We start from the raw sequence: 144,179 nt of genomic DNA on the forward strand, positions 1-144,179 counted from the left end.
CTGAAATCCTAAAGTTTAAAAAATGTTTAATCATATAAAATCTATTTTCTCTTGTTAAATAAGGAAGCAGTACTGCAGAATATAAACATCTGCTCAGTGCATATGACTTTTCATAGATATCCTATTGTAATAGATTCCCATAACAATATTCAAAGAATCAGAATAAAATTAGTTTTTATACCCAGAGAATCATTTGAGTAACAGATGGAAAGCATTGTCCAGTATTCAATGGCAATGAATAAAATCAATGTTAATTCAAAGTCTTCTAATAGTTTGCCATGTTATTCTGAAATGAAAAGTCTTAGATTTCTATTTGTAACATTGGAAAATAGTAATATTTTTACTAAAAGATGCTTATGATTAATTTAGAAAATGACACTCTGAATCATGATGCAATTGTGTCTTATAGGAAATCATCATTGTAAGACTGATTAAATTTGGCTATGCAAATAATTTATGTAATCTAGGTAATAAAAATAGGAATTTCACTAAATGGGTTACCTTGCCTCCCCCAAATTAGTATGGTACAACCCAAATCTAAGCAGAACAAATAAATTTTAAGAGGACTATACCAATACTCTACTAATTATATTATTTGGAATAATGACTCCACTATATGTTAAAACATATTATGGAAAATATATTTGATGGACATATGAGCTTGAAAATTGCTATAAAAACTAATTTATATAAGTTTTAATATTTCAGGATTGTATAGTACACTTCATATGCTAATAAACATTTCAATTTCCATAAAAAATATATGCATAGAATCTTTCCTTTTTTTTCCCAGGATCATCTCCTAAAGCAAGTATTGTGATAAATTATTGTTTGCCAATTCTATAACTTTTTTAGATTAGACAATTACTCCTATATTTTAGAATCAAAAATTAGAAAACAATTACATTTTACTATAGAATGAAAAATGAGAAAAAGGTATTTTGAGCCTTAACTATTTTAAAAAGTAGACCCAATATATCTAATTTATCTCTGTATAAGATTTTTATTGCAAATAAGAAACAATATATGCAATGATTATGTTATTTTTATTGTAAAACCTTATCTTACTCAAAACTGACAGTGAAATATCACCCCCCATGAGATAACCATTTTGATTTTCAATCATTTTTCAATATGAATTATTAATGTAATTATTACTCAATATTTGCTAACTGACGGTTTATTCAATACTATTGAAATTCATTATAAACTAATCTGATCTATATCTATTTCCAATAAGCATTTGTTATTTATTAAGTACAAAATCCAACCTCATGGGAGCAAACATTGCTAATATAATACCCAGAGGAGAGAAATCGCCTAAGCAAACAAACAAACAATAAGAAAATGGAGTCTGTCTCTGGAAATTTCAGGTATTTTTCCTTTTTTTTTTTTTTTTTCATTAGAATTTCTTTGTGTTTCCCTCACCTTTTTTGTTGGACAAATGAGCATTATAGTGCAAATGGCATATTTATATTGAAATAGATTAACTATACAAAGTAAAAGAAGATATTAATAATCTGGGATTGCTAAAAAAAAAACAGCTCTAATTTGAAGTGAAGGTAGTCACTCATATATTTTACCAGTTGTCCTATTCCTTAACAAAATTAAATATAAAATTTCTAACTTCCCTAAAGAAATGTCTTGAATTACTCCTGGATTATTACAAATTTGGTAAGGGTGGCCAGGGTGTTTTTGTCTATAAACTGCTCACTTGGGGTTTGGAAATGCTGAGCCTCAGAGAAGTTAGTGATACAGGTGGGACTAGACTGCAGTTTTTAGTTCTCAGTTCATGTTTTTTTAAATTTTCTTTTCATATTCTACCATTTCATTATTGAAGTTGGATAACATGTTTTGTTTTCTTGTTTCCTGTGCCTCTCTGATGACTTTTTCTCAATTCAACTTGAAATTATTTAATCTCTTTGACTTCAGGAGATCATTCCCTGTGTTTTTTAATATCACTCAGACTAATCTTAAATTATCTTCAAAAGTTTCTTTTACTTTCCCAAATATTAAATGTTCATCTTTTCCAGAGTTCTCTCTTTATCGCACATTTTCCTTATGTTAGATGCCCTTCAATGATTATTTCACTTACATACATGATTTCAACCAGTATACTGGGTAAGAAACTGACTTTTGAGCCAGAAAAAAGGTGAAATAAAATATTTAACTTCATAAAAGATGATTGAAAGATGCTTGATTGTTTCTACCTAATTCTCTCCTTCCTTGTACATCCAAAAGAAAAAAGAAATTTTGGTAATTTTAGCAAATTCCTGCTGTGCTATCTGCCCAGCAACTCCTCCTCTCTATTTTGGAACTTCCCCTTGTTTTCTTACCTTATCATCAATATCTCAGTTGATAGTACTACCATCTTCCCAGTTATCAAGCTACACAAGAAAATCACATAGGCATTTGCTGAGCCAGCTCTTCTCCACTGCTGCTGTTCCATTTTGATGCTCAGCTCCTGGCAATTGAACATCTGTGTGCTGCAATTCTTTACACCACTGAAATTCTTATTTCTGCAAAATAAAATGTAGAGCAACTATGTCAAAGTGGTTTATAAAAATTCAAAACATCCAGATATTATTAATCTCAGAGCTAGCCGATTTTACTCTCAAGCACAATAATAAATTTATCTGATGGTCTATATGCCCTAAATTTAAATGCACATTTTTTGAGATCTCTAGTAAGAAGAAAGTTGGCCACTTTGTCCATGGTGATTCAGAGAAATCAGTATGTGTAGCCACAAGTTTGTACTGCCTTGAACTATCCAAGAACCAGAACCTGCCCAGCAGCCTTGCAAATTCAGGAGAAAGATTTTTTATCAGGTCACCAAGAGTGAATTTATTTTTCTCAAGCAATCTGAAAGAGTCAGAGTTATAGCTTTCTTTAAATAATTCAAAGCAACTTCTTGAAATCAAGCCAGAAGTGCAAATATAAATATCTGTAATGAAATGTCATAAAAACTTTCATTTGCATTCTTGGTTCGGACAATTCATGAATGACTGGGTAAGTCTGTGGCATGGTAATTTGCAACTTTGCAGTGGAACAAATTCAATCATACACATGTGGAAAGGAGTCATTTATCTGGGAATTGAGCTTAGTTTACTACACAGCGTCAAAAACTCCATGCAGTTTACCTCTTCTACACGTGTGTCTGTTCCCTCAATGATCTTAATGTGAGGCTGGAGGGTATTATTGAAGATTTCATTGGTAGTTTGTATGTATAAAATTTGGAAATTTGAGTCCTGGGAATGAGCTTACAAATGTTTAGTTCCTAATAAAGATAAGAATCTTAAAAACCCCTCTCTGAAACTACCATATACACACATACATAAACACGTATTCACGCACAACATGTTGTGCTAGGAAGGCTGTAGTCTTAAGGTCATTTGAAGGTAAAAATTAAAGTCAAAGAGAAAGAGATTTTTATTCCTTTTCACAGAATAAAAGAATATGATTTTATCTTTTCTAACACCTTCCTAATGACAACATAAACAGAATATTTTAAAACAACAGTTTTAAATAAAACTGCAATGCGGTAACTCCTATAATTACAAGTCTATACATTTTTCTAAGATAGTACTAGTTATAAAATGTGTAAGAAGAACAGAAAGAAGAATATAAAATCTGTTGGACTTTTTATGCTGCGACACTAATGCTGAAAATTAAACATTCTATAAGAAACAGGTTTTGATGTCTCTTCACATATAAATATTGAGATTTCTAGAATGGTGGTCATCAAATGTAAATGACAGCCATTTTGGGGTGGTGTGATCTGGATGACTTTAAATATTTTCTCTGTAATTTTCTGCTTTGCTTAATTAAAAAAATGGCAATACGGTGTATTTACTTAAATAATAGATAATTTAAAATAACAAAAACCCTTTCTATTATCTTTATATATTACAGAGGCCTTGCATGCTTTTATTATGCACTAAATACAATAGAAAGATCAGGTTCAAGTCAATTGAGTTCAATGCACAATAGTTTTTTATCGAAATGGAAGTGGGGAGAAAATGTTTTTCATGGATTATTTCTTTTAGCATTCTTTCTCAAGACAAAGCTAGATGTAATCACATGCCCTGTTTTACATTTCATATATTTCTATTCAGCTTTAATTTACTGATGGACCAAACAAATTAATGTCTAATCAGAAGATACGTATTCAATTTAAATGTATTATTAGTGATAATAATTATTAATGACATTGACTTCAATATATTGATCATTTACTGTACCAGTCATGTGTTTTCTCATATGTGAATGGATCTACATCTTACAGTTGATAAAAAGAAAGGCTAGAGGATTAAATAATTTAGCAAATATCTAGAACTAGTAAGTGATACAATAATCAGAATTTAAATCCAGGTCCACCTGACTCTTTTTTTTTTTTTTTTTCACCTGACTCTTTTTAATTAAAACAGGAACAGCTAAGCTATATTAAGCTCTTCCTATGTATCAGATTTCCTTGAAATTATTTCCAAGGATCATTTTCTTTAATCTATGCAAAAATATAAAGTAAATAGTATTATTATCCCTGTTTTAGAGATGAAAATAATTACCTTATTTACCCAGAGTCATATAGCTAATATTTCCAATAATGCCTACTGATATTCAATACCACGCCTGTCTTTCTAAACTCTCACCACAGGGCATTTGGTTAAACATTTCCCAGACTTTCTTGTCAATTAATTCCTGTTAGAGGACTTGTATTTGTTACAGAATCTAGAAGAGAAGTCATTATTCCATAGTGACAGCTATGGGCTGATGCATGGACATCTTCAGAAATTACATGCAAGATTCTGCCCACAGTGATTAGATATCTTCCTGAATCAAAGTTATAGACTCTAGATATATACATTATTAACATTTCTTTTTTTTTCATTATTAGCATTTCTACTCTAAAATATTACTTATAGATTTAAAGTTCTGTATATGAAAACAACAGTTCTGAGTGTCACTTGAGGTTATACTTTAAATATCAGTGTATTAGTTTTTTACAGCTACTGTAACAAAATATTACAAACTTAAACATAGAGTATTAAAATGATGCAAATTTATTATCTTAGAGTTCTGGAGATCAGAAGTCTGAAATGAACCTTACCAGCTAAAATGAACATGTCAGCAGAGCTTCATTATTTCTGGAGGCTTCAGGTGAAAATAGGTTTTCTTACTTTTTCCACCTTCCAAAAATTTCTGGATTTCTTGTTTTGAGCCCCTCTTCCATCTTCAAGTCAAAAATGGCCAATCACATCACTCTCCTCTGTATTCCTCTTCTGCTTATAAAGATCCTTGAGATATATTGGGACTACTCAGATAATCCAGTCCTTAACTGAATGACTAGCTGATTTTTGTGATCTTGTGTTTGGGCAAATACAAATGCAAGTTTTTTCAAAGAAATAATGCATTTGCTGTAGTAGTTCTTGTGATGGTAGCTATCTGTGGCAATGTTTTGTGGAGATTTCACTATTGTAAATATAGAATATAACACGAAGTTTCTAAAGTTTTCATTTCATAACATAATTCCTAGCAAGGGAAATTTTGTTCCTTTTAAGGAAAAGTCTATTTTAAAAGTTAACAATATTTGAAGAGATAAAACACATTTGTGAATCCCATTTTAAACCAATTTACACCTATTAGGATGTGTTGAACTGAAAAAGGAAGCATCCATATTTTCAGTGTGTCAAGTGCAAATATTTCTTGTATTTTGATGTTTCTGGGGTGAGAATGCTCCTCAGATCAGCTATGTTTTACCTCATACATGACTAATTAAATGCAGAAATCCATCAGTGCCAAGGTAAATATTATTGATTTCTGTTTCCCTATAAGATACATAATTTAAAATAAATAGAAACAGGGAAATGGAGTGCCCTAAGAATGCCCAAATATAATAGCCATTGTACTAGAGGAAACACTTTATTCTTCTGATTTATGCAAGTACATATGAGGGCATCAAATCAGAGTGTTTAGTAGCCAAACAGCTGAGATTCTCTATTCCCTGTTCCACCACTTTCTTGCTGCCTGACCTTATCAGTCAGCTTCCTCATTTTAAAAGTAAAGGTAAAAAATATAAACTTTGAATGTTGTCCAGAGTATTAAATAAGATCATCTAATTCCTCCAAAAACATGTATTGAGTGCTGACTCCCTGGCAAGCAAGCTTCTAGGAGTGAGGGATAAGGCAATGAGCAAACAAGAAAGCCCTGTTCTCAAAAGAGCTCACACCCTGGGGTGAGGGAAGCCAGGTAATACACGGATACATAAATAAAATATATACTGTGTCTTATGGCAATAAGTGCTGAATGAACAATGGAAGAGGGATACAGAGTGCAGGGGTGTGGTCAAGTACAAAGTCACTGAGAGGTTGATGCTTGGCAAAGGCCTGAAGGGAACGAGGAAGCTGGATGTGCTATTACCTGGAGAACAAGATATGTTCATAAGGAAGAGTCTGTTCAAATGTCTCAAGAGAGAAGCATGGAATTTCTAGGAACATAAAGAAAGTGAGTATAATTGGAGCGGGGAGACCGAAGGATAGCTTGACACAAGTAAGTATGGAAACCTAAATCGATACCAAGTTAGAAAGAATCCTGGGCTCATTTTAAGGCTTTATTTCTACCCTAAGAGTAAAGGCAAGGTGATGATGGAATGCATGGTGGTAACATAACTGTATTTGTGCTTTTATTGAAAATCACTTTGACTTCTGCCAAGAGAATAGAGGGAGAAGGCAGGAATTGAGGAAATTAAAGAAAGTGGAGTTCATGGCTATTGGGGTGTGCCAGAGGAACCTGAACAATGGCTTCTACTGTGGTGGCAAGAGAGATGAAGAGCAGGAGATAGAGTCAAGAAAGATTTAGGACCTAGGTTTGACAGGACTTGGTGACACCTTAGATTTGAGATATAAGAGAGAAGCCACTGTCAAAAATGACCCCCAAATTTGACATGAGCCACTGGATGAGCTGTGGGGTCATATTCCCAAATAAGAAGAAATAGATGAAGAGCTGGTTTGGCAGTTAGAGTGGAGTTGGGGAGGTGTGCAAGATTATGAGTTTAGTTTTGAAAAGTTTGCATTTGGTGTATGTGTGAGATGTCCAAGGAACTGCTAAAAAGGAAGGAGTTGACAACATAGGTGTGAAGCCACTCTTAGGAGCTGGAGACTGCTAACATTCAAAATAATAAATAGCCAGAGAAGCAGTGTTATCAGGATCAGCCAGGCTTCAGCTGAGGACAACAATGTGTTGAGGAGGTGTCTGGAGGAGAAGTTGGAGATCTGGGCATCTGATGACCATGAAGCTGGAATGTTTAAGACTTAGAGAAAGATTAGAAGGTGAAGCAAAGATCTGTGAAAGGGAAAAGAACCTAGCTGGCCTTTGGGGGATGTAGAATGTTACTAAGTTTAATTTACAATTTTCACTATGAGATATCACATGTTGATTTTTGAGACACTTTTATTTTCATATTCCCAGGATTTGCCTTTTTATAACTTTATATATTGAAAATAAGTTTCATATTTTAACTAAATACATCAAAGGAAACTTAAGGGTAAAATTAGGGTAAATGCTATTGAATCTTACTATATTTCTAGAAAATTATTCTTCCAAATAACTATCATCAATTTTGATTGCACCCTTTTTGCATATTATATCATATTTATGCATATCAAGTATGAATGTCACACAGGTGAGTTATATTTTTTCAAACTTACTAATAAGAAATGAGATACTTGTTAATCAGTGAAAAGATCACAGTGATAAATGGACTAAAGTATAGTAATATGTGTTTTTTTCCTGTTAACATATTTTTGCAGTCTCATTTTTAAAATAAAGTGTTAGTAAGTGTTACTACATGCTGTTAATGTTTATATTAAAAGCAAACCAAAATAAAAAATAAAAAAAAATAAAAGCAAACCAATATGCATCTCCATAGTAAACAGAAAGTTACATCAAGGATCCTGAGAATATTTACTAAAGTGACATCACAAAACATAAACGACATGTGTCATAGGAGGCAAAGCTTAACCAGGCATTTGGCAGGAATGTGAGTTAGGAATAAAATGTGAAGTTTGGGTAATTAAGGGAATAATTACTTGATTGAATGGTTGATTGATAATTTCAGGTCCTACATGATATGTCGAGTTTAAAAAGGAACAAACTTACACCAGAATATAGGATATTTATAGGATATTTATAGGATTTATAGGATTTCCAGAATTCTTGTAATATCCAAGAATATGAGAAGGAGCTGGAAAAACAAGTAGCAGAAGGAGAATTATTTTATTAAAGTACACATTTCAAACAATTTTTCAAACTTTAATTAAGGACTGGGAATAGAAAGTACAATTTCATTAGAAGAAAATATAAGGAAAAAAATATTTAAATTTTGAGAGAAAACAAAAGATTTATTTTGGAGGGTATAAAAACTAAGGAAAACATATCAATAAGTAACTACAAACCATTGTACTCATAACCATAAAATACTAATAAATAACTACAAACCATTGTACTCATAACCATAAAATACTACATGTACTCTCAAAAGAGATGACAAGAGGATTTATTTATTTATTATCTCATCACACCATTTAATCTCTGAAATCAAAGAGTTGTATATTGAAAAATAGAATGTAAATGGGCAAATAAAATAGTTATAATAATTAAAATATTAATTTTGAAACATGCATCCATAAAAAGTTGAAATGATCCCAATAGAAAAGCACCTCAATCTCCTCTGCAATTTGTCACCTGCTCAAAAGATGAATCTCAACATTCCCTACCTAGGTGAACCAAAAGAATTCTGAAGGAGAGCCATCAACACAGTGTACCTCTGCTCTCACATCTTTGATGTAAGTAAAAACATTAACTTCACGTAGACTAAGTTAAACAGATTTGGTTCTCCACAGAGAATATGATAGTGATTAGTTTGCCCCTGCCTTATTCTTGGATTTCTCCTCACTTAGCATAACATTCTGAAATCTATGCAAGCAAGCAAGCAAGCAAACACAAAAATTATTGTCTCCTTTTTACTTATTAAAAATCTCATCTATTTTTTCCTAATCTATCAATTTTCCAACCACTATTTCTGTTTATGTCAAATGAAAACTTGCATTGAATGACCTAGTAATCAGAGGAAAACACATTAGTTGTGACTTAATTTCATGTTGTATATGAAGGATAATCAGAGAAAACAGATATGTCCACAATATTTACATAGTTCAAATTTAATTTCCACATCATTGTCTCTTTTACTTTGTGTTTGTGTCATTCCAATGTTTTTAACCTCAAGTTATTTGGGGATATTGTTGAGATATAATTAGAGGAGAAATTAATTTGCTAGTAGTGGGATTCTGCTTAATATATATAATGCCTTATGCAATTCCTCCTAAATATAAGTTCCAGTAAAATTAATACTGAGCAGGCAATGAAGATTTTCAATGTCAGCATGGAGCCAAACAACAGAAAGGAGGAGCTGGAGGAAAGAATATAATCTGGTAGTTTGTCAGTTTGCCACTTCTCTAGAGGAAGACTGTATTCCTTCACCTCCTTGAGTCTAGTCTGTGACTGTTTTTACTAGTTGTATCACTTCCTGCCTCTTGGATCTCTGAGTTTCCACCTAAGAAATCCAAGCAACTCAATTATAGAGAGAGGTCATGAGGACGAACAATGAGTCCTCACATAGAAATGAAGGTGTCATTTTGTTTGTTTTTTGTTTTGTTTTTAAGATTTTATTTATTTTTTTCAAGAAAGACACACAGAGAGAGGCAGAGACATAGACAGAGGGAGAAGCAGGCTCCTTGCAGGGAGCCATTGTGGGGCGGGGGGGTGGGACTCAATCCCAGGACCCCAGGATCATGCCCTGAGCTGAAGGCCAATGCTCAACTGCTGAGCCACCCAGGCATCCTGAAGGCATCATTTTGGATTTCTAGGCAATCGAGACTTCAACTGACTCATGTTCCAATCTATATCTGATACAATACATGACACACCCAATGCAGGGTCATAAAACCATGAAAGATACTCAAAATGATTTTTTAAAATCACAGGATGTTGGGGTGATTTTTCACATCGCACAAATGAACAAACGAATAGGTAGCACCATTTTTTCTTTGGAAATGAAACCAAAAAATGTAGAGAGAAGTTGGATCATATAAGTAATGAGTAAGCAGAGGAAAATGAGAATTGATAAGCTTAACCAAGTCTGTGCAATGTATTGGCATAGAGTGTGATATCTAGAATAAGGTGGATTTTATCTCCAGTATTTATTGCTATATGGTCTTGGGCAAGTTAACTTTCTGTTCCTTACTTTCCTCATTTATAAAATTAGGATAATGATATTACATACTTATTAAATGTTATTGGAGAAAAACTAAGATTTATAAAGCATCTCACAGAAACTAAATGTTTTAACTATTAATATAGCCTATGATCATACATCTAGCATTGCATAATATTAATGCCAAAACAGAAGTCTGACTTCACAGCAACAGAACTTAACTTACTAGCCCACAGTTTCTTCTCAGATTGCAGAAAATATTTCCGGATAGGCTAACAATATTAAACTTTAATTCTGTTGGGGAAAAAAATGGAAAAATTTGCAAGCATGCTAAGAAGGAAACAGGAATCATGAAAGTGAAGTTTGGGAACAATTTTCCTGAAATTACAGAATGGATTACAGAGAGATTACAGTAGATTACAGAATGGAGAGATTGAAGACAGTTTACAAAAGAAGTATTTTAGTAATATAGAGTTTGAGATGATGAAGATGTTCGTTAGATGATAGTATTGCAAGGAAAAGAAGGGACTAGATTGACAAATACTGTGGTGCAAAAGAAAAAAAAATAGAAAAGCCTGAAAGGATAAAGTGAAAGAGATTGTAGACAAAATATCATGTCAAGGTTTTCGAATATCTGAGTGCAGAACTGTGACTCATTCAGTGAAAGAAAGTTAGAAAGGGAGACTTCTGAGGGAACACGTGGGAATGTAGGTCCTTTGTGTCCTGTAAATATCTTTCTGATACTCATTTTGTGAGTTATATATGTGATGTGTTCAAATTTTAATTGCATGAGTTTGAGAAAAGGAAACTACCTACGCATTTGACCACTTGTGTAATTTAAAAGGTAGTGCATGTGAGAAAAGGATATATAAACAAATGTGCTTCTATACATATAAAATATTGACAAAGGTTTATTATTTTAAAAAGCTAATATATTGGTTGGAGGGGAAATGAAAAGTTAATTTGATAATTTCACAAGTTATGTACTTTTTGATTTTCAATCCCTATTATGTAAAACTGCATTAAAAAATATACCCCAAAGGCAGATTGAAATTTGAGTTTGGGACTGAGCTGAAAAATGTGAAGGCGATATAGACAAAATAGTTGACCTCATTGAGAGGATACTAAAATCAAAAGAAAGAATAAGATTAAGAAATAGAATCATAAAAGAGACCAGTAGAAGACTTAACCAACATACTTCAATTAATTTATGAAAAGTTTTGTCAGGATTTTTTATTGTGTGTATATCTGTATTCCATGGTAATTGCTGTAAAATAATCCTGTGCCAGATATAACAGTTCTGATTACATAGAATTATGGATCAAACCTTTTTCACATAAGACAGAGATTTCTCCAAGAAGTAAAATATAGGGGGTCACCTGGGTGGCTCAGGTGGTTGGATGTTTGATTCTTGATTTTGGCTCAGGTCATGATCTTTGGGTTATGAGCTCAAGCCCCGTGTCATGGTCAGCACAGAGTCTGCTGGAAATTCTCTTTCTCCCTCTCCCTTTGCTCCTCCCCCTACTCACACTCTCCCTCTCTAAATAAATAGATAAATTAATTAAATATTCTCCTTTAAAAAGAAAGACAATATAGGAACTAAAAATCATCAAATATATTTCTAATTACCTCATCTGTGAAGCCCTTCAATTTTTAAGCTATGGACATCTACATGTAAAAATACAAATAAAAGCTAAATGTAGAACTAAAATAATTTCCACAAAATTAAGTCACCTTTGGAATCAAAACTTGACCAAGGGAAAGAACATTACCAGCACCTAGAAACCATGTTTATGCCCTTCTGGACACAACCCCCACAAAGGTTACTACTCCTATCACCAATTGATTAGTTTTGCCTGCTTTTTTATCTTAAATACTTGGATTTATATTATATATTTTTTTTACTTTCGTATATGGTTTAACTTTTATGATAAAATTTATCCTTTTAAGTAAGCAGTTTATAATTTCTCAGAAATACATATCTCAGTGTAACTGTCACCAAAATAAGGATTAGAACAATTTCATTGCCCCAAAATAAGTCTCCATGTTTCGTTTTCACCATTCACCTCCCCCACCTCATGTCCCTGACAACTCTGGTCTGTCTTTTGTCTCAGCTTTACTTTAACAGAATTTCAAATAAATGAATTTTGAATAATTCAAATAATTTTGAATTTGTTTGAGTTTCTATACTTAGTATAATGCATTAAGGTTTCTTCCATGATTTTATAAGTTTTAGTCATTTATTTCTTTTTTTTGGGTTCCCATAATTTATTTATGCATCTTGTAGTTGAGGTGTATTTGGATGCTTTCCAGACTTTGGTAATTATGATTAAAGCCACTCTAATATTTCAAAATAGGCTTTTTCATGGACACAAGCCCTAATTTAATTAAATATAAGATAAATATATAAGAGTAAGATTGGTGGGTCACATGATAGGTGAATACTTAACTTTTTAAGAACTCCAAACTGGGGGGGGAAAGGCAAGGGGAGAAAGAAAGAATCCCAAGCAGTCTCTATGCCCAATGTGGAGCTGGACATGGGGCTCAATTTCATGACCCTATGATCACGACCTGAGCCAAAATCAACAGTTGGACACTCAACCTACTGAGCCACTGAGGCATCCCTCTTTTGTCCATTGTTTAATCAACATGTTTGTTTTATTTTATTTGTATTGTGTATTAAGAGTTCTTTATATATATTTGGATAAAAGTTCTACATAAGATATATAATTTCTAAATATTTTCTCTCAGTTGGTAGTTTGTCTTTGCATTCTCTATACAGTACCTATAGCAGAGCAGAAGCTTTTACATCTTCATAAAAACAAATTTGTCAGGGTTTTTTTTTTGTGATCTATTGTGCTTTTGATATCATATCACCAAAATAAAGCTAATACAAGGTAACAAAGTTTTCTCCTGTGTTTTTATTCTAGATAATTAATAGGTTTTAGTTTTTATATATATAGGACTATAAATTACTTTGAATTAATTTTTAAATATGATCCAAGAGATCAGTATCTGCCTTAGACTCAGGTCATGATCCCCTACATTGGGCTCCCTGCTCAGTGAGGATCCTATTTCTTCCACTCTCTCTGCCTGCTGCTCCCCATGCTTATGCTCTCTCTGCCCACTCTCTGTTAAATAAATAAATAAATAAATAAATAAATAAATATCTTTTTAAAAAGAAGGTTGTCATTTTTCTATGAGCTGTACTTTCACCTAAATAAAAAATTAATTGCCCACTTATTACTGGGGCTATTTATTTACACTTCATTTGTATTCATTCTTTATACACTTTCATGCACATGGCATATACACTCATATAAGTCACATAGACTTTCTCCAAAGATGTACAAATAGTCAATAAGCACATGAAAAGATGCTCAACATCATTTATTATTTTGGATGCAAAACTACAGTAAGGTAGTACTCCACACACCCCAAGATGGCTATAATCAAAAAGAATTTTAAGCGTGGTGAAGATAGGAAGAAATTGAAACCCTCATATACTGTTGGTAGGAATGTAAAATGGTGCAACCACTTTGGAAAAGTTTTGAAGTTTCTCAAAATGCTAAACAAGGACCTACCATATTATTTAGCAATTCCATTCGTAGGTCTATATTGAAAAGGTATGAAAACATGTCTTGTACACAAATATGTGTGCCTTTATTATAGTAACACTACTCATGACAGTTAACAAGTGGAATTAATACAGATGTCTATCAATGAAAGATGAATAAACAAATGTAGTATATCCATAAAATGAAATATTATTCATTAATAAAAAGGAGTAAATTGCTGATATATGCTACAACATAAAATGAACCTTGAAAACATTATGCTAAGTTGTAAGAATCCAGCCACAAAAGATTATGAACTGTATGATTCTATTTATATAAAATGTCCAGAATGAACAAATCTATAGACAAGTAAATTACTGGTTGCCAGGGGCAGGAAGGGTAGAATGAAGTGGATGAATGGATATTAATGTGAATGGAGTAGTTGGGGGGATGATGAAAACAACCTAAAATTAGATACTGTGCTGGTTGCCCAATTCTGGGACTATATAGTAACAATAACTGATTAGTACACTTTAAATAATGAATTTTATGGTTTGTGAATGATATCTCAATAAAGCCATCATAAAATGTATTAACACTGGCAAAGATGATATACATTCAAAGTCAATGATTTCAAATTAATTTACTATTAATATTCTTTCAATGCCCAATGTTTATTTTGTAAGAAATATGCAAATTTCATCTGAGAAAATAAGAGATTTGTTATGGATTGCTCTTTATTCTGTTAGGCATAAGCAAATAGTGGTTATCGAAGAGCAGAATAGCTTGCTTACTGATATGTACTTTTTTTTTTTTTCAGTTCAGGTCCCAGGGCCCCTCGGCTTTGCTGACACATGAGTCTCCTTTATGTCTTTGCCTCCTTAGCCAATATGGATCCTTCTATTGGTTCTGGTACTAATATCTCTGCCTAGAAGTCTGGGACTGAGTCTCCTTTCAATTGTGTCACTGGGCTCAATATGACAGTTTTATTAGCCAGGAACTACAAGAATCTCAGGAGTGCAAGCCAGACCTTTGCTTTGCAAGTTAACAGCTTCCCATCCCTCAGGTTAAGCCTATTCTGAAAATCAATTTCTTCCCCAAATTCTCAATTAATAGGAAGTCAGGAATCCTTCATTCTTATTTCTTCACCTCATAGTGTAAAATGTTTTTTTGTTCACTCTGGGTTTTTATGATAACACTAGTTGGGAAAAATGGCACTAGATTGCCCTTCTTGCTCTTGTTTTTTTAAAATCTTTGTCCTTTTTATGGGCAATTTTCTGGATCTAGGAAAAGTAAGACATTGTATATATATTTTCCTGTATCCTATTCTCTTCTCATTCTGTCATGGGAAAAAAGCCTTAATAAACGATTTATCTTCTCTACTCAACTATTAAGAGCTTAATAAAATTTTTAACTTCCTTTTTTTGTATTTATTCAACACATTTATTAGCATTATGCACTGAGTTAGACAGTAGAAGATGGGAGGCAGTCCCTGTTCTTTGGCCTCAAAACCCTATACTTGGAAGATATAAATAACCAATTTCAATTTCAAATTAATGTAATACAGGAAGTACCATGGGAATATGAAGGAAGAGAGAACTAATTTTGCTTCAAGGAGATAGAAAATCATGCCCATTAATTTGACAATGAAGCTTAATGTTAACATAGCAGGAATTTGTTAAGAGAATAAGGCAGAAAAAAGCAGCATTTTAGGTAGTAAAGGAGGAAGAAACACAATGAGTGTGAGAGATTAAGTTAAAACTAAACCTCTTTATCAAAAACAAGGTATTTCTTTCCAAAATATTTAATTTTTGTCATGCTCTTTAGTAGAACTTTACTTTTTTAAAGATCTTTTAGTTGGAAACTTGCTTATAACCATAAAAGTTTTGGATTTTATTTGAGGTGAATCACAGAAGTGTGATCAAGAAAATAAAATGATATTTGTAGTTTGTATTTTTACTGTATTGTGTGGTAATTGGGAAAGTTTGGAAGAGATGAGAATAGAAACAAGAAGAGATATTTAGGAAGCTCTAAAAAAAAATGTTTCCAGATTAGAAACAATGGGGACCTGAAGAAGAATAGAGAGGAGATAATACACTGGAGAAGGGTTTGAAATATAAAGCATAAGGCTTTTTAACACTCAGGTCATTTTATTTTGGATTATGACATAGTAAGTCTCCTTCACGTAGTTATCACCAAATTAATCTTCTTAGCCCCTTTAAATCAGATTTGCAACATTGATTTTGTGAATCACGGAGGAAGATAGTGAATGTCATGTATTTTCTACTTTATAAGATAACTTGTATGTTTTGAAACACAGGCGTTAGTCGCTACTTAGGAACAATAAAGATCGCCAAGATTATGCAGGGGATGCCCCCCACTCCATGTCACACCATTACATGTTGGAAGCCAAAATTAGACTCATCTGTTTGCCCTCGATTTTATGTTCGTTGAGTAGCCAAATGCATAAGTCACATAAACCAGAGCTAATATGGGTGAAATGAGGATGGGGTAGGAGATTTGGCCGGCTAAATCTTTCTCTTTATTTAGCTACAGAAGGCCTTAGAGAAATGTTAGGGCTCTGTTGGGGGCTGCATTTCTAAATCATTGGTCTATACTATTCTGTATTTTGTATATTAACTCACTGGCAAGAACATAAAGCAAGCACACTTCTTTTAAATAGACGATCATAATTTGAACATATATATTCAGTGAAACACTTTTCGATGGCAGAGCACTCATTTTGAATTTTTTTTTTCAGGTTTGATAATATATGCTGGCTTTCTGAGGAATAAGAATGGATTATCAGTACCTGTTGTTTCTATCTCCATTTGAAATTTGGTTCTAAAGGCCAACTGGTGTCTTATACAAGCTTTATGTGTAATTAGTACTCAGCAAATACTTGCTAATTAATTATTAAAGTGTTTATTGGGTCTACAGACATACTTGTCTTTGGTGTATGGTTTTGAAATCCTTAGTGGATCCTTATTTCTATCAATTTGATAGTGTTCTGTCTGGCACGTGGAAAAGTTTTGGAGTGCAGCAGGTGGAATTTAAGATGACTCCTCTAAGCATCACCTTCTGAAATTCACAATTTTGTGTAATTTTCTACCCTTGAGTGTGGACAGGGCATATCAATTACTCTACTCATGGGACTATGACAAGTTGATAAGACATAATTTCCATGATCATAAAATGTTATGTAAGGCTCCACCTTCCTAGCAGACTTGCTCCAGAGATTCTCCTTAGTGCAATAAGTAAGTGGCAATGTAAAGGAAGCATACACAGTAAGGAACTCTGCATGGCCACTGGGAAGCGAGGGCAATATCTAGAAGCTGAGGGCAGCCTGTAACTTGTGATCACCAAGAAAGCAAGTCCTTAGTCCTACTGACGCAAGAAAATGAATTTTGCCGACAACCTGAGTGAGTTTGGAAGTAAATTCTTTCCCAATCTAGTCTCAGGATGAAGACATAATACAGTCAACCTCATGATTTCAGTTTTGTGAGGGCCTGAGTGGAGGAGCCAGCTAAGCCAGGACCCACCTCCTGACTCTTGGAAACTGTGAAATAATAAAATTGAATTCTTTTAAACTGCTATATTTGTGATAATTTGTTACAAAGCAATAGAAAACTAATGTGGGAAAACTTGTTTTGATAGGCTGAAGTTCCCCAGAGAAAATCTCTTCTTCCTTGCCCAGATAAGAGGAAGTTAGTGTCTGTGGAACACATTATAAGAAGAAATCACAGTGGTGCAGAACAGAGGCATGATGGCCTCAGGTTGTCTAGGAGAGACAAGAATGGGATGAGCATCTCATTTTTATGTGAACAGCTATAAGTAATTTCTCATTCTCTCTTAAACGTATACCTGAATGCCTCTACACTTGTATATGAAATATGCCGTTGAGAATTAAATATAATTGCTAGAGTAATAATTACATTACACAAGTTAGCTTTATTTTTAAAGCTAACATATTTTGACCGGTTTCATCATGGGACCAATTTTTTCCTACAAAATGACTTAGGATTCATAAATACTATTGTCACTAAGACCCCTACTAGGACAGAGCTATCTCCACTTCTCTTACTACCATAGTCAACAGTGATGCCTTTTATATTACTGGGTTTCTTTCTTCTCTGGAAGGTGGAAGGAATGGAATGGGACTACAGCTGCAATTGATTAAAAAAAAAAAAAAAAGGCAGATTACTCATATAAGTCCAGAGAAGCAGGTGTTTGGTATTTTATGATTTTGAGTATTTTTATCGTTTCCTGACTCAAAAATGATTATGGAATAGTCTTGTTTTTGTCTTGCTCCACTGTGGGCAGATGTTTGTGACCTGTTTATTTTCAGTAGAAAAACCTTATGGCTTAATTCTTACAGCCAAACTAACTCCAGGCTAACAGCATTGATGATTTTTTTTTTCTTTTTCAACAACAAGCAGCAAATATGCTTGTATGTACCTCTTTGTGCACCTCTGTGAAAGCATCTCAAGGATGGAACTCTGGGTTGAAGCAAATACACCAACTTACTTTTACTGACTACTACATGATTGCCATTCAAAAATGGCTATGTTCATTTATAATCGCATCTGTAGTGACTGGATTCATTGCCAACACCTGATTTTATAATTTAGAATCTGTTTGTAAATTCTCCACAATTGCTATAATATTTCTTAACAGTAAATTTATTTTTAGTGTTGTTATTATTGCAATTATCATCATTATTATTGTTTTCCCTGGTCCTTGTATTTTGAGTTATGAATTGTCTTAAATATTCCATTATAACAGTATTCTAATACTTTTATTTTGTTTTCTTTTTAATTTTCTTTTTTCTTTACCTTTCTTTTCTATTTTTCTTTTCTCTCCTTACCGTTTGACCCTCCTCTCCCATTTCTTTTAACCCTCCCCTTCTCCCCCACTTCTGGCAACCATCAATCTGCTCACTACATCTATGAACTTGTTTTTTATGAGTTTGTTTGTTTGTTTTTAAGGTCCACATATAAGAGAAATTATCTGGTATTTGTCTTTCTCTGTATGATTTATTTTACTTAGGAAATTTGTTCTCGAGGTCCAACCATGTTACCACAAATGGCAAATAAGATTTCATTGTTTTTATGGCTGAATAATATTCTGCTGTGTGTACATACCACAATTTCTTTATCCATTCATCCATAAATCGACACTTAAATTATTTCCATATGTTGGCTATTATAAATAGTGTTGCAATGAACATAGAGTCTGTATATATTTTTGAATTAATATTTTTGTTTTATTCAGATAAATACCCAGAAATAGAATTGCTGTATCTTATGATAGTTTATTTTTAATTTTTTGAGGAGCCTTCATATTCTTTTCCAAAGTGACTACACCAATTTACATACCTGCCAATAGAAAGCAAGTGTTCTCTTTTATCCACATCCTCATCAATACTCTGTATTCCTGGTCTATTTTATAATAGCCATCATTGTTCTTATTATTATTTCCCCACTCCTTGTATTCTGAGTTTGAGTTGTCTTAAGGATTCCATTATAATAATATTTTAATTTTTAATTAGAAAAGAATTACGTCAAGTTACAGATATTCTTTGATGAAGTAACTTCAAGGAAACCTAAGTGTTAAAATACCAATGAATACTATTTTAGATCATGATTTAGAGTCTTCCAACCTACATGAATGCGCTAGAATAAGGTTTATTTAACCAACTAAATAGAATAAACTTTAATATTTGTCTTCCTATATAGAAAGCACAGCTAAAAAAGAAATTTTGATTTCTGCTCTGGACTGAATGCTTGAGTACTTCCCAAATTATTTGGCTGAATCCCTAATCTCCAGTATGACAGCAGTTGGATATGACACCTTTGGAAGGTAATTAGGTCATGAGAGTGAAGCCCCATGAACGGGATTAGTGCCTGTAAGAATGAACATCAGAGAGCTTGCGTCTTTTCTTTCTGGTCTTCACCATGGGAAGATACAAGGAGAAGATGGCCACCTGCAAAACCAGGAAGAGTGTCCTCACCAGACACCATCTGTTGGCAGCTTGATTAGACTTCTGAGCCTCCAGAACAATGAGAAATAAATGTTTATTGCCTAAACCAATCTATGATAATTTTATAGCAATCCAAATTAGGACAATTTCCTTTTAGAAAATAAAGAGAAATGTACACTTTCTATACTTATATACATTTTATTTTCTGTTTTTTAATTAAATGTACATACTAAGAAATAATTAAATCTGATGACAACTACTGTTACATGTCTTAAAATTGCTAAACCTTGAAGAAAATATTTTATACAATTATACAAAATTTTCATTTAAAAAATCACCTGTTTTAATTATATCTAAGCTACACACATATATATTTAGTAACTAGTTTACAGTTTTGGTTAATATTTGCAAGGTAACTAGAACCACTTAAATCCTGCTAAATATGTTAAAAATTGGATCCAGAACACATTAATATAAAAAATTAGTTTTAATATTATTGTACACTGTGGGATAACTTTAGATAGATATTATGAAAATCATATTTTACACAATATAAGAAATCATCAAAAAGGGAAAACTATAAGTACAGTGAAACTTAAATCCAGGTGCTAATTTCCCTTTGACAACTGGAATTGATGGTGATCTTCATGACCAGATGATTTGAAATGGTTCATCTAGAGTAACATTATTCACTGTCAGATCAATATTTAATATCTAAAAAGAAAATAAAATGGTAATTATTTTTTTATTCAGAACTGTGTTGTTTTTTGTTTTTCTAAGTAAGACTATTTCCATAAATAAATTTTCTGTAAGCAGCATAATAGTCTTTGTTTCTCTTTTTTTTTTTTTTTTTTTGGTGAATTTTTATTCCAGAGAGTTCACAACTATTACAGCAATAATCTCACCCAACCCACTCATTTTGCAGTTAAAAATAAATCCCAGAGAGGTGGAATAGTTGTTAAGAGACTATGAAAACTAAAACTTTTAAAAAAAATTAAAATAAAATAAAATAAAACTATTAACCAATTATCTTGATTTATATTACTTTATTTTTTCTCAATATTCCTAAACATAGAATTATTTATAATTGCAGTACATAAATCTCTATGCTTCTTGCCTTCAAATATTAGAGCACATCTACATGCAAAAATTAGACTGTAAATATGTTTTCTTTTGTATCAATCCTAAAATGCTTTAGGATGATTAATTTATTGCCAATAATTTCAACTTTGTTGTGTTACTTTCTTTCATTGGACAGAATCTGGACTAAATATGGAGGTGACTAATTAAGCAGCTGCAGTCAACCATTTGTAATATTTTTATAATATGATTACATTAGACCTTATTGCTTTTTCTCCAATACACTCACATGACTTTCTGTGCTTTAGCTCAGAAAATTTAGTTTCAATTATCATATATTGAAGAGAAGAGGAAGAGAATTCAACATTCCTTTACTGCTTATTGAATACCAGGTACTCTGAGTCTTTATAAAATATATTCCTCACTAAAACACAACATTCTAGAATTTATTTCCCATATTGTACAGTAGAGGAGTTTAAAAGATAAAAGTTAAGCATTTTTTAAAATATATATTAGCCAGATTTGAAACATTCATCTTACACCAAAACCTAAGCTAGTTCCTTTATATCAAAAGTGAAAAGCAACAAGTACATCAGATAGCTTTTAATACCTGTACAAAAGACAACAAAACATAATTGTTGCTAGGAAAATGTTTTTAAAATTGTATTGATAGAGGAGCACCCGGATGGCTCAGTTGGTTAAACATCTGGCTTCAGTTCAGGTCTTGATCTCAGGGTCCTGGGTTTGAGCCCTGTGTCTGGCTCCCTGCTCAGTAAGGAGTCTTATGATCCCTCTCTTTCTGCCCCTACCCCTGTTCATGCACTCTCTCTCTTTCTCTTTCTCTCAAATAAGTAAATAAAATCTTTTAAAAAATACACTAGATAAAATTGCATTGATAGAGCAATTAAATCATGCTTTACATATAATTCCCACACTGACGGAGAAAGGCAACCAAGATAGAGAAAAAAAAATGACCATTCTTTACTTTTAGCATATATCTATAAAGTTTGGAAACATTAGACACTCATAAATATTTGTTTTATTGAATGAATTTAGAAGGAACTGTTCAATTGTTAGTAATTAAAATTAGTATCTTCTTTTGGAATCACCGAGGTAATAAAATACCGTAAAAATTTCTTCTTAAAACTTAAAATTCTTTTTGAATGAGTTTGGAAGCAGTGGAATGAACTTTTTGTAAATGATGTGTTTTTATACCAAGTATCTGGTCAAAATGAACTTGAAATAATACTTGATATGTTAAAATATCTTATTTGACATTGTTCATCTGACTGTATTTAGTTTATTTTTATAGCAAAAAATTAGGAGCTTTATTTTTTATCAATGTAGTACTAAATAAAGAGCAAGAAAATTATATGGCAAATTATCCCTTTTAATCTGGTTGAACATTGGCCAGGTCAAAAACATGGATTCTAATTGTGACCAATAACTATTGACTATTCCTAGAAAATTAATTTTCCTTTTGAAGGACTCAATTTCTTGGTGTGCTGTAGGTGACCTCTAGACTAAATCAGTGATTCCCTTACCCTGCAATTTTACAAACCAGTGAAATTTTAAAAAGAAGAAAAATGGGGATGAGGCACTGAGCTATCAACTTTTTATTTTACAAAGGAAGAACATTAAGTATACAAAACTCTAACTTCCCAATCTTGATATAATATAAAGAAATAAAAGCATTTTGATGCTAAAATGGGAATTAAGACATGGTTCTATATTAAAGGGGAAATAATACTTGCCTAGGACAGGTACTAAGTTTCGAATGGATGGAGTGACGTTTCAGGTGCTGTTCACTTCTCACATTCATAAAATCTATGAGAACCTAATACTATGGTCCAAGACACAATTATTATTTTTTTCAGTTGAAGTCAGTCAAACGACTGGCTGTTTTGTAAGCTAGCTTTATCTGAAGTGACTGGTTGATTAACAACTAGCTATTTTTATTCAGCCATAAACACTAACAGGTGCATACACACACACACAATTTAGCAGTAGAGACATAGCCTTGTATCATTTATAACACTTAGCTGTTGTCTAGAACATATGTTTTTTGAACTCTACCTTTTTGAGACATGGATTCCAGGATTTAGAACTGGAAGGAACTGAAGAAATTGTTTACTTGTGTATTTTTATTGAGTTTGAAAGAAAAAGGAAGCTTAAAATTTTTGTTCAAAGTAAAAAACTAATTACTGGTTGCAGTGGGATTTTGACAAAAAAATCCTGAATATTTATTTAACATATATCAGATCCTTACACACCTGTATGTCAAATTATTCATGAGTGCCAATAGACAATCTATTAATTTTGCAAGGATTTCCAAATATATTTTATCCGAGATGTATTAAATATTTAAATGTAGACATTTTATATTTGAAAAAAATTAAATTTTGAGGCACTTTACCATATAGGGATAACAATGACTTAGAAGCTTAATGTCAGTTTAATCTTGCTTTGATTATGTCGGGAAAATTGTAACACAGATCCCACTAGGTTGATTCGTATGACAGGTTACTAAGGATGATAATATGGAGATCAATTTGGAAGTTTAAGAAAAATGAATAAACAACGGAAGTCATAGGTAACTCGTAATTATGTTTCATTAGGGTTAAGAAATAGAAGACATCCATATAGATGTTTTGAAAAACTCCATTAAAATTGTTGGTGTGTCACTTACCTCCTTGTCTGCTTCTTGAATAAATTTAACTGCTTCTGTATTTCCATTATATATGAGATTAACCCCAGTAACAGGAGTCTTTCCTTTCCCCCATATGATGATGAACCCAAGCCTCATTTCATCTTTGTTTATGTAACCATTTTGCAATATAGTGCTTGTCAAGGTATTCTATAAAGACAAAGAAAAATAAGTAATTTAAACCATCCACTTTCAAAAGCAATTAAGACTTTTAAAGCACATACCTGTTAACCAAAATGTATATAATAATATAGTAAATTATTTATTCATATATTTAAAATGAGTTCTGTTATGCAATAAATATAAAATACAAAAATATAAGTATGGAATAAAACTTCAAATATTATTTAACACAATTGCATACAAATGATCGGACATGAATACATACATTGTTTAAATTAAATTGTGCCGAGAAATAGAAGCCTCTTTCATAGGAATCTGTAGAAGGAAAAAAAAGTATTTATATTTACAAAGAAGAAACATAGTAAAAATATTTTGCTTCTCTTTCCTAGTTAAAAGGATATCAAATATTATCATTGCATATCTAATTTTTCTCTAAGTTTATTTAACTTAACCATGGATGAGGGAGATCTGTTGAATATTGTCTTTGATTTTCTTTGACAGAAAAAAATATGTCAGGAAATAACATTTTATAAAATGTGAATGTACTTAAAGGAGGAAATCATTTCGTGCCTATCAACTAGATTGACAAGCTTGCTGTAAGAGAAAACTTCTTCGGAGATTCCAACCTGCAGAATCAGACATGATAAGCATTTGTTGCATATTGTTGTGGCTGTTTGCTCAAGGGATTATCTGAAATCTTTGTACTTAATTACAACATATATACTGAGTTTGTGAGATATAACAAAAAAAAAATACAATTGGCCAGAAGAATTTTGTATGTTTACATGGAAAGACTATAAATAAATATTTGAATTAAGTTGTTACTTTCCAGTGATTAAAAAATAAAATCTGCCATGAAACTTTGATAGGGTAATACTCATACCAAGTTCTTTTATCTGTATCTTAATTTGATAGGGAGAGCTGGAGAAAATTTCTAAGAGAAGCATTGTCTCCTTTGCTGTTCAATTGAATTAATTTATTACATAGGTAAATTCAAAGATTCCAAGACAAAGATGCAAATTATGCATAATTCAACCTTACAACCCTGGGAAACTGTAGGCAAATACAAAGTGCAGCCTGCTGGGCCCAGGTGAGAAAGGCTACAAACTTTGCAGAACTCCAGCTAATGTGTTAAAGAAGGTCAAGACTCTAAAAATATAAGATTTTAACTAATAGTGGTTGATTCTTCACCTTAAATCACAAAATACTAGGAAAAGTTTTTTTGTTGTTGTTTTTAAGAGTCTTGCTTTTTACCATAGACTCTTGTATCAACCTTCTGGTATGCTTTATTTACTAATAAATAGATTCCTATTTCTTAGGGTTCCAAAATATTAACTAGGGTTTACCTAAAAATATGAAAGACGTATGTCTTGACTAGTAATGAAAAATCTCTCTTCTGTGAATAATTTAAATCCCAGTAAACTGCCTCATGTGACCATCAGCTCCACATAGATGTTAGTTTTTACAACTAACATTTGTGTAAAGAGAATGTTCAGAACTCCCATCTAAGTAGAGTAGCACTGTTAATGGCAGTCAATAAGCCTAAATCCACACTGGTGTATATTTAACAGCATAATAATCATCTAAAGGTGATACCTAGGCTTCTCCCCAAATTAATGGAAATAAAATTCTCCTTAGAATCTGCATCTTAAACTGCCCCAAGTGATTCTGATGACAATGGTCAGCAAAGCACACACTGCTGGAAGCCTAGCAGTTAGTTCTGTGTGGTCTTAAGAAAAAGTCATAGAGTAAACATAGATCTAAGTTTAAATCCTTAAACTTCACATGTAAAAAAATATCGAATTTAAAAAAATAGGCATGAGGTACTGAGACCAAACTTGAATTTTGTTTCTAAACTATCTCACATTTTAATATATATATACCCTTTAGGCATTGCCCTGCACACATGGAACCTGGTTTTTCAGCATTGCAGACCTCATGCATACTGAATGTCTATCGTGTGAATGGCATGACAACAGATAATCAATATACATTCTCGGTCCATACACATTTCTTAGTTTTTCAGACATTTACCATAAGGATTAACTATATTTAGGCTTAGAGGAAAGTCTATAATGTTTAGACACTACATTTTTAAGTTGATTTAGCTAATTATTAAGCTACTTTGGCTTTGGATAATATTATTAGCCTTTCACTTAGCTTACAAGGTACAATAGTAGATAACATAAAAGTAATGCTAGATAATATGTATGCCATCAATTACATTTATCTACTAAATGGGACACTCACCTATACTCTCTCCGTCATCCCAAAACAGAGACCCCTGTGCCCTCTGGTTAACATCTGCAGCAACAATGAGCTTCATGTAATTTTGTCGGCTAAAAAAAAAAAGATATAATTTCACCTATGTTTATAGAATAGCACATGTTTAGCTATGATGTGGCATCCATATAAATATCCAAAGGAAAACTAAGAATACCAACTAAGGAGAATACAAACTGTTTTAGACAAAGAAAATTAAAGGACTTTCCTTAATGAGTTACTGGGAATGATATAAACCATAAAATCCTTCATATTTAATAGAAAATATCATGCATTGTCTTTTGATCTCAAGAGATCATCTATTGTAACAAATCAAAAGGGCCTCATTTATAATAATTAAAGTTGTTTATTGATATATTTATTTTTCTCTCTGCTAATCCTGCCACTGACCATTAACCATGAAACTACATTAATAGCATTATTTATCTATTATAATTTAAGCCCTCTTCACATTTTCATACATAAATCACTGTTATCATTGGAAATTATTCATAAGAATGTGATGAGTAGCCTGCAAGTTGTAATTTCTATCCTTGAAGTGGGTAATACCTCCCAACCTTGCGCCTACATGAACTAAATATCTGCTTCCTCACTCACAGTGGTTTGGTTTGACAGCTTCATATTGCTAAGAAGGATTTCTCAGGCATTTTATGCATAGCTGCTATTGCCTTTTCCAATCACAAATGTTGAAAATTGTATTGCCATCGACTTCCCTAAAATATCCAGATTATCTAGAGTTCAAATCTCTATAGCAACTTGATTTTTCCTTGTAAAAATTTTAACATGTCTTAGTATGAATACATATAGATATATGTTCATATATACTTATATATATATTTCAGTTTATAGTAACTGGGGTAAAAGATAAGAATATCTTATTAGCAACATTAAATATCTGATTTTTCCATAATTTTCCAACATATTTAAAGCTTAAGATTAAACAATGTTTCACAGTTTACATTCTATCCTATCTATATACTTAACCCTGGGGCCTATTTACTTTACCCCCTACACACTCACACACACTCACACACACTCTCTCTCTCTCTTACACACATACACACACACACACACACACAGTGGCCTCTCTACTGTTCTCTTACAACAAAAGGTTTCTTCAAGGCCCAACTTTTTAATGGTCTTCTCCACGAAGCTCTCACTTCTCAAGGAATAATTGTTTTTCTCCTCTTTAATTGATATCAGGGTAGAATATTAAAATAAATGGATTTGAATCTTTCTGGGAGATAGAAAAAGTCCATTCATGCCACATGGGGCTGTCAGCATGTAGATCACCAAATAAGAGGATACAGCATAAGATGAGAAAAGGAACAGAGACTGAGTCCTCTAGAATCTGAATGTCTAAGCCAGGAATTTAGACAATGAAAATAGACACTCTGAGTGGTAAAAAGATTCACTCTTACATCAGTCACAAAAGGCATAATGGACCCATGATCTCTGGTAGGTTGAATATATTGCTGAATGAGAGGGAGAGGATACCAGGTAGAGCTCTTAGGGCAAAGAAGAGAAGGTCTTAGCCAGATGATCAGTTATGAATGGTAATGGGTAGGAAATATGAATTATCTTTCATCTTTATATGGGACAAGGCTGCTAATAAACAGGTCTGGTTCTTCTCTGGACATCAGTAGACCTGAAGTTTGAAGAAGCAGTGATGTTTTCAATGGGCATCTACATTTTCATAGACTAAAGTGATTTGGAGACTATTTCACAGGAGTGACGCAGGGAAGTAGAAAGGGGGAATAGAAAAGGTGGAAGGAAAGAAAAGTTGTCTGAGTAATATTTGCTTAAAATTTATAGAAAGGTTCATTTAAAAAATCATGTCTCTATGAAGTAAATAATATTTCTTTCTACAAGTCAGAGGCATCAAAATGATGAGTACTTAGGTAAGGCAGCCACTCAGAATACAAGAAGGCATTCATTTATCAATCCCTTTGCAAATTTATAGAGAGACATGAAGTTTTAGTTATTATTTTCATCTGGGAAGTCTTCTTACTATTAGAAGGAATACCATGTTGGAAGACAATTTTTCATGAATCTCAAATATCTGCATATCTTGCATATGAGGGAGGGGTAAAGAGAGAGAGAGAGAGAGAGAATCCTAATCCAACTCCCCATTGAGCACACAGCCCTATGTGGGGCTCAATCCCACGACCCTAAGATCATGACCTGAGCCAAAATCAAGAGTTGGATCCCCCACCAACTGAGTAACCCAGGTGTCCCTGAATTATATTTTAAGGGATGTTTTTAAAGTAGACAGTATTGGAAGATAGGACAGGTTTGGTTTAAATTAATTTTTAAAGAAATTTACTGGCCATTATAAAGGACTGAGCACCTAAGCCTGGAATTCCTTAGGTGTGACACAAACCTCCTCCATGCGCAGCATCTGCCTAGGCATAGTCCACTCCATGTTATCTCCATGGGACTTTGGGGACAAGAAAAACTTAAGCAAACATGAATTTCACATCTCTTGCTATGCCATGAGTAAGAAAGACCTTTGTCTTTTAGCCAACATCCATGACACTGTGGCAGACTAACTTGAGAGTAGGGTAAAATCTTAAACCCTTCCCAGTTATTGACAATTCTAGCATCACATACCTCAAAATTTAATCTGAGCTCTTGTAAACACTTCACTTACCTGTGAAATGTGTTTTGAGCAGGCTCTTGACATGGTAGGATATGACCACCACGGACATGTAGGTTTATTGTATTTAAAGGAGCATTAAATAAAACAAATCCTTTGACACCAATATCTTGACCCTGGAAACAAGAAGGTTGCAAGGAAGAACACAAGCAGCAAGAAATAGAATCATCAGCAATATTGGTACTTGAGGTGACACATTTATAAAATCAAATGATATATTTAATTTAAAAATTAATAAAAATTCAAACATATTCAGGAAATCATATTATTTAAAGTGTATAATTAGTTCTTAGTTATTAAGAGCTTTGGAAGTAATTCACCATTATTTATTTTTGTGATGCTCTCATGCAGAAAATACGAGTTTTCAAAAGTCACAAAAGTTATTCCTGATTTGTCAAACACATTATTCTCAGAAGGACTATATCACCTTTAATAGTAATTATGCAGATTTGATACAGGACAAGGACTTTTTGTGTACAATGTGCATTCTCTATATTTATTCAATAAAATAAATCAATGACTCCGTAACAAACTATGGTGGAATAAATTCTCTTTCACTATAAATTTGATTCAGCTGTAATCAACAAGAGATATCTTTTTAAGTGTAAAGTAAACCAAATATGTCCCTAATGAAAAGGCTGGGATTAAATTGTTAACTCATTTCCTCTTAGTCAATTTCCCAGAATTCCTTAACGACTTACCGTATGATAATCAAACCACCGGGCATCAGGGACGTAGCCTTGTACAGTGTTAGCATGCTGGAATTTAAAGATATAGTCATTAAAAACATATGGGCCAAAGCAAAAAATATTTTGTGAACAAAAATAAATGATAGGACTTACAGGCTCCAATACAGGGGTGACCATAAATGCAGGACCCCACAAGAACTGCTTGAATATATCCCAGGTTATCCTGTCGTTAAAGAACCTTGACAAAATATTTACAAATAATTAAATCAATAAACTTCTTTTTTTTTTCTGGAATACCATGAAATAAGTATTCAAATCACATTTTGCAGTAGATTGAAGTGAAAACTAAACTATAACAAATCAAAACCAATTCTATCTCTTGGAGTTTAAATTGTAATAAGTAGTACAATATTTTATGAGTAAATGTAGACCACAACTAAACTTCCTGACAAAATACAGAGAATTTGTATAAGGCTAACTAAATGAGAAATCTTTGAAGAGAATTCACAGAGGTACAAATATTGTTACCTAGTAGATGATCAACAAACTAGGAAGCAAAAATTATCAATACACTGGAACAGAATTGTGAGACAAGTGTGCTATAAGAATCTTGATTTGGTAATTTAAAAAGATTTTGCTTATCTCACTTAAATTAGAACTCACTGAATAGTGCATTTAATATAGTTCTGAATTTCAGATACAACTGGTTAGAAACACAAAAACCTGTTTTTCATAGTTTGAGAAAGTCACTATTAAATGTCCGCATTTTCTTCTCCAAATGAAATGGAATTGCAAATTTTTGTTTGTTCTTTTGTTTTTGTTTTAACTATAAACTGAGATTAATGCCAAATTGGACTGCTAAATTTACTCCTTCGTGGACTTCTCATGGGATAAAAAGGCCCAGATGTTTTCCACAGGACAGGAGTTTGCATAGTTAATAATAACGTTTCTGGCTGGGGACTCAATCCAAGCTGATATTCTTACTCTTCTGAGAAGCTAATAGGGAGAAAGTTTGGAAATAAGAGAGGTGAGATACTAATAAAAATTTACCAGAAATAAAGAGTAGATTATGATAGATAAATAAATAAAGCTACTAGAGGATAATGTGAATCTAGGAAAACCTAGATTTTTAAAAACCCTATCATCAGAACAGAAGGCATATTGATCAACTTATTATTTTTGTCATTTTGCCTTACATACTATTATTTTATTTAGTAAATATGTGCTGTGTATTTTTACTGATTTATCAATTGTGCAATCTAACAAATCACCTCATTCAATTACTCTGGTAATATAGGGTACACAAGAAGTATGATTATTTTAAAGGTTTTGGTATTTTTTGTTTGAATGTGTGTTTGTTTTTTGTGACATCAACAGTAAAAACTGTCTTGTATTTGCCTTAGAAATAGAACAGGCTAAATTTTTTGCAACTATGCACCATAAAATAGAATTTCAAGATTTGCTCATATATCAGTTTGAGCTTTAAGGAATGAATCCAGAACAATTGTCTAAGGAAAGTGTTAGAATTGTTCTAGGGTGCTCTATAACATACATCCAAGAAGAGGAGAGATGGCTACCTTCAGTTAGGCAAATATATATAGTGGATTTACTTAACTGCTATAAACTTCAATTAATCAAATCATTCTATAGAAATAATACTACTTGCCTCCATTTTTAAAATACTCCTTATAATAAGGTATGCAAATCTAAAATAATGCTAGGTATATAGTAATTATTTCTAAGAATTATTACTTTTTAATAACTGATTAATGATTAATGGACCTCAAGATCACTTTTAATATCATCCTGGTTATTAATATTTTATATAAATGTTTATTAACCCAAAATGTATACTAAAATAACAGGGAATGGGACGCCTGGGTGGCTCAGCAGCTCGACGCCTGCCTTCAGCCCAGGGCATGATCCTGGAGTCCCGGGATCGAGTCCTGCATCGGGCTCCCTGCATGAAGCCTGTTTCTCCCTCTGCCTGTGTCTCTGCCTCTCTCTGTGTGTCTCTCTCTCGGGAGAGAGAGAGAGAGATCATGAATAAACGATATAAATAATAATGAAATATAAATAAATAAATAAATAATAATGACATAAATAAATGAATAAATTCATGATATATATCATGAATAAATAAAAAATCATTAAAAGTAAATAAAAAATAAAATAACTGAAAAAGTTTCCAATTTCAAATATTCTATGATATTACTAAGTAAACTAAGTGAAAACTATCTCTTTTCGGTAGGAAAAAATAATTTGCACTTACTCATGCAAAAGGGGTCGAATAACAGTGCCACCATTAACATGAATTTCATGCATCTGTGTATAGAAATAGGGCAATAAAGTATATCTAATATTTAGAATATTCCTTGACATTTCAGAAAAAGTTGAATTCCAGGAAGCAGGATCTTGTCTCTGAAACAAAACAGAAGAAAATAATCATAAGCTCTTGTTCTTGTTTAAATCATAATTTTCAGACACGTTTGGAGAATAAAAAGTAGAAAAGAATATTCATACACTGCCAATTTGCTATATACTTTCTTCACAAAAATCTTATGCAATAATACTACTATCTCATATGATGAAGAGAAAAAGAACTGATACTTTAATAAGAAAAATGAAAATTACACCCACAGCTTGATTTAGTTTAGGTGAACATATGTAAAGTGCAGTTCACATTTGAATAGGTCGCAAATATATTGTCAATCATGGTGCTAATCACTAAGGGGTGAAAAGACTGGTAAGTAAATGAAATGCTGTAAAAACGTGGATTTAAATAAACAGAGACAGGCAGAGCCCATCATGGTGACACCCACATTGTGAGTTCTCATGAGAAATGGATAAATTGTGATATGAAAAAATTAAAAGTATAGGAGAAAGAGAACACCTAAATTAATGCTGGATAAGAAAGAAGAACATGCCCTAGTCTGCCCTGGAATATACACTCCAGGTAAAAAGATGAAAATTGACTCTGGAAAGATTAAAACCTATTTAAAAAATGTTGAGTGGTGCCTGGGTGGCCTAGTGAGTTAAGCATCCAACTCTTTTTTTTTTCTTTTTAAGATTTTATTTATTTATTTGACAGAGGCCTATGTGGGGCTCAATCTCAGGACCCTGAGATCACGACCTGCGCCAAAGGCAGACACTTAACTGACTGAGCCATCCAGGTGCCTGAAGCACCCAACTCTTGATTTTGGCTCAGGTCATGACCTCAGGGTCAAGAGATAGAGCCCCCGTGAGGCTCGGCACTGAGACTGGAGCCTGCTTAAGAGTCTCTCTCCCAGGGAACCTTGGGTGGCTCAGTGGTTTAGCACCTGCCTTTGGCCGAGGACATGATCCTGGAGTCCCCGTCGGGCTCTCGGCATGGAGCCTGCTTCTCCCTCTGCCTGTGTCTCTGCCTCTCTCTCTCTCTCTCTCTCTCTCTCTCATGAATAAATAAATAAAAAATCTTAAAAAAAAATAGTCTCTCTCCTTCTCTCTCTGTCCCTCTCCCCACTTGTACAGCTCTCTCTCTCTCTCTCTTTCAAAAAATGTTGTTGCAGTTACTGGTTAAAAAATAATAGGGAAGGTATTGCCTTCTATCTATCTTTAAATAGATTTTCATTTTTATTTTCATTTTCTATAATAAATCCTTATCCCAATCTAACTAAAATTTCCCAGGAGGGACATAAGGATTTGATAGCACCTAATGAGCTCCACCACTCAGTTACTACGCTAGAATCCATCCTTCAAAGACTAGCTCTATCTACAGCTACTCCATGAAGTATTTTTTGATAATTCATCTTTCCTCTGCATTTCTTCACTAAAAGTCAGTAGCACAAATCTTAGTGCTTAGTTATATGTTGCTTCAAATTATTCATACTTTTCCATAATTTTTAATATTGTCACCCCTTACTCCAATATTTCTTTCAATTTAGTAATATAGAGAATTGTGCTACCACACAAGAATTAGATCTCATAATTCCCTTTTCCTTTTTCTCAATTTCTCAACTCATTGTCTTAACATTTGCCTTTTAAATCTGCTCATTTTCATGTACTGATACTAGCATTTCAAATGACTTTTCACTTCTAATATTTAGTTTAAGGCCGATTTTTGTGTTCTTCTGTCTTAGTTTAGAAGAAGTTTCAGAAGCAGATTTTTTTTCCCCTGGCTATTTCAAAATTATACAGAACAGAGCAGTAAGCATGCCAGCTAACTTGGTTATATATATATATATATATATATATATATATATATATATATATACACTTTGGGATATATATATATATATATCCCAAAGTATAAGGTAAAGTGACTCAAATCAGAAAATTCTCAAAGCAATGGGCTCAGATATCCTTAGTAAATGTAAAGAGGCTCATTCAAAGTATGCACTGGAAATGAGCCAGATTTGGTGAATTCTTTTTAAAAATTTCTAAGGTTAGTAAGGAGAAACAAATAAGAGTGTAGTAACTACATACCCTAGTATTTGCAATGTTGTGATTTCTTGAGTATGGATAAAATGCTCCAAGTTGCATCCAGCGGGCACAGAGCTCATATTCTGAATTGTTGAAGAAACCACAGATATCTGCTCCAGTCTAAAATATATTATAATGTTTAATTTTAATGGTTTGTTTCTTAATGTTTATAAGTTAAGATGAAAGGAATAGAGCTACTTACATATGAGATTCCAAAGAGACTAAATTCCATCATACCTAAAAAAATCAAGAAAAAACCTTAGAAAGCTACTATTTCATATATTTTAATATTTGATTTTTTGTATTTATTGAGGTGTCCTATTTCTAATAACCTAATCCAATGAAACATTTTCAGATTGTTAATAGAACTTTCTATTATTTCCTCTTAGAATATTCATGGGTTTTTTTTTTGTCATCGTGTTAATGACATTTATAAAAATAAGACACTATGCTTCTTTGTCACTTTCAAGATGATATGCTTAGAGCACAAAATAGTGATAAATACATTACAGTACGAGAAAAAAAAGTGGTAACATTTTCCTTGGTTTCATTTTTTAAAATGAAAAGCCATATATGTAATTATTTAACCATAGGTCTCATCATTAGGGAAAAAATAATTATCTTTATTTAAAAAAAATCATCTGAGATCACTTCAATAAAGTAGGATTCATGTAATACCCCAGCTCTTTTATTTTTTTATTTATTTTTATTTATTTTTAAAGATTTTATTTATTCATGAGAGACACAGAGAGAGAGAGAGGCAGAGACACAGGCAGAGGAAGAAGCAGGCTCCATGCAGGGAGCCCGATGTGGGACTCAATCCCCAGACTCCAGGATCCCACCCTGGGCTGAAGGCAGTGGCCAAACTGCTGAGCCACCCGGGGATCCCCACCCCAGGTCTTTTAAGGTAATATTTCTAAACATTGATTATTTTTTATCCTGATATAAACAGTAAAGAATTTTTAATACTAGATCTGAAACATAAAAGTATCCATTTCCCCTTCAGAATAATAATGTCTTATTTACTATTTACCCAACGATTGTCAAAAGACTCTTTAAAAATTTGGCTTTAAATGCTTTGTTCATTAGCATCTATGAGCATCATTATTCTCTAGAATCTCTACCCATTTATATTCTTAACTCTAGATGCTATCTTTCCCAGTTCCTGCCCTTTCCCAGGGAACTGAGACCAAAAAGGATGAAATTATTTTCTCAGAATAAACTATATCATTAGTTTCTATAAAGCATCCCAGAACCTGTTTTCTGGCCTACTGCCTTTTCATCAAGCTATTTGTCATAGAACATGATCCAAAAGCATGTTTTTGAGGAGGACTTGTAACGTATATGTACTAGTACCAGCAAAAGTGAATACCTAACAGAAAACTCAAAAAAGTAATGATAAAGATGGTGACTCACATACCAATGATTGATTTGTCCAGATTGTCCCATTTTGCATAATTGTCTCCAAGCCAATGTCCTCCCCATCGTCCACCAGAAGGATAGGTGGAGCGAGAAATAACAATTCCTCTTTTGCCAGTTGTCTTCTGTAATGCACTAATATAGATGGAGAGTATTTATATTAAGGTATTCTCAGACATTTCTGCTTATGAGCATCTCATTTAAAAAAGTGGGTTTTTTTATGGTGTCTTTGTTTTCTCTTACTACTACTAGCTCTTTATAAATGAGTCTTCTCTCATTATCCTATAAAATTCTCACACACATAAAGGACATTTTTCTTCCCTTCCACCATTTACCAGACTGACATGCCTAAGTGGCCTTTGCTTATTTGTTCAACAAATATAAGTTAAGTCAACTACTGAAGTTATCAAATCAACTAATCATATCTTGGGAGTTTTTTTTAATGAATTCATTTTATTCTACTTAAATGTGTTCTCTTGAATAATGGTCTAAGCTCTAACTATTGATTGCTCCAGTCTTTCTCAATTCTAATATACTTGTCAACACTTAATCTCCATACTACTCTACAGAGAATCTTTGCTATAATATTCTGTTTTAGAAGGCAGGTTAAAGAGAGTGAGGTTTTTGGGGGTGCTAAAAATAAACCTAGTTGTTCTATTTCAAGCACAGAATCTATCCAAAGCCAGATCTCAAGACAATTTTACAATAAACCTCTTATTTTTTTTCTTTTCTCCCCTCCTCAGTCTTTGAAGACTTACTCTTCATTTTAAAACATATTCTAGTGCTAATAATTATATAATAATGCATTATTTTATATCACCTGCATTCTTTCTGTGATATTTTAAGAGCATCTAAAGTAGAAAAATATTCCACTATTAATTGGAACTAAAGTGTTTATTTTTATATTATTTAAAATAAATTGCATATGAATAAGGACTACAGAACTGTCTCAGGAAAAAGAAATACTTCAAATATCTAATTAGGCAGACTTAGCAATCATTTTCTTATTACAACATGGATGACAGTGTTTGTACTGATTTCTTTATACATAAAGTTTCTTCTGTGAAACCTTGAGATTCTTGAAGTTAAAGATAATGTCTTATTCTTTTTTGTATTTTTTATACCTAATATAGTGTTTGGTAAATACTAATAGCTCAATAAATTTTTGAATTAATGAATATCTCAAATCAAAATTACAGAAAACTGAAAGTGTTTTCTTTTTTAAAGGCACCTTTTAAAAGATTCTTATTTTTCTTTACTTGACTGAGAGAGAAAGGGAGCACAAGCAGGAGGAGTGGCAAGCAGAGGGAAAGGGAGAAGCAGGCTTTCTGCTGAGCAAAGATGCCAACCAGAACCCTGGGATCATGATCCAGGCAGAAGGCAGAGTCTTAACCAACTGAGCCACCGAGGCACTTCCTGAAAGTATTTTCAATGGACATCAGATGATAAATCGAACCATTTGTTAACAATAAAGACCATATTGTTTTTGCTAACTTAAAATTTCCTACTTGCATGTATGTCAATCCTTAAAAAGATCATATATTAGAAAACCATTTTCATTACTTCATTTTCTACAATAAAGGATCTAGTCTATTTAGGAACGTTAATATATTTAACATACATCACATATATTAGCTGACATTTAACAAGAAATGAATGATTATTTATATAGAGAATAAAAAACACTGATGATCAATCTAAACATATATGTGAAAACGTACATTCTAAGTAGTTAATTTGCGAACAAAATTAATTTTATTTAACTAATACAAAAGCTATTTATAAGGATGGAGTTTTCCCAAATTCTTAATGTGTTCACACTCAAGAAATACATTTGAAGTTATCACAGGATTATTTTTCTCAATATTTATTTAAGCAAACTCTTTGAAAGCTAAATATATCTCTTTAAATTACTTTTTTAGTAAGCAATCATTCAATATTATACATTTAACATTCATTAGAAATAGTAACTGGCCCATTTCATATCTCAGACTCACCATTAGATCAGAAAATGTAATTTCAGTTTCAGGTTTAGAGTTGGATAATAAGTTTTTGTAAGTTTAACTATTTCCATTGTTAGTGCACAATAAAAACAAATTTAAATTTCCATTAGTGAGAGGATAATGTGAAGGGGTGAACCATGGAAATAGTTCTATGGAATCAGATCTCAATTTTGATACCAGCTAGATCAACATTCAACTCAGACATATTAATCAGGAAGTAAAGTCCAAGAGACAAGGTTGAGTATCTGTTCAGATGACTAACAAAGTCACAGCTGTAAACAAGAAAATTTCCAAATTAGTGGGAGGGTGAGCTATATTGTGTTTTGACCTACCAATCTTATTTTTTGTTAAAAGAATTACAAGAGGTCACTTCCTACATTACACAATTCTCCCACTCGAAAAGGCATCTTTCGGGATCCCTGGATGGCTCAGTAGTTTAGTGGCTGCCTTCAGCCCAAGGCGTGGTCCTGGAATCTTAGGATCGAGTCCCACATAGGGCTTCCTGCATGGAACCTACTTCTCTCTCAGCCTATGTCTCTGCCTCTCTCTCTCTCTCTGTGTCTCTCATGAATAAATAAATAATATCTTTTAAAAAGGCATCTTTATTTTTCCAGGAGATATATTAAACTTAGAAATGGGATATGGTTTTTCCATTTGCCATCTAACCCAGTCTATAGGAATATCTAAGAAAATAACTTGTATCTACTGATTTTTCAAATTCCATTCTAAATTATGATTACAAAAATCAGGGGCATTTACTTAAAAGTTACATATTTAACAAAAAAGGGAGAATTTCCAAAGGGAGACAAAGATTTTGATTTTTCTATATCCTCTCTAATGAAAAATATATAATAATCTTTTAAAGTCACTCTAGGTATTGTTGAAGTTGAAAATATGGAATATATACTCATATAATTCTTTAATTGTCTGATATTTGAACACAGAATTTGAGGTAGTTTTTAAAGCGTACTTATTCCTACATTTGAACACCAGGCCTTATATCAGTTCAACACTGAATTTAATTTGATTTTTTATATATTTTTTAATTAAAGTTCGATTTGCCAACCTATAGTATAACACCCAGTGCTCATCCCATCAAGTGCCCTCCTCAGTCACTCAGTCACCCCATTCCCCCGCCCGCCGCCCCTTCCACTACCCCTTGTTCATTTCCCAGAGTTAGGAGTCTCTCATGTTTTGTCACCCTCTCTAATTTTTCCCACTCATTTTCTCTACTTTCCCCTATAATCCCTTTCACTGAATTTTAAATAAGGGAAAGAGATGTATTGAAGACAAAGTTTTTGTATGGGATTTAAATATGAAACTTCATTTGCCACTGGTCCAAGGTCCTTCCTTTTAAACTGCTATTTCTCAAGTGATTATCTCCTGTTTTTGAATCCACTCACTGTATTCTTTCCTTGTTTTGCTTGTTTGTGACATGTTTAGTGAAGAGGACAGTAGCAAGAACTAGTTGATGTTAAATCTGCACCAGTTTTGAAAGGCACAAACTGCGTCAAAAAAAAAAAAAAAAAGAACAATAAAATGCTACAGTCTGGATACCTTGAAGAAAAAAATTATGTTTTAACCCTTTCACTTTTCCCCAATGATTAATAAAGTCTTTACTATCCATCCTTTGCTTAAATGTAAATGTAATGTCCTTTTACATTTGCCAAGGTCTTTAAAAACACAGACTACGTTTAATCTCTACTATTTCTGAAGGAGAGTTCAACATTTTTTTTAATATAACTGAAAAAAAAATAAATATCAAGAAATTAGGTAAAACATAAAAGTCGAGACACCTGGGTAGTTCAGTGGTTGAGTATCTGCCTTCAGCTCAGGGTGTGATCCCAGAGTCCTGGGATCCAGTCCCTTATCAGTGACTGTGGAGACCCTGCTTCTCCTTCTGCCTCTCTCTGTGTCTCTCATCAATAAATAAATAAGATCTTTATAATAAATAAAAAATAAAAAAACATGAAAAGACTATCACTATATGTAAATTGAGCTATTTAACTCAACATTTAACATTTATTCATCTCTAATTTAAATAACAAATGTGGTTGACACCTTTACTGAAAATTTTATGAATGGGAACAAAATCAACACTATTAAAGAAATGTATTATGACTTAAATTAAAAACTGTTCTTCGGAAGACTGTACTGATCTCCTCATAATGTTTGTTATTTAAGAGTAAAATGTACTTTAAATATCCCTAAATATCACTAAATATCTTTGTATGTCAATTATTTAGAAATTTACCTACATTTCCTTAAATTTACTAAGCATCCTACAGTGTGTTAGGAACCATGAAATGTGTTCCAGTACAATTTACTACCTCAGTTGAGAAATATTTTTTCAATTTTCCTTAAACTACAGTTTCATCCCAAAATGCATAAGTTTTGCCAAAAAGATTATCAATCAATTTTCAGTATTTTTATTCTTTTTTAGCACCTATATTTCTATGATAAAATGAGGTTAGCTGAGGATAAAAAAGTGAGGATAATTATACTTCAAAATTATATTCCAGTAGGGTAAATTTAATTAAACATTTATCCCAATAAAAAAAAAATTGTTGAAGACCAATTTGCTTACTCTTAAAAATGACATTTCCTAGTCTTTCTATATGATTTTAGTGTCCTTACATTGGAATTTGGTGAGCAAATCTGTGGTCATTCATTCACATAATAACATCTTTAAATAATTCACCTCTTATAGGTTGAAAAAGTTTGGTGCTAGAAATGAGATAAGCATGTTTCACTAACTGAGGAAATATTACCTATACCCTTTACTCCAAAATGCTTTTCATTCTTTTACCAACTTCAATCATATACTAGAGCTGTGGTTTTCTTTTTTATTTTATTTTATTTTTATTTTATTTATTATTTGTGTGTGTGTGGTTTTCAACCCTAGATGCTCACTGGCACTACCTGGGAAATTTTTTAAAATTCAGATCTTAGGCTATAGTACAGACCAAGTAAATCAATACATTTATTAAAAATCTCTAGTGGTTGATTATACTGTGTAGTTAAGAGCCAGTGACACATATTGCACTGTGTGACAAGGTGCCCACTAGCCACATGGAACTATTTAATTTGAGTTTAAATTTATTACAATTAAATAAAATTTAAAATTCCATTTCTGGGGATGCCTGAGTGCTCAGTTGGTTAAGTGTCCAACTTTTGATTTCAGAAAAAGTCATGATAGGGTCGTGAGATCAAGTTTCATGTGAGTCTCCAAGCTCAGCACATAGTCTCTCTTAGATTCTCACTCTCACTCTCCTACTGCCTCTCCCCCTGCTTGCACTCTTTCTCTCACACTCTCTCTCTCTCTCTCAAATATATGAATAAATAAAATCTTAAAAAAATAAAATAAAATAAAAATTCTGAGTCACACTAGCCATATTGTTCAATAACCTTATATGGCTAGTACATACCATACTGGACAACACAGAATCAGAAAATACTTCTATCATTGCAAAAAATCTTATTGGACAGTGGTAATAAAGACTTGATAGTCAAAGAATGGTTTGTGTTCCATTATCACTGGCCTCACATAAAAATTTGTTTATTGTGGACATTAAGTCAAGTTCACTTACACATATTTTAATTTGGTAATAATGGATTTAAATAACAGATTTAACCAAGCTCTAATGCCTTAATTAATGGACTGTATTATTTTATTATTTATTAATACTATATTAATTGTTATAAATATAAATATAAGATCATATATTAAATTAAAATAATACTTATATAGAAGTGATATGTATATGTAAATATATATAAAACTGAGGGGGGCACTTGATGGGATGAGCACTGGGTGTTATGCTATATGTTGGCAAATTGAACTCCAATAAAAAATAATATATAAATAAAAATAAAAATATATAAAATACATATATTAAAATAATTACATATTATTAACTAATCATATATTATTTACTCATTTATTCATTCACAGCTATATTTTGAAGGCCTATTATTATAATCTCTATGCTACTATGAGCTAGGGAGAAACAAAATAACATTATTCAGGATTGCTTTTGGAATGGGATGAAATTTAAAATAATGATAAATGATACAAGAATTGCTTTTGGAATAGGATGAAATTTAAAACAATGATAAATGATACACAATGATAAATGAAAGAGGTAGAGAGACAGAGGGAGAGAGAGAGAGAAATACAATAATTCTAAGTGCCATAAAGGACCAAGTAAGTTACAGAGAACATTGGAAAGTAAAGTGTTATCAGATAGGTCAGCAGGGAAAAACTCTTAAAACTAATTTAGGTATTAAATCTAATATGTAATATCTAAAAGATAACAGTAAAAAAGGATAATATGAACATTGCTTACTCATAACTAGGTTTCATTTGTGACCATCCATATAGATTGTGAACATTGTAATGCAAAACAGATGATCCATCACTAAGAATCTGCTCGGTTTCCATACACATAGTTCTGAAATGTAATCCACTAGTTCTTTTTGTGAGTTCTGGGGAAAATCAATGGAAAAATATTAATATATTATGAAGTACCCTCTATTCAAATGTGTAAATCATACCTATATATTCTTTTGGTAAAACATCAATCATTATTTAAAATAATATTGATTTCTTAACCATTTGAACACTTTGCCTTTGCTAATTAAAGTGAACAAAAATGGCAGATACAACTGTGACTGAAAAATATGTGAAAAACTTTACTGTACTCAGCAATGAAAATGTTACTAATTAACATGAATAAATAAAAACCTGAAAAATAGGGGCACTCTTAAATGTGTACTATAATTTGTGTACTCATATGAGACATACTGATTAGAAAGACTTTTGTTAAAAATCCATTTGGTAACATAAAGCCCCGGGGTTAAGAACTGAGCAAAATCTATAACAACATTATTTTTTGATCCACTTTTTTTTCGGCTAAAGATGCATGTTTTCAGAGCTTTGCAGTCACTTTAGGTGTCAACAGTTTATGAATATAGAGTATCAGGATGAATGCTGAGTGACTAGACCCCTCTTTCCTGGGTCAGGGACAATCAAAGAAATGTCAGTATTCTTTCAATTTTTCTTAATGGAAAGAAATTTTAAAAGAAAACTTTATAAAAGGTTCTTTAATCTTAAGGAATATTGAGAATTTTCAAATCTGGGTAGATTTTAAGAAAATCAAAGCAACAGTTTTAAGCATTCTTAGAAATGTGTTTATATAAATAAGACATATTTCTTGATTTTTCTTCCCAAAAAGTGTTAAATGGTTTTGGTAACCGTTCGAGGTATGGTTCAATGTGTAAAAGGGTAGTGGGAATTAGGAATGTGAATCCTATTCACTACATCATAAGGTATATAAACCTGATTAATAAATACCAATAACATCAAAGGAATAGCAACAATATTGTACCTGGGAGATAAGGTGGATAATTTAACTCTGTGTTCCTGCATTGATTAGAAACTGTTCCATGTACAAAACTTGATGGTTCATTCATATCCTTAAAAAAAAGAGAAAAGTGAACAAAAAGAATTTAGAAAATGTATTCTCAAAGGAACTGCTTCAGATAGCTAATAAAGGAGTATATTTGAGTAATGGCACATTTACTATTGTAAAGGACAAAATACAAAGCATATCAATAATAATTAAGACTTAGTTTATGTGTTTTTTGCATTTCATGACTCCTTTTGAAACACATAAAATGCCCTACTTTATAAATATAAAGTAAAAAGTGCAGTTTCTATGCTTTATAAACATTAAATTAAATTATAATGGTGTATCTTCTCCTATGCTCTTCTCTCCATTCCTGCCCCAGAGCCTTCTATCAATTGTTTTTTTAAATAAAGCAATAATCTATGGTTTCTTAAAACCATAAAATATAGTTTACATTCAGAAAACTATTTGTTTTATTTTTATTTATTAAGTGTAGAATTTAGTGATTCATCGCTTACATACAATACCCAATGCTCATCACCCAGTTAAACCATCCCTCTGCCCACCTCCCCTCCAGCAACCCTAGTTTTGATTTGTATTTCCCTGATGCCCAGTGACATTGAGCATCTTTTCATGTGTCTGTTAGTCATCTGGATTTCTTCTTTGGAAAAACGTTCATGTCTTCTTCCCATTTCTTGTCTGCGTTCTTTGCATTTTGGGTGTTGAGTTTCAATAAGTTCTTTATAGATTTTGGATACTAGCCCTTTAACTGATAATGTCATTTGCAAATATCTTCTCCCATTCCATAGGTCGCCTTTTAGTTTCGTTGATTGTTTACTTTGCTGTTCAGAACCTTTTTATCTTGATGAAGTTTCAAAAATTCATAGGACTCGCCTCCACAGACGTTTCTAATAAGAAGCTGCTATGTCAAACAGTTGTCTGTGTTGTCCTCTAGAATTCTGATGGTTTCCTGCCTCACATTTAGGTCTTTCATCCATTTGGAGTTTATTTTTTGTGTATGGCGTAAGAAAGTGGTCCAGTTTTCTTTATTGAAGAAACTGCTTGTTTTTCATTGGGTATTCTTTCTTGCTTTGCCAAAGTTTAGTTGACCATACAGTTAAGGGGCTATTTTTGAGTTCTCTATTCTGTTCCATTGATCTACGTGTCTGTTTCTGTGCCAGTACCACACTGTCTTGATGACTATAGCTTTGTAATACAGCTTGAAGTTCAGAATTGTGATGCAACCAGCTTTGCTTTTCTTTTTCAAGAATGCTATGGTTATTTAGGGCATTTGTGGTTCCATACAAATTTTAGGATTGTTTGTTCTAGCTCTGTGAAAAATGTTGGTGGCATTTTGATAGGGATTGCATTAAAACTGTAGATTGCTTTGGATAGTATAGGCATTTTAACAATGTTTGTTTTTCTAGTCCATGAGCGTAGATTTTTTTTTCCATTTCTTTGTGTCCTCTTCAGTTTCTTTCATAAGTGTTTTATAAATTTCAGAGTATAGATTTTTTACCTATTTGGTTAGGTAGCTTATGGTTTTTGGTGCAATTATAAATGGGATCTATTCCTTGATTTCTCTTTGTGCTGCTTCATTATTGGTGCACAGAAATGCAACAGATTTCTGTTCATTGATTTTGTGTCCTGTGACTTTACTGAATTCATGTATGAGTTCTAGAAGTTTTTTGGTGGAATGTTTCAGGCTTTATACATAGAGTATCATGTTGTCTGCAAAGGATAAAAGGTTTGGCTTCCTCCTTGCCAATTTGGATGTCTTTTATTTCTCTTTGTTTTCAAATTGCTGAGGCTAAGACTTCCAGTATTATGTTAAATAACAATGGTGAGAGTGGATATCCCTGTCTTCTTCCCCACCTTAGAGGTAACACTGTCAGTTTGCCCATTAAGGGTGTTATTGGCTATGAGTTTTCCTTATATGGTCTTCATGACTTTGAGGTATGTTCCCTTTATCCCTAGTTTGTTGAGGGTTTTTAACAAGCATGGATGTTGTACTTTGTCAAATGCTTTATCTGCATCTACTGGGAGGATCATATGGTTCTTATCCTTTCTTTTATTAACGTGGTGTATCACATTGATTGATTTGTGAATACAGAGCCAACCTTGCAACACAGGAATAAATCCCACTTGATCATGGTGAATGATTTTTTTTTAATATACTATTGGATCCAATTTCCTAATATGTTGTTGAGAATTTTTGCATCCATGTTCATCAAGGATATCGGTCTGTAATTTTTCTTTTAGTAAGGTCTTTGGTTTGGGAATCAAGATAATCCTGTCATTGTTTCTGGATATATTCTCTGTTTCATTCTAGTCTTTGTTGCTTTTGGTCTTTCCCATTCACAGAGTCCCCTTTAATATTTCTTGCAGAGATGGTTTAGTGAACATGAACTCCTCTAATTTTTGCTTGTCTGGGAAACTATCTCTCCTTCTATTCTGAATGACAGTCTTGCTGTATAGAGTATACTTGACTGCAGATTTTTCCCATTCAGCATGATGAATATACCCTGCCACTCTCCACTGGCTTGTCTAGTTTCTGTGGATAGATCTACTGCAAACCTTATTTGATTTCCCTTGTAGGTTAAGAACTTTTCCCCCCTTTGCTTCTTTCAAGATTCTTTCCTGATTGATGCATTTTGCAAATTTTACTATATTATGTCTTGGTGTTGGCCAGCTTTTGTTGATTCCTGGATTTGGAAGTCTGTTTCCTTCACAGATTAAAAACGATTTCAGCTATAAACCCCTCAAATATAACTGCCCCCCTTTTCTCTTTTTCTAGGACTCATATGATACAAATGTTATTACTCATCACAGAATCACTGAGTTCCCTAAGTCTACTTTCATGATCTAATATTTTTCTTTCTCTCTTCTTGTCAGCTTCATTATTTTTCATCATTTTATCTTCTATATAAATTTCATTCCTTTGCTTTTTCCATCTTGTGGTCATTACATCCATCAGTTTGAATCTCACTTATTGAATTTTTTCATTTCAGCCTGATTGGTTTTAAGCTCTTTTATCTCTGAGATATGGGTGTTCCTGATGTCTTATATGTTTTTCTCAAGCCCAGTTAGTATCCTTATGATTGCTGCTTTAAAATCTGGATCAGACATATGACATATGTGTTTTGATTAGATCCCTGGCCATGATCCTTTCTTATTATTTCTTTTGGGATGAATTTCTTCATCTTGGCATTTTGTCTGGGTTTCTGTCCTCTTCTGTGTATTATGACAGCCTGCTATGTTTCCTGCTTCTGAGAGTAATGAATTTATGAAGAAGAAGTCATATAATATCCAGGGCCTGACACTTCAGGAAGTGTCTCTAGTGTGTTATGGATGCTCTATCCCTCAGGTCACTCCTTTGCAGAGTTTATCTTTGTCTGCAATGGGGAGTGTTTGGACCTTGACCAGTGTGTGGTGAGTTTTAATTATGTGTGCTTTGATTTGCTTGTTAAAAGAGACCTGATGCTATTTACATTAGAACTGAAGCTTTGGAAAAAAAAAAGAAGAAGAAGAAGAAGAAAAAGAACTGAAGCTTTGCAGGACTCTATGGTCAGTAGACATGGTGTTGCAGGGGCTTGTGCTGTTCTCTGTCCCTCATGAATAAATAAATTAAATATTTTAAAATTTTTAAAAAAATAAAAAATAAAATTAGGAGATTGAAAGATAATTTACTACATTTGTAAGAGATTATGATTTCTTGTACCAATGACTGACAGTTGTGAAAGATTTATTTCTACATTAAATAAAAGAAAAATAAATGTTTATAAGCATTTATGAATAATTAGAAAGATATTTTGGTTCCTCGGTGAGGTTGAAAATATTCAAGAAATAGCATCTGTATATATAAAATGAATTGTTAACACTGTATTTTACAGTCCTTTGCATATTGAAATGCTTTTTCTTTCTATGGAAAAATTAGTATTCTCACAAAAAATACTTTGTTGCCATTATTAGAATCTAATAAGAATTTTTGCATAATCACTGCATAAGAAATAAAACAACATAACGTAAAATATAAATTGTTCAAAGTTTACTTACAATCCACAAGCCATCAAACTTCATCTGGTTATTGTAGAAATCTATAATTTCTGTTGCCCACCACTCTGCTGTGGAATTCCTGAAAAAGTCTGGAAAAGCTACATGAGCTCTGGAAGCCTGTAAAAAGATGTAGAAAGTCAGAAGAGACATCATGCATGTGTAAGTCAGACATTTATCTATCAAATTCACAAGCTGTGTGCAGGTGATAATGAAGGCAACCTGATCCTAACTTTAATTTCATGAATGCATATAATTTTTCTATAACCAAAAACAATAAAGAATGAAAAGAGAGAGATATACATGGAGAGAGAAGGGAGAAAGCTTGGAATCCTTATGGATTGTTTTTAAAAAAAGTTCACAACACAACACACAGAAATATATTTTCAGTGCTTCTTAGAGTTTTAGGGAATTTTTTTCTTGGTATCCTTAGAGCCTTATACTGCAGATTTACTTTTGTGGAGCATGATAGGAAATGAAAAGGCCTGGTTTAGCCTGTTTATTTGATTTAAAAAAATTGTTTACCCGGCTTTCTGCTCTTCCAGGACCAATATATTGCTTTAAAACCAACTCAACCATTTGTCTTTCTTTCTCACATCTAACCTTTCCCACATCAGCAGAGAAGAGATTATTTACTTCTTTCTCTACCAAGAAAATTCCTTGCTTGTCAGCCTACCTATATAAATGCTAAGGTCAAAGTTTATGTGCTAGCAGAGGATTGACCTTCTGTAAGTAAATCAATTGCCTGGAAAACATGGTATCATCTGCATGCTTTCCTGTCACACTAAAGTCTATGTAGTAACTGCCAGAATAGTGTTCTGAATGAATAAAATATGGAAAGGCATTATGCATAGAGATAATGCAAAGGGTAAGGAATATAGGGATTTACAAAACATATGGTACCTGCACAAAAACAGACACATAGATCGATGGAACAAAACAGAGAATCCAGAAATGAACTCCCAACTCAATGGTCAACTAATCTTTGGCAAAACAGGAAAAAAATATCCAATGGGGGGAAAAAGTCTCTTCAACAAACAGTGTTGGGATAATTGGACAGTCACATGCAGAAAAATGAAACTGAACCACTTCTTACACCACACATAAGGAAACTTAAAATGGATGAAAGACCTAAATGTGAGACAGGAAACCATCAAAATCCTAGAGGAGAGCACAGAGAACAACCTCTCTGACCTCAGCTACAGTAACTTCTTGCTAGACACATCTACAAAGGCAAGAGAAATAAGAGCAAAAATGAACTATTGGGACTTCATCCAGATAAAAAGCTTTTGCACAGCAAAGGAAATGCTCAACAAAACTAAAAGGCAACCAATGAGATGAGAGAAGATATTTGCAAATGTCTTATCAGATAAAGGGCTAGTATCCAAAATCTATAAAGAACTTATAAACTCAACTCCCAATAAACAAAAAATTCAGTCAAGAGATGAGCAGAATATATGAACAGACATTTCTCTAAAGAAGACATACAAATGGTCAACAGACACATCAAAAATGCTCGATGTTATTTGGCATCAGGGAAATACAAATCAAAATCACAATGAGATTCCACCTCACCCCAGTCAGAATGACTAAAATGAATAATTAGAAAATGACAGATGTTGGCAAGGATGCAGAAAAAGGGGAGCTCTCTTACACTGTTGGTGGGAATGCAAACTGGTACAGCGCTTTGGAAAACAGTATGGAGGTTCCTTAAAAATTAAAAATAAAGTTATCAGAGGATAGCTCAGCGGCTGCACTACTAAATATTTATCCAAAGGATACAAACATAGTGATTCGAATGGGTACACGTACCCCAACATTTGTAGCAGCAATATCCACAATAGTCAAAATATAGAAAGAGCCCAGATGTCCATTGACAGATGAACACACAAAGAAAATGTGTTATATGCAACTGATGAATCACTAAGTTCTACCTCTGAAACTAATAAAGAAAAACACATGTCATAGATACTTTAGAGCCGATATAATGATATACTTCAATATATCATTTTGCTTGATAATTACTTTATTCATAAGGAAAGAGGCTCAATGGGTTTATAATCAACAAATATTTTCTCTGCTAGATTGTAATTTCTCCTCTAAATTATAATAAAAAATAAGTACAAAACATAAAACCATGTTTTGTTTAACTTCTATTGTTGTCCTCTTTCCACAATTCATGCATTTTTCTATTTGCTTTATTCACTTAGGTGGCTGTTTTATTCCTTTAATACAAATCATTAATTATATCCAAAACTTTCGTCAAATACATATGATCCAAGATTCTCTATACCTTCTCTGTTAGAGTATCCCAAGGGATTCTACATAAACCACTGTAAATTGAAGGGGTCTTCCAAATTTATATGAAGAAGCCATGCCTTCCTCTCCATTACTCTTGTGCTAATATTACACAAGAGTAATGGGTAGAACTGCAGTTGAGATAAAACCCTATTTTTCCCAAATAACATTGTTCAGTAATCCTTTGGCTCAACTCTAGAAACAATTTAGTAAGTTTTAAGTAAGTATTTCTTTCTAATTTTTCACACATGGACCTGTATGACTTACTGATTACAGTAACTGACCTAAACTATTGACTGCCAACTATGAAGTTTCACTGATTTTGTTCTATTGTCTTGATATTTTTTCTTTCATTTATTTTTGGACTAATTTTTATCATTTCCTTTTTTCTGTTAGTTTAGGGTTTAGTTTGCTCTTCTCAGAGTTCCTGGAGGTGTATAGTTAGGTTGTTTATTTGATATGTTCTTTACTGTGGGTATTTATTATTATAAACTTCCCTCTTGCCACATCTTATAACTTTTGGTGTGTGGGATATTCAATTTTGTTTGTCTTAACAAATTTTATAATTTCCCTTTCAATTTCTTTTCTCACTGGCTGTTCAAAAGTGCGCTCTTCAATTTCTGCATATTTGTGAATTTTCCAATTTTCCTTTGGATATTGATTTCAGCTTCATTCCATTGTGGTCAGAAAACATACTTGGTATAATTTGACCATTCTTAAATTTAAGACTTAAAACCAGTCTTACTTTGCAATCTAATATGTGATATATCCTGGAAAATATTGCATGTGTTCTTAGGTAAAATGTTCTGCAGCTCTTAGGTAGAATGTCCTGTAAATGTCTATTAAGTCCATATGCTCTATACTGTTGTTTAAGTCCACTTTCTCTCTTTCTCTCTCTCTCTTTTTTAAAGATTTTATTTATTTACTTGACAGAGTGAGATAGAGAGCACAAGCAAGGGAATCGGTGGCAGAGGGAGAGGGGAAAGGAGGTTCCATGCCAAGCAAGGAGCCTAATGTAGGCTCACTCCTAGAACCTCAGGATCATGACCTGAGCCAAAGGCAGATGCTTAACAGACTGAGCCACTCAGGCACCCTTAGACTCCTGATTTTCTGTCTGCTTGTTCCATCCATTATTGAAGACGTATTAAAGTATCCTACTATTATTGTACCACTGTGTACTTCTCCTTCAGTTCTGTCAATGTTTGTTACATATATTTAAGTGCTCAGATGTTGAGTGCCTATATATTCACAATTGTTCTGTCTTCTTGATGAATTGAACCTATTGTCATTCATCATGTCCCTATTCATCTCCTGTGACAGTTTTTCACTTAAAATCTATTTTTTTCTGATATGAGTATATCCACCCTTGCTCTCTTTTGGTTGCCATTTGTCTAGAGTATCTTTTTTTCACATTTCTTCACTTTCTGCCTATAAAAAAAAACTATGAGAGGCTAGTATGAATAATTAAACACCAGCAAACTGAATAACTTAGAAGAAATGGATAAATTCCTAGAATCATAAAACCTAATAAAACCGAATCGTGATGAAATAGATACCTAAAAAGACCAATTCTTTGTAAGGAGATTGAATCAGTAATCAAAAACCTCCTAAAGAAGAGCCCAGGACCAAATGATTACATTGGAAATTGTACTAAACACATAAGGAAGAATTAATGCCAATCCTTCCAAATTTATCCCCCCAAAACTGAAACGGTTAGAATGCTTCCAAACCCATTTGAAAAGGCCAGCATAACTCTCATACAAAAGTCAAAGATATCACAAGAAAAAGAAAAACTACAGAATAATACCCCTTATGACTACAAATGCAAACATCCTCAACAAAATACTAGAGAACCATATTCAGCAGCATATTAAAAAGTTCATACACATGAACAAGCAGAATTTGTTCAATGCAAGGATTGTTCAACATATGAAAATCAATTAATGTGACATACCACATTAACAGAATGACTATAAAAATCACATGATCATCTGAAAAAGTATTGCAGAAAAAGGTACTTGAAAAAATTCAACACCCTTTCATGATAAAAACTCTTAAAAAATTAGGAAAAGAAGGAAATACCTCAACATAATAAAGATCATTCAGTAAACACCCCCAGCTAATATCATACTTATTCAGAAAAAAATGGAGTTTTTTCTCTCTCTCACACACAGTTAGAATTATTAAATTAAAGTTGTAGAAAGTAAAACCAACATGCAAAAATCAGTAGCATGTTTATACACCAACATGAACTATCAAAAAAGTAAATTAGGAAAATATAATCCAATTTACAACAGCAACACAAATAATACTTATGAATAAAAGCAAGGAGGTGGGAGACTTGTACACTGAAAACTACAAAACACTGCTTAAAGATAATGAAAAAGACTCAAACATATAGAAAGGTAGTCTAAGTTAATGGATTAGAAGAATTAATATTATGAAAAATTTCTGTACTACCCAAAGCAATCTGTAGATTCAAAGCAACCTCTATCAAAATTCCAATGGCATCTTTTATAGAAATATAAAAACAATTCTGCAATTTATGGAACTACAAAAACCCTGAATAGCCAAAATCATCTTGAGAAAGTAGAACAAAGCTGGAGGCATCACATACCTTGATTTCAAAATATACTTCAAAGCCACAGTAATTAATATAATACCAGCATAAAAATAGATATATAGATTAGTGGCAGAGAATAGAGAGCACAGAAATCAATCCATACATATATAGTCAATTGATTGACAAGAATTCCAAAAATACACAATGGAGAAAGGATAGTCTCTTCAAAAAATGGTGCAGAAGAATGAAACTGGGCCCTTATCTCACATCATACATAAAAATCAGTTCAAAATGGAGTAAAGACATGTAACACATGAAACTGAAAAACTTTCAGGAGAAAACAAAGGGGAAAAGCTTCATGACATTGGTCTTGGCAAATATTTTACCCATATGACACCAAAACACAGGCAACAAAAGCAAAAGTAAACAGGTGACTACATCAAACAAAAAACTTCTGCACAACAAAGGAAACAAACAACAAAGTGAAAGGCAACCTACAGAGCAAGATAAAATATTTAAACACCATATATCAGATAAAGTGTGAATCTCCAAATTATATAAGAAAGTCCTACACTCAATAGGAGAAGAAGAAAGAAAATAAATAAAAAAGAAAGAAATGAAGAAGAAGAAGAAAGAAAGAAAAGAGAAAGAAAGAAGAAAGAAAGAAAGAAAGAAAGAATAAAAGAAAGAAAGAAAAGAAAGAAAGAAAGAAAGAAAGAAAGAAGAAAAGGAGGAAATATAAAAAAAGTAAAGAGAAATAAAGAGAGAAGAAAAGAAAAAGAAAGAATAAAAAGAAAGAAGAAGAAATAAAACCTCCCTCTCCCTCTACCTCCCTCCCTCCCTCACCTCCCATCCCTCCCTCCTCCCTCCCTCCTTCATTCCTTGCTTCCTTCTTCCTTCCTTCCTCTTCTCTCTCCTCCTTCCTCTCCCTCCCCCCCCCTCCCCTCCCCCCCCCCCCCTCCCTCCCGCACTCCGCCCCACACTACCTAACCACGCCAAGAAGCTAGAATCAAATCAGAAGAAAGAAAGAAAAGAATGCTAATAACCTGTTAAATTATGGGCAAAGACTTGAATAGACATTTCTCTAAAGAACACATGCAAATGGCCAACAGGTAGATGAAAAAATACCCAAATTCACTTATAATCAAGGAAATGCAAAACCACAATGAGATATCACTTCACACCTATTATCATGGGCTATTATCCAAAAAACAAACACAATAAGTTTTGGAAAGGCTATGGAGAAATTGGAATCCTGTGCACTGTTGGAAGTGCACAAGGGAATGCAAAGTGGTGCAGCCACTTAGGAAAACAGCATGGATATTCCTCCAAAAATTAAGAATAGAAATACCATACAATTTAAATATGGCCTGGTATAGATCATTTAAAAGTAAGTAATCTACTTTTTTTTAAAGAAAATATTCAAATTGAATTATTGGTCAAAGTGATCGTTAAGTCCAAGCGCTGAATTGTAGTTGATCATTGTAAAACTTACATTCACAGCTTCATCTTCAGTTAGACTCTCATCTATTGTTATATTGGGCAAATCTGGCCAAACCTACAGAGAAAGAAAAATGGGAAAATAGTTGAAAATAAATTCAGCACGATATGACTATGTTGTAAATAAAGTATAATAGAGTTTTGGAAGCATATTATTATACCAAAGATGCCCAGGTCAGTAATTCCTTCAATTGTTTTTTTCAGTTTGTGTTTTGGTAAATGTATCATTTGCAAACTATTCCCATTTCCAGATTAATTTCCTCTTTAACATCACAAATAGGAAATAGAATCCCAATCTTTGTAGTAGTTACTTTAAAACCAATGCATGTAACCAAAAGTTCTAGTCAAGAACTAATATGAAGGCATATACTAAATTTAATTTAATGTGGTATATTAAAACTGTTTCTTTTTTTTTTTAATTTTTATTATTCATGATAGTCACACACAGAGAGAGAGAGAGAGAGAGAGGCAGAGACATAGGCAGAGGGAGAAGCAGGCTCCATGCACCGGGAGCCTGACGTGGGATTCGATCCCGGGTTTCCAGGATCGCGCCCTGGGCCAGAGGCAGGCGCTAAACCGCTGCGCCACCCAGGGATCCCTAAAACTGTTTCTATAATAAAACCGTTTCTATAATTATTCCAGTATTAAAATCTAAAAATAATAAATATATTTTTATTTAAAAGGAATTGAAATTTGAGTTGGATAATGCCATGCTGAGGCAAATATTTTCTTAGTTTTCACAATTAGTACTAAATACTCCTCTCTCTCACCCTCCCTACCTTCATCTCTGTTTCCATGCCTACCAATGTGTTCTGCTACCTCAACCACAAACACACAACTTGAACCCACATTCAATCATGCTAAAAGCTCTGAGAATTTGAATCTGTGAAGTAAAAGTTAGATAGTTCCATATAGAAAAAAATCTAGATAATTCCGAAGGACTAATTACCTACAAAGCATTAGTTGCTGATGTAGTATAGTACTCTAAAGGAATGGAACAGAAGACAGAAAACTGAGAAAAATGTACAGATATATTGAATGGGAAGAAAATAGGAAGAAAAAAAACAACCCTTTCTGTGGCCAACATGCCATGCCCTATACTTGCATGTTTCTTAAATGTTATGATTCCTCATTAAGTTTATTGTATGATGTTTTCTATTTTATTTTTAACTTTTCGTTTTGAAATATTTTCAGACTTACAGAAAGCTACAAAAATTGTAACTAGAGTTCTATTTCCTTCATTGTTTCTACTAATGTTAACATATTTATAACCTCTCTACAATTATTAAAACCAAGAAATCGGCATTCATACAATATTATTAAGTAATCTAAAGGCCATATTTGAATTTCACCACTTTTATCACTAGTGTGCTATTTTTGGTCCAGGATTTAAAAAAAAAAAAATATTTTACATTGCAATTCATTGTGTTTCCCGTTACAGAAATCTGTTTTTGTTTTTCATTCTAGCTAGAATTAATGGATTTTTTGTTTACTCTTTTATATATAACCAAATTTAGGATATTTCTGTATTAATATACCCGTCTAAATATTTTTGCTTAAAAGTAATTCAATAAATTATATTCCTTGTTCAAGTCAGGAATATAAGTATAGCCCTTGAAAACATTGTCTCTTTTATTAATGAAAGATGTACAAACATTTAAATGACTTGCAGTGTAGAATAATGAACAACCATCTTATTAATGTTAATTTTATAGTAAAATACAAGACATTCTAAGAAATGCAATAAAAGACAATTTAAAGATGAAACAAATAGTATTTAGACATATGAACTATACAAATTCACTGTTTCTAATAATTTTAATTGAAATCAGAATACGTATTATTTTATTAGCTATTAAATCATTACATTTCTGTATTCTGTATCTCTCCCTCTGAATATGTCAACAGGTTTTTTTCTTACTCAATAGAAACTTTCAATGAAATAACATTTTATGCTTATTTTATCTCAAGATATCAATTCAGTACCTTCGCCCAACAAATATCATTGGTGTTAGGCCATTTGACAAAAACATCTTTCTCCTGTCCTCTTTCAAATGCGGAGTAATACTTTGTTTCATTTCCTGAAATTGCTGGATCCTAAAATTAAAATGAAAGACACACCAGGTAACTCTGGAATAAAGTATAGTCACTCGAGTCACTGTTATGAAACAAATTTTCCACAATTACATTATCATTTTACTGTGTTCTCACATAGACTGACAAATAGACAGACAGTATACACTTCAATGTTCTAGCTAGATTGTCCTCTAAATCCCATAGAAGGAAATTTTAAGAACTTTTGAAAATGTATTTGTTATGATTTCAAGAAAGATTGCTAGTATTTTTCATTTTGTTTTTATTTCTACCAGTGGGATTACTGCCTGCCTAGCTTGCTTCCTGTAAGATATTGATAAAATATTCTCCCCACTGAATCACTAACTTGAAGTCAAATTTTTAAACATGACCAACATAAGAAGTAGTCCCATAGAATGATTTGAGAATTGTATAGAAATGGAAAAATCCATCATTACTTTGTGATAGCTTCTATAAACTGATACTAGTTTGCAGCTCCAATGATTATTAGACAATAGCATGCCTTTGACTTCCAGATTCAATCTTAAATCTCTAAGGATATACCAAAATGTAAAGGTAGCCTGGTAGTGGCCCATGTAAATAAAAATGTTAAAGGAAGAATTTAAAGTAATAGTCTTATAAAATAAAATAAAATAAAATAAAATAAAATAAAATAAAATAAAATAAAATAATAAACAATAATAAAATAAAATATAATAAAATAAAATAAAATAAATAAATAATAAAATAAAATAATAAAATAAAATAATAAAATAAAATAAAATAAATAAAATAAATAATAAAATAAAATAAAATAAAATAAAATAAAATAATAAAATAAAATAAATAAAGGTCTTCTATTTTGAAACACCTCCCTCCCACCTCATTCTAAGAGAGAAATTTTAAGGAAATCAAGATAATAAGTCTCAGAAAAATATAAAATATAAATACTGACCAGGATAATAATGTATCTCATTCCTTCCTGTCTTATTTTGTCAACAAACGCAGGAAGGTCACGGAAGTTTTCATCAATTGTAAAGTCTAGTTGCCTTTCCATGTAATCAATGTCTGTATACTGAACATCCTAAAACATATGAAGAATATAGTAGTGGGGTAAGAATCACAGGAGTCAGTGCATCTCTTTCTGTCATCTTATAAAAGTAATAGCACTATGAAATTTTAAATGCTTTTTCACTTAATCCTAAAGAGAATTAAGTAAGTAACACAAGGTTCAACAAAAAAAACCTAACATATAAAATGCAAAATAGTCCATGAACAAGTTCATATAAATGTTGCTTATTAACAGTACACTTAACAATTTTCATTTCTAAAAATTCCTTCAGATCAGTACCTTTTGTTATGTACTTCCCAAAGGAAATAGGAAGACACAGGAGTAAAGGATTTACGAGGCAATGAAATTACAATAAATGGCAATTTGGAATTTTGTACAACATATACAGAAATAGATGCTGTTCTATTTCCAGAAACATAAAGGCAAGAGGGGAATATTTCAAATAATTCTAACATTGCCAGAGGGAAAGGAAAAAGTATTAGCAAATCCACTAAGATTCTTTTATTATCTACTGAAATCTTTTTAGAATGATAGCCCAAGCTTAAATAAGCAAAATATTGCTTACAAATAGTTACTAACAAATATGCTTAAACTAATAAATGTTTGAATTCTATCATGACATCTTTAATTTAGACCTAAATAACAAAATTTTAAATTATTTTCTGTTAATAGACATTAATTCAATTTCTTCTTCTAGGTGTTATAAAACTACAGCTGGTAGAGTGGACCCAATTGATAATGGAAAAAACTCCCTTTTTATAAAAAATTTTCACTTGCATATTTCTGTATCATCTACCTATACAATTAATTTCCTCATAATGTATTCAGGGATCATATACTTGATTTTAATACATGTACCAAAGTCTTATAATGAGGCCCTTATTCTTCTTTGAGTGAGTACTTATATACCAAGCATTCTGGATTTCACTGTTTAAGTGCTCCCAGAAAGACACCTGGTATTCCTTAATCTTTCTAAAAAATAAAATCACAGGGATGATTGTTTCTAGAGACTCGATAATATTTAGTTTACTGAAGAGTTCTGTGTTCTAACATTCACCTATTCCAGGGCAAAAATCATTCAGTTTCATCTCCAATGTCTTCTCCATAATTTGTCACATAAGTTGATGAAGTAGGTTTCTGTGGAGTCTTGTTCTCATATAAAGAAAATATGGGAAATATATCTGACTCTTAGGCAACTCAAAGTTTGTGAGAGAAAACCAAGTGCGCAATGTCTTATTTAGTACAACTGAGGGTCATGGACTAGAGAGAAAGGAGAAAAGGGAATGGTATTATCCCTTTTCCTTCATCTAATAAAGACACTTTATAAAAATCTCATAACTAAGTCATTAGATGCTACAAAAAAACTAAGTATCAATTATTGCCAAATGCTTAATTTTAAAGTCTATTTATTTACTTCATTTTGCTCTGATAGATAACACATTTAACACTGTTTTAAAACTAATATACATACATAGGGGATCTGAGCAGCCACCATCTCATCATATACTTGCTGAACTTGTGAAGTATTTCTGTACCCATAACGACATATTTGGAATCCCAAAGCCCAGTAAGGTGGCATGACTGGTCGGCCAATTACCTTTGGAGAAAAAAAAATTATTTGTGAACTAAGAGAGTTACTCTATTTTACAAAGAAAACTTTAAAAAATTATATAATCATACTTCATGGTATTGCTTTGTTGCAACTTCTGGAGTTGGGCCCAAAAACATATAAAAGTCCAAGATTCCTCCAATCACACGGTAAGTTAGAGCAGGAGTTGGCTGAAATGTAACATCTGGAAATTCAAAATATGATTACATGTTTATTTACATATAAGATATTAGTTTACTAAAGAGTCACATAAAATATGAGAATTTCAACAAATGATTGTTTTACCCATTGCATTGCTGTTAAGTAATAAAACTCCATGAGCATAGCCTTCGTCTTCCAGAGCCATGTAATAGGGATGAAATCCATAGGAATTAAGTTTATACTAAAATAAAAAATTAAACATAATATAAATATTTAATAAGAGCATAATATTTAAAAATAGCATATGAGTTTTGTCAAAGTAATATTTAAATTAATCATAAGATTGAGCCTATATGAATTTAAAGTTCCTCTTTGTACACAAAACTATGCTTAAATTAAAATAAATATATTTCCTTTAGAAAATAATCTCTATTATTTGAACCATTACTGCTTTAGAGCATACAAATTCATGTACAGATTTGTAATTCTGTACATGAAAATTCATGTAACCCACAAATACTGTCACATTAACTGATGTAAAAACCATTAGGGTAGTTGGGTTTCCTTCAACAGGTATATCTTATCTATAAATTGGAACTTCATTTTTGAAGTTTCATTTTGAAATTTCCTAGAAATAATTAAAATGATGAAAGTATTCAAACTTACAAATAACTTATATGGTAATACCTATGTTTATTTTTATGATAATATTTTAAATGATAATATCTTGTTTATATAATAGTTTACAAAACATTTAATTTCATTCTCAGCTAGATCTTTTCACTTTTCAGTATAAAAAATTTATACTCAGGGTCATGAAATGAATTGTCAAAAGTCACAAAACCTTTAAGTTAATGATCCCTAATCAAACTGACATCTTTAGGGGCACGAGGGTGGCTCAGTCAGTTAAGTCTCCAACTCTTGATTTCAACTCAGGTCAATCTCAGGGCCATGAGATCGAGGCTCGAGTGGGCTTGTGATTCTCTCTCTACTTTCTCTCTCTACTCCCCTGCCCCACCCCCATAACTCTTGCTTGTGTTCTGTCTCTAAAAAGAAAGAAAGAAAGAAAAGAAAGAAAGAAAGAAAGAAAGAAAGAAAGAAGAAAGAAAGAAAGAAAGAAAGAAAGAAAGAAAGAAAGAAAGAGAAAGAAGAAAGAAAGAAAGAAAGAGAGAGAGAGAAAGAAAGAAAGAGAGAGAGAGAAAGAAAGAAAGAAAGAAAGAAAGAAGAAGAAGAAAAACTCCAGAACGCCACTCCATCCCACCCTCCCTCCCTCCCCCCTAAAAAAGATCCAAGAGACTAATAAAAAGAAAGAAAGAAAGAAAGAAAGAAAGAAAGAAAGAAAGAAACCTCTTTGATTCACACTGTATCCCAGTAATTAACATGTGAAAGATTTATATATTGGGAATCAAGATGATATTAAACTAATAATGCCAATACTTAGGTTGCATAGTTTTTAAAAATACATTTTTAACATATTGTATTTATTTATTCATGAGAGACACACAGAGAGAGAGGCAGAGACATAGGCAAAGGGAGAAGCAGGTTCCATGCAGGAAGCTCAATGTAGGACTTGATCCTGTGACTCTGGGATCACTTCCTGAGCCAAAGGCAAATGGTCAACCACTGAGCTACCCAGGCATCCCTAAAAAAATACATTTTGTAAAACATACTGTCAAGTTGATACAAATAAAAACAGCCTTTATAAACTAAGTTTGAATTAAGCTGTTTAAGCACCTCACAATAAGTGTTTGCAATAGTATACACATTTATGTATTTATTTTTAAAGATTTTCTGTATTTATTTGAGAAAGACAGAGATAATAAGTGAAAGTGAGGGAGAACACAAGCAGAAAAGAGAAGTAGTCTCCCCACTGAACAGGGAGCCCTACGTGGGGCTCAATCGCAGGAATCATGAACTGAAGGCAGAGCTTAACAGACTGAACTACCCAGGCACCCCAGTACACTTAAAATCTCATACTGAATATATCCTTTAGATCAAATAATGTGTGAAAAATGGAAATGAGCTAGTATGTTTTATTAAAACATGTTTTTTTCATGATATGGTTAGAAAAATTACAGTTAATATCAGCTGTGCAATGCATTAAATATTCATGAAATGTATTCCATTAATAAGACAAAACATTGGGAAAAGTGACATGAGTATATAAAAACATTTTCTACAGATGTAACTAATAGTATGGCCTCATAAAAATGCACACCTGTAGCTGGGTATCATAAAGGAAAATGTTAGCATCAAATCAGTATCAAAGGAGTAAAAAAAAAAAATCAAAGACAACTCTAGTCAATTACTAAAAGCTGAGAGTTAAAGTAGATTTGGCAGGGGATTCTGAATCTGAATATTTTGTTCGACATAGTTGAGAGGATAAGGGATGGGTTGCACCTCACTTTTCACTGTAATCAAGGATGTTATCCATCCAGTCCTCTGCCTTCACCTGTAATTTATTGTGGCTTTTTTGTTTGCTTTTTAGAAAATCACAGTAGCAAATCTGGGGCCCCCTTGTCATTACTTCATTACTGAAGTCTAGGCCTACAGAGAAGTTGCTGAGATCCTAATCATGGTCTTAACTGCCTCATGGAGTGGTCAAATATTGATACCTACACCAGGGGGTTGGTCTCTTGTGAACATTCCCCAGGTATTCCAGTTCAGGTCTCTCTTAAATGCTGTATGTTCCACTTCCCCAAAACCATATATATATTCTGATGGCAGGCGAGTAGATATTTGAATAAACTGGTCATTAAAAGCAAATCCTGGCAGCTGAGAATCCCAACTGAAAAGAAAAGAATACAATTCTAATCCTGAAAATATATACAAATTAGCACTACAAATACTTGGTAATTCTTTCTTAGGTTATCTGAAAAGCAGTAATATTTTTCTCTATATACCTTATTGTTGTACTGAAACCCCAAATGACAAGAACTATCCCACTACATTTTTCTTTTGACTAAGTTAGAGAATATCTAAAGTATGTTTCATTTATTAAACATTATTAATAAAATAAATTATATAATGAATATGATATGTTTATCTTTAGATATATATTGCTTTAAAAATAAAATTAATATTAGTATAACTAATATTAATATAACTTATTAATAAAATTAATAAGTTATAAATATGACCTAGAAGTAATATATTTCCAAGAAATGAAAAGTTCTGTTTTCCTGTTCCCTTGAGATAATCACAGTAAACTTTTTTTATGTATAGAATGAAATGAAATCAGTATCAAAATAAACTATAAGGCATGATGGATATTTTAATTCCAAGCTTTCCCTAATTACTACTCCCAATCATTTTCTTCTTTTATTTTGTATTTATAAAAATTGGTGTTTAAAAATAAATCCAGAAGAAATGTGTTACAGAGAATATATTGTTTTTCTAGTGATTTGCAAGAATGTAAAGGAAGAAGAAAAGAAGTTAAGGTTGGAAGGAAAAATAAATGTAATAATTACAAATAATTTGGGACACATAAATTTCTATATTAAGTATTTAGGAGAACCATTTACTAAAAATAATGCTTTCCAAATAAAAATAAATAATGCCATTGCACCAGAAGTCATTTACAAAATGACTTCACTTCTTATCCTCTGAAACAAAAATATTGTCATCATACAATTTTTAAAACTCTACAGACATAATTTTCTTCATTATTTGTATCCATCCTGACAGTACCTGAAAAAATTCTGACAACATCTTCTATAAAGAAGCATGGCAAGCTTAAATTAGTAAAATTTTCTTTTAATATACTATAGTTTGTCTACAAGCTCTACATTTTACTAAAATAAAAATAATCTTTTTACATAAATTTATTCATTGTAACATAAAAATATAGACAGGTGTATATATCATAATTTCCTTTCATTAATACCTGGTGGAGATAGTATTAATTGTCAGATTTCAGAATTAATAAACTTCAACTTCAATTAATTTCTTATTAAATATTTACATAATACATTTCCAAATACTTATTTTGTTAACACACATACTTTTCAAGAGGAATCTTGATTTTGGTTGTAACTTGATTAGAAGAATGAGTGTGATAATAACGAAATCACATCCAAAATGTAGATGAAATTTTACTAATCCTTAATGATAGTCTCATGAGTGTGATAATTGTTTAGTTTAAAAATGTTAAAACAGGCAAAGTTATTTAATAGAAATAAAAACCTTTTCAGTGTGATGACTGATACTGTAGCACAGTGAAAATCTTACTTTTCCCCTCTAACTTAAAATAAAAATATTCTTCATATCAAATAATTCAATCACTTACATAACTCTTCCTGTGCTTCTTCTTCGAACCTGGATGCCAAAAGGATTTTCTCTGATTTCAACATCATAAAGCCTATTTTCATAGGTACTTGTTGGCACATCTGGAATGTTTAAAGGTATTGGAACTTCATATCTCTTTGTTTGGGGATCATAAATCTATTGCAGAGAAACAATGAAAATAAATGTTTCACTCTTATTGTTAAAACATCATGTAAATAACAAATAATTCAAATAATTCCTCAAACAAGAACATTAGAATTCTTGTTTAATAATTCTTAATTCTGTATCTATGGCCCATTATCTATACAGGAAACCTCATTCACATGTATTGAGATCAAATTATGAACTGCATTTTATCATTTGTTTAATATTTTATAATTCATTTTGCCATACAATGAGAAATCTTCAAAAAATGAGAGCTAAATATTCTCCTTTGTGGATATACAGAATTATTTACCACTTCATGGTTAGACTCAGAAGTTGTTTCAGTATTTCTGGTCACATATATGATCCTACAATGAATATTAATGATTATTTATGTTTATTCATGTCTTTATTTCCCCAGTACATTTCTGAGAAGTGATAGTATTAGGCTAGTATTAGTGTGCTAAAATTTGTAGGGTCTTTGATATCTATTTTCCAGACATAGTATACTAATTAATATTCTTACCAAAATGTGTACTCTAATACTATTTCCTATTAAACTAAAAGCATTTTTTAAATTGTCATGTATTTCTTTGCTGATGAGAATCAACCTTTTTCTACATGATATTCAACATTTAGGTTTCCCATTTTTTAAATTCTCCTTTTGTTCCTTTTATTTTCCACTAATATAAGCATTTTAATATTTTTATCTCTAAATTTAATTTCTTCTATTAAATGTCTGCTTAGGAGGTCTTAACTTTTTTTTTTTTTTTTTTTTGGTTACATGAGTTGTAATTGCTTGGTTTCTGTCATGTATGTGGCAAATACTTATCCATTTTTTGTTTGCCTTCTAATTGTTTATAGTGTTTGTTGATGTTGAAATATATTTAATCGTTATGTGAGAAAATATAGATTTTTATCTGTGGAATTTATATTTTTGTATCCGTGGTTTGAAAGGTTTTCACTAGGCAGATGCAAGATATAAATGTAGCTATTTTTTTTTTCTGAGCTTATGTTTGGTTGATTTTGTATATACACAAGCACATCTTTTATACACACACACATATATCTTTTATGCTATCTTCTTTCAATAAACTTTCAGGTAATTCTGGCTGTAGTTCAGTACTGTTTAAATTCTGTAAATTTTATGTCTTCTTTTTCTGCACTTTAACTATTGCCATTATCATAGGTTTGTTTTTCCAGATGAACTTAAAGAAAATGAGTAAACTTAAAAAAAAACAGGATTGGGATTTTTAAAATTTGCTTGTTTTCATAAGGTTATTTAAAATCTATCAACACTTTTTTGGGGGAGTGCCTAGATGGTACAATCAGTTGGGCATTGAACTCTTGTTTTTGGCCCAGGTTGATGGTGATCTCAGGGCCTTCAGATCAGCCCTGAATACTGCTCCTTGCTCAGCAGGGAGTCTGCTTGAGACTTTCCCTCTTCCCCCCCACTCCATCTTGTTGGAGCAAAAGTATGCAGGTGTATGCTCTCTCTCTTAGATAAATAAATAAATCTTTTAAAAAATCTATCAACACCTTCTAAGTCTTTTTCTTATAAACAATTTACTCCTATGATTTTTGATATTTTTTGTTGCTAATTTGATTGTTTTTCTCATTTGATTTTACTAATAGGACTTGCCTCCATTTCAATTTCTAAACAGTGAATGATAGCATACAGCAAAACATTTTTTTGGAGATACTTTACATCTAGTCATTTTGCTGATCTTCGTATCATTTTTAATAGTTTTCTTAATGGACTCCCTTGGAGCTCTTAAGTAAAAATAATGAGAATAAACTGATTGTTGCCAGACAAGAGGAGTGGAGGCTTCCACAAAGTGGGTGAAATTGGATGCAGACTTCCAATTGTGGAATGAATACATTAGGGAGATGAAAGGTACAGTTTAGGGAATGTACTGTAATAAGGTTATATGGTGACAGATGGTAGCTACACTTCTGTTGAACATAGCATAATGCATATATTTGTGAAATCACTACTTTGTACACCTCAAACCAATTCAACATTTTGTGCCAACTATACTTCAATTTAAGAAAATAATCAGTAAATGTACTATTTAATGAAAAAAAAATTTTAGATCTGCTGCATTGGTCTGAAAATTCAGGTCACTATTTAAAAATAATGGAAATAGTATCCTGTTTTGTTAATTTTTTTGTTTTGTTTACTTTAATGGTACTATAAATATAGTCCGATTCTAAGTAATTTATGTATTAAGAAGAATTCAATAGTTTTTAAAATCACCAGTACATGTTTAATTATTCACAAAGTTGCAAAAATAAGAAGCCTTATTTACTGAGCACCTAGCTATGAGTTGCATAGGAAAAAGGCTTTATTTTTGTAAAATCAAAATGTCTCCAACTAAATTTATAATCCTTAATATTACACTAAAATCGAAATATCTAAGCTATTCAGAATCTCATCTTGGGAGATAAGTCATGGATTGGGAGAGTTTATATTAAACATACCTTAAACTGCAGCATATCATTTTTGTGATATTTCACTTCCACACGAAGAGTTGAGATGGGTTCAGAAGGTAGCTTTATTCGAGCACTTGTAGGATTAAGTTGCAGGTCAGTTGTTATACCCATTGATGAATACTGAGTTGAACGGACTAAATATGGGTTGGATTGTCTAGGAAAGTAACACTCTGGTGCTTTGGAGCTAAAAGACTAAAAACATGATACACGTTTGTTACCAGAAATTGTAAGCATCGTTACATTGATCTCTTCAAAACAGGTAGACATGTTTAATCACATGTATAATTTATAAATTTTGTTATTTAATACTAAAATAAAATTATAATCACTACACAAAATACCTATTATGCAACCCAAAACACCATATACTAAAACGTTATATATAATTTTATATTTTGACTCTAAAGACAGACCAATAGAGGAAGAGAATCAAATGTCATAGCTTTTCAACAGAAAATAGAATGATTCTGTTGTCTTTGCAAAAATTAAGTATGTTACACATAAATTTTGATTTCATGCTTGTTCTATTCATATTGACTATTGACTTTGGTGTGTAAAATGGCTCTACAACAGCCCTCAAAGGGCCTGTACTTAAAGTTCTTTTCTTTTACTTATAATGAAACTATATCATTCCTTATTTCATGACTGGTCCTTATACTGGTCAATAATATCCTGACCAGTATTTGAATAGGAACTGTGGCCAAAGATCAAAGTTAATTGGTTTAAAAAAAAATGTAATTGGTTTATATAAGGGTGGAAGCGAAGACCTAAGAAAAAGAATGATAAATAGTGGTACTGAGGGCTAGTTGCCTTATAATAGCCCATTCTCCCATCTTTCTTATTTATTAAACTGGGAGAAGCAACATGCCCATCTACATGTCCCAGCCACTTCTGAGGAAGTTATATATGATCTCTAAAACCTCTTTAAAAGAAAAGAGTATAAGCTGATTAAAATAGGATGCCCTTCTTCCTTCTACCTATGGGCTTGGAATGCCTACATAATGACAGAAGACATAATACAACCTTGAGGATAAAAAGAAATAGATTATCATAAGAAATTGATGACATTGAGAGGCCAGTATATTAGGTGTGGGACTCTCTTTTTTTTGCAAGAGAAAAATAAATCGTGTCTTGTTTAACCAAATCATCATTCTGTTGAATGAATGACCAAAATAACTGGCTAGAAATTATCCCTTAGTAGAACTTATAATAATGCATCAATTTCAGAAGTTTTAATAACTTTAGACAACGCTTTTGAAAAACTGTCTCCTAGTGGTATAATACCTTAGTAAATTAAGCTAGTCGGCTATAGACAACATCTAACGAGTCCAACAAATAGAGGACTACTTTACTAAGTAAAATGGGCACACTTTATTAAGTAAAGTAAGGCACACTGTCCAAACTGCCTGGAAAGCAATTTACACATTCATTTAGCCTGACATTTACTAAGCTATGTCTTTGTAGAATTAATTAAGGTAAAAATAAATTATCCATCAAAGTCCTAATTTCAAATTCCCAATGTTTTTCTAGATGAATTTAGTTCATATGTTGTAGAATTAAAATTATAATACATAATCATTACGTTGAGATATTTATGTAAAAGCCATATTCTGAATCATAATTAAAATTCTCAGTACCGTTTCCCATAAACAGCCACGTGCTTCACATTTTTCTTTAGTTGCAGTGTCTGCATCTGGGTAACAATTAAACTTTTCATTTTCTGAGAAATTTTGATTCCACTGAACAGTAAAGTTTCCTCCAAGGTTCAACTTGAGATTGTAAATTAGGAGACTCTGAAGACAAAGAAACATTAAAGAATATTTGTGAGCACTGGATTATTTAAAAATACTTAACACATAAAATGCAGCAACCACAGCAATTCTTCAAAACAAATCATTTGTACTTTTAATAGAATACTTAAAGAAGAGATGAGAAAGGGGAAAATATGTCATGCCACTAAAATGGCTAGAACCTCAAGACAAGAAAACTATGAGAAACTGTAGAATATTAATGAAAGACATTATTGCTAAATCCAGACATGAGTTCAGTTCTCAGTTCTGCCATTTAATGCTTATAAATCTTTGGGAAAATTGACTATCCTCTATTATCTTCAATTTCCTCCCCCTATAAAATGGGGATGATGGTTACTACTAAAGGGTGTTGCTATACAGAATGCATGATAAATGAAATTCATAGCACTTAACACAGTGTCTGGGGCAGATTAGGTGTGAAATAAATGTTAGTTCCCTCAAGGGTGGGAGAAGTTAACCACTTAAGTTGATATGGAAGACGCCAGAGTCAGAAAAGGGAAATATGTATTTCTTCAGTTCTGCCTCTAATTTCAGGAACAAGTTAGGAAAAGAACATGGCATGATGCAAAAAAGAAAAAAATAATTAGACAATGATTATATACATATAATCATTTATAAATTAATATTATATTCTAATACATAATTCTTTCTATTATTAGGATATTGAAAAGTTATGTTTGTTGTCTCTATACCCTGAGAATAATTTGGGCAAAATTTATCCCAGAGCTTCCATCTTCATAGCTTACTTTTTGATATCAACTTACTTTCATATATCTTTCTGTATAAGCATAAATACAGACACAGATATAAATTGAGATTGCAAAAATGAAATAAAATTATTTTTGTATTATACTCTCCTGATAATCTTTGTTAGAGTCGTAAAGTTTTTAGTAGGGCTATATTGTCTAATTTATAATAATTATTACAGTCCTAGGAATATATATATATTATATATATAATATAATATATATTATAGTATTTTTGCTAAATAAAAATGATTAGCTAATACAAATTTTTATGAAAATTACCAGCTGAAAAACTTGGCCAGAGGACTTAGGAATTAGAAAAATATACTCTAGGAGAATATTGTCTCAAGTAAATCAGAATTTATGCTGACATTACCAGTAATTTAGGTTGTATATGAATCGTGGGGAAAAAATGTCAATAAAAATCACTTCAGCGGCACCTGGGTGGCTCACTGGATTAAGTTTCCACCTTCTGGGCAGCCCAGGTGGCTGAGCGGTTTAGCGCCGCCTTCAGCCCAGTTTAAATACAGTGATTTATTACCCAAAGCAAATTTATGATTTAAATGTTACATTTTATAGGTGAGGAAGCTGGGATAAGAGATTATTTTGATATGTTTTAATGCACAGATCGCAGGGTTGGAATTCAAGCCCTATCCTATAACTCCTTTTCCTTCCCTAGTACTCATCTTCAGATTTTATTTTATTTTATTTTATTTTATTTATTAAGATTTTTTTATTCATTTATTTTGATAGAGCACAAGTAGGTAGAGCAGCAGGGAGATGTAGAGGTAGAAGCAGGATCTCCTTTGAGTAGAGAGCTCGATGTGGGGCTCAATCTCAGAACCCTGGGTTCAGGACCTGAGCCAAGGAAGACACTTAACCAACTCAGCCAACCAGGTACCCCTTGAGATTTTATTTTTAAGGAATCTCTATACTCGACATGGAGTTTGAACTCACAACCCTGAGACCAAGAGTCCTATGTGCTCTACTGAGTGAGCTGGCCAGGTGCCTCTCTAGTACATATCTTAAAAGAGACAAAAATTACAATTGCACTAGAAGAGAAGAATGTAAACAAAAATTCAAACAAAAAAATACAAGATATATCAAGGACACTGAGAGTTCTTGAAAGGAGAAGACAGCATAGGGAATGACTGAAGAAAGGGATTATATCAATATCTTAAAGAGTACTAAATGAGAAGCTAAAGCATTTAGAACCTTTACTGTATGCAACTTCTTCAGAGTAAGAAAATGGTATGATAAAATATTAAGAAGGAATATATAAGAGATATCCAAGATAAAATGAAATATGGAGAAGCAGTAAGGAGTCCTTTTCATGTTGATATCTGAAATTGGAATGACCTAAAATGGAATATTGGTAGCAAAAGGGGGAGAAAAAGGAATGTCATGAAGAAAAAAAGTCACAAAACCAAGAGACTGAATGGTTACGCAATGTTAAATGTGAGAATATATGACAGCCAAAATATTTTAAAATTTTTAATTTACCTGGTTGGAAGCAGTATAAGTAAAATTGTAGTGATTCTTCATTGGCTGATTATTTTCCACCACTGTAACTTGTGTAACAGAATCTATCAACCCAAGGATTTTTATAGTCTCAAATGCTAAAGTGGTTCCTTCCTGGTATGATGAATGTGTGCATATAATATCTAATTTGTTCTGTAAAGAAATACATAACAGTATATATTAAGTAGAAAGTCATTGGATGCAAACTTGAAAAAACAATACAGGTATGAAACAGAAAAAGAACCAATCATCTATCCTTACATTCCCACCAGCTCTCCACTTCCAAATAGCCTATACTATAAAATTTATTTTCAGAGATAACTTGAATTATTCATGATACAACTCATATATATCTCTTCTCATTCTAGCCTTTGTTGATGAAGGATAACAGCTTTCGAATAAAGAATATATGAAGAAATCCAACATCTACGAAAACTATTGCTATCATTTATTATAATTTAGCCTTGTGTGTAGATGTTTCATCCTCTCTCATAATTAATAACAATTATTACTGTGACTGATATAGTAAACCATTTTCAAGTATGTTGACACTTTTTTCCTACATATCATTTGAAATAGACACAGCACTTTAAGATGTTTGGAGATTTTTGTGCATCAATCTCATAATTACAAACTTATGTATTATGTTTAAATATAAACATTTAAGGTAACAATGTATTTATAATTTAACAACTTAAATTTAAAAATTTAACAATTTATTTCATTCCTTTCCATTGAAATCGGAAGGTACATGTAAACATCTTAACAAATAGAATTCCATGATAAAAGCATAACTCTGCATTAGGAAGATAGATGTTTGGCTGTGTGTCCAAGAAGAATACTTACATTGGAAACTGAAAAAGTATATAAAATGTAATTGCCATTTTGTACAGTATCTGAAATGGGAAAAAAAAAACGGCATTATTAAATCAAAATGTAATTCTTCACTCTATTAGTTAAATCCTCTATTTTTATAGTTATACAACAAAAACATTTAAGATATTTGAAAAAAAAGATACTGTTTAGGGGTGACTGGGTGGCTCAGTTGGTTGAGCATCCGACTCTTGATTTAGGATCAGGTCATGGTCTCAGGGCCTGAGATTGAGCCTCAGGTCAGACTCTGTGGTCCATGGGCGGTCCACTTCCCCTTCTCCCTCTCCTTCTGCCTCTCTCCCCACTTGCACGCATGCGCTGGTGCCCACATCCACACCCTCTCAAGTAAATAAATAAATAAATAAATAAATAAATAAATAAATCTTTTAAATTATAAAGAAAGATAGTTTTATTAATGAAGCAAATCAAAAAATTATCTTTTCAAATTAAATTTTTAATCTCTTGTATACAAAACAATCTTGGCAGTGTATTATCTCAGTAAGTAAAGGTAATGAATACATATGTGCCTACTTGAATTTTTCAAAGATGGCTAAAATATTTCTGGAAGTTAAGAGAAAAGAAACTTATAGTAAAATATAGTCATTATAAATTAATTATTTTGAATATTTTATCTCTTTCTAGTAAACCATATAATATTCAATTATCTTTGGAAAATATGGGACACTACGATTTCATTTTGCATATTTTAAATTTTTTTTTTTTCAGGAGCAGCCCTGGTGGCTCAGCGGTTTGGCGCCGCCTTCAGCCCAGGGCCTGATCCTGGAGACCCAGGATCGAGTCCCACGTGGGCTCCCTACATGGAGCCTGCTTCTCCCTCTGCCTGTGTCTCTGCCTCTCTGTGTGTGTCTCCCATGAATAAATAAATACAATCTTTATTTTTTTTTCATTGTTTGAGGCAATAAAGTGAATCTGTAGATATAGACTGAAATAAAATTTAATGAGGAAAATGGAAGAAGACAATTATTTGCCACACTATCTATGTAATAGAATTTTTTAACATGTTTCTTTAACAGAGAAACTGAAGATTATCGCTAAAATAATTAGAAAGTGAAAAAGTAAAAGGAATCTGAGAATTTATATATATTTCCAACATTAATTTATCTAAAATTTTAATCCTAGTTAATGAAATCAAAATCAAAATCTGAAAAAAAAATCAAAATCAGAACTGAAGTCATTTTATTGTTATGTTTATTTACAATTTGATTATTTAGAAAACTCTGATTTTAACTTTTCACAGCACATAACTATGTAGATACCATATTAGATGATTAATTGAATCCTATCCATCTTTTTAACCATTTTCCTATATGAAAGTAAATAATCAATGTATATTTTTATATAGAAAGAAATATATTGAGTATATTTATATAATTTGAGAAAAAAAGAGTAACCTTAAAATCAAGACCCACATGCTACCAATACAGGGATTATCTCAGCAATAAAATAATTTAATTCAGCAGGAATCCAATCTTAAGAAACTTCTATGTAGTAAATGTTTGGAACCTATTTTCATAGGAGAGCTCACCCTACAGTGCTTAAGCTGTAAGGCATTTGAGATAGAGCTAGAAGGCTGTTGTGCTGGAGTAGAATGAGAACTAGAGAGCAGTAGGGGATATGTGTGTGTGTATGTGTGTGTGCATACGTGCAAAAACAGCAAGCTGGTGAGTGGTCTAGGTCGGTAAAGAGTATGGCTTCTAACTGAATAAAATGGAGAATCATAGGGGGTTTTGAGTGGAGGTGTGATGATTTGAGTCATCTTTTAAAATGAGTACTCCACCTGCTGGATTATAAATTTACATTATAAATGTAAATGGGATTTGACAAGAACTATAGACAGACCAGTTAGGAAGATATTATAGGAATTAAAATGGAAGATAGTAGTGATAGTGATGGAACTGATGAGAGAACCCAGGTCATAGTTGACCAAGAGATATTTCTAGGTTGTGAGAGAATAGTCAACTAAAGTTTTTAGCATCTTGTAGAATTGGAATCATCAACTGACAAGAGAAGACCAAAGGTGAAGCAGATATATTGTGGTAATCTATATTTTCATAGATAAGCCTTAAAAAAAACATGAACTTTTTCATAGATTCCATATTTTCAAATTATAAGACAGCACACAAATACATAGACTATTTCTTGAAGTTAAGCTAGAGAAGTTTGGATGTTTCACACACATATAGAGACATATGGGATGTTCTTTTTTTTTTTTTAAGACTTTATTTATTTGAGAGAGAGAGATAGAAAGAGAAAAACAGCAGGAGGAAGGATCAGAGGGCGAGAGAGGAGACTCTGCATTGTGCGGGGAGGCTTGAGGTAGGGATGAATTCCAGAACCCTGAGATCATGACCTAAGCTGAAATCAAATGCTTAACAGACTGAGCCACACTCAAGTGTCCTTGGGATATTCTTTAATACATCTGGGAAGTACTGAGCTAAAACAGTAGCCAAACCATAATTTTTTGTACACACATATACAACACATATACCTTAGTCTTCTATTAAAAGAAATAGGATAAAAAACCCACAAATTTATGAGGGTAATTGTAATTGACCAAATCTAAACAGATAAATTTACTATAGAATAATTATATATTAGCAAAAAAAAAGGCTCATTTTTTATTCACTTGGGTACTGCCTTCTCAAGTTTGGAGCTCATGAAATAAAATTAAAGATATTTATTAATTAAATTGTGAAACATTTATATGATAATATTCTTACCTCAAACAATTTAACATTAATTAAACAAAATTTTAAATGTGAAGGCATCTTTTACAGTACTAAAATTTTAGTTTTTAACCACTACAATAATTTAAGAGAATTGAAAACATGATGAAAAATTTATGTCTGATGGGTGACGGGCACTGGGTGTTATTCTGTATGTTAGTAAATTGAACACCAATAAAAAAAAAAAAAAAAAAAAAAAAAAAAAAAAAAGAAAAATTTATGTCTGAATTTATTAACTCATCTAACTAGAAGTTATAATCTAATAAAGATATCTATACTTGTCAAAGACTTTTACGATGAACCAATAGACAAAAATATTATAATTCAATATTTATAATTTAAAGAACAATGTTAAATTTCATAAAGCAACCTAATCCCCTAAGATAAATAAAACCAATAATTAAAAAATAAAACGTGATATTTTTAAATAGATGTGATGTTATATCAATAAAAGTCAATTCTCCCATCATAAGAATGAACATGTAAAAGCATATCACATTGAGACTTACTCTTAGTTTCTCCATCATCCCAGAAAAAGTCCCCTTTTGCTATGTTATTGTCATCCAATGCAACTATAAGTCCTAGAGGGTTCTTTCGGCTGTGAAGTAAGTTTGTATATAAGATTCAAAATATATTTATACTAATGAAATATCAAATAAATAAGTTCATTTCAACCTAATGGATACATAGGAGTTCTGCATTCATATGATAACATAGTTATCAATGAAATTCATGTCTGTTTCTTAATTTTTTCATAAGAGAAATAATTTACATATTTATAAAATATATAAAATAAATGAAAGAAATATATATAACAAATGTAATATGGAATTTCATGGTAGCTAAGATACCAACAAAATTGAAACAGCATAACAATACTTCAAAGAAGAAAAATTAAATATACCTTATGAATGCAAAATACATTCAACATATACTTGCACATCTCAATTAACTCTACCATGCGATTTATCAAGGCTACGTCTTGCATACATAATAAAGAAAAGTACAATATGAAAAAAATTTAATCCTTAGTGGAATATCTAATAATCTTACAAATGAGGCTAATTCTATCATGAGAAATGAGATATGATGAATACAATTTTTTTCTCTATTACTATAGGTTTTTAAATCTAAAATAGTATCCCTGAGGCTATACAGTTCAGGCAACTGCTCTATACAGAACATATTCCATCCTGCATGCTCACCAAAGTGTATGTCTCTCTTGTTCAATACAGCTCTAGAGTAAAACTAGTTTTTTGGAGAAGACACTCATGGAACAGTTTCAGTCTGAAAGTAAGCAATTCTAGAATGTCAAAATAATTAATTACTAGCACACATTCATTCACTTACGTATTTGTTCCTTCAACAAATATTTAGCAAAACTAGAGAATATATTATGGACTGGATATTTATTATTGGTTTGGGGACTAAAGCAGGGAAAGTCAAGTCCCTGCCTTAATGGAATTTATAGTCAAAGGGAGTGGACATGCTACATACAAGATAAAGTAAATAAAAAATTCTAGATATTCTTAATATTATGAAGAAAACACAGCAGGAGAAGTAATAGACAGTGACTATCCCTTGGGGGGCTGCAGAATATGGAGAAATATGTGTATTTAATATAACTCCTCCTGTGCCCTTGTACCCAGAATGAATGGTGCAAGCTAGAACACTAGAATTTTCAAGATTCTTCTTTTATTCTAAATGTTTCTGGATTTTATTCTTACTGAACTTAGTTTCTATCTAGTTCTTTCCCTAAACAGAATTATCCATCTCATTTATCATATTAAAAGTAAAACATTTTAGCAGAAAGAAAAACCATCGTGACACTTATGTATTGAAAATCTAAGTATGTAATGGACACTTTCAACCATTATATAACTTACTATAATTTTTCATAATTTTATCAAGAATAAGCAATTAATTTTAATTATACATATTCTATAGAGAATGCAAATACATTTTTGGCATAGGAAAAAAATTTATAATCTAATTACATTCATTTTTTTAATCAAGAAATTTGTAACAATGTTATATAATTTGAATCTTCTTTTATAAATGACTATATTTAAGAATTCCCTCAAAAAAAATTCCCTCCATATATCAAATATCTTCTGGTGAAAATAACCAAACATTAATCTTTGACTCTTAATAAAATATGAAATATAAAAACTTGAATTATATTTCATATTTCAGTTAATGAAATTTCATTTTACCTTGCAGTTGTAGTTACAGCAGGTTGCTGAATGGGGATAATATAACCTCCTCTAAGATGTAATCCTATTTTGTCGCCCGGAAGATACATATTAACACGCTGTTTTTTCCATGGCCTTTTTGCACCCTAATATTTGGAAGTTAAAAATATTTTTTTATTAGTGAAGACTTTAATCCCATTTCACAAGAGTTCAATTTTACACATCTAAATAATTTTTACTGTGAGCAATTCATGTCATCTAAATGAATATTAACATGCTCTTTTCTAACCTTGGAAAAACTTTTTTTCTTCAGTTTACTGAACAAAACAGGAGAAAAATAAGTTCACTTTTTCAAAAAGATTTTTAAAATTTAGAGAAGTCAATTTCTCCTCTACAATAATTAATGTTCTTAATTAGTCTTATTTTTATTCTTTGTTTTGGTTTAAAATTAAGCATATCTTTAAAAACCTTTTAAAAATCATTGTTTCTATAAAAATAGAGTCTGCTTAGCAAATATAAGTGATATGCAAAATAATACCTTTTAAAATAAATACTTTTCAAGGAATTTTAGCAATTAAAAAAATATGTTGTATATGAAGCTACAATATTGCCTTTTCAAGTTTGAGGTGAAAAACTTTCCCAAACTTTTGAATGTGCCATGTAAAAACAAATGCTTAGAATCACCTCAATACTAAATTATTGTCAATATGTAATGTAGGAAAAGCATTAAAATGTCACCACTCCTTCCTAAAATTACTTCTGACTTTTATTTCCACAATTTAAAAATGAATAACTTTTACTCTAAAGAATATAACTTTGTATGAATCACAAGTAAGCAGACTTACTTGCTCATATGCAATAAACATATATACTTTCACAAATTTCACACATTATTCAAATTTGGAATTATTCTTTTTTATAATAATAACACAAATGCCGAAAGTAGATATGCTGTGTGTTGGGAATTAGGTTTCCACGTACAGATGTTTGACCGTATAATACTTGTGAGTCAATTATTATATTAAGGTTACTTACAGTTTCATAATCATACCAAGTAGCATTAGGGATGTATGCACTCACTGTATCTGTTCCCTAAAATAAAGCAGGATAATTTATATGTTTTCACTTGTTTACTTTAATATTTATCAGAAGAGTATCAGATCAAATAGAGTTGGGTTTTAATATTCAAGCAAAAACTTTCTTTGTACTATCAAGTCCAATATTTCCTATAAATAAAAATCAAAAGACTATTTTACTAATTTTATATAATATAATAATATTAAACACACAAAAAGAAGAGTTGAAATTAATTTAAGTAGCAAATAAAAAATGCATTTCTATTGTCATAATCTACATGGTAATTGCAAATGTGTATACATTCATTTCTGTATATTTCCATGTCCATATAGACTTCTAAACAATAGATAAAAGCCAAAAATCTCACTCCACTATATTTTCAATATTTCCACAAACAGAGTTGCCTTTCAAGTTCCCCTTTATTTACAATTTAGCAAAATTTCAACGTGTCTAGTTAAATGAGAGTTCATTGTTATTTTGTGAGATTTGACTTAATTCCATAAATAAAGCTTTCTTTTTTAGAAAAAATATTAATCTTACATAATTTCCTTCTCCCCAGTTACACATTATATATTTAAAAAGCATAAATTTACCTCACATTTTTATAATTTTTCAGAATTTCCTCTACATTTTAGAATTCAGCATTTATCATGTTGAAACAGTAATGTTACTGAACAATTATTCAAACAATTTAAAGCAATAAATTTATTAAAATTGTAAAATCTACCTCTTTTAAGACGGGAGTAATAAGTAACGCAGGGCCCCATAAGAACTGAGTGTCCTCAATCCAGCTTTCTCTGTCATCATAAAACCTAAGAATGGCAATTCACATTATGACAATGTTTACAATATAAAGGTAAAAAATAAATGTATCCAAATTCCTTGTTTAGTTTATCATTTCATTTTTTTCCTATGAATGATTATTAGCTTAAATTTTACTTGTTTGACATGTCATTTTGAATCTACGATTCTCAAGAAAGAAGAAAGGAAGGAAAGGAGAGAGGGAAGAAATGAGGGAAGGAGGAGGAAATTAGTTTATCTGGGCTCAAAATAATCTATCAGACACGATAAGGTTACTTGTTATTTGTAGTAAACAATTAGTGTGCTTAATTCTTTTTCTCCTCTAAGTACCAGAAATCTTTCATATTCTACTTTCTTCCCTTGAAATTTTTCATTATAAATTCCTGTTTTAACCTGGATTTGAAAGAGTCTTTAGTCATTTCTTGAGGAAAGGTCCTGCTTTGCTCAAGATATACAAAGACAGACACAGTTAATTGCTGGGCAACTATACTATACTCTTCATCTTTATTTAAATGATTTTGACTATATACATAATGTATCTTCAATAACTGCACATTTAATCTTACTAGTATAATTTCTCTAGTATAGTCTATGTATTATTCTTTTATTTATTTTTTTAAAGATTTCATTTATTTATTTATTCATCAGAGACACAAAGAGAAACAGAGAGAGAGAGGCAGAGACATGGGCAGAGGGAGAAGCAGGCTCCATGTAGGGAACTTGACATGGGACTCGATCTTGGGTCTCTAGGATCACACCCTGGACTGAAGGCGGCACCAAACCGCTGAGCCACCCGGGCTGCTCTATTATTTTCCTTTTAAATTCTATTCAATTCCTACATTTCTATCTTAATCTTGTCTAATTCTTTAAATTAATTATATTTATTTACTATCATTCTATAGTTCATCAAATGATTTATATGAATGTAAAAAAAGCAGAAATCTATTTGACATCTTGATTACTCTCTATTAATTTTTCCATATATGTCTTAATATAATTTGAAAGATACTAAAATTCTTGAATATGGTACTCACTCATGAAGAACAGGCCTTGCTACCGTTTCTCCAAACACATGGGCTTTGTAAAACAGAGTATAGAGGAAAGGTAATAAGGTATAGCGAATATTCAAATAGTGCCTTGATGAATTAACCAAAAGGGAATTCTGGCCAAAAAATGCTGGATCCTGATGCTATGGAATAAAAAGAGAAATTGACATTAAAAAGCTAAAATAATAAATGAAAATCAAAAGAGAAGCATTTAATCTATTTTGAACAACAAATTTTATACGTTTTAGCTTGTTTATAAAAATTTGAAATTGTTCCTCTTTCATCATCAACATATGTATTTTATGTTTTCATTGGATATACATTTTAATCAAACTTTATTTTAAACTGAGATCTTTCATTTAAATACAGTTAGAGATGAAAATATATTTTAACAAAGGATTTGTCACCTGTATTATTTATAGGAGATTGAATTATTGCCTCTAATTTTCATGTTTCATGTTTCCTTGTACCCACAGCTTTCGTTGTGTAGTCTGCAGTCCCTACCGCTAAAGGGGGCTTGTACTCCCCACCTCTTCACTTTGTCCTCAACTCAGTGACAAACTGGTGTGCACACAGGACACATTCATATAAAGGTTTGAAACGTGCTTGCCTGAGGTCTTACTGCCTTGTGCCTTGTCATTGCCATTAGAAGAAAAAACCCAGATACTCTACTGGCCCAGACATACAGGGAACAGACTGCCTGGCCAGCACATAGGTTTATACCATGAAGGACAGCCTTCCTGCTGAGCCCAAGCTAGACTCTCTGCTGCAGCGACCTGAGCAAACCTGCTTAGCTCTCCTGCTATGAGCAGCGAAATTAACTGAGGGTACCAGCTACTGCCAACCTGGATTTACCCTAATGTTTACACTGAAGACATATTTCCCTTTTGGCTGCTCCCAGCTAATCAATAAGCATGGTGGGGGTACTGTTCAGGCCCATTCCTGGAAGATACAGGGCTTTCCCAATGGTCAATTTTGCCTTGAGGACTCACCACTGGACTGAGTGGAAACTTCCTTAGAATTAGGCTGCAGTATGTGGCTCTCCCTAAAAACCCTTCTTCCTTGCCTTCATCTTCACCAGATTCAGACCCCAATTGTGATGTAAATTTTTTCCTGCTCCCTGCCCTTTATCTTTCACAAGTGTTTCACCAATAAATCTAACACGTCTGTCTCGGCATCTGCTTGTTGGAGGCATAAATGAACATAGTGTAATGTAATTCGTATCAGCCTCTCCCATGAGCACAAATTTCTTGAAAGCACCATTTAGGCAGGTTAGGAAATGACTAATCTCCAATTTATACCTTTTACTTCTGTTCTGACATACTTCCTTTCTGGCAGAGTTCTGAGTGGTTGACCCTCTTCTCAAAGAGAATTAATGACTCTGTATGTAACCAGTGTGTGAGCAGTGAATAATTTCTCAACCAACATGCACTTAATTGACTTAATGGTTTCACCTAATTTCCCTCATTTCCTCTGAGAATTATGTCTTTGAGAGTCAGAGCATGCTGAATTCCGAGGGCGGATAGAAGAGCTCAGTATGTCCTTGTGTTTACACTCCCACCAGTTCAGACGCTTGTGGTGATAGTTTTATTTTCCCCAACCTGTCATTCCAGTTTTACTTATTATGGAAAGACTCTGGACTCAAACTACTTTTCAAGTCTCTTAAATTTCTTGTGCTTCTTTAATAAAACAAAAAGTGGAAATCCTTAATATTACATTATATTTTTTATGGAAGAAAAGTTACCTGCAACTTACATTTTTAGAATTTAGACTCAAAAAGCTTGGGCATTAAGTATTAAATTATTTTAAGTTAAAGCGATGTAACACACTTGTATATGCTTAAGGTTAAAATAAATATTTATGTTGTGACATCATTACATTTCTGATTTCCTTAATTGGACCTTTTTTTAATATATAAAATATTTGCATGCCTTGAGAAGAGGGCTTCTAACTCCTCTTTATGAATTATGCTGCAAATTTTCAGACTATATCTTCTATAGATATGAATTTAAATACATTGGTAAAACTAGAATTAGGTTTTGTTTCAAAACATGGAGAGCAAGAGGCATTTACCTCATATCCATCAGCATTATGGTTCCTGGAAAATGGATAAAATGCCCCAAGTTGCATCCACCTTCTGCAAAGCTCTTCTGTGGTGTTAACCACAAATCCACAGATGTCTGCTCCAACCTAAATAACAAATATATCTATTATTCATAGTGTAAAGAGTCTCAAATTTGCCTAGAGCGTCACATTTTATGCCTCAAATGATTAATTTACATTACTTAACAATCCTTTTGCTTTTTGTCTTTATATATTCTTCCTTAACATAGTTTTATATTTTCCAGTTTTGCTATGTACATACCTCTAATTGCATTATGTTACACTTTTTAAAATTGCTTCCTTATATATTGTGTCATGTATTTACTTTCTCCTTTGATCTAATCATTGTTAACTCAATATATAATGTGGAATTATATTATTAAAATGTGTTGTTTCTTAATCCAAAACTCACTTGCCATGTTTTATTTTTTCGTTTATAATATATTACTGTAACAGTAAAATTGTAAACAATGTCACTTAGCCATATAAAATGTCATTTCTTTCCTTCAAGGGTCTTCCAGAAAAAACTATTATCCTTAATTAATTAATTTTTTTTTAAATTTCTTTATTTATTCATGAGAGACACAGAGAGAGAGAGAGGCAGAAACATAGGCAGAGGGAGAAGGAGGCTCCCCTCAGGGAGCCCGATGTGGGATCAGGACCTGAGCTGAAGGCAGATGATCAACCACTGAGCAACCTAGGCGTCCCTACTATCCTTAATTTAGTATGTTCACATTTATTTAAAATTTTGCAAGCATTTCTTTATTTTTCTAAATAGTATAGACATATCCATAAACATTATAGTATTGTTTCATATGTTTAACTTTATATAAATGGCATATTGCATGCATGACTCAGAATATCATTTTGTTCTCAAAGCATTTTTGTGAGATTCATTTATGTTAAATGTGAACATTTAGCTCTTCTTTTCTATAATAATATATGAAAAATGCTCCTATAATATTTATATATAGTTTTCTTTGTGAATATTAAAAACTTACTCTTATTCTGTGGTATTATATATATTAATACTTTGAAGATTATTCTCCTGGCTTATTAGAAATGTACATTGTTTAATCAAAACTCATTGTAATCATTTGTAAGTACAGTGACAGTCTATGAAAATTTCCATTGTTCTGTTTCTTGTCAATTGCTGTTATTTATAGACTTTAATTTTTGCCACCTTATACTTCACCAAAGTTTTTACTTTCATTTCTCTGAATACTAGAGAAGTTGAGAACTTTTTCATATTTTTACTGAGTCTACATGGTTTTCTTTTTCTACAGAATTACCCTTTCACATCCTTTCCTAATTTTTCTATTGTTTTTACCTTCTACAAATTTGTAGTAGGCACTTTGAATTGGGTGTTAGGCATTTATAGGCTATATTAATTGAAAAATGTCATTTTCTAGTGTGTGGGCAACTTTTTTTTTTTAACTTTTAAAATAGTCTTAAATGAACAGAAGTTTGTGTTTTTTTTCATTTTGTTGTAGTCAAATTTATGTTTTTTTATTTTTTTAATTGTGCCTTTTGTGATCTGTTTAAGAAATATCCCCCTAACCTAACATCACAGAGTTACTCATATTTTCTTCGAGTATGTCTGTTTACTTTTTATACATAGATCTTTAATTCATCTGAGATTGATTTTTGTGTATGGTGTGAGGCATGGACCCACTTTATTTTATTTTTTTAAATGGATAATCAATTATCCATATGAATATTTGATATTTTCCTCACTGATCCATAGTGATAGTGCTATTAGTTAATATTTCATTAATGCATGGGCCTATATCTTGTTTTGCCATCTTAATCTATTTGAATACAGAGACAAATATCATTGTGCTATATTACTGTTTTATCAGATAGGGTAAATCTTTGTGCTATTTTCTACTTCTTTAAAATGCGTTGTCTTCAACATGAAGGTTAGATAATCTTGGATGTTCCCCAAATTCACTTTACAGTGTAAGCTGGAATATCACTGAACCTGGATAATAGTTTAGGAGAATGCATATTCCTAATATATTAAGCCTTATTATATATGGACTTGGCATATATTTCATTTATTTAGTTATTTAAAATTTTCTCCAAAATGTCCTATATTTAGTTTTAATATTTACTCTTGGTTATTTATTAATCACTTGCTATAATAAATAACATCTTAAAATACTAATATTATGAGATTGCCTACTTTTTTCTATTGCAGACAAACTTGCCAAAAATGCTGTATTTATTCACATTTTCAAAGTCACATTTGTAATTTCATTTTGTTAATATTTCTCTAGAAACTTTGCTTTCATTGCACTAATGTCTTCTCTTACTTTCATTGCCTACTTCCTTCTTTAGGTTTATTCTGTTTTCCTTTTTTCCATTTTCTTAATCAATGCACTTTAGTCATTTATATTCAGCATTTCTTTGTTTTTAATCTTAGAAGTTAAGGCTAAAATTTTTCTCTAAAACACACTTAGCTTATATCCCAATTTTGATATGAAGCATAATTGTGAACATTCAGTACTAAGGATTTCCCCCTTCTTTTCTGTTCAGTTTATTTTTTAACTCATAAATCATTTGATAATGTGTTTTTTATTTTCCAAAGTCAAGACTGTGTGTGTGTGTGTGTGTGTGTGTGTGTGTGTGAAGTTTTTGTTGTTGTTTTGTTGGGTTGGGTTTAGGTTTTCATATTATTTTCTGAAGCACTATAATTTACTAACACTTTTTACATTATTTCTTTTTAGGTAGTGAACGTCTTTAGTGATGAATGTCAACATTGCATACTTAAAAAAAAAAAGATTTTATTTATTTATTCATAAGAGACACACAGAGAGGCAGAGACACAGGCAGAGAGAGAAGCAGGCTCCATACAGGGAGCCTGATGTGGGACTCCATCCCGGGACTCCAGGACCATGCCCTGGGCCAAAGGCAGGCACTAAACCACTGAGCCATCCTGGGATCCTTGGCATACTTTTTTAACTTGATATAGAGACATCAGATTTTTTTATGTTTGTGTTGCCTAGCATAAATTTTCTTTACTTTTCAAATTTTGAGATTTTCTCTGTCCTTATTTTTTATCTTTTTTATAATGTTCTTTTATTTTCTTATTTTCCCTATCATCTTATCTGGTACCTTAAGATAATGGGAGCTTTATATATGCTTTGTTTATACTGATATTTGTTTTGTGTATTATCTTGAATTGCTTGAATTTTACTTATTCAATTTTCTCATTCTAATGGCTTGAATATTATAGACATTATTCATATTCTTTTTTTTTTCATAAATTCCCTAAGAATAAAGATTGAATTTTACTGCAACATACTTTTAGTCATTTTTTTGGAAAATCATTAAGGTGATAATATTACAAAATTAAGAGTAATTCACCTAATTTATAAATAACACTCTACGAAATTGCTTACCAAAGGCATTCCAAACAAACTGAACTCCAGCATTCCTGCAATAGACCATTCCATTTGTTCCCATGAAGCAGTATTGTCTCCTAACCAGTGTGCAGCATAGTGCCCAGATCCAGCAAAAGTTGACCGGGTGAGAATAAAGCTTCTCTTACTAGGAAAAACTTTTTCTACAGCTCTAAAAATAAAAGTAAATTTATAAATAAGTTTTATTTTTAAATAAATACAAATATTTTATCATTTTTATAACAATTTTGTATTTATCTATGAATATTTACTTATTTAAATGCATTCCAATCAAACAAAAAATCTATTAGAAGTGGTTCAGAATTTTATTTTCTCTACCAAATTAAATAGATATTTTTTATCCATTCAATATTTGTTTTAGTATATATGGTCTAAACTCATAGAAATCCCTTTGTGATATAAAATTTAGTAAACTGAACTTGAATTCTACACATTTTTGTGGTGCAGTGATGTTAATGATGTATTAATGCCTGTATTTTCAAATATTAGTATGCAATCTTGGGATAAAAGTTACTTTTTGTTTGTTTCTAGAAGTTTATCATCCACAACTACTGGTATTATTCATCTTACCTCTACTGGTACCTGAGTATCATTGATAATTTTTTCCATAAAAGGAAAATATTCAAAAAAAGATACAGAATTTTTATGTAGTATATAAAAGTATCCAGACTTTCTTAGTAAAAATATAATGTTAATTTCAGGTGGAGTTTCTATATTTTAATCTTTATAACATTGAACTATAATGTTGCCTTTCTATTTTTATAATTTATTTCTTTATACATTTCAATATATGATGCTCTATTGAGTTTAAAAGTGAAGTAAATAAACACTATGAAGACAGTGTATAAAAGTTGTAATATCATGGTGTTTTAGGACTAGACAAATGTGAGTTTTAATTAAACTTGATCATGGTCATTTAATAATGGGAAAACTTAAAATGTATTGAGATCAGGATCTGGGTGCTATTGACTATTGCACTATAGGTCCTAATATAATGGTTGGAAAATAGTAGGCAATCAAGATATGATTGCCTTCCTTTGTACCATATTTTTTCTTTTTTGTATGCAAGTGACACATTGCTTTAGAAAATTACTTTTCTAAAATATAATTTTCAATAATCTATTATATAAAAACTACATCGAAATCCTTGATTTTGAAACATAAAGACTTATTTAGAAACAGCACTCTCCCAGGACAATTGTGAAGTTCATGCTTAGAACACAATTATATTCAGAGATAGCAAACTGATTAAAACTTTGAAACGTAATTTAAATCTTTTTTAAGCATAATTTAAATCTATGAATTAGAAAAAGAATTGCAGCTAAATACTACACCACACAGTTCTTGATTAACTAAGTTCCAAATTCAGGAAGATTAGTAAAAATACTGATGCTTTTAATGCCCTAATTTTTCCATGAAAATACTATCTTTGTTTTCTTACTCTTGCTGTTTTCCAACTATTTTAGTAAATTATAACATATATTTCTACACAGTAAATATGAAAGAGGTTTCTGAATGAAACTGCACTTACTTCTCTGTGGCTATAGCCATGCTGTACCCATAGAGGCTGTGAACATCATACTGCTTCCCCCAGTACTGCACAGCATCCATGCAAATAGTTTTGGAATACAGGAGTTTGTCAAGAATATCTTAGAAAAAATACGTGAGAAATGTTTTTTAAGATATATTTTGCCATTATAAACTTCATAATCCTTAAATAATGTGCTATGTAAGACCGTACTTAGTTTTAAAAAATATGAAAGACAATTGAAGCAAAGTTCTAATTAGGTCTGCAACTTCTACTCTTGTTGATTAACTGCAAGGTTTGCACTTCCACTAAGAAATACTCTGCTTCCAAATTTCAGTACTAAGTAAATTCATAGAAAAACATCCTTTAAACATATATATAGAAATATATTTATTTGTATTATACATCATATACATCCATTTTAAAGCTTTATAGCTTAGTTTATTTAAATATAATTATTTACTTCATACGTGTCAATCTGTTACACAATTACAAACCATTCAGATCTCTGCTTTTCATTTTTTTGTGCTTTCATTTGCAGGCTTATGTGGGGTTGCCATAATTATTGTCTTCTTTCTTTATTTTTTTTCTTTCTTTAGATATACTTATTGCTATCTATCTATTCCCCTAAGAGAAAATCTTTTTGTTTTGTTTTTTTAACCCACATTTAATGATGAAAAACTTGTTTTTTAGAATATGTGAGATGTAACTATTCACATTAGGTTCATTCTAAAAACTGCACAGACTTACAGCATAGTGCTCACGGTAAGAATTTGATCATTTAAATTGTAATTTCAAACAGATTTTGTTTCTTTTCATTGATTATTTAATCATGGGCAATTTAACAGTAATAAAATCAATATGCTATACCAAGATTTAAAATCATCCTCCTTTCTTAAGCATAAAAATTTTAGCTCAAAAGTAAACAGAAACAAACAAACCAACAAAAATCACATTGATTTCAGGGTCTCAATATTGTATCAAAGTTTGTGATTTATAGATATATGCTAGAATTTGCCAGACAACAAGGCAAATTATTCTCAGTTAATGGTAAGTAAATAACCAAGTAAAATTTACCAGGAGTAAAAGGTGGATAATTCAGTTTGTTGTTATTGCATCCTTTCTGTGAACCTTGAATAAAGCTGGAAACTTCATTCATGTCCTGCATGGATATAACATAAAGAAGAGCTGATTTTAAATAATAACAGAAGTATCTTAGAAAGGATTCAGATTGTATATCACCAAAAAGTTTTTAATTTACTTAGATTTAATTGTACATGTAAAACATGAATTATAAGTTCAAGCAACTTTCTCAATAGTTAAATCAGTCCTTTCACTGTGAGTCCATCACTGTACACATTTCTAGCACATTCATTTATTCAACATAGTTTGCTCATTTCAGCTAACATTTAGCTAGCTTCTAGATGAGCATTGGTGGCAGCAGGCACAGCACTTTTTGCATAGCCCTTAATTCCTATACTCTCATAAGAGAATGAAAGTGAAAATAAGGTAAATAGCATTTTTAGTATTCTAATGAAAACAGTCAGAACCTTACTGAATCCCTGTAAGAGTCTCAGGGAACCCTAGGGCAGCTGGACCATATTATGAGAACCAGTGACTTAAACATCTCTTGGAGGAAGAGCTGTGTTTATAGATTTTTTTTTTTTTTTTTTTGCCATGTAAACCTAAGGCCCCAATATTGTCTTGCCACATCATAGCCCTGTGACCATAACTTTAAATAAAGTCTTTGAAGGGCAAAGACAATGTATATAAAATTATATTTCACATTACACATGATCAAGAAATAATGAAATTTTCTCCTCTGCTAATTGCATTGAAGCACTTCTATAATTTTTCAACTTTATTTTCCACAACTCTGTAATATGTAGTCTCTGCTCTCACAAAGTCATAGACTTTCTTCACACTCAGTCAAGTCCCTTGTTAATTTTATTTTCCTCAGAAGAAATATATTTTCTTTATTACTCTTCCCTTCTGTTATCCACATTATGCTCAGATGGAATTAATATGAAAAACTAAGGTTGCTTAAGGGAGGAACAAAATAAATTTCTCATTGTGATAAAAGATATTAAAAGATAAATGTTTCCATTTTCCAAATATTTTCTTAATAGTCATAAAGAAGAAAAATTATGTGGTTATTCTAAAGTATTGGGGTTATTTTATTGAAATTACCTGGAATATTCTATTCAATTTTATTTTCCTATGTCTAGCGAAATTAATATAAAGACATACTACAATTACACAGCCAATAATTTTAGGTGATCTTAAATATTTTTTCATCATGAGTCCACCAATTAAATTAAATTTAAAAACAACTTCAACTGCTGAAATTCATAATTGGGAATTGAATGACAATTAAGCTCACATAATTTTCTGAAGTGAGTGATATTTACACTAAAATTCAAAACAATAGCATGGAATTTAAATTAGAAACCTAGTAAATTATAACGCTACTTTTAAATTTGACATAAAATAAAATTTCAGCCGTTAAATAACAATACTTTTTACTGTATGTTCATTCTATCAGAACAAATCTGAGGAAAGTGAAAGAATTAAGGAACCAGTTTAGCAGTAGGATTTGGCAGTTATTCAAGTAAGAATTGGAAGCAGAATAACCACTGCTTATACATCATATAAATTAATTCAGTGATGCTTAGTGACTTTTGAAATCATACTGATTATCATGTGTTTTGCTTTTTAAGCTCAATCAAATGCTTATGTATTAGTATGAGAACAACTCTGCCTTTCTCAGATGCTCTTCCTCGTCCCATCCCCTCCCTCTCTTTGGAGATGAATCAAGTTTTTGTCTTCAGTGGCTATAGGAAATGAAGTATTCTCTATGTACAGCACAGTCAGATTCTCTTTTACTATTCCTAAAGTGTCATTTATGCCGTAACTCTGCTCTAATGGATTCAAACTGTTCCTAAGCAAAAACAAAAACAGTAATAAAATAAAACAAACAAACAAAAAAACCCAGAAACTTTTAACATGTAATACATTGAGATTGGGGCTAGAACTAAAAACAAAACTCAAGAATGGAATGCAAGTTTTTATTTCTATCAGCAACTAGATATTATTGTGATCTCAGTAGTTCTGTTGTCAAATAGCTAAAGCCTCACTCTCTATCTTCATTTTATTCATCATAAATAATCCTGAAGATTATGCTACCCTCTAACTCAGTTGCAGGTTTTCAGCTAAAAACACAATTTTCTTTTTTGTATTCTCCACGGCATACTTGTTTTATTGATGGTGCAAAGTAAATGCTTCTTAACAAAGTTAACTGATTAAATAAATAATCACTGAATGAATAATGAGCAATTCATGAAAGTAGAGATATTGTGTAAACCATACAGCCAAAGAAAAGTATAGCTATCCGTAGGACATCCATTATCTCCTTCCAAAATTCTGTGCAGTTGTGATACCTTTGAATAAAATCCCTGATGGTCTCTCTGTATTCAGGTTTATTAGATTTTTTTTCTGAAATACAGAATTCTGGAATCACCAACTAGTTTCATTCCCCAAATGTGATTGTGGTTTCCATAACAAAAGACACTAAATCATTGACTATCATCCAGTATCATTGTATATAATAAACCCAGAAGCAAGCAATCAATAGTTATAGATATAAAACTTCATTCAAAGAAACTTTGCCTACTGCAATTGTGATTTGTTTTACCCCATAAATTACTAAAAAGAAAGTTTCTAAAGGCTGAGGACTCATTTATTATTATAGCCCACATTGCACATTGTTGCAATCGCTTGAATACTGTAGACTATAAATATTTTTAGAATTGCATTACTTATCTCCAAATCTTAACTGTTTTCAAACATGAATTATGAGTCAGAAAAATATAGCACCTTGTGACAGAAATGAAATTTATTCTATAAAGGGTATTACTGAAGAAGAAAACTCTCCATTTACAGTTTTAGTTTTTATTCTTTTCTAACTCAGGAACATGACAGTTTTGAATTTATACATTCTAGAAAAATATTCTAAAATTTTTTAGTTTCATGTTCAATACATTACAAAATACACCTTGTCAACTTAATAATTGTTTTATAGAAAAATAATTCTACATTAATTGTTCAAAATTACTGGTTTAAAATAACTACTTACAATCCAAAGTCCATCATATTTCACTTCTTGATAGAAAATGCTGCATTCATTTGCCCACCAATCTATGCAGTTTGGATTAGTAAAGTCAGGGAATACTGTTAATCCTGGCCATACCTAAAAGAATAGATCATTCACATACACATAAAAAAGGAAAATAGTGATAATACAGTTATTGAGTGGAAAATAGTAAAAAAATATTAAAGTTATTATACTGTACCATCTATATATTTTTAAATTTTTTCTTTCTTTTTCTCTTCTACTTTTTCTGGGAGAGAGAAAAAGTGTGAGTGGGGGCAGGGGAGGAAGGGCAGGGGACAGGGCAAGAATCCCAAGCAGGCTCAATGCTCAGCTCGGTGCCCGACACAGGGCTAGATTTCACAATCTTGAGTTCATGACATGAGAAATTAAGAGTCAGACATCCAACCAACTAAACTGCTCAGGCGCCCATTGTACCATCTGTATTTATAATAATCTTAGGCCTACTTTAAAATGCATTTAAGTGACAGTAAAGTAGATAAAGACCATAAAGCATATAGGAAGGCAAAAATATAAGAGCATGGAATAAGGCTGGTCTTTTGATTGCAATTAAATTTATTTCTTAGCATCCTCCTAGGTTAGGTTAAAAACAAACAAAAACTATATAATATATTCATTGTCTGATAAAAGAAAGTATACTATTTAATTTCCAAAAAGACATTTGCTTCCAAGAAATTCAAGTAAAAAGAAGTCTTTTTATATTTATTTTTTGTTTAATGAGAATATGACACTTGTTATGTGATGGGTAGTGTTCCAAGAATTATTATAATTATTAGCTCATTTAATCTTCACTAGAACTATAGGAGAGAGGCATTATTTTTTAATCACTACTTTACAGACGAGTTATTTACTATAATTAAACTCACTCTGCAGATGAGAGAAGTGATAAACAGAGATGTTAAGTACATTTTTCAAGATCACACCACTAATATGTGGCACAGAAGGAATTCAAACATAGCAAACACATCTGAGTCCATGCTATTAAACACTGTACATATTATGCTATCTTTTTGTGATTTATACTTCTTCAAATTATCTACTTATTACTTAAAATCATGACAGGCAAGAGAAATTCAGTTTAACGTGGTCTGAAATAAATCATATTGTATCATATACTAATTATGAACAAAGCATATTCTGTGAGATACTAATAGGCATTATGAGAAAAAAAAATTCAACTTTTATTTCCTGATGGAACCCCTATGTATTTGAATAGACTTTCACCAGAATTTTTGACTGATGACTGTAATAAAAAGTGATAGAATATTCTTCATTATAGTAAATAATGCTATAATAAACATGTTTTTTATAAATCGACATTATCTCTTACTTTATTTTCTTTGACTAAAGTACAGAAGTGGAGTTACGAAGTCAATATAGTTAGGCCTTACAGTTTTGATATGTCTTAAAGGTGTCTCCAAAAGAATTTTTGTTCTTGTTAAAATTATGCATTTGAGATCTACTGTTTCCTAACTCTGCTTATATTAGCTCTGTGACACTAGGAAAGTTACTATGCCTTTCTCAAATTCACTTTTTCACCTATAAAGTAAGAATTCTAATCATAGCTATCTCATTATTTTATTATGAGGATTAAACATAAATCATAAAATTTAATATCCAGTATTCAATTTATATAAGTAATTATTTTACACATCAAATTACTAGAATCTAATAATTTGTAATCTAAGTTATATTTTGTTAGTTTTGTTTTAATGTGCATAGCATTGAAAATTACCTGTCTTCTTACAAAAAATGTTTTAGAGATCACTGAAATATTTCCTCTAAAAAATTATTTACACAATTAAAATACCAAGTCCTGATTTGTAAGCAAACACACACATACTCTTACAAAAACTTTGTGGTTACCCAACAGAATATCTCAGCAACACAACTTTAATGAATATAATAATTTACCTCTCCAATAATTGCTGTAGTCCCATCTGAATCATTTACCCACACATTTTTTGCATTTCCCCTGTCATAGGTTTCATATGCTGCTCCATTGGCAAGCTTATCTATGGAAATTGCAGGGTCCTAACAATAGAAAGAAAAAAACTATTAAAAAATCTATTAAGATACAAATGCATAAATACTAAAAACAAATTAATAAATAATGTCATTACCAAGATGATGACATATTTCTGTCCATGGTCATGTAAATCTTGAACAAATTCAGGGAGCCCCTGAAATGCAACTTTGTCATAAGTAAAATCTTTCTTGGCTTCCATATAGTCAACATCAGTGACTTGTGTATCCTGAAAATTAGTAGAGTATATTTCAACAAATAGTAATGAAAGAACTCCAATCACTCTAACCTTTAGGTCCAATGAATTTGTATTATAAACATAATGATTAAAAAGTAAATGAACTTAGATCTTCTATTTCACTAAAAACACAGTGAAATTGTTTATAAAACTAATTTTTTAATTGTAAAGTAAATAAGCATTAAATGATTATTCACGCTTGTTTCCATGATGATCACTGGATAAGTACTATATTTTATATATGGAAATCATTGTATAGAAAACAAAATATACATATTACACAAAATGCTTTACATTTTAATTATATTAAAAAGCACATAGACTGTAAAAGTTAATCCATATTAAAAAACTGAATGTCACGTTCACTGTTAAAAATATATTCTATTCTAATATAACTCATAATCAGTTATTAAAATTTCAAGAAGACTTGGCTTTGCGTATGGGTTTAAAAAACACTTTATCATTAAAATGCAGTTTAATAATTCATACTTATATCATATTATATAATGCTGACAATCCCTACATTTATAATTATGTGATAATATTTAGCTTGGTGTTATAGTCCCACAAACCCTTGATCCCACTTACAAATGGTATGCCAGCATCTCTATTTCTTTTTACCACTTCTTTCACTACATCAAGTGACTTATAATTCCAGCGACTCAGTTGGAATCCAAGACTCCAATAGGCTGGCATTGCTGGTCGTCCAATGAGCTTTAAGTAAATGAATATTTGATTAATTTCAATAAGGAGCATTAAAATTATTATTAATATGCTTCTTATTCTGTTATCTCTAGTGTTTATTTGAGTTAAATTACATATTTTGAAAAATATTTAGTGTTACCTGAATTCTATGCCCTGGATATTCTATTAGAACTTTATTATAAAACACTTTACATTTTGTCCCTAATCTCTGTTTTGTTAAAAATTAGAAAGTTAGCTCTTAAAAAAATAGCATTTGCAAAGGTATATTCTGCCGAGCATGCAAAGTTAAAAAAGAGAATATAAAAATAGCATCAAAGAGAAAAAGAAAATTGTCCCACCATACCCTCACTTCCTGTAGCAATAGAATGAATGAATAAGTGAACAAAATGGTCCTCATGTAAGAAAAAAAAATGTTTAAAAGTATACAATTTCTATCCCCTTATATTTTGACACATATTTTTCTCCTTTTCTAAAGATTAATATTTTCAAAATATTTATAAAATATGTGTTCTGTAAGCTCCAACCCAGTTATTATATCAAGTACTTGTCTCATTCACATGCAGGGCATTGGCTTCTCCCCATGGGCCAACAAGAGTCTTCTGTGCACACTCTCTGTGCGCACCAGCAACAGCATATCAGTGTGTCATCACAACAGAGGACATAATTTTGCAATTGGAAATATGGGTGTAACTAATAGTAATTGTTTTCACTAAAACAAAGTATTAGGTTATATAAAGACATTTGTAACATAAGACTTTATTGGCGTGATGGATTTTTAAAATATAGGCACATGTGTATATATTCCATGATTTCTTATCACATATGTCTAAAAAGCTACAATGTAACATTTAAAAAAATTACTCATATTGAATTATTGTATTCTACTCATTAAACACTAAATTTATTTTAAAAATAAATTAGTATCAAAACCAAAAACATTAGCATTTTAAAACTCATTTCATAAACATCTTAGACTTCATAGAATTTCATTAAAGATTAGGACATGTAATTGAAATGTCTGTGTGTGTGTATCATATATACATGGCATAATTTATTTTGAATAAAAGTTTACAAAATATGATTATATATCATATTAATTTATATATTATTTTAAACTTTATATATAAACTTTGTTTTTAAAACTATTTGGTCAGTCTAATAAATTCAATTTTAAATATTAAAATATTGAAACCTCTAGTGGGCTAGCTTATGCAGAAAAAAATTGTTTTTCTTCAAACAAGAAATAAAGCTCTTTTTCCTATTATCTACATAACTATTATCTACATCACAGTGATTAATTGTGCCATATTCTACATAACAATTGTATCTTATTGCTAAAAATCAAGTCTCTGCAAGGCTATCCATAAAAATAAAGCAAGTGTGCATTATACGCTATGCTACGTGTATGCTGTATTCATACACCACACATGACTCAAGCTCAGCTGCTGCTGACCATAGACTTTACTCAGCACATAACAGACAACAATCTAAGCTAATATCTCACAAATCCAATGTCAAATTCTTTCTAAAATGTACTATCCACTGTTTTGATAGTTTGATTACCATATGCACAGTCTGTCTAAAGCTCAGCCTAGCACTGTAATTATGACTTAGTATGACAGACTGTAAATTTTGTGTGCTTTTCTGAAATGCATATTTCTTAATAGCAATTTAGGAAATGTTAGGCACTGTAAATTATTTACTTGTGTAAGACCCTACCTACTCTCATTTCACATTTTTGAATCCTAATTAAAGAAAGTTTTTGATAGTAATTACTTCTCCTTTAACATCATTTTAGCAAATGGGAATTGTATATCAGAGATATATCAATTAAACAAGATTTTAAATTTAGGTAGAGTCCTTAAATCTTATGCCAATAAAAATAATTTATTTTTCTGTAATAACACTAGGAATTATATATTCCAACATTCACAGATCATGTAAAAAAACTTATACAGAAGAAATACAATGTTATATTTTAGAAGCAGGCTCAAGATAAGCCCTGGATTCCTTAACTCTCTAACCCATCTTGGATTTAGGTACATGAAGACATTATTTAATAGGTAAGGAGGAGTTGCTTAGAAGATATAAGACTCCAGACTATATTTCAAAATCTGCCCTTCTATGCCTCAGCATCAGAGCCAATTCTCCTGGAGTTTACCTACTGTGCAGCAAATTAACAGCAAATTTCATTAGCCCTTCTTATAACTCACTTGCCTCTAGGATTTTTATCAACAAGGTGTATGACCTGTACATCTGTTGCCTATCCTCAGCCTTGAATATGATACCTCCCTCTGCTTTATCTCACCAAAGTAGGTCATGAATAAGTGAAGATTTAATATGCACTATTTCAAAGAAATCCAACTCTTGAACTCAGCTGCCTAGAAGCAACAAAAATTTGATATCAGAAATATAGACATTTATTATATACATAGTTTTCATGGTATTGGAAAAATAAAAACCACCTACTCATACCCAAAAAATGGTAAGATTTAAAAATATATTTAGCTAAGAAGCTGCAGATATCTTAAATAAAATTAGACATGTGAGACGAAAAAAAATTATGGTAGAAAATAACTTTATAAAATATATGTAAAACATACCTCTTGATACTGTTGAACTACCTGTTCTGGTGTATCTCCTAGAAAGATGTAAAAGTCCAGAATTCCACCAGTAACTCTGTAAGTTACTACTGGAGTAGGCTGGATGAAAATTTCTACAAATAAAATTGGAGAAGCATACATAATTAGTAAAAATAAACACAGTGGTAAAATAATTTCAGTGCTTCATATCAACCACATATTTTTACACTGTTTTAAATAATTAAGGTAAAATAAGATACTGAAAATAGGCAGAATATAGGAGAATAATAGAATGCTACCATATATGAGGTTTATGATAGGATATCCCAGATGTTTCTTTTTACAGATGTTGGCAGAGTCTCACCCTGGAAACTGCATAGCAAAGGATCAGTCCTTTTACAATAAATATATTGTTTTCTAAAATTGGATTTCAATTAGTTATTTTATTTATTTTTTTAAGATTTTATTTATTTATTCATGAGAGACAACAGAGAGAGGCAGAGACATAGGCAGAGGGAGAAGTAAGCTCCTTGTGGGGAGCCCAACGTGGGACAAGATCCCAGAACCCCAGGATCATGACCTGAGCTGAAGGCAGATGCTCAACCACTGAGCCACCCAGGCGTCCCTCAGTTATTTTGGTTGTAGATTCTCTAAAAGACCATATTACCTATCACATGCTAATATCTAAGAATAAAAGTTTTTATTTTTTTCTGATTGTAGACAATATGCCTGGATAACCATATGATATACTGTTCTTGCTGGGACATTGTTCAATTTTGTAGCTTTTTATTATCACTGATTCATCTGTTAAACATTAGTGTTGTACTCACAACATTTAAAAACATATTCTATATTAATGAATTATAATAAGCTAGAAAATTAATCTTCCTTTTTTTCTCTCCCCATATGGACCTTTCTCTTTTATGGTTATAGTGGTACATTAACTTATCTTAACAAGTGAGGCTGTGGAAATAGGAATATTCTTTTTCATGAATGTGTTCATTGTTTCTCTGAAGGGACAAGAAAGTCCCTGAATATCATAACATGGTACACTCTCCCGAAAATAGAAACAGTGATAAGCAAAATTCCATTGTTATACTCACTCATACAAAACCTGCTTGTAATAATTTCACATAATAAATCATTACCAATAGAGTGTATTCTGACATACAATACCTATGATTGGAATAAGAGAGGGTCCCAAAATTGAAGTTAAACCTCATTGAAATATATTATCAGATAAATTGCTCTTACCCATTGCATTGCTGTTCATTAAGAAAACACCAAATGATTTTCCAGTCTCGTCTTCAATACACATGAAGAATGTATGATGGCCATATAAATTATTATTATTCTGTATGACAAAAATTTGAAAATTAATTTTTAAAGTATATTTAAACAATAAAATTATATAATTAAAATGGCCTATATTGGGGCACCTGGGTGGCTCAGTCAGTTAAGCGTCTGCTTTTGTCTCAGGTCCTAAGATAGAGCTCCATGTCATGCTCCCTGCTCAGTGGGGAGCCTGCTTCTCCCTCTCCTTCTGCCCTGCTTGTGCTTTCTCTCTCTCTCTTTCAAATAAATAATCCTTAAATAAATAAATAAATCCTTAAATAAATAAATAAATAAATAAATAAATAAATAAAATAGCCTTTATTCCAATTTGTTTCTGTAATTTACTCTTCATATCTCTATATTAATTTCCTCTACTATACATAACCATATGAAACACTGTAGCAAAAAAATAACTTATTTTAATTATTAATATGTTTATACATAAAACATATAACAATCTATTCATTAAGAATACTTTATGTTTTATTATGATTGAGTTTTAATAAGCTATTAATGATAAGAAAATCGCATATTTATTCATTATGCCCTATGTTTGCCCAAGGCACTTCATGGAATTCCAAGGTAATGTCTATTCTCATAAAACTTCTGCAGTTCATTTGCTAAGAGCTAATGAGTATGTGAAATGGTTGAGACCAACTGGAAACACACTTGAAAAGTAAAGGAAAAAAAGAATGTTTAGCTGGAAATGGAAGTTCAAAGGAAAGAATGTATGGAGTATAGCTAAGAAGTTCTCAGCCTGGTGTTTATTAAGTGTTCATTACAGATAGTGATGCTATAAAAATAATTGTTAGAATTATTATTAGTGGTTTATTAATAATAGTTCTCTACCAAATGAAGATCTTTAAAGCAACAATCCACTTATTCATTTGGGGGAATGAAATAGTTAACACTGGCATTTTTTAAAAAAATCACTAAGAGTTGACTCAAAGCAATCATGAATCAATAAAAAATATTTTTTTAATGATATGGTCTTTGTCCTGAAGAATCTCATATTTTAGAAGTACAGATACATATAAATACATATACTAACCTGTGGTGACTGTCATACTAAAATATGAATAAAGGGTTAGAAAATAAAGACTAATTCCGCATAGGGAATTTGGGAGAAGTTCTTAGGAGGTTGAACTTCAAATTAGCTCTCAGTGACTTATTGTACAAATGATAACCTCAAGTTTCAGTGTTTACAAAAGGAACCAATCCCCAGATATATAAACGTATGGAAGATTATCATATGTTATGGATGAGGAAGAAGCAGGTGTAGATATACAACATGATGTCCAATAAATAGGCAGACACCGTATAATGCAAAGTGATATAGAACACAGTATTTAGAATTATTCTAGTGCAATGACTAGTCATGGATAGATTTTTGTTTTGTTTTTGCTTTTGTTTTTTTAAGTAGGCTCCATGCCTTTAGCATAGAGTCCAATATGGGGCTTGAACTCACAGCTGTGAGATCAAAATCGAAGCTGAGATCAAGAGTCAGATGCTCAACAGCTCAGATGCCCCACGATGGATACGTTTAAGCATAAGGACTGAAAAGACAATGACAAAATCTAAAAATCAAAATCAAAGAAAATATTCATAAACTAACTATATCTATTTAAGTATTCATAAAATATGTTGGTTACTTTTTGAGTTAACTTAGGACTTTACTATAAATCCTCACCCCCCCCCAAAAAAATAAAAATAAAAATAAAATAAATCCTCACCCCTAAAGTAAACAAGCTTCTGGATTAAGTATCACTGACATCAAATAAATGATGGTTTCAAATAGTCTAAAATTATCAACTGCTCCAATATATTTTATTTATTAAAAAATAAAAGATAGTTCCTTACATCACCAGGAAGTTGATCCCGGGTAAAAATTGGCCATGTTTTCCAGTTTAAATCATGACGAAATCTCTTATGAATATGTTCCCCAATACCATACATATATTCACTAGGAAGTTTGGTTGAGATCTGTAAATACTGGTCAGAGTAAACCAGGGGACCAATGCTGGTATCAAATCTGTACAATAAAATAAATAAGTAAATAAATTATTTAGAAACATACAAATCTTCTACCAAATAAGGGTCTATGTTATCATCCAGAATATTTCATTTTAAATATCATTTCTTGGACTATATGAATTGCATCATAAACAGAATTTGTTAATTCCATCAACACGATTTGCTTCATCACCACCAATATGATTCTTCATACACATCCTTTCTTTTAACTTTTATAACAATCCTAAAGCATAACTACCATTGTTTTTAAAGATTTTCTTTATTTATTCATGAGAAACACAGAGAGAGAGGCAGGGACACAGGCAGAGCGAGAAGCAGGCTCCATGCAGGAAGCCGATGGGCTCCAGGATCATGCCCTGAGCCAAAGGCAGATGCTCAATCGCTGAGCCACCCAGGCATCCCCATAACTACCATTATCAATTCCATTTTACAAATAATGCAAATTGGGAAAATTAATTTATGTTTTCTAATGAGACAAATTGGGAAGCAGCGGAGCCAGATTTCAAACCCAGTTCTGCCTTGCTCCAAACACAGTTTTAAAATACAGTCGCATACTGGCTTTCATACCTCTAGCATAAGTATTAGGATTAATGAAATTCAAAATAATTTTTCCAAAATGAAAAAGACTGTATGTTTGAGGCATATCAAATATATACTACAAGAAATGCTATATAGCATTTAACACTTTTGTGACTTAACATAATGTCAATTGAAAATTATTAAAATATATTTAAGAAAAGTAATTGCTAATATTTGATCTTGACACCTGCTTAATTAACCTTCTTAGAGATGTGAGACCATTTATCTTGAAAATCACTAAAACCCTTGCTACAAATATCCCTCAAAATACATTCATAATGAAGGAATTTGAGCAATATTTAATTTAGTTATTATATATGCTTTCATATACATTTCCTATATGCATATATAAATTCCTTTAATATTACTATGGGAATTAGCCCTTTTCTGAATAGTAACTATTTGATCCTACTAACTGGCAACAAAATATGATAAGCAATAGGGAAAGGACACAATAAGAATTCTAGCCATGTAAAAATATAGGTAAAGCTAAAATTCTATCAGTGATGCTCTTTACCTTCACCTTTGGTTGGCTCCAATTTGTATATTTTCATTCACCTTCTCATACCTTTCATCCACAGGAAATAAAACTCTTTTTCCATTATTCTTTACAAGGATGTACACTCACCCTCTCTGGGGAGGAAATTATTTTTTTCAAGAAATGCCTTAAAATTAAAACTTTCCTAATTCTATGATAATAGAATAAAATTGACCAGTTATTCAACCTTGTAGAAATGTAAAATAAGATACTTACAAAATTCTCCCATTGCTTTTTCTAATGACTTTGATGCTGAATGGATTATTTATAACCTGTACATCATACAATGTATTAGAAGCTGCAGTTCCAGTAAATTCTTTTACAAACTGGTGAGGGACTTCATATCTTTTGTTATTTGGATCAGTAATCTGCAAGTATTTAAACAAATTAGCATTATTTGATTCAAAACCATTATTTCACTTTCCAATTCTGAATTATCAAATGCAAGTTTTGAATGAAAAAACCTAAATGTAATAATTTAATAGAGGAGCTATTAATCTAGTCAAACTTAATATTGTTGAATGGTTATGCACAGAATTGTATAAATTATTAAGGAATATAGAATTGGTTATAAAAGTATTGTATATAATATAAAGATTTGTATTGACTCATTTAAAATATACAGAAACTAATGATAGTATTACCAAATATTTATTTTTGAATACCGTGTTTTTGTGAATATAAAAATTGTTATTGCTTTTCAGTGTTCATCCCCTTAGAAATCCCATGAAGATTTTGAATTTGCTTAAAAAAAACCCTCTTAATTCTTGTGAAATTGCTTTAAAAAGTAATATACAAGAGATACGGTGTTGTTTTCACATTCAAATCCAAAAGACCATGCAAGTAAACAACTTGCTTTAAAAATAGCAAGAATTAGTTTATTTAAAACCATGAATAAAAGTGATACCAGTAAAAAAGAACTAGTAAGTATAAGTCCCATTTATAGAGCACAATTAATGTTTCTTAAATTGTAATCTAATTCTTCATCCTAGTCTGGGTTGAAATAATAAAAATTACTAAAGTTTATTGAGTATCTATTCTTCTCAAGACACTGTATCCAATATTTTACACTGACTATAGTATGAAATTCTAACTGCTGGAGAAATTAATGTTACATTTCAGTACACAGGTTCAAGTAAGTGACATAACTAGCCCAATTAGTCCTTTGCTTTGGAATAAATAGTTCTTAAGAGGGAAAAATGTCTTGGTAAAATGAAGGGTATGATCATAACTGTTTTTCATAATTCTCTTTATAAATAAAAAACAAACCTTAAACCGGAAACGATTGGCTGTTTGGTTTTGAGTTGTGAAGAGAACACGGGTAATGTCATTTCCAAACAATGTAGGTGAAGATATCCTGTTTAATGTGGCTTCAAGTCCTTAAAGGAAGAAAAAGTTGTCATGACTGATGATTTTATTTATAAAGATTAGAAAATATTAAATATTTTATAATAATATTTCCTTTATCACAAAATATGACTTATTTTGTTATTTGGAAAATATAATTATGCAAAAAAATAAATCCTTGACATAAACAATTTAAACATTCTTATGTACAAACTTTCCATTTGATTCTATTTAAGATATTTATCCAAAGAAAAATTTTAAACATATTTTTTGTTTTCCACTTAAAATATATTCTTTTGGATCACTAATAACAGAACATTTCTCACCAGTACTTGTTGCTGTCAGTTGTCCAACATTATAACCATGGTTATCTACGAAGAAGCACCAAGGAATAATAGAGTTATTCCATGGCTTCCAGCAGCAACCTCGCATTGCACAAACTGCCTGATAAAACATTTGTAAAAGAAACCATAAGTTACTACTCTTATCATGTGCCAGGCTCTATTTTTCTAAAACATTCATTCCAATAAATGTTTGAATTAAATGTTTGAAAAACAAGCTTATTTCTTCAAGAATATGTTAAAGCATCATCTATTATCTTGTTCCTTTCACTTGGGAGAAATATAAATTGAATTAATTTACACCCTACCAGGAATTGATGCTCTTAGTTGTGATTTATCAAATCAACATATTAATACACATTATTACAAACCTATGATTTTTCTTTGCTGTTAAGTTTTTTTTAAGATTTTATTTATTTTATTCATTTGACAGAGAAAGAAAGCACACAAGCAGGGGCAGCAGCAGGCAGACAGAGAGGGAGAAGCAGGTGCCTCACTGAGCCAGGATGCTGACACATGGCTCGATTCCAGGACCCTGAGATCATGATCTGAACCAAAAGCAAATGCTTAAATGACTGAGTTACTCAGGTACCCCAACTTTTAATTTTTTATTTGAATAAAGCAATCTACAGGTTCAATACAATCCATATCAAAATACCAGCATTTTTCACGGAATCAGAACAAATAATACTAAAATTTGTATGGAACCAGAAAAGATCCCATGTAGCCAAAGTAATCTTAAGCACTAAAAACAAAGCTGAAGGTATCACAATCCTAGATCTCAAGTTATACTACTGAGCCTATATATATATATATATATATATATATATTTTTTTTTTTTTTTTAATGTCCTGCCCTGGGTGCCTAGGTGGCTTAGCTGGTTAAGCATCCGACTCTTGATCTTGGCTCAGGTTGTGATCTCTGGGTCACGGGATTGGGCTCCATGCTCAGCACACAGAGTCTGCTTGTCCCTCTCCCTCTGCTCCTCTTTTTTTTTCCTCTCTCTCAAATAAATAAAATCTTTTTAAAAAATTTTTTTAAAAAAGTAAAAGTTCCTGCCCTATGAGGAATTATAATCTATTCTGTTGTCATGTAGTCAACCCAGAAATATTGAAATATTTTTTGTGTATCAATTATGTATCAAGCTACAAGTGAATTTTGGCTGCCCTGAATTCAAGCCTACAGAAAATGCTTAAGACAGTTAGTTCCAGCCACTTATTAGTTCAGTACTTAAGTAAACAAGTTAAACTAATTTATGGGCCAGGTGTCTCAACTAGTTGAAGACCTTATATCCAATGGATAATATAAAACACTGAACTCTTGAGTAGTATTATGATCTGTATGGAAAGATTATGTGAAGTGGAAAAAGTTCTAAATGCTTATATACCAAAAGTGGTAATGCTGTGTGCTAACATTGGTATAATTAAAAATCTACTTAATATTTAAATTTAATAGTGTGAAACACTTTCATATGAGCATCTATGGTATTTTTTCTTGGTTATTTGCCTTGAAAAAAAGTGTAAAGCCTACATTTTTAGTAGCTGACATGTTAACTTCTCTCCTACTACAACATAAAATTAAAATGGCTTCAAATACACATATGCATGCAAATGGTAAGTACAACTGGTTCTGATATTTTAGAGGGTCATTACCTATCAGAATATAAAGTATGTGTGACTTCTATCAGGCAATTTTCCCTTTACAGTAGTCTTTCTAAAAGACTTTTTTAAAAGGTTGGTACAAACAAAGAGGCAGAATTACATGTAGATACACTGATTTGGGAAGGTGTAAGGTTCTAAGAAAAAAATAAATAAGCAAATTACAATCACATTTTGCTAAAATAGAAAATATACATTAAAATGGAATTAGATGAAGTTCTTCCAAACATACTGTATTGGGTTACTAGGTGTTGTAACGGCCATAAACAGGGTTGTCTGAATCAACAGAAATGTATTTTCTCACAGTTCTGGAGTCTAGAAGTCCTGCTTCAAGGTGGTAGCAGAACCATGCTCCCTCTAAGGCTCTAGGGAAGACTGCTTCCTTGCCTGTTCCTAGGTTCTGATAGCTCCTGGTAATCTAGAATTTCTTGATTTGAAGATGCCTTACTCCAATCTCTACTTCCATCTTTACTCTGCCTTCTTCCCTGTAGTTCTCTGTATGTCATCCCCTTTCCTTATAAGGACAGCAGCTATGGGATTTAGGGCCCATCCTACTTCAGCATAACCTCATTTAACATTTAATTACATCTGCAAATATTCCTATTTCCAAATAAAGTCATATTTTAAGGCTCCAAGTAGACATGAATTTTTGGAGGACATCACTCATACCACTACATATACACATCAAAATATTAATTTAAAAATGTATATCCTCATTGTTGCTTTTAAAATGAATAATTTTGGTTTATTTGGGGGTATTTTTGTATATTTTTATTAGAGTTTGATTTGCCAACATATAGCATAACACCCAGTGAATTTTGGTTTATTTTTTATAGATTTTTGATACTGGTTATTTATGGTTAGTCATTTTGCCTAGTTTTCAAGATTTCAGGTATTTTCCCCTCTTATTTTAATTCCTAATTTTTTAAAGTTTTTATTTAAATTCCACTTAGTTCAGATACAGTGTTATATAAGTTTCAGGTATACAATATAGTTGATTCAACACTTCCTTATAACACCCAGTGTTCATCACAAGCACCCTCCTTAATCCTCATGATCCTTTTCACGCCCCCCCCGCATCCACCTCCCCTCTGGTAACCATCAGTATGTTCTCTATAGCTAATACTCTGTTTCTTGATTTGCCCCCTCTCTCTCTTTTTTTTTTTCACCTTTGCTCATTTGTTTTGTTTCTTAAATTCCACATATGAGTGAATTCAATTTTCTTCTTAATTTGAAAAAACAAAAAAAGTAAAGCACATCAATAGGCATAAACTTTGGTAGGTAAAAATACATTTGTTATGTTCTTATCTATATTATATGTGTGTAGGTATGCATATAGAAATATGTGTAATAATATTTATATGACTGTATACGGATGGACTGTATTATGGACTGAATTGAGTCCCGCCACAATTCATAGTTAGGAAGCCCTAACCCTCTAACCCCAATGTGACTGTATTTGGTGATAGGGCATTTCAGAAGGTAATAAAGGTTAAATGAAGTCATAGACTGGTGTACAAATCTGATAGGACTGGTGCTCTGATAAAAAGAAGAGACTCCAGAGCATGGTCACATATATATTGTCTCTCTCTTTCTGTGCATGGAAAGACCTGTGCATTGGAAAGACCATGTGAAGACACAAGAATGCAGCTGTCTACAAGCCAGAAAGAAAAGTCTCACTAGAAACCAACCCTGATGGCATCTTGATTTCTAGCCTCCAGAACAGTGAGAAAATAAAGGTCTGTTGTTTAAGCCACCTAGCTTAACATTTTATTACAGAAGTCCAGGCTGACTTATGCACTCTGGGTAGAATTATAGCTGCTCTCAAATTAAGTTCACCTTCTTTTCTTAAATGACAAATTACATTAGCTGAAATTTGCTAAATTCATAAATTTAATTTGTTTCACATTGAAAACACTCTTTAGCAACCAAACAGACTGACATTAAAAACAGCAGGCATCAAAACCTTAAACCATTGGCTTTGAAATGTTGTTTCCCTTTAAGATCTTAGCAGCCAATATTGTTCCTAATAGAATTCCATGTTAAGCTTTAATTGTTTCCTAAGGAGAATATGCCTGAAGAGAATATCTGGACAATTATCTTAGCATGTCACATTAAACACTATTTATCTAGCTCTTTTATCAGTTACAAAGACCCACTATTCCTAATGTTGTCCTAAGAAAAATCTCATCTATGTGCAACTTTTCATAGCAAATTAATCAGAAAATTATGTGTTAATTATGAGGTTGCAATGGTAGGATAAGGCTAATAGAAATTTTACTGTTAATTTAATCATTTTTGTGATGGAGGGAGAGAGGTGAGATTTAGATATGTTTATTATAGATTTAACATATATTATAGATATGCATATTACATGTATATAATAATATGCTATAGATGTACATATTATATTATAATATGTATATAACATATAATATTTAAAAGCACTGATTAATATATATTTACATTAGTATATATCATAATATATTATTGATTACATACAATACATAGATATTGCAAAATGTGAATGCACACATATTCACACACACACTCTCATTGACCTTTATTCCCACATACATTATGAAGACCACGGAAGAGTCAACTTAGGGTTACATGAACCCATTAAGTTACCCTTAATTTTCTCCATTTGAGCTTCTTCTCCCAAACTACCAAATAATAATAAAAAACTAATAATAATTTTCCAAAATATCAGTATTATTTCATTTTCCAGACACTTCTTAATACCATCATTACAAATACTTTTATGGAGTATTCATATTGTCTCTCAAACATTCTATATGGTCAACGGCTATACCTTTTTAAAGTGTAGATTTGCAAGGATAGAATTTCATAAAGGTTTTTAAAATTAACAATAGCTTGTTAAGCATGGAAAAATATTAACTTGTTAATTTAAATTGATTAGAAGTACAGAAAAGCAAGCTCATCAAATTCAATTCTCTCTCATCTCTTTATATGGAGCAGTAATAAAAAGATAAATGAAGCCTAAATGACGACTAGAGCTTTTAAAAATATGGAATTGATCCAATATTGAGCAATTATCTTAATATAATTACTATTATATATATATTCATAAAAAATTAAAGTCTTTTGTTGCTGACCTGTGTTGGAAATTGTTCTGGAATGCAGTTTATTCTCTCATTGATAGGATCATTTAGCTCGCTTGGACATTTTCCTGAACCAGGATACACAGTGGTTGTACGAGTGGTAGGTGGAGTTGAAGTAGAATTACTAATTGCTAGGAAAGAGAGAGAGATCAATAAAATAAACCATGGTGTTAATTTTTTTTCAGATTATTTGGGTAATAAATACCTTACATTGAAAGAATACATTAATTTATATATAAGAAAAATAAATTTTACACTAATAAAATCCCCACAAATTCAAGTCCTAATTACCAAAGGAAAATACTGAAACAAAATTTAAAATTTGACTATGCAGAGCCCTATTGACTATTTCTGCAGAAAAACAAAATATTATCACAGAAGGTTTTGAGGTAGATTCAAAAGGAAGCAAAATGTTCATTTTACCACATTTATGAAAAATGTGTTTTATAGATCAAGAAAGAAGGAGAAATATGGATGGGAAAAGGATATAGAAAAGGAGATAAGAATTAGAGCAAAAAAGGGAGAAATAGGAGGAAAACAATACCTTGAAGTGAATAGTAAAGAAAGCAGGGAACTATAAGGAAAAATAAATCCTAATTCTATATAATAAGAACTTGCCAGCAATAAGATATAGTTAAGATAAAATGATCACGCCACAATGTAGTGAGCTTTCAGTTAACTAGGAGAAGGTAAAACAAATGCCTAATAGCAGTAGAAAACTGAGTTAGACTAGAAGATAATCAGAACATCTTTTCTAAGAGAGAATGATGGAAAAATAGAGATTAGTTGGATCAGAGTAGTAAGCATTTACTCTAAATTAGGATAGAAATATTCAGAAAAAATGATAAACACTTCAAGCTTTGTTTTACCTTCCTTTTACCTGTTTTTGTTATACATCATCTGTTTCTTTTGAAACAAAAATGAGACTAAAATAAAGAGGATGTTCCCCCCCAGATTCTCCACCCCTCCTCCTAGTATCTGAAAGCCAAACCAAAAAATTACAACAGTTCTTCATTGAAATAACTATAATATAATGGATAGAAAAATTTGGAATAATTATGTAACTTACTTGAGATCTTTCTTCACATGTTTCATCTCATGCAGATTTACTTTTAAAAATCCGTAACTATTAAGGGGTAAATTTTTTTTTAACTTCACTATAATGTGTAAGTATCTTTAACATTAGTTACCTTCAACAGCAGGTGTCTTAGTTGCTAAAACAGCAATTAGGGCAATAGCTATTATAGTAACTATAACAAAAAGGACAATCAGAGAGATTTCTAATCCAGTAAATTTCTTCTTTGCCATCTAAAGAAAAAAAAAGAAATTATACATTTAATAAATTGTATTTATATATTTTTTAAGATTTTATATATTTATTCATGAGAGATACAGAGAAAGGCAGAGACACAGGTAGAGGGAGAAGTAGGCTCCCTGTGGGAGCCCAATGTGGGATTCGATCCCAGGACCCCGAGATCATGACCTGAGCTGAAGGCAGATGCTCAACCACTGAGCCACCCAGGTGCCCCAAGTGCATACTATTTAATCTTTCTTTAATCCTTCCACTTTTGCTCTTCTAGGTTGGTCCCAATTTATGCCCAGTTCAATACAATGGTCTTGATGCGTCCTTCCCTATTACTCTTAGACGCAGAGTTAATCTATCTTTTGCCATCTTACCATACCACATAACAAATCTATTGCCTTTATTAATGTATATGTTAATTTCCTTAATTGGATTGTTTTGTTTTGTTTTTAGTTTTTAAATTTTTTTGTTATATTCTTTAAAAAAAAAGATTTATTTATTTATTTGAGAGAGAGAGTGGGAGGGAGGATTAGAGGGAGAGGGAAAGACTTAAGCAGAATCCACACTGAGCTGAGAGCCTCACACAGGGCTTGATGTCACAACCCTAAGATCACAACCTGAGCCAAAACCAAGAGTCTGACACTTAAATGACTGTGCCACCCCATCACTCCAGTATTATTATATTCTTAATAACAATAATCATGGAAGTAGTTCAGAGCCTGACATCAAGTAAGCATTAGCATTCAATTTTAGCATATGGTTTCCTATTACACATATGAAAGTTCTTTATTGAATCTGTAATCTTCAAAGACACAAGTGTAAACTAGGCTTACAAGGGGATATATGAAGCTGTTAAAAAAACGAAACCGAATTGCTCAATGTTCTCTGAGAAAGGACACAGTTGAATTTAATGTTTAACTTTAAATAAGTTTATCTCACTGAAAGTTATATCTTACTTTGGTATCAGGAAGTCAATAAGAACTGTGCCTTTCTATTGTTAAGAAAAGTCTAAAAACAAAAATGCATCTTGTTTCAAAGGAAACCTTTTATCTAGAAGAATCAGAACAAAATTATTGTATTAAAATTAAATTACTCATGTGAGTACTCATATACAATCAGTACTAAAATTGTTCATATGCTACTCTCATATCTTTAAGAAAAAACTAAAAATCTAAAAATATTTTGTCCTGTTTTAGTACAAGGACTATATATTTAAAATGGCAAATGAAAATATGTTTTCTATTTTAAACAAGCACCTATAAACAGGAGTATTGCTAACATGTAATAAGGGGAAAATTACTTGGAAACATGAGAGAAACAAAGAAATATGATTTGCAAACTTACCTTATTTCATAGCCTGTTCTGTTTGCTAAGTTGTACCAGAGTTAAGTAAGACTGCCAAAGTAATGATCAAGGAAACTGCTCAGCTATATATTAAGCTACTCATAAAGTTTTATTGCATCTTCACTGGCCTATCAGTATTTAATAAACTTCTGTTCAACGTGCATTGGAAAAACATGTAACCCTGAAAATAGCTGCATAAATATTTTTGTCTAGAAACATAAGTCAATTAATAATTAAGCCCTCAGATAGTCTTTGATTTCTGGAAGCTATTAACTAGTCCAAAAATATAAAAGTATTTATTTATATTTTTCAAAAGTTTATTTCTTTCATTATTTATATAGTTTGAAAATTATTTTACCAAATTATGTGAAATTTAAACTATCACTAAAAAGTAGAAACACTGGTAAACTAGGATCTGAAAAACATTTGCCAGAACAATCAGAAGATAATATTTAATAGAAGATATATAAAATAGTTATAAAATAGAAGATAATATAAAAAGTAATGCTAAAATAAAAGCTCTCTCTTGTTGTCTCACTATTGATGTTAAGTTTGATGGGCTGAACAGATCCATTAGAATACTATGTAAAAGTAGAGATATATAAATAAGTAATCCAGAAATAAAAATTTTATTTATATATTTTTTTATTTAGGGCACATATTTCATTATAAAAATTATACTAAACACCATTTCATACAGTAAAAATTATGGTATCAATTACATTACTGATTTAAGCCAGTATAGTGTTTAAGATCAAAAGATTTGATACAAGAGACTTATATATAAATGCTAGGTCTACTACATATTCCTAAGAAATTGGGGGCAAATTTGTTAATGTTTTTAAGACTAAGTCACTTTGCAAAGAGGAAATAAAAATACCTACCCACAGAGTCGTCATGAGATATGCACTAATATAGTCTATTATTATTGCGGTTCTGCTATCATAGATACAATCTGAAATGCTTAGTGTCAGAGTTCTGCACACAATCTGGGCACTACTTTTTAAAAGGAATATACATTAAAATAATGTGTTCATACAAAGTAAAGTAACTGGTTTTTTGAGGCAACCTGAATATGAGTTTAACGAGAAACAGTAGAAGTGAATGTATGGATTATTGTCAAGAATCTGGGGTTGGGACGCCTGGGTGGCTCAGCAATTGAGCATCTGCCTTCAGCTCAGGGCGTGATCCCCAGGATCTGAGATCACTCCCACATTAGGCTCCTTGCAGAAAGCCTGCTTTTCCCACTGCCTGTGTCTCTGCATCTCTCTCTCTCTGTGTCTCTCATGAATAAATAAATAAAATCTTAAAAAAAATAAAAGAATCCGGGGAATAAAAAGGAGAACTTCCAATATATAAAGAGCAGTATATGGAAATAACATTAGAATCATTCTAGATTGACTCAATGGGCACAACTAAGCTCAATGTAATAGAAATCATGAGTGATTTACTCTCTATTCAAAGAATGCATAATTATGTCTGTGGAAAATTCATTAAAACTACCCAAATCCCTTAGAAACAAGATGTGAATGTAGCAAGGTCACAGGATATAGGTTAATATACAAAAGTCAATCATGTTCTTACAAAATAGCAATGAACATTTGGAAACTGAAACTAAATATATTATATACTTACATATGTACATATATATTATATATTCATATATATTTAGAGTTTTAGATATTTTATCTAAATATATATTTAAATTTATTTATATATAGATAAATATTACCTATATACCTATAGACATATATCTAGCATATATCTTTACAAACAGATTAAAGGGATATATAGATAATTTATGATAGCTTGAAAAATGAATATGTGGGTATAAATCTATACCCCATATCAAATATATGCAGAATATCTATTCTGAAAACAACAAAATGTTGATAAAAGAAATCAAAGATCTAAATAAATGGTGAGATAAATTATTCATGGATTAGAAGACTCAGTATTGTTAAATTGTTTATTTTTCACAATTAGATCTACATATTTAATATAATTCCAGTAAAAATCCCAGCAAGTAAATATAGACAAGTTGATTATAAATTTTCTACATCAATGTTTATACAAACTTTGTAATTTCCCCAAATTGGAAACAACTAAGGTGTCTAACCCTAACATACTACTCAGCAATAAAAGTTATGAATATTGATTCATGCAACAACATGGATCAGTCCTAAAACTGAGGTTAGTTTTTTTCCTGCAATTTAAGCTTTCTGATTGATTCAAAATAAAGTAAGTAATTAGCAATTTGTCCACCCTTTTGTTCTTCTAAAAGTGAGATCAAACACTCCAGTTTCTCACTTCTTTGAACTGAACTGTATATCTGTCAAGTTTTAATTAAACATCTTTTAGATTTTCCTTTATTTGTAGAAATATTTTAAATACTGTTTGTCCTCTTGATTTAAAAAGCTTTATGTGATTTGAAATTTTCATGCCTTCTATTTCATATCCAGGTTTCCATGTCTGGTCCTGTGAACTGGCCTTTGCCTTTCCTATGCTCACTTTGGTCCATAGCTCCTCTTATCTTAGCTCTGGTTCCATTCATTAACTTTATGACCATGGAAGTAATGTGCTCATGAATTGCTTATAAAGTGAATTCAGACAAAACTACAATATAAAGGTATTCAAATTATAGACATAAGAAGTTATCCGGAAAAATTGTGTTCTAACTTAAAACATACTGTTTCTACATGAAAGCAATTTTGAGTTTTAAAATTTTTACTTATTAATATAAAAACTGTACAAAAATTTAAAACTCTATGAAGTAAATTAACAAATATTGAGTTAGGTAGGTAATAGGAAAAAAAGGTGTAAACACCAGCAGTAGCATTGAAACATACTTGGTGACTAATACTTTTACTAAACAGAACAGATTAGTGTTCAACTATTCTCCTTATGGACTTTGCTCTACTTAGACTTTGTAAGGTGCATTTCAGAATTTCGAACACATGATAGTTAAATCATTCACATAAAATTTACACTTTGGATTAAAAGGTAGTTAATTTACAATCAATTTACAACTGCACCAAAAACAATAAGATACCTAGGAATAAACCTAACCTAAAAGATAAAAGACCTGTACTCTGAAAACTATAACATATTGATCAAAGACATTGACAATGACACAAAGAAATGGAAAAACTTTCCATGCTCATGGATTGGAAGAACAAATATTGTTAAAATGTCTATACTACCCAAAGCAATCTCTACATTCAATGCAATGATAATCAAAATAACACCAGCATTTTTCACAGAACTAGAACAAATACACCTAAAATTTGTATTGAACCGCAAAAGACCCTGAATAGTCAAAGCAATTGTACAAAAGAAAAGCAAAGCTTGAGGCATAACAATTCTGAACTTCAAGCTATATTACAAAGCTGTAGTCACCAAGACAGTAGATACTGGCACAAAGACACAAAAATAAATAAAACAGAAAAGAAAACCTAAAAAAGCCCATAATTATAGCGTCAATTAATCTTCAACAAAGCAGGGAAGAATATCCAATGGGAAAAAGCCTCTTCAACCAATGATAGTGGGAAAATTGGACAGCAACATGCAAAAGACTGAAAATGGACCACTTTCTTACCAAACACAAAAATAAATTCAAAATGAATTAAAAACCTAAGTGTGAAACTTGAAACCATAGAAATTCTACAGGAGAACACAGGCAGTAATCTTTTTGACACTGGCCGTAGCAACTTCTTTCTAAACATGTCTCCAAAGGTGATGGAAACAAAAGCAAAAATACACTATTGGCACTTCATCAAGATAAGAAGCTTCTGCTCAACAAAGCTTGCTGATTGATTAACAAAACTAGGAGACAACCGATAGAATGTGAGAAGATATTTTCAAATGACATATCTGATTAAAGGTTAGTATCCAAGATCTATAAAGAACTCATCAAAATCAAAACCCAAAAATAAATAATCCAGTTAAGAAATGGGCCTAAAACATGAACAGACATTTCTCCAAATACAAATGGCTAACAGACATGAAAAAATGCTGAACATCACTTATCACCATGGAAATATAAATCAAAACTTCAATGAGATATCTCCGCATACTTGTCAGAATGGCTAAAATTAACAACTTAGTAAAGAACAGGTGTTGGTGAGGATGAAGAGAAAGGGGAATCCTTTTGGACTGTTGATGGGATTGCACACTGGTGCAGCCACTCTGGAAAATAGAATGGATATTCTTCGAAACATGAAAAATACAACTACTCTATGATGCAGCAATTGCACTACTAAGTATTTATCCAAAAGGAGTTTTTAAAATGCTGATTTGAAGGGGCACATGCACCCCAATATTGACAGCAGCACCATAACCATAGCCAAATTATGGAAAGACCCCTAATGTCCATTGACTGATGTATGGATACATACACACACAAAATGGAATATTAGCCATCAAAAAAATGAAATCTTTCCATTTGCAACAATGTGGATGGAGCTAGAGTGTATTATGCTAATCAAAATAATTCAGTCAGAGAAAGATAAGTACCATATGATCTCACTCCTTTGTGGACTTTAAGAAACAAAACATATGAACACAAGAGAAGGGAAGGATAAAAGTGAGGGAGGCAAACCATAAGAGACCCATAATAATAGAGAACAAATTAAGAGTTGCTGGAGGTGAGGTGGGTAGGAGGAGGGGTTAAATGGGTGATTGACATTAAGGCAGGCACTTGTTGGAATAAATACTAGATGTTATATATAAGTGATGAATCACTAAATTCTATTCCTGAAACCAATACTATGCTATATGTTAACTAAAATTTAAAAAGGAAAAGAAAAATGTTATTATTGTGCCTTTCCCTATTCGTTATCCAATGCTCTCCTTCTCTTTACGTAGATCTGAGTTTTTTACCTTTATCATTTTTTTCTGTATTAAATAATTTCTTTTAATATTTACTGCAAAATGTGTCTACTGGCAACATATTCTTTCAATTTATGTTTGCCAGAGAAAGCATTTCTCCTTCACCTTTGGAAGATATTTTGCTGGAACAAAACTCTAGGTTGGCAATTTCTTTCTCTCAACACTTTAAATGTTTTGCTCTACTCTCTTTTTGCTTACATTGTTTCCAAAAAGTTAGAATTTCAGAAGAAGAAAAGATCTTACTTTTGCTTCTATATAAATAAATTGTTTTAAATCTATGGCTTCTCCCAGGATGTAAATATTTTTTAAATCTTTGGTTTTCTATAGTTGGAAAATGATATTCATGGTTGTGGTTTTTTGAGGATTTATTCTACTCAAAGTTTATGGCTTTCCTGGATCTATGGATTAGTATCTGACATTCCTTTGGGGAAAACGCTCAGCCATTATTGTTTCAAATGTTCGGTTCTGTTCTTTCTTTTTTCTCCTGAAATTCCCATTATGAGTACATTACACTTCCATAGTTTTCCCACAGTCCTTGAATATCCTGTTGTATTTTTCCCACCCTCTTCCTGTTTTTCAGTTTGAGTAGTTTCTATTAGGATTCCCTTAAGCTAAGATATTCTTGCCAAAACCATTTACCATCTACCAACAAACCCACCAAAGCAATTCTTCATTCTGTTACAGTGTTTTTCATCTTAAGCATTTATTTTCGGTTCTTCCTTAGGCTACTCATCTCTTTTCTAAAATTATCCATATGTTTTAGCATGCTTTCTGCTTTATCCATTGGAGATGTTAGATTTCTAGTATTTTTGTTATATTCCAGGTCTGATAGTTCTAACATCTCTGCCATTTTTGATTCAGCTTCTGATGTTCTATTTCTTCAAATTGTTGGTTTTTTCTTTCTTTTCTTTTCTTTTCTTTTCTTTTCTTTTCTTTTTCTTTCTTTTCTTTCTTTTTGGCTTTTAGTAATTCTTGACAGCTGGATATGATGTACCTGGTATAAAGAAAACACTACTCTTAGTGTAAAGAAAACAGTCCTTTATTAACGTTTTGGTAATATATAAGGAGAAGGGAAGAATTCTACAGTGCTATGAGGTCTCATTCTTTTAGTGACCTGTGCTTCCAGACTGTGAACTTCATATATGCTCTTAGGTTTTTACTCTGTCCCGTTCGGTTGGGCAAAGTAGGTAAAGGCCCAGCTACTGGAGTTAAAGCTCAATAAAGTATAGGAACCCTCGATGACTAGGTCCCAGTTTTTATCTCTCAGAATTGCCCTCATTGAACTCCCATCAATTCATCATTTGTAATTGAGGTTTCCTTACCTTGGCACCGGATCGCATTGAGCTTTGTGCTCCTGGATTTCTGCTCTAGAAAGTAATGATTCTCTGTATTTGCCTGTTGGTCTCTTTAATTTGAGAGTAGCGGTTAGTGCTGTGTTACCATCACTCAATCAGATGTAGGAAGAGTTTCTGATCTTCAGTTTGTTCAGTTTTTTTATTTTTGTTTTCTCATTTTAATACTTTATTCTCTTAATTTTCAGTATCTGATGTTCTATGTTTTTAAAAAATTAGAAATAAACTGACTGTTCTTATTTTGTATTTATTTTGTAATTTTAACTACAATGGAATGACTTTGAGGTATTTTGTGTTAGAAGTTCTAGCCAATTAAATGCTTTGTCTAATAATTTGTATTTGTATTTGTATTTGAGTTACGTAAATTATTTTAATTAAAATGAACATGAATAGTATGTAACATTAAATAGCATATAACTTACCATTTGGTTATGTTTTTGTTTTTTAACTTATATTTACATCCTTCATATTGGAGAGCATCATGTCTGTCACATAGAAAGAAATCAATAAATTTTAAATAAAGTTAATTAATAAACTTTACAAAATGCCAAAGAAGAAAATAATACATTCTCTGCAGTTAGAAAGGTTATCCTGCCAAAGCCTATAAGAAGAAATGTATTTCTCTCATCTAACTTACTAAACTTGGACAGACTGCTACCTATAAGAAATATAAATTAACATTTTTAGCAGTAAACTCACTTCAGCATATTTACAAGAATTTATTCTGTACAACACAGTATTGATATTTAAATCCTACTACTTCTTAGAGCTCAAGTCTGATGGTCTCACTATTATCAAGACTTTTTTAACTTTCCCACATTTCTTTTCTTACCCTAGCTGTTAGTAGTTTCTATTATCTCTGAAACACCATAAAGTATATTATGTGCTTCTCTCACATCTTTCTTTTCTTATTTGTTTTATAAATATTTGCATATAGTTGCCAATTATCTTACTAAGAACCCTTCAATGTTCCAAACCACTTAGAATATGGCCTGATAATAGTTAGCTTGTAGCCCATCAAATAGTAAATACTCAGTAAATATCACTGAATACATTAGCACCATTTATTTATTTATGTACAACTCTCTCAGTGATAGCAAAAAACTTAAGAGAGATTATGTAAGTCTATAAAACATCACAGAATATAATATTTATAATTAGTGAATGGCAACAAGACAATAAATGTAATTAGAAGAAATCAGGATGGATGATAATGACATAATTCCCTGAATATTTAAGATCAATGACCATAGAATTTGTTCTACTCTCTCCATAACCTATGCCAAATGAAAGTCAGAATCATTTATATAATTCCTAATGTTCATTAGGTAAAATAAAGCCATCTGTTCAGGAAATTTACACCAATTTCTTGTACTCAGAGTGCATATATATTTATTTCAGGTGAATTTTGTGTAGGACTCAGGTAATCAAAAATCACATCATATTATTTAAATTTTCTAAGGCAATGAGCTTCATTGGTTTTTTTTTTCTACTGCCCCTCAGTATAAGCATAATGAAAAATGAAAAGTAAGTTTAGTATAATTAATATTAATCCATAAATAATTTAAAAGCAACATGGTGGGACACCTGGGTGGCTCAGTGGTTGAGTGTCTGCCTTTGGCTCAATCCTGGGTGATTGGTCACATTCCGATCACATCAGGCTCCTTGCGGGGGGGGGGGGGGGGAGGTCTGCTTCTCCCTCTGCCTATGTCTCTGCCTCTCTTTCTCTCTCTCTCTCTGTTCTCTCATGAATAAATGAATAAAATCTAAGAAAAAAAAAGCAACATGGTATTTCAAGACTAAATTTTTGCTTATCTGGCTTAATTCAAGTATATATTTCAGAATGCCTAACTTTCCTGTTTTCAATTTTTGATCTGACTACACCTTTTGATATATACTGACACCCCAAACCACTTGTGTACTACAATTTATATTCTGGACACCACTAGATGAAAAAATATTCTGAGCAATCATAAATTCAGATACCAAGTGTTACTGGACAATAACTTTCAATTCAGATTGGACTGCATTGTTATTTTTGTTGGTAAAGCCATGCTTGTGCAACTACTGTATTGGTGTATTTTCTTAACTTGTGGCCACGCTTTTAAGTAAAAATAGTGGAAAATAGAAAAAGATCAAGTTCTCTTTTTAGTGAAAACAAAGTATAAGTTTTCTATAAGTAGGACATCCTTAGGTTTGATTAAAGTTGCAAAGATTTCCCTCAATCTGACACTCAATGAACTTAAGTAAAACAATTGTGTTTCCAAATGTGAAGATATACAAAATCCCGGTAATAAATATTTTTGAATCTAAAAAGCAAAATGTAAGTTGGGGGTCATTTAAAATGTTTTAGTTGTCTGGAAACAGAAACCATTAAAACTAGAAAACTGACTTTACACATAATATATGTATGTATATATATATATATATATATGTATATATATACTGACTTTATATATACACACATAAATTGTGTATATAACTAATAATAAATACATTTAACATATATAACAATTATATATAACGTAAATATATAATAAGTATATGCACATATTTATACATATTGACAAAACAAATTATCAGGACTATATTTTTATTTATTTTTTAATATTTTATTTAAATTCAATTTGCAAACATACAGTATAACACCCAGTATCAGGACTACATTTTTATTTATTTTCTTAAAGATTTTATTTATTTATTCATGAGAGACACACAAAGAGAATGAGAGAGAGAGAAAGGCAGAGACACAGGCAGAGGAAGAAGCAGGCTCCATGCAGGGAGCCCGATGTGGGACTCAATCCCGGGACTCCAGGATCATGCCCTGGGCCAAAGGCAGGTGCTAAACCACTGAGCCACCCAGAGATCCCCAGAACTACATTTTTAATATTAAAATAGAATGTTGTCTATATTTACTAAAATGAAAAAAACATATACATTCTCAGAGAATCAATGCCTCACTAAATTGACCACTTGATAAGAATTAATCGACAATAACATTGGCTACACTCCTTAAGAAGCACCTCAAGTATTGTTCTTTGTTGCATGTACTTGAATGGTCATCTGAAAGATGGTATTTTGATATCTTCCTGAAAGAGTAAAGTTGCTGACAAAAACATACCTGATTTCCACTCTCCTGTGCATTTCTTGCTTTTTCATCTCAGAAGTGAGGGATAGATAGTGTTGAGTGGCCATAATTCAGCCATATACAGGCCAAGATATTTTTGTGTGTGTATTGTGTATGTGTTTTTTTTTTAAATGCAAGTATTCAGGCCCTAAATCTGAACTTTTTCTTCTTATATAACAATTTTTTTTCTTTTCTCTTAAAACAGACATTTTGGGAAAATATGAGGAAAGAATGCCTGAAAACAAATTCATTAGAACATATATATATATATGTATTTCAGTTTATAAGATAGGAAAAATGCCTAAAATATTATATTGTCAAGTATCTGCATTACGAGAAACAATAATATTGAAAATTTGGGGTAAACAATAAAATAGGCAAAGCTATTGATAAACATACAAATATATATATATATGTTCCCTAATCTTAAAATTATTTGTGCAACTTAAAAATTTATCATGAATGAAATGTGATTATATCAATCTTCATCATATCCACATTTCTAAGACACAAGCATTGAATCTGTCTCTAATCATAATTAACTGCTAAATAAGAATCTATAAGAAGATGGAATCACTGGGGTGCCTGGGTAGTTCAGTCCATTAAACATCTGCCTTCAGTTCAGGTTGCGATCCCAGAGTCAGGGTCCTGGAATCAAGCCGGTGTCAGGCTCCCTGCTCAGAAGGGAGTCTGTTTCCCCCCCACCTCCCTCATTTGTGCTCTCTTATGCTCTCTCTCTATATCTCAAATGAATAAAGAAAATTAAGAAAAAAATGATGGAATAATCTATATTCAATATAGCTTTTTTTTAATCAGAAATTGGTATACAAAGCAACAAATTTATTTTCAGTTGTAATTCAAGGTCATGAAACCAATACATTCTCTGTAGTTTCAAGTTTGCCATGGACTTTTTCAGAAAGTAGACATTACTAAAAAATAAATATACTTTTCTGTTCCTCAAATATTTCCTATACTTAAAGAGATACAGTATTGGGGGGGGAATCATGTTAGGAAAATAAAGTACTACTTGATCTATAAATGAAGCATTTATTTGTACCAGCATATTAATTAAAATATAATTAGATGTATATCTTTGTTTTCCAAATAGAATTTTAAGAAGTCACAATACTCACTTTCTGAAAGTGAAATCTTCATATTTTTCATGATTGTCAAGGCAATATTGAGCTAGATTCTAAAAGTTAGAACAGCAAAAAATAATGTTTTATTGATTCTCAATATTACTTTGGAGCTCTGTTCTTTCTCAACATCCTATCCCTCAGAGAACTCATCCTTCAATTGTCATCTCTATGCTGAAAATTGCTAACTGTATTTTTCTAGTTTATATTCTCACAAAAACTACAGTATGTCTAACTTTCTAATGTACATTTTTCTTGTTTCATCTTCTCACCAAAATTGCAATATTCTTATATTTTACTGTACATTTTAACTTAAACGAATATTCATCCTTCAAAGTCAACATTTTTGAAATTAAATTCAGAATTTTTCCTGTTAAATTTCTCCTAAAATGTTTCAAGATATTCTAGTGTCACCATTTCTATTGTAACCATCCTCAAAATCTATCATCTTTCATGCTTCAGTTCTTACATGAGGCATTTTGATCATTTCAACTCTAAAAGGTTTTTCTTTTATCAGAATTTCTAAGAACATCAAAAAATACATTTAAAAGTAGGTACATCTTGTATTGCTTCATACTAGATTCAGGTGTATAGGACATAGTTTTCAATAACGTGTGCTGAGGCGTGCCTGGGTGGCTCAGCTGGTTAAGCATCTACCGTTAGCTCAGGCCATGATCTCAAGGACCTGAGATCAAGCCTCATATTGGGCTCCCAGCTCAGAGCAGAGTCTGCTTCTCCCTCTTCCTCTGTTCTTCCTCTTCACTCATGCTCTATCCCTCTCTCTCAAATAAAATCTTTAAGAAAAATATGAGTTTCTTAAAATAATAGAGTTTCTAATTCCCATTTTACAGATGGATCATTGAGACCAAGAATAATGTTTATGCCAAAAATCACAAAGCAAGATTTGGATTTAATTCTACTCTGATTTATAATTTGAAGAACTTTATACATCATATGTTTTCTCCTTATAAGTCAAAAAACATTTTGTTTTTCTTTTCTTTTATTTATTTTCAAATCTTATTCCCCTCTGAAAATAGATCAGATACTTAAATAACTGTGGGTTGACCAGTAACTTAATGAACATGAGTCTTGCAAAACAGAAACTAGTTTATTTGATGGCAAGTAAAGCAACACCAGCTTGCAGAGATAATAAAATCATTGTGCATATATGAGTATACTGAGTTATTTATAGTCACAATTAAAAACTACTGAATCATAGATAATATGCACAGAGCAATAAAATCTAAAATCAAAAGGCAGGTTTCCAAATGTCAACATGTGAACAGTATATAAAACAAAATATTGGAGATGGTATTTGAAAAGAATGTCATAATTAATTTTGAATTGTGTATCATGCCTATTTTATTTTTTAATGCTATCATTTTAGCAGTGCATCAAGATTGAGAAACACTGAAGGTCTTTCAATATAATCTTTAGCATAAATACATATTGGCTAAAAAAATAATAGTATTAACATCTTGAAACCCTTCCTACTAAAAGGAAAACCACAAGACATGGAAAATAAGGATTGTCCCTAGGTCAAAGAGGAGCAGAGTCTCTTTCCCTGCTCTTAGCACCTACTTGAACTAACAGAGATGATTCACTGGGAGGCAGTAGAGTGGTGTATCTAACAGTGCCTACAGCATACTAAACAGATAATTCTTAGGCTTTATTCATGGCAGTTTCCTAACATTGCTTACCATCCTTTAGTTTTCTACTCTCTTCCTGAACTTTCTACTGATATTAAGTCAAAGTTTGCACTTGATTAAGGAGCTATACAAAAATTAGGCTAATAATCTTAGTAGGGATCCATATATCCTCAATATAAAAAATTAAGGAAATAATCACTGGAATCTCCTAAAATTACTGAACAACTAAAAGTGAGTTAATCCATATGATAATAACCAAAATATGCTCTAACTCAAAGTGTCTTCAAAAAAAACTAGTGAAAATGTTACATGATGATTAAGAATTTATTACATGTTAATTTATATTGATGATATTTTGAATTGATAATCCATATAGGAAACCAAACCTGTACTCAACATTTAATTAAACAGGACATTCTATTCTCAGGCTATTTTCAGTGACTGTTTCCAGTTGCCTCAGCAATTTGAGTTACTAAAAGCTCATTTAGAGACAATTAAATCACAATGGGGATAAGGGACCTTGAATGGTTTTGGTTTTTAACCTCTTAAGTTACCAGAAGCTTAGAGCAGCATCAGTCTATACAAATAACCCTCTGTTGAGGAGGAGGCTTACAAATAAGAAACACTACACTTCAGTATCAAGGTTTTAGGAATTTGGAGGGATTACCAGATCCAACAGCTCATTTCATACTATCACCATGTGTGTTTTGGATAATATTTATTTACCTTTGGTTTTACACCCCCCAGTCAAAACATTGTTTTACAGAGTTACTCAGCACAGTTATTTTCTCTCTTTTTTATAGTTGAAGTATACTTAACATGCATGGTTATATTAGTTTCAGGTATGAAATAAAACGATTCAACAATTCTACACATTACTCAGTGTTCAACAAGAAAAGTGTACTCCTTATTTCCTTTATCTATTTCACTCATCACCCCACTCACCTTTCCTCTGGCAACCACTAGAATGGTCATATTTAAGAGTCCTTTTTTTTTTTTTTTTTTTTGGTTTGTCTCCTTTTTCTTTGTTTTGTTTCTTAAATTCCACATATAAGTGAATTCATATGGTATTTATATTTCTTTGATTTCTTTGTCTTAGGCTTATACTTTCTAGTCCATCCATGCTGTTGCATATGGCTAGATTGTACCCTTTTTTATGGATTAGTAGTATTCTATGGTATGTGTGCATGTGTGTGCATGCGCCTGTATTCTTCATTTATCTAGGGATAGACACTTAGGGTGCTTCCATATCTTCGCTGTTGTAAATAATACTGCAATAAACATAGGCGTGTGTATATATTTTCAGATTAAGAATTTTATTTTATTTTTTGAGTAAACAGTGGAATTACTGGATCTTATGTATACTATAGAATTAATATAGCTAATACAAAGTTCAGTTGAATTCTTCCTTTAGATATACAGAGAAATAAAATGCAAAATCAAAATATGTTTTTAAAATACTTTTTATGTAGATTTTATCAGAGAGCTATGAAAATAATCTCTTCATTCTGCTTTATTAGGATGCGACATTATTTCGATGGTTTTGGGGAATTCAAGGTGCATAATAGAAGAAAAAATACTTACTATTTATTATATCTCACTTAATTTTAACTATTATTCAATAGTTTTGTTTCATTTCTGAAAATTGAAACAATTTTCTATTTCAGTCTTGCTAAACAAGAAAATCACTAGGGTTCACAAAGTATATTTGAAGAAAAAAACAGGTGAAAACATCTCAGCATTAAGGAAAGAAATAGATATCCAGATTCAAGATTCTCAAGGACCTCCAAGTAAATGGAACTGAAAAAAGTTCACATAGAAATACATTATAATGAAATTGTCAAAATTAAAAGGCAAAGAGAAAATTCTGAAAGCAGCACAGAAAAAAGTAACTTCACATACTTAGAAGCCCTCATAAGACTAGCAGTGGTTTGTAAGCAGAAAGCATGACAGTCAGAATCATATATTTGAAGTGCTGAAAAAACAACAACAACAAAAAACCCCTGTTCTTCAAAATGAAGAAAAACTAAGCACTTTCCAGGTAAATAAAAGTAGAGGAAGTTCATTGTTACCTGATTGGCCTTACAAGGAAGGTTAGAGAACGTCCTTCAAGTAGAAGGAAAAAAAGAGACACTAGAAAACAATATAAAAGCATATGAAAGTATAGAGCTGGCTGGTAAAGATAAATATAAAGACAAATACATAACTGTAATACTGTAGCAGTGTCATATAAATGCATTTAATTCTGGTATAGAGATTGGTATAAAAATACCTAGAACTTTAAAAATATGGGAAAATATCCTATGTTCATGAATCAAAAGATTTAACATGTTTAAATCATCCATATTACTCAAGGTGATCTTCAGATTCAATGAAATACTATCACTCCTACAGGGAAATTTTTGCACAAATGGGAAATGTAACCATAAAGTTTATACAGAACAACAAAAGACACCAAATAGGAAACAAAATGGAAAAAGAAAATCCAAGCTGGCGTTTTTAAATGTCCTGACACAAGTCAAACTCTATTAGCTTGGATAAATGATAGACTGCTAATGTTTCTTCTAAGCCTGTAATGTTACTAAAATCAGTATACATAGGAACAAAATTTTATAGGTCGAATTACATTTCTAAATAAGAAATGTCAAATTGTATTCTATGTCTTCCTTTAATAAATGTGTTCTCTAAGCTTTCTTTTAATTTACCATATGTTTAAGTAAAGTGATATAGATATGATGAGAACCAGATACATGCTTACATGTCATAGTATTTTCCTTTTCACTAACAATTTAGAAATTATAGGTAAAAAACAGTTGATCTGTTGGTTTTTATTGTCAGAAACTTCAACTGAATATTTAGTTATGCTGAAATGAAAATATTTGACATTTGGCATATTTTGGATTCCCATGTCAATGCATTCAACTCTTCAGGGAATGTTTTACTGCTAACCTCTTTCTCTCAAACCATAGATTAAGTAAAATTAACAATTAAATATCTTCAAGGGGTCATTTATATTTGAAGTAAAATAAATAAATAAAAATTAATTTGAACATTTATGTCAAAATCATTTCTTTACTATTTTTAAATTCAGAATCCTGGGTCTTAGGTAAGTACTAATTCCAATTCTTGAGAAGTTTTGTTGGAGTAATAAACTCAATGAGAAGAAACTACTGAAATCCTCGTCAAGGTAAAAGTAGAATATTTCTCCATTTGGCAAGGGTATGTCAATTCCTTTATTACTACACCTGTCCTCCCGGTTCCTTCCCATATGGAATTTACCTCTATATAACACAGACTATCATCTTTTCACATCGTTATTTGAGAATTCAAGTAGAAATTAATGAATCCAAAAAAAAAAAAAGAAATTAATGAATCCAGACTTTCAGGAGGGTCATTTGAGGATATTTATTAAGTCTGTATTGTGCATCAGACACTTTACCAGAGATTTACATGAATCACTGAATGTAAATAATAAGATGCCTTCCGAAGTAGGCTGTATTATTATCCCCAAATTACAAAAATCAAAATTTATGTTAGATAGATTAAATAATTTAGACCTACAATTTGTTACATATGCACTTTCCTAATTGGCTATGCTATTTGTATTAGCTAGACCAGTGATTCCCTAATATTTTGCTTTCAGGACCTCCTTACCCTCATAAAAGACACTGAAATACCCAAAGAGCTTTTGATTATGTGGATTTTTTTCTGTGAATACTTACCACATTTGATAGTAAAAATGTGAGTTAAAAATATTAAGTCATTTAAAAACTTTGGCAATAACTAATCACATGTTAACATAAAAATATTTTCTGGAAAAATATATTGTCCAAAACAAAAAATAATAAGGGAAGAGACATTGTTTTACATTTTTTGCAAACCTCTTTAATGCTCAGTTTAACCAAATACAAATGGATTGTCACTTGTGCCTTGGCTTTCAAGCTGTTATGTTATTACCCTTTGCATACACTTGTGAGAAATTGGAAAGGCATATAATATATTAGTATTATTATAAAAAGTTTTGAATTTTTGAAGCTCTAGATTGGTCACACTTGTAGAACCACTGTCCTGATGCATCATAAATGCACCTAAGATACATCGGCCTTCCACAGATAATTTAAATTTATTTCCATAATTATAAAGACAATGAAATATATACTTTAAATAGTATATACAGGGCAGCCCCGGTGGCGCAGCAGTTTAGCTCCGCCTGCAGCCAAGGGCTTGATCCTGGAGACCCTGGATGGAGTCCCACGTCGGGCTCCCTGCATGGAGCCTGCTTCTCCCTCTGCCTGTGTCTCTGCCTCTCCCTCTCTGTCTCTATGAATAAATAAATAAATAAAATCTTAAAGAAATAGTATATACACAGAATTTTTCACTAAGAAATTATGGAAGATTTTCACATCTGACACATTGTGATCTTTTCATGAAATCAGTTATTATTTAATTAACGTTATTAACATATTGTCTTTACATTGTCTTTATCTGTTCTTATATTTCTCTTACATGTCCTTAGTATGATCACAAAATATGGCTTTAGGAATAAAGCCAAAGGAAGCTATTTAATGATTAATGTACATACCACATTTTCTTTCATATGGCAAACATTTGTTACATAATAAACCCTGTGCTAGCATGTCAGAGATAACAATAGATCCAAGTCTGTTAAAAAAAAAAAAATACTTACAAACATTTCCCAGAAAGTTGGAGAAAAAATATACTTAGCTAGGTAAAATTGTCTGGTAGAAATAGAGAGGAAAGAAATTTCTATGTCATACAAACTTGTTAAAAAGTGAAATATTGTGCTAGTTACAAATTATGTTTTTCTGACAATGACCAATAGATTTGACCAAACTTTTTATTAATGACAAACGTAAAACATGCTTTAGTTATGGAAAAAAAACCCACATTTTTTGGTTCTTCAATGTTGAAGGAATGAAAACACTAAAGACAGTTACTGCAATAAATCTAAAACCACTAACTGGACTCTGATTTATTTATAATTGACAGCACATTGTTCATAAGCATGAAATATTTTTAAAAGCATAATGTGTTTTCTCTTTTTTCTATTTGGTTTTATATGAAAAAATTCAAGTATTTCTATGTATAATTCAGAAAATTAAATGTTTCTAGAAGGAAAATGTATAACTATATAATTATTGGTATACTATACTACCAATGAAATATTTTAAATTCATGGATTTTTTATAAAATGCAATACTAAAGACAACAATAATTTTTATAATAACTAATTTCTTACTATGAAGGATAGAACATAAAATACAAATTATCAACATAAAGTTCATTGTGATAAGAAATTGACAACTCAAAGTGCACTGTGATAAGATCAATGTACGCAACTTTTCTTCTCCATTAAGTTATCTATTTTACAGCAATTGTGTTTAATGAAAACATTTTACCTCCAGAAACTCAAACAGGTTTTCACAGAGAATGTATTTTATGATGTTCTGAGTAGATTATTAAAATTAATCAGACAACACCGGGCCAGAAGACATACCTTTACAAATTTAAAGCACATAAAAAAACACATACCAGAAGACCTATCTTTACAAATTTAAAGCACATAAAAAAACACAACGTCTGCGCTCAAAGAGCGTGGAATTAAACCTGAAATCAGTAACAGAAAGATGTAAATCGCAAATATTTAGAGATGAAACAACAAACTTCTAAATAATGCATAGGTCACTGAGGAAATCTGAAGAGAAATTTCTAAACTTTTCAACTGAATGAAAATGAAAATACAACATCAAAATTTGTGGCATGAAGTGAAAGTACTGCTTAGAGGAAAATTTATGACACTGACTTCATATTAGAATAGAGGAAAGATTAAAGTTGATAATCTAAACTCCCATCTTAGGAAACTAGAAAAAGAAAAGCAAATTAATTCTAAAGTAAGCAGAAGAGGAGAAATAATAAAAATTTAAAAATGATTTCATGAAATTAAAAATAGAAATTAATAGAAAAATCAACAAAACAAATACTATGTTCATTTTTTTAAACCGTCATTTTCTTGGCTTCAAAGTTAGCCTCAGGACACAAAAGAAGGCAGGACAAGCAGTAATAAATAAAGGAAGATGTAGGGAGGGACAAATTTAAATTATATCTTTTCCTACATGTGTTTTGTTGTGATAAACAACATCTAAATTTATTTTCTACATTAAGCAAAAAATATATTTGCATTTAAACAGATTAAATTCATTTTGAGTATTTTGTTAGTCACTTTGAGGAATAAGGGGGGAGGGCAGTGCATGCTATTTGTTTGGAAAAAAATCTGACCACTACTTGGCTGAAGAAAGAAGCTCTTCTTCTGTGTTGGAACAGATGTTCTAGACTTGAAGCCTCAGTCTGGTTATTTGAATCCTTGACAGTGAAAGATCTTAAGATAAAAATGCTTTTTAATTTTTGTTTTGATTTCTGTAATAAAAACTGGTTTGAATCATGCAAAAAAAAAGAAAAGAAAAAATCTATTCTATTATTACAACATTCAAGTAAATGCCAACAAGCTTAAGTGAATTATTTGAAAATTTATAAGCCTACATTTTCTCTTTCAAGATCACGAATAGCAAAAGAAATTTAAGATAAACAGTCAAAACAAGGGATCCCTGGGTGGCACAGCGGTTTAGCGCCTGCCTTTGGCCCAGGGCGTGATCCTGGAGACCCGGGATCGAATCCCACGTTGGGCTCCCCGTGCATGGAGCCTCCCTGTGTGGAGCCTTCTTCTCCCTCTGCCTGTGTCTCTGCCTCTCTCTCTCTCTCTGTGTGTGTGTGTGTGTGTGTCTCTCATGAATAAATAAATAAAATCTTTAAAAAAAGAAAAAAAAATACATTAAAATGATAACAATATATTAGGTGAGTTATTTTAGCAAATTGTTGAAGTAAAGTAATATATCTGGTAGGTATGGTGAAATGAAGATAGTTTCCTGTGGAGGCCAGAAAAGGAAAGAGTGTTCTCATTTACTAAGGCTTTATATAAAACACTGTGTTGTTTGTTTTTTTTTTTTCTATTATTTGATTTTGGTCTAAAAAAATGAAAAGAACAGTTGTTCTACAGTTAACAAGTGTTCAATGTACAATGTACACAGTCAGTGAAAGAGCCAGAGATTTTTTAGCTCCAAAGGCCATGCTCATTGCATTAAAGCATGAATAACTTTGGATCCTAGCCTATCTTATATTCTAAGCAGAGCGTAATATGTTCGTACACAATGTTGGCATGAATAAACTCCTTAGCACTATCTGAATTATCTGGGTGAAGTCCCAGAGTTCATCCGGCCATTTGTATTTACAAAGATACTAGCATGAGAGTGTACATGCAGGAATCACATGTTATAATAGTGACCAATTTCAATGAGTTGCTTTGTCAACCAAATCATATTTCATCTCTTTCTCAATCATGTAGACTAGAGATGTGGGAGAGAGATAACAGTTTTTGAATTAAGAATGCAGGCAAAAGATAAATACTGTTTCATATCTAATGCAGTCTAAGACTTCTTACCCACCTCCAGAAATTCTAAGGTAATCTTGATTTAGACAAGCCTGTGAATTTCCAAATAACAGCTATAATGTTTATTTTAAGGATTGATTCATCCTAAGTAGAAGATGACTATACATGTGCTTGTGGCATCTTTCAATATTTTTGAAGGACAGGGGTCCCCTTTTGCTCAGTCTATTTCTTTACCCTTTCTCCTTACCCCTAATCATTATTTAAATCTTGCTTATAGAAGTTGCATTAAAATAAACATTTAGCTAAACAGTTAAATATGATCAAACCTTCCATTACTGCTTCCAAGATAACTCACAAAATATTACAGTATCTCCCTGATATGTGCTAAATTCAGGTAACTGGGTAGATAATTTTTAAATACTTAATAAAATGCTGTTAAAAAACAAACATTGTTGAACATTAAATTTTGTGTCTCAAATCTGTAGGGAACTGAAAGTTATTCAGCAAGTAGTGTTGGAAAAAGACGATAATCATCTGGAGAAAAATGTTGAATTTTTACTTGACCTCTACTCCAGAATAAGTTCCAAATGAATGGAAATTTTAACATTAAAAAAAAAATACATAAAAGTACTAGAAGAAAACAGGAATTTCTTATCCATTCTCTTCTTTTAACAATAATGAGTAAAATAATAAATAAATAAATAAATAAATAAATAAATAAATAATAAAAATAAATAAATTTAAAAAAGAAATTAAAATAAATAAATTTAAAAAAACAGAAATAATGAGTAGGAAATTCATTTAAGTATATTTTAAAACTCATAAGCTCTTATCAAATATTGATAACCAAATACATAAAAATATGATTGACTTTCTTTGTCCAAAACATCTTAAAGATTAAAAGACAAATTGACATTTCGGTAATTCATATCGAAGGTTAAAGTTTTCTTTCTGAAGTAAACAAAATTTCCTACAAATCAATAAGAAATAGGCCAATGGCCCAATTAAAGAATGACAAAAGACATGAACTGATATCAACCACAAAAAAAAAAAAAAAAAAAAAAAAAAAAGAAAAAAAAAGTTCTTGGGATGCCGCGGTGGCTCAGTCATTGAGCATCTGCCTTCAACTGTGGTCGTGATCCTGGGGGTCCTGGGGGTCTTTGTGATCGAGTCCCACATCAGACTCCCCACGAGAAGCCTACTTCTCCCTCTGCCTATGTCTCTGCCTCTCTCAGGAATAAATAAAATCATTTAAAAAAATGGCTCTTAAAAAATAAACTTGTTCAAAATCACTCATTAGTATAAAAAATAAAACTGCCAGATCCTGTTTTACCCCTGAGTAATGAAATAACTGGAACACAATGTGATGGAGAGTGTTAAGGAAATAGTCCTTATGAGGGCGCCTGGTTGGCTCAGTCTGTTAAGCATCTGCCTTTCACTCAGGTCGTGATTCCGGGGGTCCTGGGATCAATCCTGCTACTGGCTTCCTGCTCAGCTGGGGAAGTCTTCTTCTCCCTCTCCCTGTGCCACTCCCCCTGCTCTTGCTCATGCTCTCTCTCTGTCAAAATCTTTAAAGAAAGAAAAAGAAACAGCCCTTCTCATATGTGCAGCAGGATAGGAAAGGTACCAGCTTGGTGAATAACAATTTGGGTAATATCTATTAAAATTAAAATTATGTTTGTTGACGCAGCAACTGCATCTACAGGTGTTTTTTGTTTTTTAATGGAAACATGATTAGATATGTTCAAATGATATATATATCAAATTATATATATATATATACACACACACACACATACTGCAGTTTTGCTTACAATAGCATGAAATTGGAACTATAAGTTCATTATTTTACAACTAGCTAAATAACTTATGGTATTTATATAAAACAGAATATTGTACGGCCATTTAAAAGAAAGACAGAGGGTGCCTGGGTGGTTGAGCATCTGCCTTTGGCTTAGGTCATGATCCTGGGGTCCTGGGATCGAGTCCAGCATCAGGCTCCCTGAGGCACCTGCTTCTCCCTCTGCCTATGTCTCTGCTTCTCTCTGTGTCTCTCATGAATAAGTAAATAAAATCTTTAAAAAATAAATAAATAAAGGCAGATATGTAGTGACTAATATGACAGGACCTTCAAGGGAAAAAAGCAAGAAGCAAAATAGTTTGAGTAATATGCATCATGTATATGCATATCATTACTAAATTTGGAGAGGAAAAACTAGATTTTCTGAAAGCCCCCTCCCCCCCATCAAACACACACACACACACACACACACACACACACACACACACGGCATTGTTTCTAGAGTCTTCTCCTCCATACTACTACTGAACTTTATGAGGCATTCACTTTGGTGGGTTGCTTGATGCAGAAGAAAGAATTGGAATCAGAATCAGAAGCTCTGTATGCAGGTCTCAGCCTTAATATTTACAGAGCATGTAATCTTGGATGGGTACCTTAACCTCTCTTAGTCTCAGTTTACCTCAAGTATAAAGCAAAGGTAAAATTTTCTTTTCTTTTTTTTTTTTTTTAAGATTGTATTTATTGATTCATGAGAGTCACACAGAGAAAGGCAGAGACATAGGCAGAGAGAGAAGCAGGCTCCATGCAGGGAGCCCGATATGGGACTTGATCCCAGGACTCCAGGATCACCCCCTGGGCCAAAGGAAGGCGCTCAACTGCTGAGTCACCCAGGCGTCCCTAAAATTTTATTTTCATGAAAGATAGTGTGTCACAGTAAATCAGATCATGGGCTTTGGGGCCACAGACCTAAGACTAAGTTTTTGTCTGTTATTTCTCTGCTTTGTGTCCTTAACACTGAAGCTCAGAAAAGTTAAATGATTGGGTCAGAGACCTAAGATTGTTACAGACAGAAAACACTAGATCTGCTGTCTGATTAATTTTGATAATCTATTCAGAACATCATAGAGGATATTCTCAAACAGAATTTCCTGGATAGCAATATAAAACAAGTACATTCTTTTAAATTGTTCTTGATAAACATAAATTTTGTAGTTTTATTATACAACTTAAAAAATCTTAAATACTTTGGGGCTTTACAGTATGTTGACTTCAAAGTTTATTAACCTTTAATATTTAATAGCCTTACAGCAGTACAAGCTAAAACATGGAATCGTTCATTTTTATAATATATCTTTTCCTTCTCCTTTAAATAAAAATATTATTTAGCAAAATAATTTGAAAAAAAAATATGTAGTATTTAATTTTGTCTTGGATTCTTGTGGGTGAGTAGGTTTGTATATAAACTTTAGGACAACAAAAGATAAAAGACACAATGTGGACTGGAAATTAGTAACTTGATTATGTGTGTGTGCATGTGTGTGTGTATTAGTTTTTGTTAAGAGCATATGTCTATTTCTATGCCTTTAATTCCAACATGTTTTTGGAATATTTGAAACAACTTTAACATTTACATTCGTCAAATTAAAACAGCACAACAAATACTGTATAATAAATGTAATCTTTAGAAATGAGCTTGAGAATATCGACAATTCAGTCACTTTGGCTAAGACATTGCATGTTAATTCAGACAAATGGTTTCTTGAAGAACTCATATTTAGAACATCAATGAATCCAGTTAAATCCAAGTTCAAGACTACCAAATAGCTTTGTTGCTTAAATTTTTCCCTTGCTTATGACATTTGTTCCTACTACCCTCACACTCAATTAGTAAGTTTATTTTTATCAGGGTGATCTTATTCCTTATTCTTATTATCCAAAAAATATGTTTTTACATATATAGACATTGATCAGAAATCAAAGTTAGGTTATGGAAATTCATCCAAACAGAGAGAAAAACTAAAGAGAAGAGATGGCAGTGTCCCATGCCCGTAATTACTAAACACACATACAATAATTTTTAAAAAGTCTGAAAGTCTCATTGATACACAAGAAAACAGAATCCAATAGTATTATTGGAGATCAGAGTAGGACAAACAATTCTTAGAAATATATAATTGTAGTGAACTATATAAAAAATTTTTTTTCTATTCAGGTAAAAGTTGATTTCAGTAAGACAGTGAAATAAACAACACTCCAGGATGGTTAAGAAACATATATTAAAAAACAAAGCAAATCACTCAAATACATGCCTTACTTCCAAACTTTATTCAGAATTTAGAAACTTATATTTGAAAAACATTTCAAGATCCACTGAGCATTTTTGGTCACCAAGTTAGAACATGTTCGTAAGCACTGAACCTATGCAATAATTGCTAATAAAACATAGATCAAGAATACTTATTTCTTGAATCAAAGACATTTCATCTTTACTTTTATTCATTAAGCAAATAAAAATGAAATAAAGCCACAACTTACAGTGGTTTGTAAGAATGTGTTCTGATTTTTTAATAGGTTTGCTGGGCAAAGATCTGATTTGGTGATACTTAATGGTACTGTCTACCCTATAGTATCGAATCAGTTCACAACACCTAGAATAAACCTGTCTTGAATGACAGCCTAAATGCTTGTGGAATGTAGGAATTACATAATTTTAGGAAACAATAGAGCAACGTACATAGCATTTTGTAGTACTGACAAAACTCCTAAATTTCTTCAAATGAAAAAGACATTCTGATTGAGAGTTATAAAGATGTTCTCTATAGCATTCTTTAGTTCCTTTGCCAAAATTGCTGGGACTTTTATGTTTTTCAATACTAGAATAACTTCAGGGTAATCACTGTATGTTACGTCTTTCCGCATAATGTCTTCAAAGATGAAACTTCAGCTCACTACTAAAAAAAGGGCAGGTAAAAGACTCATGGGAAATAATTTGGTTACATTGTGACTAAGTAATCAGATTTGAAGGTAGTCATACTATCAAAATAATCAAACTACTAGAAGTTATCAATGGATATCCCAAAGTATTTCCTGATACTTTTTGCTGTTAAGGTTTTTTTTTTTAAATCAAATGGAGAATTATTTTCAATTTTTAAAAGAGTAATATATATGTCCTCAAAACATTATTATGTACCAAGTATTTCATCACTATAGTTACAGAGAAAAAACAAAGGCAAACCTAAAATGGCTAGATTTTATTGTATGTAAATTATACTCTAAATTGAAAAGTAAGTTGAATTTTAAAAGCTTATTGAGGGATCCCTGGGTGGCGCAGTGGTTTAGCGCCTGCCTTTGGCCCAGGGCGCGCGATCCTGGAGACCCAGGATCGAATCCCACGTCAGGCTCCTGGTGCATGGAGCCTGCTTCTCCCTCTGCCTATGTCTCTGCCTCTCTCTCTCTCTCTCTCTCTCTGTGACTATCATAATAAATAAAAATTAAAAAAAATAAAAATAAAAATAAAAGCTTATTGAGACTATAGAAGCACTGTGAATAAGACACTAAGACTCAGCCATATTTGGTGGCCAGTCATCAAATACTCAGATTCAACTGTGATGACTTTTACCAACATGCTCTCATCAAGTTCATCCAAAACTAATTCTGTTTCAGGGTTTACCAAACTTGCATTGTCATGAAATGGTCTGTGCAATTGTTAAACATATAGGTTCCATGGCCTCCCCCCCCCCAATATCTACTAAATCTGTACGTTCAACAATTGTTCCAGGTAATTCCTAAAATGGGCACATTTGAGCAAGAGGGCTTTAGTTTCCCCAGCCCCTCTTACCAATCATTTTTCTACTCAGGTTTCCACACGAAATTCCTCCGGCTCAAATTTCTATTGTTCTTTGAATTGTCAAAGTTTTATGGACCTCTGCTTTCTAGAACTCCAAATATGGCAATATGCACTGATGACATCTTAATCAGGATTCAAAAATAAAATACAAAAACAGACTAAAGATCTCCTACTTGGGTTCATTACATCAGGTAATGGAGTGAATGAAAATAAAAATATGGCATTCGCACTTCCAATGTCACCTGCCTAGGTAGGCATAACAACAAAAATACTAGCATTCCTACCTTCCAATTTATAATGTACTTTGATCAAAAACAAATAAAAAGCTTCAAGTATTTTGAAAGTGATTTCATATCTTTGAAACAAAACAAAACAAGGGCTACTACCAAACAAACAGCACTGTGTAATTTCACTACCTAGTGAGAAAAGCAAACTTACTAATTTAAAAAAGGACTTCTAGGGTCCCAAGTAGTTACTGGTTTTTGAATTCAAAGAAATGCATTGTAATACCCACTTGTTTTGATTATTAGCACTCACTAAGGTTAAATGTATAGTGACTATAGCTCTCATTGAATAAAGCGGCCTCAGCAATCTAATTATTTTTGTTTTCTTCATGAATTATAAATCACTGCATCATTTCAGTTATGGTTACAGAAAGTTGTCCAAACTGAGTACAGATGCTGACAAATGCCTAAAATTTCTGATACCCAGAATAGACATTACCAGAGAAGCAGTCTCTGAGCTTGTTATAGCAAGGCTTATTTATGTTTTACTAAAATAGAGGTCCTTAAAGAAGCCACAAAGGAATCATTTGGAATGCTGATCAAAAACAGACTCCTGGACCCAGCCCCAGAAACAATGGATCCAAATCTTAAAAGAAAGAATCTATATTTCAACTAGATTCTTGGACAATTCATATGCTGAAACCATTTGGGGAATCTTTGTATTTTATGACCCTAAACCTCATCCATATAGGATTCTTTCATTATCACTGGAGTCACAGAAACTATATTATGGCCCAGAAGCACAGATGGATCTGTATGACAGTGTTAATGTTGACTATCTATAAAAGCATTTTCCCCAAAGTAAACGAATAATAGGAGAATTAGAAAACCTTCCTCAGAACCATCTGACATGGATTTTTAGCTACTCCTTTAGAGGACTTACTAAAGCCACAGTCTGAAAGAAGCAATAAATTATCCTTAAATGCTACAATTGCTAAAGCATGGTCACTTGCTCCAGCCAGTTGCTAAAATATGTGCGTGTGGGGGCGGGGGGGCAGGGAGAGGTGGGCAATGTATACCTTCCTCTCTCCTTCCCTCCCTCCATCCTCAGAGGGAGTTTTTCAAGAGCATTTCCTGGATGGAAAAAATAACTTGGTAGTAGAGGGAGGTAAGGAAGAAAGTTTACTACACATTACAGTATGTAGGACAGTGATTTAAATTTTAAAATTCTAATATTGCAACAAATATTGCCACAAATATAGAAGAAAGTAGGGAAGACACAGAATGTAAGAAGTAACAATACAGGGTACAGAATATAAGAAGTAACAGTACAGGGCAGCCCCGGTGGCTCAGCCCTTTAGCGCTGCTTTCCGTCCAGGGTGTGATCCTGGAGACCCGGGATCGAGTCCCACATCGGGCTCCCTGCATGGAGACTACTTCTCCCTCTGCCTCTCTCTCTCTCCCTCTCTCTCTCTCTCTCTCTCTCTGTGTGTGTGTCTTTCATGAATAAATAAATAAAATATTAAAAAAAAAAAGAAGTAACAATACAGGGCCCTGGGTGGCTCAGTTGGTTAAGTGTCTGTCTTCAGCTCAGGTCATGATCCCAGGGTCGTAGGATTGAGTCCTGTATCCAGCTCCCTACTTGGCAGCAAGTCTGTTTCTCCCTCTATCCCTCCCTCCTGCTTGTGAGCATGATCTCTCTCTCTTTCAAATAAATAAATAAAATTTTTAAGGAGGGCACATGATGAGGTGAGCACTGGATGTTATATGTTGGCAAATTGAATTTAAATAGAATTTTTAAAAAGAAGTAACAATACATTGTTTTGTTGAAATCTTTTTATTCTGTTTATACATAATATTAGGCTTCCTGCCTACCATCCTTTTTTATCTTTCTCCTCTCCTCCTGACTCCTGGCTTTTCATCCTATCCTACACACTTTCCTCATTCTGATACTTCCTAATCTACGTGTAACATGATCATTTTATTTTCAGGTGAACAATTTATCAAGTTTTTACAGTATGCACTTTATTATTTTTTTAATTACAGTATGCACTTTAAATACTTCCGAGGACAAGATACGACATAAAACCGACTCCACTTAATAACAAGTCACATTATAACAGCATGCTTTAGATTGATCTTTGCCCAGTACATAAATCCAGTGATAATCAGTCATAAAAATGATTAGATAACACACAATTATACATCCCACATGGTGGGAAATATGCTTTTGCACGGCACATACATTAATTAAACCAAAAAGACCCAGAAAACAAAATACATTGGGTATATAAATCTATACCTCAAACTTACCAAAGGAAAGAAAATATTTCATACATTTCATTTATTCAAATTTTTCTGGTCTTTAAAAAAAAAAAAAAACATTTTTGAGAATGGCTGAGAATTAGCCCTGGTTTGTTTGCATAGAAATTGATGCCCTATGGAGCCATTTACTAAAGAGCACTTTGACAGCCTTGAAAGAGTCAATGCACCTAATAAAGAGAGGTTACCAGGAAGCACAGAGAAGGTCTAACAATATTTATGCAGTGCCATTTTAAAATAGACTAAATACTTTATTAATATGACTCCTTTTCTTTTACAACATTTTGAAAACAAAATGCTTCTAAAACTGAAAATCATTTTAGCAAGGTGAATCCTTCAGAGATAACAGAAAACAAAACAAAACAAAACAAAACAAAAAAACCCTTGAAGGGATGCAATTAAAATTACGAGAACTAATAAAAAAAATGGAGTACATGTTCCAATATTATTGTTCCTATATATCTAAGATACAATTCTGGAGAAATTTGCATATTGAACCTGCCATTGCTTAGACAACACCATTTGATAGAATTCTATAGATCTTTTATGATCATGCTTATTTTATTTTTAAATCTTGGATAGTGGCTTTTAGCTCCATGTTTTATTCACATGTTATTAAAATTATACAATTACCTTCCCATTCACAATGGTTTTAGTCTCCAGCTTTAATTTCCATATTTTAGAAGTTTCTCTTAAGTCTCAGAAAATATATACATATGTCCATTGTAAGTGGTAGGCATGTATGTGTGTATATGTAATGGGTATGCAGAAATATTATAAGTAGATTTAATAATTATATAGGTATGTGTATAGATGTAGTAGGCAAATATGTATGTATATAAATATGTAGGAGCGATGTGGTTTGTGTGTATGTGTTGACATGGATTTTGTTTTGACTCCATATCTTAACATAACATAGGTTCTCAATAAGTAGATAATGAGTGAACCATGTTTCAAAATTTAAAACTTCTACTGTGGGGCAGCCGGGGTAGCTCAGCGGTTTGGTGCTGACTTCAGCCGGGGGCCTGATCCTGGAGACCCGGGATGGAGTCCCACATCGGGCTCCCTGCATGGAGCCTGCTTCTCTCTCTGCCTGTGTTTCTGCCTCTCTCTCTCTCTGTGTCTCTCATGAATAAATAAAATCTTTAAAAATTAAAAATAATAATAAATAAAGCTACAGTAAAATCTTTATAGTTTCTTGAAAAAACTATTCAAATTCAACAAACTTGGTATTTCAGCTATATTCAAATATAAACGTTTCCTTTGAATCTTATCTCACAAGCTTTACCATTTTCTTGAGATGGATTTCTGCATTTTTTATACTCTACATCGAGAATTTACTAGTGCTTAACACCCCTAATGAATTTTACTCTCCATTAATTAAAATAGATATCTTCCTGTCATATATACTATTATCTGAATTTTGGATTCAATATATTTCCCTTTAGCTCCAGTTTAGAATAAAGTGAGTGATGTTCTTCAAAGAAGTATATGCACTGAAATATAAAATAAAACCTAAATGTATTTCAATCCACTGCACAACAAGGACTAGCTACTGCTTTTTATATAATCTAAGTTATAATACATCATAATAGGACTTTCCTTGCTTTTAACTTCAAGGCAATCTACCATGAACAATCATCCTTCAAATTATCCTTCATATACTCTTTTTCACAGGATGTTATAAATAGAGCATAATGCAAAATTCTTACCCAGGTAAATTTTTAAATTTTAGTGTGTGTAATGGCAAAATCATATGAAACAGAAGTTATGTAGAATAAGTGTTGGGACACCTGGGTGGCTCAACTGGTTAAGTGTCTGACTCTTGATTTCAGCTCAAGTGATCATCTTAGGGTTGTGGAATCAAACCCCATGTTGGGCTTTGTGCTGGGTGTGGAACTTGCTTAAGATTCTCTCTTTCCCTCTGTCTCTACCCTGCCCCAGCCCCCACTCTTTCTCTTTAAAAAAGAAAGAAAGAAAGAAAGAAAGAAAGAAAGAAAGAAAGAAAGAAAGAAAGAGGGAAAAAGGTCAATGTTATTTGTTTATTTGAAAAATAAAAATAAATAAATAAAAAGTATGCTCCCAGACACTGCTCTAGGAATAAAAAATAAGATGGATATGATCCATGTTCTAATGAAAATTAGCCTATCCTATTAATAAAAATATGACATTATTTACACAATTATTCAATACTTTTATCCACATTCCATCTTGAGATAGAGGCATTTTAAATTAGCAAAAACATTCATAGAGTTTACCTGTAAATATATTACTAACTATATGGTAAGCATACTAACTACAAATTAAGAAATAGTTCAGATATCTTCTAGCTTTATAATTTTATGTGCTAGTGATTCTACATGATCTCAAATTCCTGCCCTTAGAACCCAGAGACCAGGCTACTGATCAATAGTGACCGCACCATCTGCCCTCCTGCCATCAATCAGAGGACACTATCTTCGCTAAACACCAAAGAATATTATAAGTCACCTCCAACAATTGCATTTACACTGCCCAATTTCACTTCTCTCATTTTTGTTTCAGATCCTCACTTTGTCTCCCTTTAATGCTAAAAAACTTCCAATTTCCGCAATACTGTTCAACTACCAGAAAAACAAAAACCCTGGGAGATTCCCACTCACTCACTGCCTTTTCTCTAATGCATCTAAACATGGAAGGCTGGAGAAATCCACCTTCATAAACTGGATCAGGCCTAACACAGACAATCTAGCGTGTTGCTTACAAACTCTAGAGTGCCCCAAGTCAAAACCGCCACCCTCCCCAAAGCCATATTCGGAAGCCCCCCCCCGCCCCCGGAATGGGATTAATTCCATGATCTCCAAGCTTAAGTCCTTAAGGGTACTCCACTGTCCTTGTATTTCTCAAAAGAGCTTTCTCACTCAACAGAAAACATTGCACGGTATCAAAAAGGCGGTGGATATCATCAAATTTTCATTTTAGAAAACTCTTCAAATGCATAAGAACCAACAGCTGAGTGAAGTAAGTCAGTCGGAGAAGGACAAACATTATATGTTCTCATTCATTTGGGGAATATAAATAATAGTGAAAGGGAATATAAGGGAAGGGAGAAGAAATGTGTGGGAAATATCAGAAAGGCAGACAGAACGTAAAGACTGCTAACTCTGGGAAACGAACTAGGGGTGGTAGAAGGGGAGGAGGGCGGGGGGTGGGAGTGAATGGGTGACGGGCACTGGGGGTTATTCTATATGTTGGTAAATTGAACACCAATAAAAATTAATAATAATAAACTAAACTAAAATAAACTAAAATAAAATAAAATAAAACAAAAAAAAATGCGTGGTATTAATGGAAAAAAAAAAAAAAGAAAGAACCAACAAAGAGAGTCAAAACTCAAGGCTATTGCAGTAATTCACAGGAAGGGCGTCTGCTTAAATCTAGATAGTGACAGTGAGTGTGCAGAAAAGAGCTGGATCTAAGGTTAGAACACAAAATCCTCTGCTGTGTGTGACCTAAGAGCTGAAGCTGACATGGCTACAGAATTTTTCCCCCTTCCCCTTAAGAAAATGATCTTCTAGTAGAATCTCACAGAAAAGTTTATTAGTAAACTAATAAAAGGTGCAAAAAAAAAAATCTACATCATAAAGTGAATAGTGGGGACGCCTGGGTGGGTCAGTGGTTGAGCATCTGCCTTTGGCTCAGGGTGTGATCCCAGGGTCCCCGGGATCGAGTCCCCCATCCGGCTCCCTGCAAGGATGCAAGGAGCCTGCTTCTCCCTCTGCCTCTTTCTCTCTGAGTGTCTCTCATGAATAAATAAATAAAATCTTTTTTAAAAAAAGTGCATAGTGGTTTTAACAAAGAAAAAGCAAATAAGGGGCATGCATCTCAAGAGAGGAGACGGGAGCTGTACAATGAAATCTCCTTTACGTGGGGCGAACACCCCACAGGAGGGACAGGAGGCAACACAGGGCCCGAGCAGGGCGCTGCCCCGGAGCGGGAGAAGCGCCCGGCCCAGGCCGACCGCGGGAGCGCGGGTGCACAGCGCGGCTCCGACCTCCGGGCACGTGGCCCCCGCCCTGGAGCGCGGGGAGCAGAGCTGGGCCTGCGCATGCGTGCCAGCCGGCCGCGGCCCTCCCCGCCGCCTGCATCCGGGGCCCGGGCGCCCTCCCCGCCGTCAGGGGGCGCGGAGGCGCGGAGGCGGCGGCAGGGGCTCGCGGGCCGCAGGGGCCTCGGGATCTCCGGGGGCGCCCTGCGGTGCTGCTGGGGCGGAGGTGGGCCCAACCGAGCTCGGGCTCCCTCGGCTCCCTCGGGCTGTGGCTGCGCGGGCCGGGGAAGCCGGTGCGGCGCGAGCGGGAGACGGAGTCGGCGTCGCTCCGCGGCCCTCAGAGGACTCGGGCCCAGGTGAGACCCAGGGAAGCCGCTCGGTCCAACTTCCGGTTGGCGAGGACCTCTGAGGAGGTGAGGCTGGAGGATCGCTCGGACAGCGGCGTCCCTGTGGGGTCACACGGCGGCCGGGGCTCCGGGATGACGCCGCCTGCCCCGCTGCAGCCCAAGACGGGATCTCGGGATCTCGGGATCTCGGATCTCGTCCTGGGAGGAGGCGCCGGAGCTCCAGGTCGGAGGAAGCCGTCTTGGTGTTCTCTCTCCCTCCCTCCCTCTGCCCCTCTGCTCCTCCACGCCCTGTCGGTCTCCTTCAGAAATGAATGAATGAATGAATGGATGGATGGATGGATGAGTGAACAAATGAATGAATGAATAGATGATGAACAAATGAGCGAAGAAATGAATGGATGAATGAATGGATAAAGAAATGAATGAATGAATGAACAAATGAATGAATTAATGAATAGATGAATATATGAATGAATGAACAAATGAATTTAATGAATAAATAGATGAATAAACGAATGAATGAATGGATAAAGAAATAAATGAGTAAATGAATAAATGAATGAATGAACAAACGAATGAATGGATGAATGAACGAATGAATGAACAAACAAATGAATGAATGAAAATAGATGAATAAATGAATGAATAAAGAAATAAATGAGTAAAGGAATAAATAAATGAACAAATGAATGAATAAATGAATAAATAAATCCTTTAAAAATATAGCAGAAAGCTGGTGACTTGACCCAGGATAGCAGTTAATGAAGGTGGTAAGAAAGAAGGGGCTTCCGGAACCAGATATTTATATTTTATTTATTTCATTTTACATTTTTACATAGTGTTGGGCTATTACAAATAAAGCTGATGTAAATATTCATATGCATGTTTCTGCGTCAGCGGTAAGTCTTCATGTCTCTGAGATGAATAGCTAGGAGTGCAGTGTCTGAGCAGTATGGCAGTTGCATGTTCAGTTTTATAAAAAACTGCACTTTTTGGGAGTAGCTGTGGCATTTTACATTCCCATCAGCAACGTATAAGTGATGCCACTTTTTAAAAAAAATTTAGGCATTCTCGTAGATCTCATTATGATTCAATTTGCATATCCCAAATGATGTTGATCGTGCTTGTGCTTATAAGCCTCTGAATATCCTTATCAGTGAAAGGTCTCTTGGTCTCCTGCCCATATTCTAGTTGGATGTTTTTATTGTTGATTTTTTTTATTGTTGAATTTTGAGACCTCTCTATACATTCTGAATCCTTGTGCGTTGTTGGATGTGTCATATGGAAATATTTTTCTCCCACCCTGTAGCTTGTTTTTCCATCCTCTTAACAGTATCTTTCACAGAGCAAAAGTTTTCAGTGTTTATGTGCAGCTCATCAATTTTTCCTTTTATGGATAGTGCTTTTAGTGGTCTCAAATCTAAGACCAAATTGCCTAGCCCTACATCCTAAAGGCTCGCTTCTATTTTTTTCCTAAAATGCTTATATGCCTGTGTTTCGTTGTAAGTTAATTTTTGTGTACGGTGTAAGAATCTTTTTTTTTTTTCCCTCCACTTATGTATGTTCAATTGCTCCAGGATCATTTGTGAGGAAAGCTGTGCCATCTCCATTGAATTACTTTCCCACCTTTTTCAAAACTCATTTGGGCATATTTATCTGGGTTTATATCTGACTGCTTTATTCTAACCCATTCATCTATTCCACCAGTACCACACAGTATCTTAATACTATAGCTCTATTATATGTCTTAAAATATGTTATATATATAATGTCTTAAAATTGGTAGACGGATTGCTCCCACCTTAATCTCCTTTTCTCAAATTAATTTAGGTATTCTAGTTCCTTTTTATTTCCATGTGGCTTTTAGAGTAATCTTTTGTATATCTACCAAAAAAAAAAAAAATCATGCTGGGATTTTTATGGGAATTACATTAAAACTGTTGTTTATCAATTTAGGGAGAGGTGACATCTTTACTAGGTTGAGTTGTCAAATATATGTATACATTATGTTTATTTACTTAGATCATCTTTGATTTCATCAGCTTTATGTAATTTTTTTAGCTCTATGTAGTTTCCAACATGCAAATCCAATGCATATTTTGTTAGATTTACATCTAAGCATTTCATTTTTTTCTGCAATTATTATTTTATTTTAAAACTAATGTCCATGTATTCATTGCCCGTCTGGACTTTTGTTTTTTATCTTATATCTTTCAGCTTCACTGGTCTTGCTTATTAGTTCCGGTTTTTGTTTTTTGTTTTTTATTTGTTTGTTTGTTTGTTTTGGTAGATTCTTTGGATTTTGTATGTAGGCAGTCATCCGTGTACAAAAAGGGACAGTTTTATTTTTTCTTTCTGATCTGTGTAACTTTTATTTTATTTTTTTAAAAAGATTATTTATTTATTTATTCATGAGAGACACAGAAAGAGAGAGAGAGGCAGAGACACAGGCAGAGGGAGAAGCAGGCTCCATGCAGGGAGCCCCATGTGGGACTCGATCCGGGGTCTCCAGGATCACGCCCTGGGCAGAAGGAGGCGCTAAACCGCTGAGCCATGCGGGGATCCCCTGTGTAACTTTATTTCCGTTTTTTGCCTCCTTGCATTTTCAGCACTGTGATGAACTTCCAGTACTATGTCAGATATGAGTGGTGAGAATAGTCTTTCTTGCATTCAGTTTCTACCTATTAAATATAATTTTAGCTGTACTTTTTTATAGATGTTCTTTATCAAATTTGTTCCTATTTTTATTACATATGGGTGTTGAAACTTGTCAAAAGATCTTTCTGTGTCCATTGATATGATTATGTGACTGTTTTACATTAACTTGTAGATATGGTAGCTTGCACTGATTGATCAAGTATTGAACCAGCTTTGCATCTCTGGAATTAATCCCACTTGATTATAGTATGTAGTTCTTTTCATGTATAACTGAATTATATACTTGGCTAATATTTTGTTAAGGACTTTTGCATCTTTATTCGTAAGGGATAAACATCTGTAGTTTTTGTGTACTATCTTTGATTTTGGTATTTGAGTAATATTAGCTTCATAGAATGAATCAAGTTTTCCCTTGTCTTCTATTTTCCAAAAGAGATTGTTTTGAATTTAATTCTTTGAATATTTTTTAGAATTCTCTAATGAAACCGTATGACCTGGATATGTGTTTTCCGGGATTTTCAAAAGTGTAAACACAATTTCCTTAATTACAGGACTGTTCAAATTACCTATTTCATATTGGACAAGATGTGAGAGTTTATTTTTTTGAGGAATTGGTCTATTTTTTCCTTATATTTAGGTGTGTAAAGTTATTCATGGTATTTTCTTATTTTGATGTCTGTAGGATCTATAGTGATATCCTAGTTTCATTCCTGATGTTGATAATTTGCATTTTTTTTTGTTTCTTCTTTTCTAGTTTTGCTAGAGGTTTGTCAAATTTTATTAATCTTTGCAATGAACAAACTCTTTCCTCATTGATTTTTCTTTTCTGTTTTTCTCTTCAAAGTTGAACTTAAATCTGTTCTTCTCTTTATTGTGTCCTCACTACTCCATGCTTTGGGTTTATGTTGAACTTCCTTTCTTGGATTCTTGTAATGAGACTTACATTATTGATTTGTGACTTTTACTTTTTAACATGTGCACCTAGTGCTATAACTTTCCCTCTCAACATTGCTTTAGTTGTGTCTCACAAATTTTATATGTTGTATTTGTATCTCATTCAGTACAATGTATTTTTTAAAGTTTCTTTTGACATTTTCTATTTAACCATTATTTAGAATTGTGTGTTTTAATTTCCAAGGATTTGAAGATTTTCTATTGTCTTTATGTTATTGATTTCTGGTTTTACTCCATTGTGGCCATAGAATACACTCTGTATGATTTCAGAGGGTTTTTTTGTTTTTTAATTTGTTTTATTGTCCA

The 144,179-nt window shown here is 32.1% G+C and overlaps 1 protein-coding gene and 1 long non-coding RNA gene across 4 annotated transcripts; one reads left to right on the top strand and one right to left on the bottom strand.

Annotated features, from left to right (window-relative positions):
• Nucleotides 1–7,999: 7,999 nt before the first annotated feature.
• Nucleotides 8,000–16,726, top strand: LOC111093947. 2 transcript variants are annotated; one of them, XR_005383585.1, is made up of 4 exons: nt 8,000–8,035; nt 8,776–8,840; nt 14,645–14,890; nt 16,586–16,726. It is a non-coding gene; the product is annotated as an uncharacterized LOC111093947 (long non-coding RNA). The 2 variants fall into 2 exon arrangements; XR_005383584.1 differs by lacking the exon at nt 8,000–8,035 and having other exon boundaries at nt 8,109–8,840.
• A 3,549-nt stretch (nt 16,727–20,275) lies between these two features.
• Nucleotides 20,276–108,237, bottom strand: SI (sucrase-isomaltase). Of its 2 annotated transcripts, none has more exons than XM_038583278.1 (48): nt 108,081–108,237; nt 106,624–106,741; nt 105,428–105,564; nt 100,636–100,753; nt 100,232–100,341; nt 99,179–99,330; nt 97,672–97,843; nt 95,731–95,830; nt 94,498–94,610; nt 91,778–91,903; nt 91,049–91,180; nt 90,840–90,959; nt 88,890–89,003; nt 85,832–85,916; nt 84,758–84,875; nt 83,206–83,377; nt 79,769–79,885; nt 77,684–77,838; nt 76,576–76,660; nt 75,807–75,863; nt 74,793–74,917; nt 73,086–73,174; nt 69,803–69,852; nt 68,939–69,109; nt 66,516–66,671; nt 64,867–65,070; nt 62,240–62,394; nt 60,571–60,739; nt 58,096–58,192; nt 57,882–57,994; nt 57,673–57,798; nt 56,085–56,213; nt 55,043–55,153; nt 53,052–53,114; nt 46,699–46,815; nt 42,622–42,709; nt 41,581–41,719; nt 35,230–35,363; nt 34,012–34,046; nt 33,813–33,929; nt 31,621–31,769; nt 29,502–29,586; nt 29,361–29,417; nt 28,654–28,775; nt 25,968–26,056; nt 23,983–24,032; nt 23,577–23,744; nt 20,276–20,521 (listed from the first exon to the last, which is right to left on the bottom strand). In XM_038583278.1, the coding sequence occupies exons 2-48, from the start codon at nt 106,739–106,741 to the stop codon at nt 20,453–20,455; spliced, it is 5,478 nt and encodes a 1,825-aa protein (XP_038439206.1). In that variant the 5' UTR covers nt 108,081–108,237; the 3' UTR covers nt 20,276–20,452. The 2 variants fall into 2 exon arrangements, with proteins under 2 accessions (XP_038439206.1, XP_038439207.1); XM_038583279.1 differs by having other exon boundaries at nt 106,503–106,741; nt 108,081–108,236.
• Nucleotides 108,238–144,179: the final 35,942 nt, after the last annotated feature.

The sequence above is a fragment of the Canis lupus genome, chromosome 34, assembly GCF_011100685.1.
Source record: "Canis lupus familiaris isolate Mischka breed German Shepherd chromosome 34, alternate assembly UU_Cfam_GSD_1.0, whole genome shotgun sequence".
Lineage (NCBI taxonomy): Eukaryota > Metazoa > Chordata > Mammalia > Carnivora > Canidae > Canis > Canis lupus.

Excerpts from the sequence above, each read along its gene's own strand:
- SI (XM_038583278.1), bottom strand. The coding sequence starts at position 106,741 with ATGGCAAAGAAGAAATTTACTGGATTAGAAATCTCTCTGATTGTCCTT. Across the intron at positions 26,057-28,653 it reads GCTCAAAACACATTTCACAG|CCGACAAAATTACATGAAGC; the intron begins GTAAGTGAAGTG and ends TTTTTTTTTTAG. Across the intron at positions 24,033-25,967 it reads GGATGACGGAGAGAGTATAG|ATTCCTATGAAAGAGGCTTC; the intron begins GTGAGTGTCCCA and ends TTCCTTCTACAG.